Source organism: Betta splendens, chromosome 3, assembly GCF_900634795.4.
Source record: "Betta splendens chromosome 3, fBetSpl5.4, whole genome shotgun sequence".
Classification (NCBI taxonomy): domain Eukaryota; kingdom Metazoa; phylum Chordata; class Actinopteri; order Anabantiformes; family Osphronemidae; genus Betta; species Betta splendens.
In genome coordinates this window covers 3,825,272-3,949,457 of record NC_040883.2, presented here as the reverse complement: position 1 = coordinate 3,949,457, position 124,186 = coordinate 3,825,272, and the positions used below count along the sequence as shown (strand labels likewise).

Sequence of the window (124,186 nt, the reverse complement as noted above, 5' to 3'; positions counted from 1 at the left end):
GCTGTCTGATTAGGCGTTATTGAGAAGATAACTCATAGGTTATTTAGAGACGCTGCTCGGCTCCTCTCGCGGATGCAGATGAATTATTTCCTGTATGAAGTGCGGGGACAATGTAGAGATGCTCATGGAGAACGACCCTGACAAATTACCACAGGGCTGTCAAATCTCCAAACCATTTTCCTCCGGAGCTGTACATTGTTGTTTCCCTCCAGCGGCGATGATGGCGTCTCTTTTCTTCAGGCAGAAATATAACATCTACAAAACTGTGTCATTTGCAGCACTTCAATTATTTGTTCAACTTTTCTTCACAGAGTGAAGGAACACATCTCATTGCAATGGATGTTTTAAACCCCATCTCACATCCGTCTCCATTCAGTAGTTTGTATTTTTATTAATGTTTAGCAGGAAGGATGTGATGGGATCATCACTGGAGGTGAGAACCTCTTTGTTGTATAATTACTTGTATGTAACCAACATATATTATTATTTTGTGAGCGGTTCTCAGTAACATTTTTTTTTTATTTTGCAGAGCCTCAGTGTTTGAGAATAATGTAAAGTCTGAGACGACTGAATCGTTGGGTTATGATCTATAACGCTGCAGTGTCGAGGGACGGTCAAATCAAATCCCTCGTCCTTGGGAGCTCCGCCGCTCACTCAATTAATGGCTGTAATTGGACTGTTTGGAATATCAGTGCCGCTAACATTGCTTTGACAGTGATTTAATTTGGCGTGCTAATCAATCATCAGCGCGGCGGGAGCACAAATACGGTGTTTCCAAGGCCGATGCGACGCATGCGCAGTCCACTGTACGCAGACAAAGAGCCGGGGCCGCCGCTCCTCGTTTGCTGATTCATTTCGCCCCTTTATCTGCAGCCGCGCCGCCGCCGGTGTTTCCCTGAGCAGCGGAGCCGGAAAATAAACAGAAATGTCAGAAAAATAAATACGATCTGATAAACTGTTGTGCGGCGCACGTGTCGGGCTTCGCTTCAGTTCGTGCACGCGCCGGTAATTTGTCGCTCCGCGCTCCTTCATGTGTAAATATCAGTACAGCTCAAAACCGGTTTCAGTGAACTCGCTGTTTGTGGGGAAATGTTAGATTAATTACTTTGCTTTAATGGACCACTGCTGGGGACTAGTAATTAAATGATAATGATTGGTCCCTTTGAATGTTACGAATAAAGATGCACCGACTCATTTGTGTTATTCAGGTTGTTCAATAAAGGATGAGGACTGGGCGGCGCCGCCGGGCGGGGTCCACTTACTGTTTGTGACAAATCAAGCGCCTTCCTGTGGGCAACGAGACCACATCATCTTTGCATTCTGACACTGGAGAAGAATCAGCTGTTCACTGGCGTTCGTTATTATGAGCCTCTGTGAAGAGACTAAAGGGAGATCAGTCAAACTTTGAATTAGACACTGTCTCTGTTTATTGGACGCTGACAGGTGCGTTTGGTGATGAAATAAGCGCACAGGTTGTGGTTCGCACAGGTTGTGAGTTGATCATGAGGGGCTATAATGTATATATTACATTCGTAGTTTCCCAGTGTCTTCACACAATAGAATAATACATGCTTCCACAAGAACTGAATTCGTCATTATGATTATTATTACATGTAATAACATCTTTTCTGCTTTAATGCCTAACTTTGTTAACTTCAACATTAAAATGTTGACATTTTTTAAATGGCAGCTGATTCGACACTGTAATGATGTTTAAAAACAGTCCTGTACGTTCTGCTGGGTTTCCTTCCAGCGTCGCCGGCTTCGCTTCCTCTCCGCTCTCGCTGCTGGGATCGCATCACTATGATTGTGTTTTCACAGTTGGGATTGTTTATTGGTTATTGCCAGAGGAGTTTCCCGCCGTAGCTTGTTACCAGGATTGATTCTTCGGTACCTCACCATTATCCATGTGTTCTGCCTGCTCAGTATTACTGAACCCAGACTGGTTCATTAACCAAATCATTATGGGGACCCTGCGCCGCCCTCGCCAGCTTCGCTCACTGTTCCTCCTTTCTGAAGTGAAACCATCTTAAACGGGGCTTTGTGTCCGCGTTTCTTGGGTCCCGGCTAAATAATCAGCACCGCCGCCATTAATCTGATCAACCTGTGTCTCCCACTGTCACGGCATCAGCAGCCGAGGACCACGACACATGCTTATTATGCTGTACTTAGGTTTTTATCCACATTTCTTCACAACCGTGTTTCACTAGGAATCTAACCGACAACCCTGGGGTTTGTACCCTGCTGTACCAGCTGAGCCACATATTATTCCCAGCAGGCAGCAGGCGGGCGTTCTGCAAAGGAAAGGAAGGAACGCTCAACATGTGACGTCACTCACAGTCAGGAATCACAGTTAAAAGACAGCGGAAAGCGTAATAATAGCCTGCTGCTAATGTGACTACATGTCCGCGTTTATAGATCTAAAATAAGCTGATGGAACCTTTTAATACGAGCCACGTTTTCCCCCAGTGGGCTGGTTTCATTAGCTTTTTGCGTGGACGTCATGAATCAGACGAGTGATAGATCTCACGTCACTGTTGTGTTCACCTTTTGAAGTCGAAGCAGCCTTTCTGTTGTAATTTGTGATTCATGTAGATTCGTGATGGATGGCGGAAAAACACGTTTCTGAAGGATACTATATTCAGCTTGACAGGCAATGGTTACAGCTCCGCGGGACCTTATCAGCGCACCTGCAGTCGAAGGTGTTGCGTGTGGTTCGAGACGCACGCGGAGGCGCAGTGTTTGCGGTGGCGCACGGTCAGATGTCGCATGACGTTAAGGAAGCAGCTTCGTTACCGACGCACAACCTGAGATAATTATCGCCATGTTCTCAGGCGCAAATGCCGCGATACAGTAATTGCGCACCAGATAATGAACGGAGAATAGCAGCGCATTTGACCCAATGGACCATGATAATTAACCAAAATCTTAACGACACCGGGCAAAACGATTCCCCCCGACTCATATATGATACATATTTAATTAGTTCCATTACAATAATGACGGGGATGCAAAGTGCCAACTGTCAAAGTTTCGCCGCTGTTGTCTTGTAATTAGAGCAAACGGGAACCGTCTTAACGACGTCCCAGCGCAGCCTCCGCCAGCGTTTAACGCTCCCACGAAGGAGCCGCGACAGGAAGGGGAATTGCGTGGAACGCGGTGGGAGCGCGCATTGAGGAGTTTACTATTAATTCAACACTTGGCATCCAGTCTGTGTCAATGTTTATCCTTATGACAATTAAAAGCACTCACAACTCGTGGATCTCCCGACAAAGAACGCCGTCCTGCGGGGGCCTGTGCTCTTTTTAATTTATCCGGGACAGCTGTCATCTCCACGTGAGCCCCCCCCCTTATTGAACGGGGACGGTCTGTTACCAGGAGTGGACGGGCTGGAGTGAAGCGAACGCAAACACATTAGTCTGTTTATTCCGAGCACCGCTGAGAAACCCCAGGTCAATTTGTGTCCTGGCTGCTTTAACCCGCGCAGACACCAGAGGGAGCGGTGATCAATACACTGTACTCGGGCATCATTATCAAGACGTATGTCCCCCTCAGCGCGGGGCCCATTAAATCAGAGGACCGCATTCTTCTCGACCACTGTCTCACCGAGACTCTCGAGTCGCATTAAGGCCTGATTTACGCCTCTTTAATGGCGGCGCGCCCTCAATTAGCTGATGGCGCGAAAAAGCGGCGTCGCCGCGGGGAAGGATGAGCGTCTCGAGGCGCGGGAGGACGCGTGCTCGCGGCCACGCTCGATCCGTCACCGGCGTCGAGGCGCGAGGCTCGCGCTGCGCAAACAGCTTCCGGCCGGAAGCGCGCGCCCGGAAGCGCCGGGGCCGATGGTGAACGCGTCCTTCGCATCGCTCACATAAGACCGTGGGTCGCACGCGGCGAGCTCTGTCACGGCTCTTTCCTCAAGTGTTTGCTGTCAAACTGTGGACTTTGATGACTTCCTCCCTCCGTTGTTTTGGTCGCAATCCATTGGTTCCAGCCTGAGAGGCTCTCTCTATCATTAGCAAAAAATAATTCGGTTAGTTTAATGGAGTGACTTAGACTAACAAGTTGTTGCAACAAGGGTACCCTGAAGTGACTGGAGATGTATTACTACAGTATTAGAGGCTGCTCATTAGCTCCTCGCAGTGTTATTGCAGTTGGGCTCATAAGAAAACCTGCATAATATCCACGCACGGCTGTAAAGGAGAGACAGCTGATAAATTGCATAATAACCAGATTAGCAATATGTCACACTAAGCCCGTGGCGACTGGCAGGGGAACTGGGAGGATTCTACCCTCCGCGTGAGATGAGACAGATATAAATAGAAACCTTGAAGCGCAATTTGTCAAGTTACATGAGCAGAAAAGCATTTCCCCTGTCTGCCCCACCCCGGCTTGATTGCAGCGAGTCATTAGGAAGATGTTGCGCTTGAAGACGGGGTTGAAGTTTAAAGGTCGCGTCCCTTTTAAAAGCTTTTGTTTGCACAGTAGCTTGTGTTTCATTGTGTTCGACTGCGATCTTTAAATGTTGGATGAAGCCAACGCGCTGCAGAGGGCGATTCTTCCCGTTTTGGCTCGTTCCGCGCTGGAAGTCGAAGCGGATCCGGGTCTTTGGTTCTGAACACGGTGGTCACCGGTGACATGGGCGTCAATGTGATGAAAGACGCCCACACGCAGTACTGTTGTTTATTAGGTGCATCGTTCTGCTAAACACAATAATATTGTAGCAAGGTTTTTAATCCACCTTTAGTCTGTTGAATGAAACAGTATAGAATAAATCCTGCTGTAATTCATTTACATCCCAATGACAAATGAGCGGGTTGGTAATGGTGTACGCGTCTGTAAAGACTTACTGTAAACAGATACAGTAGCTGTGGTGCCGGGATGATGAATCCTAAAGTCTCCAATGCGCTTGTGACCTTTTCCTTTTGTGCCTCCAGCAGGTCAGTGTTTTTACATGTGCTGAGAAATAGCTCAATTGATCAACGGAGCAATTTGTTCTGGTTGACTCTTACTCATTTTGGTGATGAGGTTTAAACAAACAATGAGTTTCTTTTTTTTCATGAATGTGTTATTTCTTTCAATGAAAACTTTATTTTTCTTTAATTCAAATACTTTGCTTCAATTAGAAATACAGCTAAAGAAAGCATAAATCTTATTTTCCTGAGTTTCTGCATTTACAGTTTAACCTGTTCTTCCATGGAATGTTCCATGGAGTTCTGCACTGTCCCTAAATGGATCAAACGCGTCATTTAAAGACCTGGCTTCATTGATTGTGATACTTTCCAACAGTGTGGATTGAAGTTACCCATTTATTGGGTTTTGACCTCCACAGCTCATTCTACCATCCTCATCCGGCCTCTTGGCAACCTGCAGTTGGACACTTTGGCTTAATGGTGAGAAGGTGTCTCCTTTAAGCAGGTAATATGAATGTCATTACTGGTAAATGAACTGACATTAGCTTCTGCTAGTTTTGCACATTTAAGGCATTACAGCAGTGTAATCTCGAAGCACAACTGGGCTCTGGTTGCTGAAAAACGCACAATCGGACTTTGTGCTTTTCTCACAGTGGTGCGTTCTGTGCGTCGCTTCATGTCAGTATAAATAGGACCGTATAAATGTACTTTCTCCTCCTGTGAAGGTGGGAGACTCTCCCAGTTGCTGTTCCCACTATAAAATGTCACCAGACCAGCACCAACGCCACCTCTGGGCTCTCGAGGTGATTTGGGCACCAACGACCCACGCCGGCCTGGTTCCTTTTATGCTGCAGTCGAAGCTGCCGACGCGCCGATGGTTCAGAACAAACGGACCCGTCCGACCTCCCTGTTCCTCCCCGTTCTTCCCTGTTCCTCCCCGTTCCTCCCTGTTCCTCCTCGTTCCTCCCTGTTCCTCCCCGTTCCTTCCTGTTCCTCCTCGTTCCTCCCTGTTCCTCCCCGTTCTTCCCCGTTCCTCCCTGTTCCTCCTCGTTCCTCCCTGTTCCTCCCTGTTCTTCCCCGTTCCTCCCTGTTCCTCCTCGTTCCTCCCTGTTTCTTCCTGTTCCTCCCCATTCTTCCCTGTTCCTCCCTGTTCCTCCCCGTTCCTCCCTGTTCCTCCTCGTTCCTCCCTGTTCTTCCCTGTTCCTCCCTGTTCCTCCCCGTTCCTCCCTGTTCCTCCTCGTTCCTCCCTGTTCCTCCCTGTTCCTCCCCGTTCCTCCCTGTTCCTCCTCGTTCCTCCCTGTTCCTCCCTGTTCCTCCCCGTTCCTCCCTGTTCCTCCTCGTTCCTCCCTGTTCTTCCCTGTTCCTCCCCGTTCCTCCCCGTTCCTCCCTGTTCCTCCTCGTTCCTCCCTGTTCCTCCCCGTTCCTCCCTGTTCCTCCTCGTTCCTCCCTGTTCTTCCCTGTTCCTCCCCGTTCCTCCCCGTTCCTCCCTGTTCCTCCTCGTTCCTCCCTGTTCCTTCCCTGTTCCTCCCTGTTCCTCCCCGTTCCTCCCTGTTCCTCCCCGTTCTTCCCTGTTCCTCCCCGTTCCTCCCTGTTCCTCCTCGTTCCTCCCTGTTCCTCCCCGTTCTTCCCTGTTCATCCCTGTTCCTTCCTGTTTTTCCCCATTCTTCCCTGTTCTTTCCCCGTTCTTCCCTGTTCCTTCGTGTTCCTCCCCTTCTTCCCCATTCTTCCCTGTTCCTCTCTGTTCCTTCCTGTTCCTCTCCGTTCCTTCCTTTTCATCTCCTTTCTTCCATGTTCCTCCCTGTTCTTCCCTGTTCCTCCCCGTTTCTCCCTGTTCCTCTCCGTTCTTCCCTGTTCCTTCCTGTTTTTCCCCATTCTTCCCTGTTCCTTCCTGTTTTTCCCCATTCTTCCCTGTTCCTCCCAGTTTTTCCTTGTTCCTCTCCGTTCTTCCCTGTTCCTCCCTGTTCTTTCTCGTTCTTACCCGTTCTTCTCGTTCTTCCCGTTCTTCCTCGTTCTTTCTCGTTCTTACCCGTTCTTCTCGTTCTTCCCGTTCTTCCTCGTTCTTCCTCGTTCTTACCCGTTCCGCCCCATTCTTCCCTGTTCTTTCCCCGTTCTTCCCTGTTCCTTCGTGTTCCTCCCCTTCTTCCCCATTCTTCCCTGTTCCTCTCTGTTCCTTCCTGTTCCTCTCCGTTCCTTCCTTTTCATCTCCTTTCTTCCATGTTCCTCCCTGTTCTTCCCTGTTCCTCCCCGTTTTTCCCTGTTCCTCTCCGTTCTTCCCTGTTCCTCCCTGTTCTTCCTCGTTCTTCCCGTTCTTCCCGTCTAATCTCGCTGCCTTGGTGAGTTCTATGCCGTTCTCCCGGGTCTCAGCGGCGCCGGAGCGCCTGCGTTTCCTACAGGGCGACAAATGAAAAGCGCGTGTGTTCCAGTGACGTCGCAAACAAGCCACGCCGTGAATTTAGAACAGGATATTGGCTGGAGGGGAGCTGTTTGGAAAGTAATTACATCAAAGGCTGTTGTGGGAATATTTGCCGCACAAAAATTGCTGCTGATGATAAGCAAGGCCCCACAAGCCAGTAATTAGGGACTGCTGCCTTATGGCCGGTGCATTGTAGCTCTTTGGTGCTAAATAATTCCTCTTCCTTTATGAACCTGCTGAGGCACAGCATAGAACCTGGCCGAGCCGTCGGCTGCCAGTCGCCTCACGTGGAACGCAAACGTAAGTAAACAGTGAATTCCATCCACGGATTCGGTTTGTGTGGAAGCAGTTGCATCAGAGCTGCGCCGCTCGTGACCCGTCTCCAGGCAGAAGTCAGCCTCTCATGGCTGACGCGGGTGTGCTCGGTGTCTACATGCATGTGTCCCTCCTGTACAGCTGTGTTGTGAGTGTGTTGACCCACATACAGTAGCGTCAGCCCGGTCACGGATGCAGAGGCTGTTTTTGACAGCCTACATGGTTTTAGTTGGCGAGAAGCTGTAGCTGATCCCGACCGGAACACCGGGTCGTAAACAGTGGGATTTTACATTTGATTCATTTTTAATTCTGTTGTTGTTTTCCTCAAAGTAAATAAACAAACATACCCGACGCAGTGGTTCTTCTGCGGAGTTGGAGCCGGCAAGTACAGGTAAGTGAACCCATGACCTTTGACCCTGATACTGATTATCATGTTACACATTTTCCTGCTTCTAACACACAGAACTGACTCCCCACTTGCTGCTTATTAGAATTGTCCATTTGATAGTTGGGAGTAGTTTTGTTAAAAAGGGAAAAAGGGAATTATTTTATTTTTATTTAATGACATATGAAATGTATTTACAGGGTTTGTGGGCACCAGAATTAGACATGTGCATGTAGATTTGGGGTGTGTGAACAAAAGCAGATGTTTTCTCAGAGGATGCATGGTGCTCAGCAGTGTTTGGAAAAGCTGTGCTCACTGTAATTGGTGTACGTGTTGAAGCCAGTGCTTCCTGAGGTCCCCGGTGCAGATTGTTATCCCGCAGCCCTACCTTCCACTGCATTAGAATTCCAGTTCTGGCATGAACACAGGGCCGTAGTAAAAGAAAATAAAATGAAGGACACAGACAGATGCAAATACCCACAAATCTATTGCGTTGCTGTATGTTACTCACATTGAATGTTGGGTCCCATGAGCTGCTTAGACTCAGAGTTTCACCGAGAGGTTTTGACAGTGGACTTTTAAAATAAATGTTGTCCCACGTCAACACTGGTCACTTTGTTCCATTTTCACACATTTTTGTGTCCTTTGTGTCCTACAGGTTCACAGACCTGCAATGCAGAAACAGTGGATGTTTACAGCGTGATGATAAAGAGACGGAGTTGACACGATGTGAAGCACAAAACATAAAACCATTAAATGCAGGTAACAAGCCAGAACGAGCCGATGGCGAGCCAACTATAAATGCAGTGGGATCCCATAAAATGATGCCTTTATGATCATATCACAAAGCTCCCAGTGGCTTCGTTGTCTATATATGCATAGGCCGTACCAATAACAAATTAGCGGAAGAAATGCACATCATGAAACCAGAAGTGTACGATGCGGCCTGAGGCCTAAGACAGACAGCAGCTGTCTCCTCATATTGATTTGCTGGTGTCAATTATCAGCAGAAAATCTCTCATAACAGCTCCTGATGTTCCACAGGAGATTGATGTGATGTAATACCCGTGGTCTGGATGTGTTTCATGGAGACTCTTGCAGCTGGCCGGTCATGATGCTCCCTCTGTGGTTGTCACATTACAGGCAGCGCAGACCCTGAAACCAAGAGACTATTTTTAGACCACTAATAAGGAATCGTTTAAGGCAGAGTCTTGAGCCGAGACAATGTTGAGTGAACAACACCGTCGATGCAGAGAAACAAGAAAAGAAAAATGAATGGGAATGAGCTACAGGACTAAAGTGTTAGTCTGTGAAGCTTTATTAGCATAATCTACATGTGTGATAATAAGATACAGCAAACTGACCTCATAACAAGTGATCCATGAGGATTCAACTGTGAAACAGAGACTGAGCCACAAGGTTGTGATTGAGAGTTGCTCACATGGGACGCTTGTCGTTAGCTTGTGATGCTCGATTTAGACTTTGTGACTTTCACAGAATCGATTCTGAATATTTTTTAAGATAATTAGGTTGCCACATGCTGCTTGCAGGGCTAGATTATTTTAGTACATGAGAAGGTTTGCTAGTGGGTGGAGAAAAAGAATAGAGATGCTTGTTTAATTGTAGTGACCGGCAACATGCTCGTCCAAGAGATGATTATGTAAGAGCAGTATATATTTTAAGTTATTAATAAATAGCATGAAGAGCAGGACTGAAGACCTTATAATAAGTCATAAATAAGCATAATTTAACCACACAGCACGGAATAGCTTCAGTGCGTTATTGTGTTTCTCTAGTGAGTTTAGTAGTGAAATCATCATCTATTAAAAATAAACAACAGACTTGACCTTAAAGTTCTTCAACACAACTTGGATGGCTGGCTGTCAGGAAGCAGCCTTCAGCAAATGCAAAAACAAGAAGAAGAAGAAAATATATATATGTATATATATGTATATGTATATATATGTATATGTATATGTATATATATATATACATATATATATATATGATTTCGTTCAAGAGAGGTTGCCATGGAGATGCAGTGACAGACGGTCCAGAGGGGCTGGATGTTGGTTTGAATGGGCCACAGGACGTCGGCTGTAGAGAGCGCTGTGAGGTGAGGACTTTCAGAACCAGATGTGGGTCTATTTAAAACATGAACAGAGAAAGATTTTATAGAATCCTCTTCATATGCAGATCAATATATTTAATTGTTGCAATGCCTTTTTCCAGAGTCATAAGAGAAACCCCATCTCAGGATGTGTATGCAAATGAAATATTCACGTCTTCTAATGAAATATTCTGTCAGTTCAAAGTTTCTGTGGACGACTTTGCCAGTGCAGCTGCTTTGAGGGTGAGAGGCAGGCAGCTTTAATGAGCCTCTGGGCAGCCTTCGTCAGCCCTGTTTGTTTAGTGGCCTTTATTCTTCGTCTGCAGTGGACGTTTGAAGCACAGTGATGGACCCAACATGGCATTAATAGCTTGTTAGTATCCGGTGCAGCCCATTTTGTCGATCTTCATTCATGACATTTTTGAAGTTCGCGTCACCGTCCTAATCTATAATTTTAAAATTCTCAATCATAAAGATAATAGCATCTTGTGGACGCAGAATATATTGCATTTCATATTTCATATTTTCAATTAGCAAGGAAATTAAAATTGATATCTTGACAAATTAGATAAAAATGGGTGATCATATTTAGTGTTTTTTTCCCACGTTCCTAATAGGCATATCCAGACTGCTTAATTAGAGGCACACTGAGTATCTTAATTATGCCAAGAGGAAAACAGTGTAAAACGATCGCACAATCGAGTGGCTCAACCACTAAAAACAAGACACATTCTAAAGGTTTGAAATAAACAGTAATCACAAGGGTGCAAGGGAAATTTAAATAACACCATCCTTGATTATATCTGGAGGTGAAACTGCAGAGAGGAAGTGCATCTCCAAACTCTTGGGAGGCGTTTATCAGTGTTGCCTATAAAACATTTCCTGTTGAGGAATTCTGGAGAGTTTAATAATGTTGCAGCTGAACTTTAACTTATGCAAAGCAATCAAGCATCTTTGTTAAAACACAAATAGATACTGTTTTCCCCTCTGGACAGTTACAATGCGTAAACCAGCACAGAAGCGCTAGTTTAGTTGCATAACAGGCTGTTCCAGTGCCCGTAGACTCCCAACATTGCACAAATTGCTGTCAAATTCACAATAAGCACTATATTGTATGTAAAAACTAAAAATGTCCATAGATAAGCTATAATGAAGGCAGCAACACTTAAAGTGGAGCTCGAAGACTTTAATATTCTGTGTTTCTACTCTACTCCTGCCTGATTCATCACAGGGCTGCTCTCATAAAAACAAGTTCCTGACCCCAGTGACCCCTGGCCTATTTTGGGCCTTGACTTAATGAGATTGTGGTGCCAAAAACAATATAAAATAATAAATAGATGAAACTTTTAGCCTGTTTTAAGTTTGAACAGTTTTCAGCTGAATTGACTATTTATATTTGAATGCATTTATTAATATGTATAAATATTGAAGCGTTCAATTTTAGCCTGTAATGGTCATTTGTTTGGAGTCTGAGCATGTTTAACATTGTTTTTACAGAGCTGCATATATCAATTTTACTATTAGTACAAAAAATGTAAGCATTAAACACTGTGTGTGCAAACTCTGCCTTTAATCCTAAGAGCCGCATACGTTGTCCTACTGTAAGAGTTGGATTTCAAGTCACCTGTGACTGTGACGGACCGGTTTTTGCACAATAAACAGACATCAGCAGCTATAATTGCAGTAGACTCACAGTTTTGTTTACAAGAATAAGTAATGAACAGAGCTCAAGCTAGAAACACCCTCCAGTCAGAGACAAATGCCACACATCTCGTTTTGAAACAGTTGTTGGCTTTCTCTCAAAATCCAGCATCACAGGGAGCTGATGCTGCAGCGGTTGTTCGAGAGGCTGTTTTCAGTATTTGTGGAAATATTTTGGTTCCTTAGATGTCACATTCATGACTCCTGCTTCCGCCATGTACTCCATCATTTGTGCATCACAGCACAAGACACACAATGATGTCACAGTCCTTCATTTGACAGTGATGCATCTTTGTGTAGTTATACTGTATGTGAATTGACTGAAGGCTTTTTAATGTGCAAGTGTTGACTTTGGGACATTATAAGTCGTCCACTTTTCATACCGATGCCTCTGTGTTAATTGCCTTCCCCATATAGTGAAGAAGCTTTAGTGGTGAAAGATTGTATAAGATTAAAAGGGTGAACCAGTGGAAAAAATAGTGACTAATGTATCACTGCACTCATGGGCCATTATTTTAGAAAGTAGCATCGGCTTCTTGGAAGGATCGAAGCAAAGAAATAAAAAACTTATTTTTGAAGGAAAGTCTAAACACTTAGAGTCAATAAAGTCAGGGTCAGTAGAAATGCACCGTGATTTGGCTGCAGGCTTCATTGCAATGTGTCAGATACAGTAACTGAACGACTGGATGCTGTTTAGTAAAACAAAGCATCTGTTTACTGTGGAAGAGATTGTTTTTGCTCATGCTTGTTTTATTTGACGACATATTACAGAAGTTCTTTGTATTTTTAATTAAGTGTTTCTGTGTTGTGTAGCACAAACTCCTCACATTGATTACGTGCACCAATGACTTGCTTTGTATCTGGTTTATAATATATTAGCCTTATTTTAATTGTGTAAATGATATAAATGAAATTATCCACAGTCAAACATTCAAGAATAAATAAAGAATAAATCCTGTTTGACATTTAAAGGAGGCCTGTGCTATTGACTAATAGATGCTTTGTGAAATGAATATTTACTCATGATTACAAATGCCTGATTGTGTGCAATTATTATAATTTTTTATAAAAAATGTAACAAAAAAGCTGAAAGAATAAAAGCGAAAACGTTTGTCCCTGTATAATTCTCTTCTTATCTGAGTGTCCAACACAGCGTAAAAAGCTGTATTGTCATCCACAAATCTAATTTTACTTCTCAAATAGCATGAAAAGAAGCTACTGTAAGGCTTCATGTTGATGACCAGTGGAACGGTACCAGTGTGTGTTGTATGCGTTGCCTATAGGTCCATCATTTGTTTTAACTGTGGTTTTCTGAAGCCCAGCCAGCGTATGGGTTCCTTCCAGCTGACTGGTTGTCCAGCACATTGTCCTCCACTGCTTTGCTGCGAGGCGATTCTTATCTGCCCTGCTCTTTAACTGCATCTGCAACACATCACCTCTGCGTTCTGCAATATCGCTGCTCAGTAGAAACACTGAGGAACCTGGGAATTGTCCAGAAACAATATTATTGATCTGTACAGGTTTTGCCTATTGGCATTAAATTTCAGCATGTATTTATTCTGTTAAAGGGAGTTGATGAGGAAAGACATTCATTGCTGTGGATTGTTGTCAGTCAATGTTCCAGTATTTCAAAATTGAGAATATCCAAACAAAATGTGTATCTTATTTATTCCAGGCAAGTTTTTCCTGACATATATTGTTGTTCAGATATTTTCCTACAATCCTTTTAGGGACAACTGCAGATTTTTAAATACCCTCTTCTTCTGGTAAATAGTTTCTTGCCACATTATTCTGAACAAGCAAAACACTGATAAGGACCAGAACAAGAAAAAACATTAGCAAAAGATTAAGAATAAGAATAATCTAGGCGTGCATGTACGCGTGTGTCTGTGTGTGAGTGTTACACATCCACTGAGAACAGTCCACTCCCAGAATTAAAGATTTCTCTGCACAGCTCGCTAGCGTGTTGGGTTTGTTGATTAATGGGGGGCAGTACAGGAAGGCTGCAGAATGATTAATCGAGCTCAGGTCCTCATCTGTAATGTTTTGATGAAAATGAGGAGTGGGAGAAGGGTTGTGGGAGCTGTGCTGGAATGGGTATAGGTGCGTGTTGTGGGGCAGTGGAAGACAGCAAGGGGCTTTGGCGACACTAGAAGATAAACAACTGTGCCAGGCTGTGTGTGTGTGTGTGTGTGTGTGTGTGTGTGTGTGTGTGTGTGTGTGTGTGTGTGTGTGTGTGTAGCCCAGTACCTGCCTTGTGAGTACTGTACTGTATATACAGTATAGTAACCTTTTCTTTTTTTCAACATTTCGCTTTTATATTGCTGATAAACCCACAGTAGGATTCAAACATGTCCTCCCTATGAATGTAAAACCGATCTCACCTTGCTGAGCACAAAGCTGCAGTTTACAGGTGAGCTTTTGATAAAGTTTCATTTAACCTTGCCTGAAGGGACTGACATTGGGCTTCAGTGAGCTTACTTGGCTTACTTTGCCCCGCTACTTCCCCGAGTCATGCACGGTTAGGAAACAGATCCAGAATGGTGATCAAGATGCGCCATGAGAGGGAACAACAAAGCAGGCTTTTCAGATGAGCTGCAATTATCGCTCAGCATGTGAATGGCTGAGCTGTGCTCAGAAGGAGAATCACTCCACTGCGTTTGCCTGATTGGAAATCACTTCTCACAAACAGCACAATCACCTTTAAAGTTTCTTTTTGGGGTGATCAGGGGCTGTAATAAACACATACTGTATGAGCTGTCATGCAGTGGAGTTTGGATGGATAGTTTGCCATGAATGTATTTCTATGAATTGAGAATAAAAACCCAATGATCTAATAAGTATGTAAGATCAGTAGCCGACCTACAGTGTTAAAGGACATGTAAGATAAAGGCATTTTCTTCTCCTCTAACCACTACAGTAATTTGGTATTTTAAACATCACATAACATTACATGTTACATATACAGACTGTAGCATTAGCAAGATCAAATGTACAGCAGCGTCACACAACCTGCCTTAAATAATTAATTTTAAATTTATTTTTTCTGTCTGTGATCAGTCGGTTTAAAACAAATTTCCCATCAGAGCTGAGAACGTTTGGGAATTTTATTGTGAAGGTCTCATTTCCGGTTTCCCCCCCAGCTCATACAGTATCTGCAACCTGTTTTCTTGATTGACTTCACCTGTGATCTAAGTTCGCCGTGGCCCGGTTGTCGCGAAGCAGGAAACTGCTGTGACACTAGTCCAGCACCTAACACGAACCAAGACGCGTTTGAAGAACGGAGTTAAAGACCAGAGGGAAACTACAGGTGGTCACTGAGCACAGAACGGCCTGCTTCATCCAGGGTGAGTGAGATGCGCGGTTAAATGCAAGCAGCTTTGTCTGCTTGGTTTAGCTACACGTGTCAGCAACACTGTTGAGTGGCTGTTTAGCTTTGTGGACCCAGGCTGTTCGTTTGTGGCACTTCTATAACAGAAGCTATGGAGTTGCTGTGTTATTTTCGCCGCGTTTTCTCGTCATTTCTGCGTGTGTCCCATCTGCATCAACTGTACATGTAAGTGGCGCCATTCGCAGCCTATCTACGGCGCATGCGCCAGACGATGTCGGCGACGATGCGTCGATTTTTAATTTTCTGTATGATGTACGGTATGAATTTACCTTTTCAGTAATTTTTTGTGATTATAACTAAACTGCGCTCGGAAGTTATGTTGGTGAGCAAACTTTGTCTAAGTGTTGGAATTTATCTTATATATATATATATATATATATATATATACGGTATTAGAGTGCACAGGCCGTTTATACTGTAATTCAGCTAATATATATATAACAATTTACTGCTGTTTAGATGGTTTGTGTAAAAGCCTCTGTAGGTAAAGTTTGTCACATCTTGTCACATGACTTCTCACCCTTATTGTTAGAGAATATTACTGTAGCTTTAGAGTAAACTCAACATTATACCCTAAAAGTCACCATCATAGTCCAACGTATCATTTTGTAAAAAAATGATAAGGACTCTGATATAATTTTTCTGGTGAAGGTGAAGTGGTAGCATTTGAGCTGACTGCTAATGCCACTCTGTTCTTCTTTGAGCCAGTCCAAATGCAAAGGCGACGTGGACGAGAGGTAGATGATGAGGATACGCTGGTAGGGTCGCTCTGACAGGATATCTCAAAGAAGCTGGCTTTAAACCTCCCCAAAACGGATCCAGTTCTGATACATTTCTCGGTGATACTTGTGCAACTGTGTGTAATTGTGTAACCCTAATTTTCCCTGGCACAGAGGCTCTGACAGAGGCCGTCATCTCCCCTAAGCCTCTTCTCTCAGGCGCGATGCTGAAATGAGATCTCGTCTTAGCCGCAGAAATGCTGAAAGTAATATAACAGACACCAAGAGAGCAAAATCACCTTCTTACAGAAAAATCCCTTACAAAAAAGGGCTTTTGGCTTTGATATCTGCGCTGGCCTCTCAGCTGACATGATGCAGTGAAGAGAGCCGCGTGTGATATCCACTCATGGAAGAGCCTTGTGGATGAGAGGAAATTTTAATCTCTCGCAGCATTGAATAATTTAATGTCAGCGTATGGTTCTGTTTTGATTCAGTGGATAAATCACACGCGGGCTAAAGTGACAAACAAAAAAGTTCAAAAGTAAAAATAATAACGTTGAAGAAGCAAGAGCAGCCTAGTTTGTGTGACTGGATAAATGCACCTGATGTGTGCCCCTCCCCCTCCCCCTCCCCCACGCCTCAGACCTCATAATCAGCAGCAGCATCCTCTGGCATGGCAACCTAATGGCTCATAAATGTTTTATAGCTGTGCATGATAGTGGAATAACATCTGGCTATTACGTGTCTACCTTCCCTAGTGCCGCTTCTGTCGGAGGAGCTCACACTGTGATGGGGAAAAAGTCCCATGTCCATTTGACTCTGGCTAAAGCTTCCAGTGAATTAAAATGAATACATTTATTATAAAGACTGTTTTGTAATATAGGCTGCAACGAAGGCTGAGAAATTACTGTAGATAGTCACAAATCTCCTGCCTTTGATCTTTGCAATTATCAAAGAGCTCTGTCCCCTCAAAGTCAGACGCCCGGCTTTGCACTGCTGTGTTCCACGTTCATCTCTTCACTCGGTGGTCAGTAATCGCTGCATAGAAATAATGCGAGGCTGCTGCAGCGATCAAGCTACCGGCGGCTACCGCGCACTTAGCACAATAACAAATGTAAAACAAATGCACTGCCTGTAGCCATAGGCCTTAGAAGAACATAAAGGGAAATAGAGGCATCGACTCTCTCTCTACTTGTGACAGCGAGTCAAACAATAAATCCATTCTCCAAAAATAACCCTCATCTTCATTCCAGATGGAGCTTTGCACGGCTCCACGTTCCATGTGTCCTGTGGATCCAAAACCAACATGGTTGTATGTTTTCTCTCTCTAGAAGAGATCATTACCTACATTACACTTAGCATATCAAATTTTGTTGTTGTTTACTGTTTCTTTATTAGGAAAGAAATGTGTTCTCTAAATTACCAGCTTAGATATTAGGATGTGTTTTGTGATGTCCTTATGAGATGGATTTTTGTGGAGACCTTGGACAGGTGGAAAGTAATTAATCTTCTAATGTCACATCCCATCATTTACAGTATGTCAGTCCTTATTTAGGTGACTTGCACCAGTCAATGACATTTAATGTCACAATAAGAGAACTTATCAGTTCATTCATATACTAAACAGTAATTTATCAGTAAAGGTGTAGTTCAACATCAATAAGACACTAATGTTAAGATTCGTCCAAATATTCCTTTGCAGATTTAGTTATATACAGCTGATTGCTGTGCTCTGTATGAACTTCCTTTATTTCACACTTTTAGCATTGATTATCTTGTTGAACTGGCATCTCTCGAGGGTTGGTGTTGTGTATATTACTGTAGGCTGCAAGGGAACAGTCAGTTTTTCAGATTTATGTGTTGGAAGCAGGGAACCTAGAAAAATACCTTTCATCAAAATGGCTTTGACAAGGGTACATTGTGTGTAATGGCTGGGTGACTGGGCCACAGCCTGGGCTGTGAATCGTGAAGGCCACAATTTGCAACATGTAGGACTTAATTAGTTGCGCTCATTTGCTTGAGGTAGAAAACATTGCATAGCTGTCGGGCAAAGGTTTATTGAGTATCGTGTTTGATTGCAAGTCATTGGGTCATCGGTGATTCGTTCTCAAACGCAAAAACTGTAAAGCTTCGTTCAAGATGCAAAAAACTAGATTAATAAGAGTCAGAGGTTTTAGGTTTCAGTTCTTTTGGAGGTAGAACGTTTCCGGTCCGGTAGGAGAGAACACAGTGTCTACAGTGATGGTTGGGGGTGGTTGAGTGATGCTCTGGGGTTTCAATAGGAAAAAATCATGCTGCCTAAAGGGAAGCTGTAGTTCGGGTGTCATTGGATCTTTTAACTGGACAACGACCCTAAATATATCTCTGGCAAGAACAATACACAGAGGCTTGTTGCTTGTATCACCGAGTCTACTGCACATCTGCTAACGGTAAAGTCTAGCTTGTACAAACAGCCACAATTCTCTGTGAGGGAGTGACACTTACCTGCCAGCAACTAAATCACTCGATAACAATTACCCTCTATACCTTTGTTGGTACTCACGTGAGACTGAGAGTGTGCATGCGGGAATTTGTCATCAGGAGACATTGATTAATTATGCCACACGCAATTAGCCCATCAAATTGAGTGTGTCCTCCTCTTCCGTGGAAAGGTGATGTCAGAATTTTATGGGGCATTAGGTAGAAGGGCTCCTTGTGGTTTCTTAAAGATCGCCTCAAGAGCCTTGCAGACACACTTGCAGGCTGTTTTTGTAACAATTGAGAGTCATGAGGCCTGTAGGGTAAAGAGAAGGCAAACTGATCCTTTTAGCCTAGTGTCAATACTGATACCCATCACTGTGTGCTCTCCCAGCAGGGTCCATGACCCGCCTGTAAGTCTGTGGCATCTCGGTGATTGAGAGAAGAAATGACAGGGAGACAAATTAGGAGAGCAAGGAGAGATGGTTGAACCTGTAACTCCTCATTTCCAAATGCAAATTGCCTCCTAATAGTTTTTTCCAGGTATTCAATGGATGCCTTGAACATGTATCACTCTTTCTCCTAATCTTTCCATCATGGATATTACTGTTTGCTTGTGTTCTCATCCTGTTAACTTCACTCTCTATATGCTGTAGTTCTTTTATACTTATTTATTTATTCCTATTTATGTATTTGACCTTAAATGAACAATGAAAACAAGTATGACATCTTTTAATGTTCTGCCAATGAGGACACTATAAAAGAGTATCGTAAAGTAGCTCATTTCTCCAGAAGCTCATAACAAAACTACCTCAGGCAGCTTGTGGGCTTTTGACTGATTTTGCAGACCTTATGGTTTTCTGTCCCAAGATTGGCTGTAACTCCATAGTGGTGTGAAAAGCCCCATTTAACCTGTATTCATACTTCAGCCATTGTCAGTGTGTTAGACCTTTTGTAGGAGGACCTAAGGATGGCAATCAGCACTGCTATTGTAATTCATATAATTGTCATTTCATTTTTGAAGGTCAGTGTATAGTTAATTTGCAGAAAGCCTTTCTATGACGAGGATAGTGATGCTACAGATGATATCTTGTCTTTCTGCTTAGTCAGTTAGCATGAAAAAGAGCCTGGTAGGTGAAAGGAATTGTTGCACATGTGAGCGGGTGTTTGGTGTACGTGTGGTAGTGTGTCATGAAGGGACACTGCTTTAAGATAAGAAGTGGGAAGAAATTGTCTGAGATGGGAAAAAAAACAACCTTAAAACGTGTGTGTACAGTAGATGCGAGGTGAGGGAGAACATAAGGTGTGACAGCAGCAGAATAAAAATACATAAAAATCAAATCAGACGCTTAACTTAATTTTCTTATTGCTGTGATCATGCAGTCATAATATTGAAACAAGGAAGCTGAGTTATGGACTGGACTTGCAGCACTGCCACCGACTGTAGTCGTCTTCTGGGAAATTATTGATTTCCCCCTTTAATATGAAAAGTGTAGAGTATCTACACCTTTCTGTGTGGTCAAGGATAATGGCTCGATACTGGGGCCCAGCCTTCTTTCAGAGAACTCTGCTAGTGTCCGTTTGCATGCAGCTTTGTGCAGGAGCCGGTTGACACGGGCAGCTTTGACAGTGGCGTTATACAGTATGACGCGCCGACATGAACGTTGCATTTCATGGTGACTCAGTGCTGCCTCTCATCCAGATGGCTCGGAGGGATAACTTCTGCTGTAGAGTTGCAGGGGAATAGTTACTTCATGTGTAAAATCCTACGCTCACGCCATAATTATGAGCAGAATTAGAACTTCCTGTTCGAGCCCCATGAGGCTGCTCGTACACGTTCACGCGTCCCTTGAACCAATGCAAACCTACACCCCGCGAGGTTAGAACAGTAGAGTCTGATTATAATTCTAACCCAAGTAAACGTTCCGTCTGCTCAGACGTGCTGTTTAATGCCCCCTGGGACATCTATTGATTATACTTAGAATGTAGTACCACAAGGGACTTGATGTAATACACACTGTGTCAAGTGAGAAAAAGACATATGATCATATTTAATGAAGTTTTGAAGTAGAAAATTCACTTAGTGTGTTAATAATGGAGGTGCTGCTTTTACTTGGCTTTGCTATAGTCATCCAGTAACTCCCATACATGTTTGGAAGGTGCTTAATAACAGCTATAGAGGAGCTTTAGATAAAAGCATTGTGATTCATAACTGATCAGCGCTAACCTCGTAAATGCTTGTTTTGGTCTATTTTTTTTATTTTGTTTTGTAGCTTTGGGTTAATGTAGGATTTGCTGTATTTCACCTTTATGTGTGCATGTCTCTGTGTGGACGTGTGGTCTAAAGATCTGGCGTCATGTCTGACAAAGACAACTGAATTCACTGTGCAAACATGGCGGAGGCAGCGTTATGGCATTCACCCATAAGATTGAAGAAGACGACTGAAGATGTGACAGCGACATTCTTCATGATTCTGAACATACTGTACATACAATGACCTAAGTTCTGTCAAAGATCTGAACAATAATGCTCCACTTGATGTAATTTGTCATATCGCCAGCAGGGGGTGGGTCAAATTAAATGTGGCTCAAGTAAAAACAAAGGCAGCCCTACTGTCCACATATTCAAGTTACTGTCTAGTGTCTGTGTTCGTTGCACTGGATGATGTTCCATTCTTTGCTGTGGAAACTCACAATGCGTGTCAAAGCCACCGCTACTCGCGTGTCATCCTGTTGTCCAATCAGTCAGCGTAGTAAAACACATGAGCCCAGAGGGACCCTCTCCGTGTTATGCTGATGTGCGTTTAAAGAAAACATCTGGCCTTTATCAGTGCTCGGGTCCCTTTGAGACCGTCACGTCCCCAAACCCTCTCGTGTCGCGTAAGCAGGAGGAATATTACTGCTGCAACCCGTCCGTGTGACACTTGTAAACGTGAATGAAGAGAGCCCCAGAGAGCAATAGTGGAACTTTGTTTACAAGAGTGAGGAGGCGGGTGGTTCTCTAATACCGAAAAACCCCTAAAGCTCACTACAAAAGTGAGAAATGTGTTGAGCTGAGGATCATCAAATAGCATAAGCTGGTAGAGGGGTGATTGTTACAACTCCATTTAGAGTCTAAGGCTTTGAGTTCTAGAAGAATTAAGAGATAAAATTTTTCATTTGACAGCGGAGGAGTGCTCTCGGCCTCTCCCCTCCTATTCTGTGTGTTTGCTCTGCTGTGAAATGACACCGCCGAATCAAAAGCGTGTCTTTTCCGTGAAGGCATGACTTCGGATTGTGTAATCAGGTTTCTCTGTCGACAGCTCCCAGTCTTCTACAAAATGCGTGTTGACAAACAGAGGCAGGGCCACTACGCCGGGGCGCTGGGAGGGAGTGTGATGCTTGATGAAGACCTTGAAGAGAAGTAAATATCCACTTAAGTGTTTCCTCCGCCGCGCGTTCTACTCTCAGTGGTGTTGCTCAGGTGCCGCGAGCAGTCAGCGATGCTCTGAAGAGGGGGTGAAGTGTGTAGAACAGGCTCTGTTTAAGGCTGATGGATTCATTTTTCTCACTTTATCTTGGATCTCAGCCAGAATTAGCCCCGTCTGCAGTATCATTCCCAGTCTTTAGTAAATCTGTTTATTTAGTGACATCTGCACTGAGGTTTACTCACCATGCAAGCGTGAGACGTCTACACTAACAGATTTTAGATGTGTACTTAGCTCCTGTTTCAATTAGCGTCATGCAAAAAGCCGGCTAACGCACATTTGAGTTGACAGCGCTTATGTAATGTAACGTTGTTTTCATAAAACCTCTTCATGCTTTGTTTCCACTCATCGCCAGCTGCTGGGTCAACTGAACGATTTAAGAATTTAATTAAGCTTCAGTTTGGGTCGCAATCTATCAAGCCTGAGACTCTGAGCATCAGTAGCATGGATCAAATAGGGGAAGGGATGATGTGCTAAGCGAGAAGTTAGAGATGGAAGCTCTGTCATGCACTGAAATAGAAAAGTCTGAAGTGGCTTATCTATTTGATCTCTGAATCCTCCAGTTCCACTCCGCAGAGTGGGGCTGTTATTTTTCTGCCTGCCCATATTATGCTGCAGATTTCACTGCAAGCCTCTAAGGTATGCAGCATATCAGTCTGCGTTATCCCTTCGGACTGCTCCCCTCATCATTGCCAGCATGTAATACAATACCTTCTATTGACTTCTTGGGAAGCGGCTCTCGCAGTGGGAGAATTGGCCGCGTTGCTATGGCTTAATGTAAACTAATTTCACTGGGTGGTGTTGAGTGAAATTATACGCTCCTAAAGTGCTTGCTTTATGTACACTTGTTTGAAGTTTGTGGCTATAAACCCGTCTTTCTGTTTTAGGGGTTTTGTCCTCTTTGTTCTCAGAACACTGCGGAAAACGTTACTAACTCCATCTACTTCCTCTTTTATGTTACAGCCACACACACAAGTTCAGATTAAGATATTTATAAGATGAGTTTGTGTGGTATTGTGTGGTACCACATACTGTATTTACCTGTGTATGTATTAGGAGTCCAGACCTATGCGGCAGTGACTGCAGGCTATATTTAAACATGAGCATATGTGTGAAATCTAGGAAGGTATGTAGTGTGTACATTACTGTATGTGTGACAATGGTTCACACACAGGGAATGTGTCACTTGCAATTTATTTATACGCAAAACTTGGCTCAGAAGTCATTAGCCTCTGGGTCAGTGTGATACCAAGTTTGCACAGACTGTACCCGTCTGCAGGAACGACTTGTAATGTACCTTAATTTTACCTGCTCCAGGGTTCCCATCATGCTGCACTTGTTCCTACTCTGATGCAGCCATTATAGAAATGATATATATTCCTGTTTAATTTGCATCCGTTTTGCCACTTTTCCCGAGTTACATCCTTATATTTTGCCATCTGGCTGAAGCTTTTGCTCTGCTGCGGTGACAAATGTCTCTCTCCTGCCATGTGCATGTAGCGTAGCCTGCAGCCAATGGGAAACCTGCTAATCATGGCCCAACCTGGCTGTACTGTACAGTATGTGGCTGTCGGTAACCATGAAAGCCTGTGCTTTTCTCAGGGAATTAGAATCTGGCTTATCCAGATTTGACTCTCAACTGGGGCTGAAAGTTTGACTTTCACTAGATTACTTTACTCAGTATCATAACATTAGTCATTGGCTTGTGACCTTTGGCACATCCACACATCCACTTTTTGGATAATACTTAAGAATTCTGGTTTAGGGCCTTCGGACTGCAGACTCACTACTGATTACAAGGCTAATTTCAGACTCTGGCTGAAAGGTGAATCCTGAAGTCTATTCTACAGCTATTAAAGCCAGTGGTTGGTGGCGTTGAATCGGAGGCAGTAAAGGCTGAGATCACATTTGACTACACGACTGTACCTAATAAAGGGGCCATTGTGTGCCGTGGCTCTGGCTAACCCTGTGGTATAATAAACTCATAATGTCATAACCTGCCATAGTGCATTAGAACTGTGGGCACAATCACCTCTTGTAGTGTATTTTGCGCACAGCGCTGCATGTTTCTATCAAACCCTCATGGTCTGTTTGCACTTCAATAAATAATTTGCTGATTATACGATCAGTTTTTTTTTTATTACATTTTTATTACCTAAAATGCAGTTATTAAAACCTGCTGGAAATTCCTGATTGCTCGGTAACCATCCTAGTTCTGCAGGAGATTGAAATAAAACAAAAAACCTCATAAATTCCTTAATTCACGTGTCTCAATGTTAAGAATAAAATCTGTGCTGCTGTGAGAATTTTGGGCCAGTAAGGACTAATTTCCTGCCCTGAGAAGCTTCATAAATAAGGACCCAATTTAGTTTATTGAAGTGCAGCAGTAAGTTGGTAAACATGCCGAAATAGCACATAGCACAAACCCATTTTCTTGCGATTAGGGATGCTTCTCAACCGGTAAAGGGATTTAAAACATGATAATGCAGATAAAAAGGAGACATTAATAATTTTGGTATGTTAATTAAAGGCAAGAGGATTAGGAACAACAGGAGCCTTGTAAAGCACCGAGGATACAGGGGGCATTTTTCCAAAACCTTTCATAATGAAGACGTTGCTTCCTTACTGTGATCAACAAATCTTATAGGGCAGTAAAAAACCTTTCCGGTTTCATCCCCCAGCTCAAACACACGCAGTCTGCTTAACTGGGTTTTCTCCTGGTCCTGTTCCTCTCATAGTCCAAAGACAAGCACCTACATGAGCTTATGAACCGCCTCTTAAATACTGTATGTGGTTATATATAATTAAATTAAATACCAAGGCCTGTAAATGTAAAAGCATTGCGTTGTAAACCTTACATTAACTTTTTATTTATACTCTATATGCCTTACTATAATAATACTCTTGCTTGCTTGGCTAATATTTGCTCTTAGTTTGATGTGCAGTTGTTTGTGCTTGCCTACAGTAAATGGACACTGCGTACAGTGATGAACAGCCATTTGTTGGACCCACACTTTCCCCACAGGTCAAATTTTGTGCCGTGAGCAAAGGCTTATTGGTTGTTTAAAGGTTAATGACGAGTGTGGAGTCATAAATAAATTTATAGTCGCCTCACGCTGCTTGTTGCTGTTCTACGATCTGGTGATGGTCACTGATTTGTGGACAAATGTCATGGCGAGCTGCAGACAAATTGAAATGCTATCTGCTGGAAAATTGCAGATATTGTAAAATGGACTGTGTTGCTAGGGATAAACAGAGATATCGTAGCTGCTGCGGTCACTGCTGTGGCCTATGTGACATTGACTGTGTTCCATGATCAACTCCAGTCCAGGTGGAACATTTAACATGGTGTTTTAACAGTAGAACATTGGAACAAGCCTCGTCTCCAGCGGTTACCATGGCGCTATGAGCCCAAACTCAAAGACTGACAGATACAATTTTATTTGTAAAACAGATGTTGAAACATCTTTCCATTATGTACAGTAATCTTTTGTTGAATTAAATGCGTCTTTAACTGCAGCATCTGTGGCTGGTGAAGGTTTACTGTACGACTGTATTAAAAGATAAATGCAGTTTGGGTCTTTTTACAATAAAAAAAGGCATCTCCTGCACTGTTTCTAAACAGCTGGGCTTATTTAGAGAACAGAAGCATTATTGAAATCGTATTTACACCTGGGCAGTGGGCGGCTCTCATCATTTAAGTGATTCTAATTCCACAACCATTTGAATAAATGTCACAAATGCTGCATTCAGCTGTAGGACTGGCTTCCTGCAACAGCTGGCACGGGCTTCTAGTCAGTGTGCCATCATCACTGTGCCTGGGCCTCCCACTCTTCTGTTGTTTTTATTTATTCTCTTCCTACTGGAGAAAATGGTTTCTTTATTACACCCCTCTGCCCCACATTAGGGAAAGGCAAGTTTTAGTCTTATTCTGTCCAAAGCAGGTGGTAGTAGAAGCTTTAGTTAAGGACTACAGGAGTGTGACTTTCTGATGCACTGCAGAGAGGAATGCATGAGAAAACGAGGTTTAAAAGGTGTGTACTCCTCTGGACGGGACATCCACCCTGGACATGCCCATAAAATGCATGAAAAATGATTAGGCTGTAACTAATTACCCGTTTAGTGCCGTCGAAAGTTGTTAAACACACCATTGCTTTTTAATACCTAAGGTAAGGAATGGGATTAATTAAGCAGAAATGTATTGTTCTACTTTGCCAAGTCTCTTTCTGACAGTCTCTAAAAACATTGCGTGATGAGGTTTGCACCTCAGGGAACTGGGTGGTAATGGCCTGAGAAAGAGATCTCATGAGCAGCTGCCTCTGTAACACAGGGCAGAGGGAAAGTTCAAAACTTATAAATGTATTATCCTAAAGCTCGACCTTTAAAGGTGAAATCCAATAGGTTGTATGTAATTATATTATTCTTATTCTTATTATTATTACCATTATTTTTATTGTTAAACAGAACTGACACCCAAAAAAGCAGCACATACTGAGTTGAGTTTAATTTTCTGCTGCTGACAAATTGCTTTATATGGTGCAGGAACTACTGTATTAAGCTCACTGTACCATTGCTGCCTGACCTTAATCATGTACATTTACACCACATCACAACAGGAAGTTCCTAATTTAATGAGCTTCACATGGACTATAATTTTAGCTAATTGAAGATGGCGTGACTTATTTGTTGTTAATATTTCTATTGTGTCACCATTATCTGTATGGTCTTAATCCTTGTGTAAAGAACAGCAGGGTCCAGCATTCATGCAAATCCTGACGATAGTGGGGTGATTAATAGATTTACAAATGTGTGATGGCTTAGATATTGATTGGAATTAACAGTGCTGTTTGTCTTAGAATTATTGTCTTTATGTATTGTCATTATTTTCCAAAGCTGCATCAGTGTAGTTATAAATAAATAAATAAAGATTTTGTTGAAACTACAAATGTGGAATACATGCTTTGTATGGTAGGTGGATCTCTATATACTATAAGACAGGCAGCGGATGAATCATCTTATCACTTATCGTATATAAAGATTTTGCTGAGGAGCTGAAGGAAATTTTCACTGCAGTACATGACGGTGAAATGTCACATGTAATCGACAACTGGTTGATCTTTGTGATTGCTTACAATGTAAATGCAGGCAGCTGTAAGTGGTTAAGTGTGTAGGGACGTTTGAATGGCGTTTGATTTCCTCCAGGATGCTGCCTGTTGCTGCAGCTCTGTAGCTCTCAGTGCGCTGGATCTATTGTTAGGACAGCGGGGACCCGTCTGACAGCTGGGAGATTTACACTTTACATGCGCTTAAAGTCATGGTCCGACACAGAGGCTGCCAGAAACGGTTGCCAGGTTGCCAGACATCGGGCCAGCAAATGCTCCATACAGCCATTTAACGGCTGTGCCTTCCGCTGCAGGCTTTATGGCCCAGGCTGATGCACTGAGGACACAAGCAAACGAGAACATTGATTGACCACTTGGACAAGGCCGAGATGCCGTAACTTAAAACTGCGGCCTGATTACTTTTTACCCAGGATGCATTACAGGCTTTTGCTGCCTTGATGAGAACTGATGTTTTATTTGTGTTGTATTTCCAATACTAGAATCTATATAATATAAATAGTATTAAGAAGAGATGAGAGCGTGACATCTATATTGTATGAAGATGTACTGTATTGATGCTGCTCTACCTACAGTACTGTATAGTGGAGGAACACTGGTGGTTTCTGAACCTTCCAGCTGCAACAAGGTCACATTATTATTTTCAGGCCTCTTGTGTTGGATAGAATGCATTTTAATGTATGTATGTATTATGTATTTTTCTGACTCTTAATTAAATAAATATATGAACGTGCCTGTTCATGCTTTACGTTACAAACCCCTTTAGCAGTAGGAGAAAGAACTGTTTCCTCTAAATGACACAACTTATCTGTTGTAATTCTTTTAGAGTGAACGCTTCAGCTCTGTCTCTACTTGATTCTGCTGAATTGGAAACCATCAGAAAGGTGAGAGTTGTCTTACCTCAGCCACTGCCAACAGCAGCTGTTCACACTGTTCCAACCACTACAATAATATAATACTGAAGTGTAATTACTGTTCTGATGTCTGAAGAACAATTCCTGCTGTCAAAAATTTAACTTTATCTACTGTACTGCCAGTTTTCTTAAAGCACTGTACCTCATTTACTGAAACCCAGACAGCAAAGCCCTCTGTAACCCAAAGCAAATCAGACACTACACTACTTCAGAAGTCAAATTCAGAATAGACAAATTATTATACTGAAGCCAACATCACCTAGAGACCAGAAGAACATGACTATGAATGCAGAAACTGTACTTTTCTTAATATAAGAACGTGACTATACTGTATGACTCCAACACCACACTGTAAAGACTCATGAATGGAATAATATTTTTAAATCCTTCAGTGGTTTTAGGTGTAATTTTTTTGTTTTTCACTATTCTTTTTTTATTGTTGTAGCTTTGTCAGTTTCTCAAATGTGTGAAACTGAGATATTGTCGTCTGCATGTAATTATTGGGTAAACTTCAGAACAAGCACTGAAATTGTAATTAATTTGTGTTTATTCCTCCTGTTTCGCTGAAGCACCTAACTTAATGAAATCCCACAGCTATTAATCTTTTGACTTACCTCTGAGCGACTTTGTCAGCAAGCCACCATGAGAGTGCAAACCAAGCCTGGCATTTGACTAATTGCAATCATTTGACAATGATTGCCGCTGTAATGTATTGGAAATGCGCTGCGACGTGGAGGCGCCCCTCTCTGTCTGGTGACCCACTTTGAGGCCAGGGTGCAGAGACAGCTGTTGCATCGCTAAAAAAGCCTAGACTAATCGGTGCACAGTGAGTGCAGAGGTAATTATTGCAATCAGAGCCGCTCCCGACGTCCAGTCGAATGTTTTTGCAAAGCTTTCCGAAAACAGGGCACCATCCGACTCCCAATCAATCACCCAGCGCTGCAGCATAACCAAACTCCAAGTGGGTCTCTGCCCTTCGGTTCCACAGAGAAGAATGACACTTACCTGTCCTTGGCACCTTTGCGGATTGCTGTGTTTGATGAAGACCTCAGTCGCAGCCTTCTGGGCTAGAGTAGTGAGCTCATTACAGCTAGAAGAGACAAGTGCTTGGGAAAAAATGAATAGGGGAGAGTGTCTGAGTGAGAGGACGGAGACAGAATGTGCGGGATGTGGACTGCAGAGAAAGTAGTAAATATGAGTGATGGGAAAAGCCGTCTGAGGTGAAATGAGGGGCACGCAGCGCTTGTAGATTCCACTTGCCTTATCATTTAACTCTTATTTGTTGGTCTTACTAAACTGTCAGCAGACTCCTGGTTTCTCGGCCATTACCTGTAACGTGTCATGGAAATGCTGACAGGCTGCCTGTCTGCACATGTCTGGAAAAGAACTGCTGCTTTTTCAACGTCAACCATACATTCAGATTTCACAATGTGCTTTTTTTTAAGGACAAATCCATGTAACAGCGACTTTCTAAAGTTCACTAGTCCCTTTTACAAATAATATGTATTTCCTAATCATGTGTTTCTTCAACCTTTCCTGCCGTCTTTGTAAGTGCTGTTTGCTGTAATTGTGTGTTTTTCTGAGCCGGTTCAATTGTATCGTGTATTCCCTGCTCGGCCGAGCGTGTCATTACATATCATTTCTGTGCAAGATAATGCCGTATACGACAAGGTTACATTTCTGAAGGGATTCAGTGTAAGGGCTCACACATTCTCCTCTAGGTTCTTCTCTCACTCGATCGCAGAAATAGTCTGAGGATTCTGTGTTCCTACCTCTCGGTCGTGGCTTAATTTCTAGTTTAACCCTTCAACTGATTATCAGTCACTGGTAATTATACAGTACAGTAGGTGCTTGTTGTGTGACGTCTTTTTAGCAGATTCGTCGGGTGTAGGATTCTAATGCTTCTTAGACAAATGGACCAACGGTTGCACAAATGTCTAAAGTTCCCTTGTTCAATGTTTGGACAAGACTATTTACTTCAATCCTGCAAAGGTGGTAAAAATGGTAAAACCCAAACTCTGGAAAGCAGGTAAATTGAAATTCCCGAGTCCATAAGCCGGCACCAGCTGAAACACCTGTTGGTAATGTTCTCTTTGACCTGTTGTATAATGATGATTGCCTTCTATTACCTTTCTTTGTTTTGCCTGACTGATTGTTCAGTCAGAGTGTCGCGGTGCATGTGGAGGCGGCAGGGTTCACGTGAACTAATTAATTACCTTGGGCCGAGTCATCCGCTGGCAGTGCTTTGTCCCAGGGACTGACTCTGAGCCACAGGCCCTGTCCTTCATCACCTGTGAAGGTGTAATCTTATCTGTGGCTGTTGCATGGCTCTCCATTAATCACTCCCTCTGCCCAGTCGAATGGTGACTGATGGTTGACGTGTCCTTGTCTGGCCATCCCAGCTCTTTGGTTGGGACATCCTGGGTAATCGTCACCAGTGTTTGTGTCTTCATTACTGTAATGGTGTCCCCTACAGCCTCACATTGTGCCATCTGGAGTTCAGCACAAGGTAGACCTTGTCTTACTGTAAGGGCAGCGTTTATGGCAGGATCTCTTTATCCTAAGAGAGTCTACTTAAAAGTGAGGCAGTGAAGTTTCTACCCCGTCTCTTAATTAGCTCACTTTTATGTTGCGCTACCACAGACTGGAAATATCATACGTTGAGCAAAGGGGGCTGAGAGCATGAGGAGACTACAGATGCAACAGGAATAGTTTGTTCTTTTAAAGGCGGGTTAAAAATGGCACAAAGACGAAACAAATCAACCTTAGGTGACCTCGGCCTTTCTCCAATCCATAGTAATCAGTGAGACTGCATTGAGCTCTCTGCTTCATGGACCCTTACTGAGCAGCAAAGAAAACCAATCTGTCATCTCTGCTCACTGACGGGGGGAAAGGGCAGACAAAGTGAAGTGTGCTAATTATACTGTATATGAAGAGTGAGAAAACAAGTGGCTGGTGATGTATATTTCTCAGTTTTGGGGTCAAAGTCATCTTCTCCAAGTGGGTTTGCTTCTCGCCATTTCTTGGTCACTTAACGAAGTGTTTCCTCCTGGCAGTGCTTATAGGATTGATCAGGGATGTGAACTAATACGAGCCGGCCACCGATGTCAAAACACAGATGGCATGACTCACTTTGCAGCCTTCTCAAAGAGATTTTCTTTAATCTCGTCTTACGGACGAGTCTGGCCAAATGGCTTCCAGGGGGACGTGTGGTGTCTGTTTGTATAGATCTCTCATTAATTAATGTGACAGCAAAATATGAAATTAAACAGAAGGAAAACACCACTTATCAACTCACACTAGGCCGTGTACTGTACATGCAGCCAGGACCCATACATATGCACACGCACCACATCTGTTTTGCGAGCAGTGGCATCTAAAAATGATCTTCCTGGTGGGCTGATGATTTGGCAGCAGTGTGTGCAGGTTTTTATAACCTTTTGGATGCCTCCCATCCTTGTCCTACTGAGAACCGGGGACAAAGCTTTGCCCTATTAAAGATGAATAATGAGCCTGTTGGCAAAGGAGACGTCGCTAATGTTTTGTCCAAATATCTCAAATCTGTCCTCAATGATAATGTATTCTCTGCCTGTGCCAAACAGCTCTATATCTGGAGAAGTGATTTCGTCCCTGATACGACTTATAAATTCTGTAAACTAGTAACACGAGGGAGAGGTGAGAAGTCCCACACTCAAATGTCTCACAGGCATTTTCACATGCGGCTGCATCGCTTTGTTTGCTCATGCTAATGATTGTGATGACCTGTTGGTCTCCAATCTTGCAGGGAAATGGCAACCAATGCTTTTGGGAGGGAGCCATTGATCTCCCCTCTTTTGCCTCTTTCTTCAGGAATGCAAAAGAATCTGAGCCCGAGCTCGACAAACGAAAATGTTTATAAACTGAAGGAAAAAAAAAACAGACAAACACAAAATTTCTTCTGGCATATGCATGTGTTGCACATCAGCTTCAAGCTAATTGATGCTTATGCAGCTTATACCAAGCTGCTTGGTGTAAAAGTGCTCACGCTGCTTCCCTTATATTGGGCTCTTGAGGGTTGATGCTGCCTAAACAGCACAGCTGTGATTCCCTTAAGCAGAGCACTTTGCAATAAATGTTATACATTAGCAAACAAAAACAAAGAGGTGGGCTGGAATGGATGCGCATCTCCGCAGCATCTAATAATCTATAGGGCTGCAGTGGTCAGGAGAAGATTTGACACATCAGAATTCATGATTGATGGAGAGAACCGTTGGGAAATAGACGACCTAGGCTTCCAGTGCAGTGCTCCAGTATCTCCCTTCTCAGCAGAATCTGTAAAAACGCTACTTCGTGCACGTTGCGTGAAAAGATTTAACCTTTACACTACCTGCATCGCTGTGAAAACAAATTCATCACTCCCATTAATCATCAGAATGCATTAACTGTGACGGTGGCGTAAGGAAGTGGATCCTCGCAGGGCTTCCTTCTGCAGAAAACTAAGCCTCCATTGGGTGATCAGAGGCACAAAGGTCAGCTTCACAGGAGTCGGCAAAGATTTTCCTCTTTTAGCCTATGGCATTTTACTGTGCAGACTGAAAATCACGGCGTTAGGAGAGTGAAGATGGAGGGACCAGGGGAGCAGCCTTAAAAAGCCGTTCCCCAGGGTAGATTATTGCTTGGTTAAAAAAAAAATCTTTGAACAGGAACACAGTGTTTTTTTTTTTTTTCCCACCATCAGCTCTCACTCCTGGACACACATTTTTAAAATGTCAGTTCTTTAGAGGCACAGTTCTAATTTTTGTTCCGCTCAGTGTAAATAAATACGTCCGACTGTGAGTTTTTGTGCACAGATCCCAGGGTAGTGGCATGCGTGCTCAGCAGAGAGACCTCTCACTGCAACCTCCCTCTAACATATTGATCAGGAATGGCTATTGGCGCCGGCCCTGTGAATAAAATCCTGTTCTGCTGAGTTTAACTCCCCACTGTGCAACTGAGCACTGAGACAAAACCTTTAGCACTTTTATTGTAAGCTGCTTTTTAGCTCGCGTCCTGAGTGGAATGACGTCACTGCCAGGCACAGAGGAAGTGGAAGAATTGGAAATGCCACTTCAGTGAAGCACACATCCTCAGATTACTTTTGGTATCTGTTTTTCTGCCTGCCAGTCGTGCGCTTGAGTTCCGCACTAGACCAGGGAAAGATCACTGTGATTTATAACATCAGTGGCAGGTAAATAGTGTTTTCTGGCTTTGCACTTAAAGTTATTTGTTGACATCAAAGAGAAGGAAAAACTTGACATGTAGATATACATTTCTCTGCTGAAAGCAATAATCCCTTTGACATTTGGAATAACGGTAACATGAAAAAGACAATGTTTATACAGATTCAGGATACAGAATGTGCAGCTCCACGCTATGGGAAGAAGCCTTTTTCCTTGTTTGGTGACTTATACTATTATAAGGAGAGATCACCCTGTCATATTCTCCATACTTCACATCAGCAGTACAAATGATTGCTTTTGCTATCTTTCTGCATGTGAATTCGCACAGACTGGACCTTTACAAACTGGAACAGGCCCTATCCTTTTGGTCCACCAGTAACTATGATCTGAATGATCTGCTTTGTTTCCCTGAGCCTGGCACCCCTAAATGACTTTAGGTAGTCGAGTGATTTCCCATATATCATTTATTTATTTAGTAATTAATTTACTTGTGTATTAATCTATGAGCTATGTATTTAATATTAAATAATGCACAGTCTTCTTCATGAGATTTATGATAAACGTAGAGCTTTCTCAGTGGTCCTTTGTTTTCTGTTTGGCTGGAACATAGGGCAGTACAGTTTGGGTGCTTTTGTCACAGACCGTTTGTGTGCTGCTGTTTCGTAACAGTTTTTTGCGGCAGCTGGGGTTCAAGAGGCCCTTCCTGGGTAGTGTATGGGCTCCTGTCGTCCCCCTTACTGGCAAGGAGATGTAGGAAGGGTCCAGACAGTTATGGAGAAGTGAATGCTCAGAGGAAGAACGTTTGGGTGCGACTGAACTGGCCAGGAGACTGGGCTCGGTATCGCTATCTGGTGTAGCGTAGCCACTTTTGTCCTCGCACAACTCCTCCTGCTCCTCCTCCTCGTCATCGTCACAGCACAATGCGTGGTACAGAATTTTGTCACTGAAACGGACTCTTTCCCTTGTGCCCGACGTGCGGGAAATCTTGTGGCTGTGCGTGGAGCTGCTGGCCTCCTCGCTGGACGAATCTGGAGTAATAATGCGGGGCCCGTTGGGGATGGGCAGCCCGCCGTTCATCTGAGAGTAGGCGGAGGCAGTGGTGGGGGTCTGGGTCGGTATGGTCCCACGGCCCAGCTCTGGCTGGAGGTCTCCTGGATGGTCGCCAGGCCTGCCAGCGGCGGCACCGGCGGCCTCCAGATAGCTGCAGAACTCCCAGCTATCAGAGAGCACGTCTGCGTTGAGGAAGTCCAGCCTAAAGGCTTCTCCCAAACCCCGCTCGCTGCTGGACGTGCTGCTGGCTGTGGCCACTGTCCAGTCATCAGGCTCCAGGTCAAAGTCAAAGTCCGACGTTAGTTTATCAATCTGACCCACCACCTGCGGTAGAAGAGGGAGGAAACTAATGAGAGTCTGTAGAGATGCAAATTTTGCAACCAAATGGAAAGCATGGCACCACTGATAATGTCCACTGATTGCATTGACGCATACTGTAAGTACTGTCGGCATCAAATCAGTAGATGGTTATGAAATACGATAAAGACATTCATATTCAATCCAGGATCTATTGGTATAATTTATAGTACACACAAAACTGATTAAATCATTCTGAGATTCTTTTTGATTAGTGGCTTTCATCACTGATAAAACCTTTTATATCCTTAACATGCTACTGTATTCCACTAAAGTCTACATTTGTGTAGCTTATATACTCAATGTATTGTCAAACAACAACATACTTTGAATGCACCACTAGATGTGATTGACTCACAAGGAGGTGGATTGGTTTGGATGGAGGGTATGTAATGTAGCTCATCATATTACTGATGAGCTACAGACTCATGGTGATGAAATGATTGTAATTATACTACCTGCAAAATGAGATAGAAATTCACTGAAAAGAAGCAGTAAAGTTTGGATATTACTGTACGGTATGTGACCAGATTTGTTCCAACTGAACCTTTTCTGCTGCAGTATTAGGTCACACAACATGTGAAAAAAAAATTAGTAATTATTATGTTAAATATTAACTTAGTGATTATTAATTTAACTCAGTAGAAACTGGTCTTTAGACAGAACTTAACTACAAAGAAATAATTTACAAACTTAACTTAAATCTGACCAATTTAAAGTCTGTTAACAGGTTACTGGGCTAATTCACCTCCAATGCTCATTCACGGATATATGAGCTAATACATGATACTGTAAAACCTTTAATGCATTAGCCTTAGTTGTTATTTATTATTTTTAAATAGTTGTCAATTAGCTTTATGCTACATGAAGAAGACTAATCCATCTGAATGAGGTTGTAGCATTAAAGCCACAAACAAAGACAGACCCTAAAGACTAAGCCTCTTGTAAATGAACGCGAGCGCTAGCGTGGACTGTATCTGCCAGGAAGGTTGAGTTGAAGCGACGCAGATGTTCACAACACTGGAGCTTTATGCTAAAACCCCTTAATGCAGCGCTTTTTTTCATTCCAGTCAAACAGAAATAAACTCAAAATGTCTTGTACTCCAGGGAACGGTGTCACATTGCTCTTTGTTTATTGTATGTTTAACCTCTGCTTTGTTTAGCTGCCGCTGCGCCACGTGTTTGATGAATAGACACTTGAGGTGTGCTGACAACGCTTGTGAAACACGAGCCTCCTGTACTTCACCGTTTAGCACCTTCAATCACAGCGTTCGCCTTTCGACAGCGCGCTATTGTGAAACCACAGCACTCTGCATTCATGATACAAATGATGCATTTCCCCAAACTATTCAGCAATTAAGCCCATTGGTTTGAACTCTGCAAAGTTTTGTAAAATACGTGCATGCGGGCTTGCAGTGTAATTGCAACTGAATAGTGGAGAAAGTGTAATTTTACCCTGAGATTTGTGGAACATGATCCTTTTTTTTTCCCCCCACTGTAATTATGTGCAGTGTTTACTTCTTTTTGGCTCTTATGACTACAAATGAGCACAGTTGGATCAACAACACCAAGTCTTATCCCTGCATGTAAAATTAAAATCCCTATTTGGTGTTCATCTAACGTAGATAAATTGAGTGCAAACAAAGTTCACTAAAAGCTGAGGTCATCTGCGGGGCGGATGTGACAACTGATATCCACCAGCTCAATAATGTGCAGATATCTGGTGAATCTGAATGACACAAACGTTAGCTCATAAACTAACAACGCAAACAAAGACGGACAGAATTCAGTTTGTGTGGCCACTCCGGTCCTCCTTCTCACTCGCTCATCGGTCCCTGAGCCTCTCACCTCGCCGGTACCCGGACTGTGGTTCTCTCGCGCAGAAGGAACGTGGTCGTGCGAATCTTCCGAGCCTTGGATTGCCCCGACCTGTTTGCTGCGTGATTCACTTTTTATTCATGGAGTTGATCATGTGAGATGGTCCTCAAGGCCCGAGGGGCCGAATAGCTTAGCTTACTCGATTATACAAATTGAGCGAGGTACTAATTTAATCAATGAGCAGTCGCAGGAATTCACAACGCTGCCGTGACTCTGGCGCACACTCTTGTTTGTTTTGACACTTTCTTGCAAGTCATGAGCTAAATAATATTTATATTGAAAACTGCTTTAAGGCAAAATCAGGAAAGTTATGTTGCATCAAAAGGAAGAAGCATGAAAGGAAAGCCACCCAGGTGTCTCTTTTTCTCTGCACAATGACCCTGTGCAGTGTGCAGCGTAAGCCGTGCCAGCTTCAGCTGCTTACGCTGACCCCCGCCTGCGGCATGTGGGCTAATTCAGCCTGATAACTGTCTACTAAGTCTTTTAGGTCACAATGCAGCACATGCTCAATGCAAAAACCACAGCCCCACACGTCTCATGTTTCATATGAGTCCGTGGAGCAGATTGCCCCGGCACAAAGGATGAATGAGCGCATCAGGAACAAGTCATTAACAACGTGCACAGTGTGTTTCAAATAGAAAATTCATTATGAGAAGCTACAACAGCTAGAAATAGGAGGCAAAAGTAATTATGGGACTTTACTATGATACATTTTGCGGCTTCATTGTCTGTGCAACAGTTGTCTTTCAGAGATGTTCCTACATTATGTCACATATTGCTTCTATGCAATAAAAGGCATGAGTGGAAGACAACTCCGGGGTTCTATCTAGTTTCGAGGAAGGATTTCCACGCCAACACAAAGTTGATACTGACAATAAAGAGCAATAGCTGCTTTTTCAGCTGGCAGCCTCTAGTCAGCTGCGGTCATGGCACCTGATCAACACTCGGTTGAGTCATTTAAGAGTTCTCAGAGGTGCTTTAAAAGAGAGGGCTGCCTCGGCACCATCAGGCGAGAGGTTATTACTGTACCTCAACACCTGTCGGGGATGATTGGGCTGCGAAAGTGAGGGTCAGAGTGAAAGAGGGCACATGGCGCTTTGTTTGTGATCAAAAGCTACAGTGATGGAGACAATAATCTAATACTGAGGGCTGGTCAGTGATGAAGGACCTGTGTGAGTGTGTGTGCTGATGTGAGGTTGAAGTTCAGAACTGTATCTACCCTGCCTTGAAAAAAAGAGCGCCTCACTGCTGAAACTGTCTGAAGCCAAATTTTTAAGAGGCTCAGTGATATTGATGAGGACATTCCGATGATGTAATTTCTGTCTCTCTTTAAACCTTTAAACAGTCTTGACGTGTGCGTTTCTACAGTACGGGGACTCACAACTGTGTCAGTAGACAAGACGTGAGCGAATAGTCATTCATCTTTAACATCTTTCTCATCATCTAAATGAAGAGAAAATCATGATTTTACTATTTGGCGTCTTTAGTATTTGTAAAAAAAAGCTTCTCTGAAATACAGCAATGTGCTTTATACATATGTAAAAAAACACATCAGGTGTAATGTACCAAAATAAATCAGACCTAACACCCACTGGGTTCATTTGAAATGCACGCTGTATGACTGAGTTTTATGTGGCTCGCTTCATTACGCTGTGTTCAAGTGGCCACTCTCCATCTGTTCCTGCGCCACCCATTCTTCCAGGAGTAGTCCTCGGTGCTGACTGCATGGTTCGCGCTGCTTGTTTTTTAATTATGCAGCAGCCAGTGTCCAGCATAGCTTCACGTGTTCGCGCTAAAATTCCGACTGACTTGTGGCTCGACATGTCACGTGGGATTTCCCACCTACCTGTAAGCAGGAAGTTTTGGTCATTATCAAAATTGTACATTGTAAGTACAAAAAACTTTAAAATATTGTTCTGTGCATTAGTTCCTGCAGATTTGTGCCACATTCTGCCCACTGCCCCTCTATTTAGTTCTCCACAAGACGTGGAAAAGGAAGCATCCCAGCCACTCAGTGTGGTGATATGGTTTATCTTATCCCCAAGAAGCTAATTTATCATCTTGACTTACTCTGAAAAAACATATTTACTGGATTCTCTGGGAAGAAAAAAATGTGGTGACTCGTAAATGTGTGCAATCTCCTCCAGACATCTTATTCTAACATGGGATGAAATAGCATTGTGGGAGCATTTTGAATTTCTCATTACATACTTTATATTGCCCATCTGTATGTGAACAACATGCACAATTGTCCATATCTGCACAGCATGCTTGGCTTGAAAGGTCACTTTGCATAAAGACGAAGGGCAGAGCCGTGTTTAAATAGATTTTTTCTTTTGTTTGAAAGAAGAGTTTGGGCACACGGTCTTCCGAGAAAGGAGGTATGATTTAATACGCTCTCTATTTCACACAATCTATTACAATATGAGTAAATCAAACCTAATCTCTCTAACACAGGGCAAACTTACAGGGCATAGATGGTTCATGGGCAGTGGATGTTAAAATGTCCTTACTGTGCAGTAAGTGTAGCGGGTGATAAATGTTTATCTATCATTCTTGAACAGCTGTGGACTCACAACTTAAAATATATGAGCGATTGGGGCTTTACATGTTTTTGATTAATACATTAGAAATTTACTATGTGAATTAAGTGCTGTTGGTTTTCTGTCTACCTCTTCTGTATGTAACATATTGCTGTTATTAAACCAATATGTTAAAATGTTTGTGCATTGAAGACAAAGTTTTGTGCTTATAGTACTAGTTAAACTGCGTGTGGCTGTGGTTTTAATGCAGTAGAGGGTGTGCACAGTCCAGTGGGCGGGCGACATTACAGACAAGCCAAGGGGATCTGATTTAGGTCAGGCCATCTTGATTGGTGAGATGTGTTCTGTGGTTTTGGCACGGGGATGAAGTGTCCTTTGAAGTGTTCACTGGAAGCATTTGGTGTAATTATCTTGTCATGAGAGGGGCTATAAGCCCAAGACTTCATTAGGCACATGTCTTGTGCTTTTTCATCTTTAAAAAAAAACACTCATATTTATGGGGGAACTCAAAGTGCTAAACAACACTGTGATGAGCAAAGGGCCGATACCTCCTGACATCCCACTAATCAAAAGCATCGTTACAAACTTCACGCTATAATCGGCCTCTCATATCCCTGCGGGGACAGAGAGGCGGGACCCTGTAGTGCTCGAGCCTTGGATATTAACCACCCTCCTTTGCCAGATGTACTCAGGTGATTACACTGGGCACTGAACTGATGCAGCAGTCCTGCTCCGTGCCAAGTTTGGATGGTCTGTACTGGTTTATGCTCTGTCTTTCTGCAGCAGAGGCAGCATGGGCCCGTGCTGGCAGAGCACACTCATCATTTATTGAGGTTCCCCTTCGTTGCTTCTGTCCATGTTGAGAGGCACAACACTGGTAATAACCAGTAAACGGTGGTAGTTCCACCTCATGGTGCTCCTCCCGTCTGCTGTAGCACCCAGATTAGATCTGAGCGCAGGCAGGCCACACTGGGCACATGCAAGGAAAGATCCTGTGCACATGCACACAAAGGAAGAAATCCCTGCAGAAGTCCAACTAGGCTTAATCATAAGTAATTAGTTTGTGTTGTGGTGTATGGATGATATGCAATAATATGGGAGCCACTCAGCCCAGTGCAGCATTGATCCCTCCTCCAGGTCCTTTTCCCTGCCTGTCTGTCTTCAGGCCAAACTGGCAAACGGCGCAGTTACCTTATGAAAACCGATCTAGAGAACAGACACAGCCGTGGTTCAGTGCGATGACTAATGCGCTCTGTGCTGCAGTCACGTTCATTGGACACAAACGCTATGACTCACATAATTGTACTATAGCAGTGAATTAGCAGTGGAAACCGAGGTAAATATTCAGTTGCAGACATACTGCTGCACGGAAGGTTCAAGTCTTATCTGCTCCCCCGCTACAGTATATACTGTACAGCAATGTTCAGTAAAGAAAGACAGAATGAAGTGCTGAGTCAAGGAATGTTGGTCTGTTTCCCTGTGATGGACTGGAGACCAGTCCAGGGTGAACCCCGCCTATCGCCTGATTGACAGCTAGGCTCCAGCATGGCCGCGACCGTTACCAGGATTAAGTAGAGGAAAGTGAGTGAGTGCTCAGTCTAGACGTCAATCTGGAGACACACAAACACACAGGCTTTTGTTTGTGGCAACAACTTTTATCAGTCGACGCCACATAGACAAGGAGAGACGACAGCCAGGCACCGAGGACGAATACTGACTGACATGCAAACGTATACAGTATTTTCACACGCAGCTTTTTACGAGCTCTTTGTCAGCTTTGTTCCACTTTTGCATGTGTGAGGAGCATAAATCCACTGGAGCCCAGAGCACAGCTTCCTCCAACAGCGGCGCGGACCTGCTCCTCCCTCCGACATCACAGACGCACACCGCTGTCGGTGCCTCCATCACGCGCTAAGTGAGGATGAAGCTGCAAACAACCCAGTCAGCAACATCGTTTGCAGGAGCCAGCGCCGTGTCCTCCGTCAGCAAGACTGAGCGCTCCGTTTACGGTTGCATGAGAGATGATCCCTGTCTGCGTTAGCGCACGAAAATAGGCCCGCGCTCCCGTCGCAATTAAAACCGCTCCCGTCCCCGCTCTTGTTCTAGCACCTCTCGCCGGGCTGCAGAGAGCTGATAGCGTCTGACTGTGTTCATGCTGCTGGTGTTATTTTCACATGCCAAGCGTGTGAATGAATCTACAACTCCACAGAGCCTGGTGTTAATCGCTCAGGTACAGTGTCACCCATGACAGCTGCCAAGCGGCAGTCGTACAGTAACGGTACAACCCTGTCAGCCGGCGCCGGCGCGTGCAGAGCCGTGGTTGTTGTGTCACGGTTTTAATTTCCAGCTCCTATGACTCCAAGTATTGATTGTTTTAAGGTGCGGACAATGTGTCGGTTCTGACCAAACATCGACTGTTGTCTTGAAGCCATGTACTTGAGTGCGCTGCAGCGGCAGAACAACTTTGCACTACTTGTACTTGGCGGTGGAGAGAGCACTCGCGTAACCTAAAAGGTCACTTGTCAGAAGAACATGGACAGAAGTGGTTTTAGGCGTTTGAACAACTAATTCTGACGTCTTCCTGGTAAATACTGCGGGTGTAGTGTCCAACTAGTGGAAGCACTACATGCTGTTTATTAGTTACTGGCATGAAAACAGGAAAGTCCTTCCCTGGTAAAATAGGACATTGGAGGCAAGACATCAGTGGATGTGCGTGTGTTTCATCGCTGCTTGTTTCGTCGGGCCATGGGAGCAGTCGCTACTACATATAAAGCGTTCGATCATTATCTGGTGCCTCTTTCATTTCTAGGGTTTCATCATTTTTCTTTTCTTCTTTACTCAAAGATTCTTGCAAGTTGAAGTCAATACAGTTTATGCAAAAACCCTCTACTCCTACATGAACCTTCTTCCTCATGTTATTACACTGGTGGTGGATCCAAGGGGTTTATTTGTTGCTTTGGTCACTATTGACAGCAGTCAGACCATGTCGGCGCTAATAATCCAGGGGGCATAGAACATATTAGAATGGACTGATATTTCCTGCCTGTCTCCTTTTATGCTACACTTTATCACTACTCCTATTCTGGTGATACCATGTGGTCCTGAATGCTGCTGGACAACAAGGCTGAAACTTAGGCCTGATATCGCTTTAATCTTTCACTGACAACAAGAATCTTGAGATTGTCTGTTGTTCATTTGTTAAATTACTTGATGAATCTGGATAGGTTTAATCTAGCAATTAGCTACGGCGCCTAGCAGGACGTCCTGTGGAATGCATTTATTCACACCCTCCATAGACTAAGCACCTACTCATGGCTGCCCTGTTAGCCTGAACACACCTCCTGTGACCTCTCATCAACAAAGCATCTTCACCTCCGGCGTGTGACTCACTGTCTGGAGGAGTACTGTTTAAAAAAGCTCTCCGTCTGTTTCACCTTGCCATGGTAATGGATATGATAACTGAGATACGATGCCTTTACTCAAGATAGAGCATTATTGACTCACTGAATCTAAACAAAGCCATCTAAAAGACACTGTTTTCTAATTGTGATGTTTGAAGAAGCACTGTTAGTCTAATCTGGGTTCAGGTTTGAATGTTCTCCTGTCTGTGTGGGTTCTCTCCCCCAATGCTCCAAAAACATGCAGTTAGGTTGGCTGTGGACTGAAAGTCCCTGTACGTGTGAGTTAGTCACTAATGGACCAGTGACCTCTCCAACATGTATCCTGCCTCTCGCCCGATGACAGTTGGGATAATCTCCGGCCCCCCCACGATTCATGGGGATAAGCGGTTCAAATCCTGATCTCTTCAGGACCACAGGTGAGCTGCATGTGTGAAAGGTAACCTCCGAGGTTTCCTGCTCTGGTCTCCTGCAGCGAGTCCAGGCCTGTGTGATGCTGAAGGAACGTCTTGCGAGTGGGTGTGGCGATGGTATTTCTTATATCATGAGCATGGGGAAATGCAATAAAAAAAACAAATACAAAAACAATATTGATATTAATGCTTGTATGCGTGCATTTCGTGATTCCATGCATTCATTTGACCACTTGTGAACTAACAATTATCCTCAATGTGTGCAAGAGGTTATATAGAGAAAAACGACTGTTTACATTCACACTCACTGAACCTACTGTAATGCACATCCATATTTTTATTTATTTACGCCAGTTCCTCCTGAGCTACAGAAAATAACAGAACTCTTAGTGCATAGTTTATTATAACTGAACACTGGATTTGTGTACCTGTGAAATGTTTGTCTAAGCCTTTACACGCAAATGAGCTTTATTTGGTGTGATGCTCGCAGTTATGAACCAGAAAATGTGCCCATATCTCTGTGAAATCACTCTGGCTCCCATTACCGTGTTCACAGTGTTGTTCTCGCACTCACAAGGTGGATCAGATTAGGGATTACTGTCTTCATGACAATGGGAGTCGAGGCTTCATTTAATTATAGGATCGTTTATGTGCGCACACAAACTGTAAAGAAGAACATACTTGAACTAGCAAGTTAAAACTTCAAAGGTATGGTGACAAACGGCTATAAAAGCTCAGTGAAACATCTGGAACTGATGAGATAAATGTGATGTAATGGCTGCCTTCATCCTAACATAACGCAGTCCTACCAGTGAGCAGAGTCAACCCCATTCACAGAGGGTCAGGACACGCGTACCTGATGTTGGGCCCTGCGGCACCACCCTGCTCGAGCAGCCCACAGACACTGGCACAGCTCGTTCTCTTCCTTCCATTACTTCCAGAGCGCTGCCGTTTCTCAGAGAGTGACAAACCTGTCATGGCGCGTCACTTTCACTCTCCCTGGCGAGCAGCAGGACCACTTTGAATCCGTAGCACCTTTTATCAGATATGGCAGTTTCTAAAGCTCCCTTTAAGACGGCGGGCGACTTTAGAAGAGAGGAGCCGGCAACTTAACGGAGCCCTATTTGCAAACAAAATTACTGGGAGACATTCGCTAACCAGGCGCCGCCTGGCTGCCACGCATGCATGGACCCTGCCTGCATCAATTCCTCACAGTCACCCGCTTCCTAATTTATAGACGCTCTCCTGTCCACCCACTCGCATGCCGCATCCTGCACAACAGCAGCCGAAATTTAGCAAACGGAGGAAACTCCTCCGGGCACTCAATCATCAGGGTGACAGGTGTCTGCTCCTCTTTGCTTAATGTGTGGATAACATCTTCCTAACAAGTCTGCCTTTGCTAACAATAGAAGTTAACCAGCCGGATCACCTGGAGACGGGGACAGACAGTGACCTCCTTTGTCACCGCCTGGCTCTGGTGAAACAGCGAGCTATGAGCTATGAGGAGACAGCAGCAGCTCCCTGTGAGGTCACACACGAGACGCTGCAGCCGCAGGGGGGTCGGATGTGAGGGTATTGGAAATGATAATCTTTGATATCCAGAGCAGAATTCCTGATGATGGGTGGTGTCAGCCATCAACCACCAGTGCGCTATCAGACTTGTCAATAAAGCAATTAGTGTCTCATCTCTGAGGGGAGTCGGCTGAATTCTGATCATTGGTGTTATGTTATTGAACAGGCATTTCCCCGGCGAGGAACAATATTGAGAGCTCGAACAGCGAACGCAGACGTGCGCCTGCAAGCTGCTCGGGCATTTGCTGCATTTTGATAAGGTCCACAGTGGCCATATTCCACAAGAACCTTTACAGCAATGGACCCATGTCTATGAAGTTAAAATGTCACATCATCCAGCACTGCCAAACTAATGGAGGTTACATGCACCTAAATATAAAATGACCCATTTTAGGGAATCCTTCATTGATTTAGGGTTTAACTTTAATAAGGAATCTAATGTAAAATGCAGCTCTTTTGGCTTAACATCCTTTCACTGTTAATGATAAATTTCATCAACCGTTAAATGTGCAAGAACAATTAACACGACGCACATGGTGTGTGTGTGTGTGTGTGTGTGTGTGTGTGTGTGTGTGTGTGTGTGTGTGTGTGTGTGTGTGTGTGTGTGTGTGTGTGTGTGTGTGTGTGTGTGTGTGTGTGTGTGTGTGTGTGTGTGTGTGTGTGTGTGTGTGTGTGTGTGTGTGTGTGTGTGTGTGATTATAGGTTGCAGAGACAGCAGGAACGGAACAGGTAAAGAAATGCTTCCTTACTTAGTAAACGAATATTCCTTCTAAGTGAAAGTGAAGTGTTCTAACTAGGGCAGTATTTTAGTCCACAAGTACGTTTATTTTCACGGTTGCATTCATAATCCTTAACGCAGTGGTACAGTAGCTCCCACCCAGCAAGAAAACAAGCGCGCTTCACAATGACAGGACCAGACTTACGCAGTCTGGTCTAATACATGTGCACAAATAGCAAGTTGCAGCAGGGATGGTCTCCGTTCTACCAGATATCGGCTATCCTTCAGGTTTCCTCCAAGCTGCCGCTTTCTGCTGCTGTGCTGCCTTGAGAGAGAGAGAGCGCATAACAGAGAGGTTCTGTACCTGCGTTGCCCAGGAACATTAAAAGGGGCAATTACCAGACAAAAAAAGCTATGCACAGTGAAAGTGAAGGACAGGGGAGGCAATTTTCTATCCCTTGTCTCCCCTCACTTCATCTCCTGCTCTCACAGGCCTTTGTTCTGTGCTGTTGACACAAACAGGAAGGAGTGAGGAATGTCAATGCATGGTTCCATCAAAGCTTATTCATGTTTTTAGCCAAGAGGGGGAAAAGTATGAAGCCATGCACAGCTCACTGCAGAGCTCGGCTGAAGCCTCCATTTACATGTGTCAGGCCTGGGTTCAGGCTGGACTCTGTCTGCTGAGCACCTTGTGGTGCCAACCTCTTGTTTTCCACACATCATTCTACACGGCTACGCATAAAAAAGGGCGGCATTAATAATGCGTGGACTCCATGTGCATGCGTAACTGTGGCACCAGCCTACTTGTGCAAGTCCTTAGTTGGCCACTGTTTTGACACCTTTCAGGGTTTCTCCCCCTCTCTCTGGCAGCTGGGCTTTGATTGATGACAACAAAAGGAGTGGTGAAATCTGAGGGCTGGATGGGGAGATAACTGAGTGGCTGAGAATGACTCAGTCGGTAGCTGAGAGTCGCTGTGCCGCAGCCTGGAGGAGGGGAGCGAGACAGGAGGGCAGGCGTGAGAAGGTATCGCGCGCTAAACGAGGTCTCGCGGTTTGGGAGCGCACGCGGCCTCATCATCCTTGACTCATGTTTGTGGCGCAGCATTGCTGCATGTGAGGAGAGAAAGCTCGCGTTGCGACCAAAGACGCGACGGGCCTCGCTAGAAGCGTTCAGGCTAATTAATCTGCCGTGAGAGGACGGCGTGCAATCACACGGGGACGCGGATCAACAATAGGCCAACACAACACCATGGTGCACACACACGCACAACCAATGTCATATTTTCTGGCAGATACTCCTTCACGCACACAAACACATGCATCCATCGCTCACTAGCGCTTTATTGTCTCCCACACCAGCTGCAGCACATGCTAAATCAAACTGACTGCTGAGTTGTCTCGTTGATATTGATACCAATCAGTGACACTACGGTGGTGGTTTATTACCCAACAGCATCACCAGGTGAATTGGCTTTTGTGTGACCTTGTGGTGTAACTACACCAACGCAGAGACCAAGGTCAGAGCAGGTCAGTGAAGTCAGGGGTTAATGTTGATGTCATTTCGTGTGTTTGTGTGTGTGTTGGGTCATAATCGTGATGGCTGCCGGTGAAGCCAGAGTGGCGGTGGGTTTCCGTGTGTTCACCCTCTTTAAATAGCCCCAGATCTAATTTGCAGACAACAGCAGAGTTCTGACAGATCCTGCCTTGGTGCCTCCTCCCACTAGGTGACACATTCTTTATTTATTTTTCCTCTCCTCCGCTCTGGTATTCACTCCATGGAGCACTGGCCCCTCAAGCTATTGTCAGTTCCGTTCTCCTTCCATGTCTGAAAAACCAAATAGATTTATGGGGTTTACTGTCAACCCCTCCCTTATTCTGGACTTATGATGGTGGGAAAGTCTTATATTTCCACTCTTTCATTTCCTTCTCATTGCAGGGCTGGGTTCACTTCAAGAAGGATGAAGACTGAATACTGTTGTATTTGAAAACGTCCTTCTGATAATCCTGAGCATATGTTGACATGAAAGCTTGAGTCCCTACAGCAGGCGTGTCCAACCCTGGTCCTCGAGGGCCACTGTCCTGCTGGTTTTTCCAGCTCTCTGCTGATTACCTCGTTCAGGTGTGTCAGTCAGCTGCTGATTGACTGAACACACCTGCTCAAGGTGATCGACATTAGCTGGGGCAGGAAGCGCTGGAAAACCAGCAGGAGAGTGGCTCTCGAGGACCAGTGTTGAACACCCTGCTTTACATGATGCCAGGAGCACAGCAGGGGGTCCATGTACTGATGATGACTGATTGGTTACCTACATCCAGTCAAAATGGCTTTCCATTTATTGGATGATGCCACAAGTACTTATTCAAACCCTTATAGTACCTACTGTATACTCTAACTCCTTAGGTCCTTCATTTATAACCTGAACTGTGGCTTGATTTGGTTGTTTTAGATCCAAGCCTACCTAATATCATCTATACAGCTGTTTACAAGTGCAGCAGTAGAAACAAAGTCAGTGTTTAGTTCAGTGTCAGCACACAAATCTCCCGTCGTGCTGTGAAGTGTGTTCATTGTGTGACTATTGAAGAAGGCTTAACCGCGAATAAAGTCAAAAATTCAGAGCAAACAAAAGAGAATTGATCTTAACTCGGTTCGGTTTCTCATTTGCATTGTCTTTCCGTGGATCCAGCCTCAACTATGAACAAGTCAGTCACTATTATTATGCTTTTGGTTTATTCTGTTACTTAAACTAGGAATTCACTGCCATCAGGCCAGCAAACTACTGTGAACTAGACCAAACCCTAATGGGGAAATAACCTGGCATTGTGATTTATGGGGACGGCCTCTAGAATGTGGAGGAGTCTCCTCGTCCTGAAGCTGTGCTTTCCATGAAGCTCTACATGTCTCGACTCACCTGGGAATTGGGTCACCTGGCGCAGGCCTGCGCTGCGGTGGAGGCAGCGGCGGCGTGGGCGCCGGCGAACACGGCGCTCGCTGCAAGCGGCTCTGTGATCACATGCTTAAACCCATTTCTCTGAAACATCCTCTTGACCCTCCTCGCTCCATGCACAATTAATTTGATACAAGCTAGAGGCATAAATCCTAGATGATTATTTTGTGTTCAGGACAACAGCAATGAATATTTTCATCTCCTCACGACTCAAGAACAGCAGGAGACGGGAAAATTAGTTTGGTTGTATTATGTTGATGCCAGCACATTCTGCCGCATCGACAGGATCCAGCGGCTGAGTTGAGCGAGCGGGCGAGCGAGTGAGGGAGCGCGAGCGTGCGTGCGGCTGGGCTCGGGGTGGAAGTTATAAAATTTAAAATAAACATGACTAAACATTGTTTTCATGTTTATGCGCTTTTTAAAAGCCATCCATTTGTTTTTTCCCCGTGACATTTTAATGACTGCAGGTGTTCTGTCTAGGGGTTGCTGTCACACTGTGTCTGTGGAGCGCCGATCCTGCGCGGCGGCGCGCTGGCGATGATCAAGATGTAAATGCAATCTTAGCTCCTCGTCTTCCTTCGCACTCCTGGAACACAAACACAATTAAAAGCGCCGTCGCCGGCGCTGGAGCGGCGCCAGCTGTTCTGGGTTAATAGATGGGCTTGGCCAGACATCTGCGAGGTGACCGCTAGCTGGCAGCTTGTTGGATAAGGTTGCACATTGTAAGTGGACATGTACTTTGCTTCCCTCTGTGTGCAGTTGTCACCGAAGATGATGAAGCACCGCGAGTCTTCCTCCTCCATCTTTAGCTCCCTTGTCTCGCTGTTATTCTCACCTCTCCTCACCCCTCTCTCTGGCTCCAAGGCTGGGCTGAGCGTATGCTGACGCGTTGGTACCCCCCCCCCCCCCCCCCCCCCCCCCCCCGGACCCCAGAATGGAGTGTTTTAACTGTGGAGCTGAAGGGCCAAGAAAGTATAAGAGCGACAGAATGAGGAGAAAGACGCAGCAGGAGGACGCTTCATGCCCTTTGATCACTCGTGCCTCTTAGAAAAACAACACAACGTCAGCAGTACTTACTTGCCCTACTGTACTTTTACACACACATGCATAGAAGTCAGCACAGGCACTGACACAGACTGACTTTGACCTGGGACGACGCGAAACGGCTGCTAAAATATGCACATCGCTCTAAATATCCACCGCGTGTCCCGGTTACTGCTATTTCTTGTTCCAGCTCCGCTCCGGTTGGCGGTTCCTTTTGGTTTCTGCTCTCATTTCCACCGCCAGAGAGGGAGCGAGACGGATGTCAGTTTGCTCAGTCAGCCACAAATGTGGCTTTTCCTGTAGTGTTTGAATAGACCGTGTCATCGGTGATGAAACAAGCAGTAATAGTCCTGCAGACCTATTGCCCCTCAAGTACCCGGAAAGTTTCCAGCACAAACTCGACACTTGCAGTAGCATTAATAATCGATGCCTTAATGTACATTATTCAGAACAGAAGATTGGAACCTGTCAGCTGTTCATTAGTCTATTTTTAATGTTACAAAAAGGTTTGGCTGCATCAGGGCTGTTGGTAAATACAAGAGTAAAATGTCCACATCAAGCATATTATGAAAAATATTGATTGTGAAGCAAAATGCTGATTTCTTCTTCCTTCAATTATGTATGTGGACAGACTGTACCTGCTGCTTGTGTGTGTGTGTGTGTGTGTGTGTGTGTGTGTGTGTGTGTGTGTGTGTGTGTGTGTGTGTGTGTGTGTGTGTGTGTGTGTGTGTGTGTGTGTGTGTGTGTGTGTGTGTGTGTGTGTGTGTGTGTGTGTTCAAATAAATAAAAAAGCTTTCAGACAAAATGCAAGTGTCCATCAAAATGCACATGAAATATTAATAGAATGGTTCACAATTTATTTAAAAAAAACAACAGTCCATTAATTCACATTATTGGGTGTTTCACCTGCTGATTATCGCAGTGAGGGCACAGACAGCAGCGTGGCTCAGGTTATTTCAGCTGCACAGTGTCCTGGAAGCTCAAATGCAGCAGGAGTAGAGGAGGAGAACAGAAGTGGAGTCTGTTGCAGCTTTCTCTCTGACTTCACACTGGCCTGATTAGTATTCTATCTGCAGAGCAGGACACTGGTCTAAATTTAACCAACAAAAAAAACAAGGAACTGCAACCCACACGTACTGTAGGCCTCGCAGAGAGCAGAGACCGACCCGCATCACTACTGTACCTGCTGGACCTGTGTGTGTGTGTGTGTGTGTGTGTGTGTGTGTGTGTGTGTGTGTGTGTGTGTGTGTGTGTGTGTGTGTGTGTGTGTGTGTGTGTGTGTGTGTGTGTGTGTGTGTGTGTGTGTGTGTGTGTGTGTTCGGCCATGATTCTGACACCTGAGCAGCAGCTCTGGCCTTGGTTGGGCAGCTGTAACGAGCTACTGTCCAGTGTGTACAGTATCGGCACAGCCCTCACTGTAATGACATGAACATAAATAAATGCAATCAAACTAATATTTTGATTTAATAAGTGGCGGAACCTTAGGGAAGACTGAAACTCCAGAGGCTACTTTATAGACGGAATTATGAAGCTCCTTTTAATAAAATTGGGGAGAAAATGATTGTATGACTTGTAATGATTTGGAGGGTGGAATGTCTCTCATTAGCATTCATGCAGCGTAGCAGGAAGTGCAACTCATTTATAACTTTTTGGGGCGGACTACAATAGTCCCATCTGCTGGAGATAAAAGCAATAGTGAAAGGTTCTAAAAGGAGTAAATTTAGATAAATACGTGGAAAAAGATTAATGCAGCTGATATAATGTGTCACAGCAGCAGAGGCTTTTAGTTCCTCGCCTCGCCATTGTCACTTGGAACATGTCATTAAGTGTCCTCAGACAGCGAAGGCATATGCTCGCGCAATCACCGCAGTCCACCCAATTCATTAGCCCCCAGATACCCAGCACTGATCTCAGAAACTCACCGTTCTGTTCCGAGTAATGAAAGTGGCAGCAAATGGATAAGTTTAGGGCGAACGAGAGAGTGAAAAAAGAAAGTGCACATCTATCAATTAAATGACAGGGTGTGTGTGTGTGTGTGTGCGTGTGCGTGCGCATGCAGTGAATTAAAAGAATCCAATGGCCTATTTTTCCTCTCTCATTGGAAGTCATCAACACTAAACACAGCAATAGCAGATAAAGGAAGGGAATCCAATAAAGTGGAGGATTGATGGAAAGCACAGCTGCTGGTCTTGCTGAAGTTTACAGCAGGTTAGTCATTTGAACGTTTTTACGCCGCTTCAAAATGGAGTCTCACTTTTAAAAATTGCTTAGTCTTGCTGTGCTGCACCTTTCATCACATAAATTATATTTCTGACTTCAGCTGCAGTGACAGATTGGTTCCCTCATAATTGTCCTCAATGTTGAGTGCAAAGCACCTCCCACAAAGTCCAGCGTCTCCTCCTGCACTTCTAAAGCATGAAACACATTTGACGCTTATTCTGACAATGTGCTTAAAAGAAGGGGGAAGGAGTGGGAGGGTGTTTGTGCTTAGAACGGCTCGGTGCCTCTCAGACGATACCGAAGGCAACCTGAGGCTGTTTATTTTTATTTGTTCATCAGGCTGAAATTATTTCCTGCTATTTTATTTGTCAATCTGTGACAAAGGACGCTTGTACGAGTAAGTAAGTAAATCCAATTTGTGAATCTCCGTGGATCAGAGGGTTTGGGATCCAGAGTCATTTCAAGAGAACATGCTGGTGTATGTAGACTTGTGTCTGACTTTAGACTCAGTCTGGCTTAAGATAGAAAGATGTTTTAAGATTGTGTTTGTTTGTTTTATGACACTGTGTGAGTGACTCAATCTTTAAAAACCCTTCTATTATAGGAGTCTTCATCCAGTCTAAAGACCAGGATGCTAGTGATGGAATCCTTTGGCAGCTCCTGTATATGGTTGTATTTACTGATGTCCCACCTCCATTTATCTTGTTATATTATACCATAACTGTATACAGGAAATGTAATCTAGTTGCAATTCCCCACAAAATGTGATGACTATAAACACGAAGTAGAAGTGTTGCGTATTGTGCGCTTAGGTTCAAGCTCGGTTGCCAGCAGGTGCTTTTTAATGGTCCTTGCTGTTAAAGCATGTCAGCATAGGTAAAAGGAAGTGTCCTACTTTGTATAGTAAACCATTAACCCAGCCTGTTCTAAAAATATGTGCAGCCCATGCTTTGCTGTTCCAGGGCTCACAGTCATACATATGTATCTGCTGAGGCTGGCAGCCAGGTGTGGGCTGAGATCTGCATGAGGCTCTGTTTTGCACTGTGTACAGTATGTGTAATTGCCTGACCACCGACGGTTCCGGGCAGATTCCGATCTGCTGCTATGTGCTGCTGAGCTATTACCCATGTCCAAGCAGCGCCGCCTCTCCGGGGCCTGTAGAGGCAGGGCAAGCGGCCCGTCTACCTGCGGTGAGCAGAGCCCACGGTCGACCTGTCAATCAGCCGCTGCCAGACTGTATGTCGAGGCATTAAGCCCTGCTTCCTATCCTGCACAATCTGGCTGCAGGACAGTTTCCCAGCCATCAGTGTAATGCGTGCGCAGTTAGACTGAGGCAGAGGTAATGGTGTCACAATCCTCCAGTTGTCCTGATGGGCTGCACCTGCTCATGCAGTGGAGAGGGCAATTGAGAGATTGTGAATTTTTCAGAGGTGCACCGGTCCAGCGGTGCTCTCATGTAGGCGCAAACGCAGCAGATGTGTTTCTCCTCTTTGGCTGCGGGCATCAATTAGAGGAGTGGAGGAGCTTTGTGCGATTTCTATTTAGCTTTGTGTTTTGAGCAAAGGTCACTCGGTCCCCTGCTCCAGTCAAGTAAGAATACTAAAGTGAAGTTTTGAAAGTAGAATCCCTATTTCTTTGGAGAACCACCGCTTCCCTAATGGGCTCCTCGTACTTTCTGGGCCTTGGTGGCAAAAAGTTGCAATGGAATGTTGGATGTTAGAAAGAAAATGTATAGCTTTTCTTATCTTACACTTTGTGTGAAGCTCCAACACAATCAGTAGGCAACAGCATGAACTCAGTAAGTTGGAATCAAAGTGGGGCGTCGTAATGGCAATTTAGCTTTCAGTACAAAGCACAGTGGGACTGTCTCCTAAGCAGATAGAGAGGGCACACTGATCTGAGCAAAGTGCTCTGATAAGTATTCAAATGAGCTTTTTTCATCTACATAGCAAAAGTGAAGAAATGTCACGTTGGATCACTCAGTTTTGCCAAGAGCTTCCTAATTGATTTGAGAGTGTTGCTGTGTGGACACGTCAGCGTCTGAAGGCGTGTTCGTGTTGTAGTGTCATACAGTGCAGACATGTTGTTTATTGTATATACTGTGCTGCATAGATGCGTATCAGAACAATCTGTAGGTCTTTCATTTTTTTCACTAGGATCTCAGTGGGTATATTTAATTTATACTTAATGCCTCGAAGTAAAAGTGAGATTAAAGAAACTAAATTGTAGGCTAATATTTCATGTAAAACATTTACATTAAAAAAGCGTCCCTACAAGTTCCATTCTGAAAGTTCTCTTGTGGTTTTAAAGTAGAGAGTGAGTTCCAATGAAATCCTGTTATTGTTATCCTTTTATTTCACCTTCATTGTGCACTGCTGTCACAAAGTTACATATTTGATCCCTGAATGCTGCCTCGCTAACATTCTGTATGATTAAAAATACAGCAACAGTACTTTTAAACTCAAGGCAGTTCATTTTTTGATGTAGGTTTGGTCCTTGGTCTATTTTTACTTTTTCCTTATTAAGACATATTGAAAACACACATTCCATTACAGGATATGCGCCGCTATAAATTTAGCTCATAACCCATTTAATATTTCCTCCATTTAGGTCATAGCAGATGTCATTGACTAAATGTAGACCAAAGCTATTTTTGGTTGTTACAAATTACTCTGCAAAGCTCCACTGACGCAAGACAGATGGGTCTGATGCCTGTTGAGGGCGAGGGACGTGTGAAATTCCAGTGTCCTTTTCAAAATCGAGTTCCTCGACAAAAAAAAAAAAAAAAAAGAAGAAAATGCGTAGACACACACGAGCACAGACGGATGAGGAGGAATCTTCTCGTGCTCCTCTGTGAACCCATGCAAATATGCTTAGGCTAACGGAGGCTCCGCTCGGCGCCGGAGCAGGAGTGACAGGTGTTAAATAGCACCACGCAGCTTTTATTGTCATGCATGTGGGATTGACTTGCAGGGAGAATTATGGGATGAACTGCTGACCCGCATCCTTGTGCACCCTGAAGATCCCCCCCCCCCCCGTTCCAGCTCAGAGAAAGAAGCGTTGTCTGCAGGCCAAGAGATAAGCCTCGTCTCCCTCCCTCTGCCTGTGTTTGTCTTTCCCTCTGCTCACCTCTCCTCCTCATTCTCCACATCATCTCTGGGTTCTGTGTCTCTGAACATTTTCCCCGCACACGCAGACAGACAGCCAGGCTGCGGCAGACATCGGATGCCCTGCTGTATTTGTTTTATGCTGACAAAAGTCTCCCTCCTCAAACCCAACAATGGATGACCTGCGTGTCTTCACCCCCACCTGACTCTGAAAGTACTGACTGTGGGCAAACCTCTCCATCAGGCTGCTCTCCTCGCCAGCGTGAACCGCTGAGCCCGGCCGATATAATTCTAGCGCCGACCTTGGACGTCGCTGTGGAGGTCATCGTGTGCAGTGTCACTCTGCTTCATGGCTCCCACCCACCATGCGCTAATCCACATCAAAACCTCCAAACCCAAACAAGGTCAAGGAATGTTTGCTCTTTGATAAGTCACAGATGGGCGCGAGACAATAATGCTGTGTAGTAGAGTCAGTTATAGTGGATCACACATTTCCCTGTATTCAAGCGTAAAGGTATTCCAATAACACACTGAGGTATTCGGCTTGACCTTCCATCATGAAGAGCAGATGTACAGTAGTTGAGGCATAACAAAGGGCCACCATCGCTTCATCCCTAAACTAAAGTAGCTTTATTAATAGGAAAAAACGTAACAACATACATGGACAGCACGAAGGTTTGAGTAATTGCATTAATAGTCTGGTAAAATCTAGTAAAATGTCTTTAACATCTGTCCGTCGTCCTTCATGAATGCATGACCTGCACTAAATCAGTCAGATCTCCCGTTGCAGTGCCTTATTGGTGTCGATGTTAATCTTTAAATACACAAAATTAATCATGAAAGTAATTCTACAGTAAAGAGTTTGAATAAGTAAGTACGGTCCTTGAGCTTGTGTTTAAAGAGCCCACAGTGGCTGACGTTCTGCATTTAAATTGTTTATAATTACTCGTTTATTTGGACATATTTAATTTTTAATTTGATTTATCTCATGATTGATAAAATCTATTACTCCTGTGAATCATCCTGCTCCTTTAACCATCCATTATCCTTGTTGTGTTTGCTGCTATACTGTGGGTCAATCTGGAAAACCATGTTCAAACTCCTCCGTTTCCGAGCTCCTCTTTCATCGCTTCAGTTTGAAGAGCCTGTCGTGAACATGCTGGTGTTAGCTTTGACATGTCTGTCAGAACGCTGCAAAAACATGGTTTTAGAGGCTAAAGACTGATTCCAGGAATGTTTTTGAAAACCTACAAAGGTCACTGTTGGGATAATCATGCAGCCCATTATTTCTGCAGCAAACACCAGCAAATCCACTGTTTTCCCCAGCAACACTTGCTGGGGAAGAAATGATTGCCGTGACACAAAACGATTGTGAACTATTTGAATTTCCTAAAATACCTTCATCAGGAAATCCATTTTCCCACTCCGCTTTTTGCACAATTGTAATTAGTACTGGTCTCTGTAATCAGAACCTGCAGCACACCTCCCACCTCACACCACATCAGCCTGCGCTCGGTCCCATCCCCGGTTAATATCCTTCAAAATAACAGCAGCGCTAGGAGTCTAATTGTGTTTTTCACCCTCGTAGACCTTGCTGTATCATCTACTTTGCATAAAAGTCAGAAATATCTGGCTCCATCATCTTGGCCATAAACTGCCAACTGCACAGGTGACTGCGCAGATGACAAAAAATATTAATCACCCAAACAGTGGTGTTGACGTGCTCGCCCCCGTCTGCTCTTAGGTGTGCGTCTGAATAATTAGCCTGTCCTTTCTGCCGCGCCTGTTTCATCTCGCCCTGCCCCGCGTTAGATGGTGCGTTGTCATTCTATTGACAATGACAGTGGTGGCAGCCATCCATGCTGTGCCACTGGCAGAGTGTGAGCTGCCAGAACAAGACACTGTAAGAAAGACACAGGAGAGTCCAGAAACAGGCTTTAAGGCACTCGACACAGTTTAATTTAGATGCTTCACGTGTAAATCTCTGCATTGAGGTGCTGCCTTTTGCAGCAAAGCGGAGTAACCTGGATAAACGGGTACAAACATGTTATCATGACGATGGCTGTCTAGAATTAGTGGAAGAACAAGCGCCGGTCTTTCAGAAATGAGCTGAATTCCTACTGAGAGGAGTAACTCATTATCACGACCAACTTCACCTGCCGCCTCAACACCTGCTCCACCGGCGCTTACTGGCACCACCTTGTACATGTTGGACAGATGACTTCCCCTTGGAGTCCCTCCCCAATGAAGTCTAACCCAGTCAGATGGGCTTGCAGGCCAATAACCTGCCACCTGGCCAGAACTGTGTGAAAACAGGGCACTGAACTAATTCAGAGGGAATGAACCTTAGAAACTTGCAACTGTTGGCCACGGTTTCCTGCTCATCTTCAAGGCTCCCCACATGCAAAGCAGTGGCCTTCATGCAGCTACTGTTTCCTGCTCCTCTTTTACTCGTGCTCATCGGTCAGCGTCGCTCAGACCAGTCTGATCCAAAGTGAAATGTTCACTCGCATAATAGGCGCAGCCAAAAATACCAGTCATTGAGTAAAGTCACACATGCTGCATAGACACTCAGACAGGCTCCTGTCAGAGCCCAGTAACTATAATGGCATGGAGATGTTAAATGGATTGCCAGTAAGACAATCAAATGTTTTGAGTTCAGTTTCAGATGTGACGAGGTGTGTTATGTGTATTTGTACATTGTTACATCTTTACAATACAAATAACATTAACCCATGCAAATGTACCACGTACAGTCAGAGTCTCCGCGTAATGTGATGCTGTGCCTTTTTACATCATGCAGCTGAAACCATTAAAATCTTGCAGTGTTGAGGGGTTTAATTAGCAGTTTCATTGTAACAAGTCTAAGTGAATAAAGGAGATAGTAACAGATGTGCCATAATTTATAGACCCTAAAATATCAGTTTCCCCAGCAGCCTGTCCTTATAATGTCCTTTTGCTTGCTGCAACACAATGTAATTATCTTAAAATGTGCTTATATAATGACCAGATAAATGACAGATGAAGTTCAGTGAATAGCCTGAGCCCGTGCTAATTTGTAACGCTGACAACTTGCGTGCGGAGTCACTGAATGGCTTCTGATTAAAAGTCAAATGATCCGAAGGCTTCCTATTAAATGTGTTGTACTTTTATTCTGTGTGCTTCCTTCTCCTTGAGTCCATACGCCTCTGCACTGTCTTTATGGAACATATACTGTAACAAAAGAATGTAAACTATAATATAGGTGCCATATTCATTCTGATTTTAACTGTGATTATATAATCTCCTGCTTTTGTGTCTGTTCAGTGTTACAGACTCCTGCGTTGCATTTACTGTAGAGCATGAGTCATACTGGGAAAAGTTGATGTACTGTTTTTAGCACGTTTTGACGCCACACAGACCAAACCACCAGATAAGAGATGGGTTTTCTGTGGCTCCTACTAGAAATCCTACACACAAATACACCAGAATGCAGGACTTGGGTTGTGTTCCATGCGCCTGTCGCTCATCGTGTGTCAGGATCCAGACAATAGGAGTTTCCTGTGGTTAAAGTGACCCATTAGCATGACGGGGTTCTGATTAAGTTCCCGCGCTGGTGAGTGGGCCGAGCCTCGCTGGCCTCATCGCTTCATTACATTATAGAGACGGAGGAAAATGCAGCGCCTTCTCCGTCTCGCTTTACTTTACGCTGCTCCGTGAAGGACGTCAGAACCGGTGCCCACACGTGGCTGAAGCGGCCGCTCCGCCGCTTTGACACGATAAAATGATGTTGCTATTCTCGGAGGCTGCTTGTGCTCGTCGACGGGTGCCATTTTTCACACCATTAACTGCAGCCTACCGGTTTTATTCACAGCGCACAGATAGGCCAAAACAATCCTAAACACGCCCACGGATGAGCACAATTGCAACAATTGATCTAAGCTGTTCCACCCAGTCTGTCGCAGTTCTGTGCAGCAGGAGCGGCCATTATCGCCGTCCACCCTTTATCCTCCGTCTCTTTCTCCCCTCGACACATTTACACCCTTCCTCACACTCCCCTCCTTCCATCAGACGCCGCCGAGGGAAGCGCTAAAGTGCGGTTGGTGGAGTACAAACACGCGTGGTGCAAAAATGTCAGCGCTTCATCTGGAGCGAGCCCACAGTGGGCGTGTTGCTTGATAAGAATCAATGAGCGCGACAAGTGCAATTTTTAGCGTGTAAACCCCTCATTATAGTCTGCGCTGAGCGCAGGGTTCACGGAGGGAGACGGAGCTCAGAGGGCCGGCTAATCCTGTGGGTCTGAGGTGTGATGGGCCGGTCGATGTGCCGGGCCTGCGTCCTGAAGGGGCCCGGGCTCCGCGGCGGCGCCGGCTCAAGGAGGCTCAGGGGAGCGCTTTGCATGGTGCACTTTTATTGGCTTCACAGTTCTCAAGGTTAGACGAGCTATAGTCCTAGCTTGTTTACCGCCGCCGCCCCTCTTTGCTTCTGCTCTGCTTCCAGTCCCGCTCACCTTGTCGCGGGGCTAATGTGCGCTACAGCTTTTGTGACGGCGCCGTCGTGACCCGATCTTTGTGACTCGCGGTTCGATGCGTCCTATGCGCGTATCAGATTATCTGTTCGTCAGTGGGGCTGCTGCGGCTTTTATAGCGCGCATAAAAGGGAGAGCGGTTCAACATAAAACCCGTCTGACATTCTACTTCAAATTGTGACACAGTGTTTCATCAGTCCTGGGAATAATTGAGCCTCTGATTCATTCCAAGAACAGAGAAATTTATGTGGCGCTGAGCTGGAGGCGGCAGCGCAGGTGTGGAGATGCCAGCGAGCTCTGCTCAGCGAGGAACAGATAAGGCTCCGGGTTCCTTGTTCCTGTTGTTTTCCCCAGCAAAGAGAACGGGGCTGGAGGCGCGGCGCCACCTTTAATTTGGGAATTTAATTTCCGCACACAAAAGAGGTCAGGTGAGGAGGAACAAATTTACAGACACAGGAGGGTGGGAACTTGTCATTTCTTCCAAATAGCTTTTAATGAGAACGAAGCCTTTGGCCGCGCGTGCGACGCATTGAAGGGCTCTGGTGTTGGCGTGCGGCTGGTTGCGCTCCCACCGTCGGCCGCTGGCTGTTTGTGGCCTGTAGGAACAGCAGCTCTGCATTAGGCCACAGCTGGAGACCTGCTACGCTGTCGACCCGACCGGTTGCTCCGCGCAGCCGCTTTCAGCTCTGACACGCCTCGTTCTAGTTTCCGACTTCACCGCGAGTTCATGTTCCAATGTGAAATGATTCCGTCTAAAATAACTTGCGCATTTATATTCATTATTTGTGGTGAAGACTTGAGACAAATCTGGTTATACACAAATACCGCAAATATGTTAGAGTACGTGCTTTTGCAGTGACCCATTTTTCCTAATACAATATTATTGTCATGCCTTTAAATGTTCTCCCTAAATATTTCCTGATAATAGGATCAGCTATTTCACGGCTGGAGATTGTGTTTACCAGTTTATATTTTTACCTCCTCTGTAAAGTGATTGCCTAATTCACCCTGGTGGTTAAATGTTTAAGTGTTGCAGCTCCAGTCTTGTGTCCCTGTCCCTGCAGCAGACACAGAATGTGGAAAAAAAAGGGCCCCTTTGATTTAGTTTTTTGTCTCCCGTGGGATCTCTCCCGTGTTTGGAAGAGATTTGGTTCAGTGCCGTGCAGCAGCTCCAGCCAAGAGGGGCCGTGATTCCCCTTGACGCGGATGTGTCATGACCGCTTTGAGTCTGGACCGCGCGATGGCTGACTAACGTGGGGTCACCTTACCTGCCGCCGCGCCGCGTTTCGGGCGAGCGCCGGCCACGACGGAGCGCAGCGTGACGGCCTTGATATTGAAAGCGCTCGCACGGTCGTCTCCATTGACGGGCTCACAAAACGGAGCGCGCGAGAGCCAAATATTATCGCAGCAGTTTTCAAAATTAATAAAGCTGCTAATACTTCATTTCTAAAACGCTGACAATTAGAGAAAGTCCTTTCTACCTCGGCTGCTGAAGCTGTGGCTCATTCCCCGGCATTGGCACGAGGATGAGCAGACAGCTGATATAATAGTGACTGATACAGTCCCGGACGCGCTGCACTCTCCTACTGAGAGTCTCCGTTCATCTTATATTCAGCCCTCAAATTCAGAGCCTTAACTCTACAAGTGCTGATTGCCTCCCTGTGTTCATTTGTCTGTTCATTTGCTGCGAACGCTCCACTTCTTCAGACATCAACAACCGCCTCATGTCATTGCACATGTAGCCCACTAGTTCCGTTAATTTGCCCGTCTGTTTATTAAGAACCACCATAGGTGAGCTGGCACATGTGCGTCTTCTCAGCCAAACGTTGCCTTTTATCATCACAGAGTACAAGGTTGACGCCAGAACTGAATGGATTATTTCCAGAGTTGCCAGTTTTATCATCACGACATTAGCAGTTTATTAGTATGTCGCCTTCCAATGTCCTTCCTCGAGATCCTTCTCATTCTACTTGTCATGATGCCTATAATGGGATTCTCAAGTAAGAAAGGCCCTGTTTGAGTGTAATAGGCTTTGGGAGGAAGAACTGCACTGTGTCACATTGTTCTTACTGTCTGCACTTCACTGTCCTGCAGGATGGACAGAACATAATATCTATTAAATGTGGGTGTTTTATATAGTAAACACATTTAGGGTCCAATCTCGACACAATAGCAGCTCTATAATAGTCTAGTTTTAACAAAAGATTATAATTTCCAGTAATGTTTTTATGAGCTAGCTTTGGAGGAGCTCGCTGTGTCGCATCAGCTGCCAATTATCCGTCATCTACTCCGTGTGAAACTGCAGTTATGGCCTCATAGGCAGTGTTTGAATTCATTTTTTTTTTTTTTTTTGGTAGGTTTCAGATTTCCTGTGGGTCCTCTTTTAATAAATTCATCAACAAAAAAGGGCAGATTTGTGTAAATCGTAATTTAAAATGTTACACAAACGTGTTAATCTGTGCCACTCAAACGTGTGAATGAACGTGTCGCAACAGGCGGTCAGGAAAATGATCGTACGGTAGATTCCCTGATTAACGAGGGGTCTCTCAATCACCGCTCCGGCTTTGGACCGGCTGACGTCATGACTGTGTGTGTGTGTGTGTGTGTGTGTGTGTGTGTGTGTGTGTGTGTGTGTGTGTGTGTGTGTGTCTGCGTGCGTGCGTGTGTGTGTGTGTGTGTGTGTGTGTGTGTGTGTGTGTGTGTTGTATGTGTGTGTGAGCTAAGCCACCCAATAAGTGGAGGAGCTTCAGTCCAGCGTGGACCCACATCGCTGCAGCGTCTCCAGCTTCCGAAGACGTTGTGGCTGATAATCAGTCATGACTCCACAATCACTAGCTTATTTATTTATGTGACATTTGTTATTTATTAAATTATTCCTTTGGCCTGACCAATAATGAGGCAGTTTACGGAACACTAGGCTTCGGTACATCTGACTTCACAACTCTGATTGTTTCTTTATCTCCCCCTCCGTAATCTCGCAGGTCACCTAATTGCAGGATATTGATAGCAGCATCATGGCCGCCACCGCGGCTGATATGATTCCGCGGCCGTTTCGATATGCGGGATTGCGCTCTCTCCCAATAAAAACTGACATTTGAGCCCCGGTGCTGAGGCCTCTCTAATGGGGTCTGGGATAAGAATGGTAATGTGCCGGAGCTGGCAGAGGCGCGGGCTGTGTTTTTGTTTATAAATAGCCCCGGCCAGCATTATTCCACTTGCAGTTGTCCCATAATCATCAATCATCCCTGCGCACGGGCCGGCATCGGCTGCGAACCAGGCCTGTGCCCTCGCACCTCGGACGGTGCAGTACATAAAGCAGAGCGCGGTGAGTGGGACAGAGCTGGGAGTCTGGGAGATGCCGGTCGCTCCGTCACGGCGCAGGCGATAGAGTGAGTTATGGCTCTCTCCCTGCAGCTATTTAACCCCCCCCCCCTCCTCCTCCTCCTCCTTCACATTTCATGTAGCCACTGTTTCAATGCAGTTAGTAAAACAGATCCACTCCCTTCGCAGGCCTGATTAGCACGGAGGTATTGGGAAGCTAATCAGATGATGTGCGTGGAGGACGTGGGGCACCGGGGTTTGATTTGTTTCTGCTGAACAAAGAGCTCACAGCGGGGGGCGGTGGGGGGGTGGGGAGCGTTTTCCACTCGCACACATGAGCAGATGCACTTTGGAGGACCAGACGTCGCACGGCTTAGTTTACTTTAGCAGGCGCGTTCAGCCCGAGAGCGCGTTCACACCTGCAGCATCCCTCGCTGCTGATGCTCAAACTTCAAATACACACAAATGTGTTACCATGGCAGTTGCAAAAATACAGTAGGTATCCAGATGATCCTTGACAAACCGGTTATGTAACAAGTGCGGCGCTAAGTCTTGTTTCTTATCTAAGCCTGCCTCTGTTTCCTTTCAGCCTGGCTTTTCAACTGCTCTTCACATCCATCCACACAGTGCCTCCCTCCAAACACCACCAAGCGCATGAAAGACATTTGTAATTGGCGACAAGCGGTTGTTGATTGAGAAGCGGAGACAGCTCCCGTCAGTCAGCCTCTGTCTGTCTCTACCAGCCTGGTTATAATCACCCATATTCTCCTGTTGCAACAACAAAAAAAGTGGCATCTCCTCACGTTCGAATCTTAATTACCATCTTTATGCAGCACAAATCATTTTACACTTAGTTAAATGCTGCCTGGTTGAAAAGCACACCCACATTCTCTTCTATCTCCCGTTACCTCCGCCTTCCTCCACAAAAGCCAGCCGTGTGTGCGGCGCTGTTTCACCTCACCTCCCGGAGTTCCTTGGCCACATCCTTGAGCTCTTTGAGGATGCCTTCCAGCTGGTCGATCACCATCTTCATGTGGCTGCGGATGCGTTCTCTCGGGCTGGGGGTCTCAGAGGTGTCCCGGGCCGGAGCTCTGCTGAGGGACATCCTTTACAGGGCAACGTGGGGCCAGCTGCCGACAGGCTGAGGGCGTGGGGGAGCCGAGGCGGGGTCCATGTCGTTGGCCGCGAGGAGCCTCAGTGCTACTGATCCGAACAGGGGCCCCAGCCACGCAGGGAGACCTCAGCATCTTAAAAGCACGTGGGCGGCAGGAGCGCCTCGCCTCGCCCGCGCGCTCGGCACAGGGTCACACCCGGACGTCCATGACTTCCCAGGGACGCTTCCAAAAACCGCGAGGAGCCCGGCGCGCCGGAAGCCCAGTGCAATAAATCCATGGGCGAGGACGAAGCAAAATACTGGGGACGAAGCGGGTATGAAGCGCTTACGTAACCACGCTGAGCCGACTCATCTCGCGCGTACGTTTGAAAAGTGTTCCCGAGGAGCTTCCGTTCAAAGCACACGTCTCTTCCCCCGTCTCCACGCGTCCGTGCTGTCGGCTTCGCTGGCGAAAGGCGGCCACATACTAACAGGCTGCCGTAGGAAAGTGAGGCCCGAGCCGAGCTCGCCGGCGGAGTGCGGAGTAGAATGGGTAGAAAAATAGAACTCCCAGCAGTTGCCCGATTTTCAAAATGATTCTCTCTGCATTAATGGCGAGCGGCAGGGGCTTCTGAACGCAGTCCCTGTGTGAGGGCTATTGTCACTGAAGAGAGAATGCACAGATCCTGTTTAAGAACGGGGGTATTCCTCTGTGCGCTGTGCCATTTCCTTCCCAGGAAAAATAAGAAAAGACTCGGTAGAAACTCGCATCAAAATAAACTTTCTTTTGCACCCATTTCCTCAATCATGTTCTGTCTTCTGTGAAAGGTAGATGTAGGTCTTCCAACCCCCCCCCCACCCTTCCTCCCCCTCCTCCGCCTTCCCCTCCGCCGAAGCAGGGTTTATTCCAGGTGGCGTGGGATCACAATGAACGGATTCCTAAGCCGGCGGAACGTGACGTGTGACGAGAATTTGCAGAGGGATCGCGGGGAAAAAAACCAAAAATCATGGTGTTGATGAGACACAGTTACGACGGGGGCCGTATGACGAACGAGCACCTACCCTCGGAATCTGGGTGGCAGCTTGTCTTACGCAACTGTGCTCTTCAAGTGGCTTCATGAAGCACTGACCCACAGCTGTCCACAGGGGTGTGCCCGAAAAGCGGGAGCAGAAGGGAAAGCGGATTCTCTCCTCTCCTTCAGTTGTTGCTAAGGGAACGCGCTCTGCCTCCTTGTGCTGTGATTGGATAATTATTTCACTTCTTATCCTTGCCGTGTGCGTTTTCACCGTGCACTCTTTTCAAAGAGGCAGAGAGCGTCGTAGCATCCAGCGAGACGAGATAAATCCTATCAAAGCGTCCCAGAGGAGCCCGCGAGAACGAGCGGCTTCTCGCCGAATCCGGGGCGACGCCACTGCCGTGGAGCGCGCTGGCCAGTCGCACATGGCACCTGGACAGACAGGGAGCAAAGCAATCACTTATTGTCTGGTGCCTCATCATCACCGTCGCCTCCATTTCTCTTGACATGGCAGCGGGATGCACAGCGGAGACTCGGAGGTGGACGGGATTCAGGGTGAGCTCCATTAACGGTGCGCGGCCGCTGTTATGCTGAACGCGCATCGTCTTCCAGGAGCACTCGCCTCACACACCCCTACTCACCTTTCCTGTGCATCACTTTGCTGTTGCTATGCCCAGAGCTGGCTGTCCACGCGCAGCAGGATCATTCAAGCCACACACAACCTGCTGGTTCTTTAGCACTGCACACACCAACGTCTCCTCCTCGCTTTGCTCCTCTCTTCTCCTTCTCCATGTCTCACACTCTCTCTCTCCTTTCATCCTCACACACACACACACATGCATGCAGTTCCCTCCCTCCCCTACTTACTGTCATGATGGAGAGAGAAGCTTTTATCAGCGGGGCTGTTTCACTCTGAGGCTGTGGCTCATCAGAGGAGGAGTAGAAGTGCCGGACGAAGCTGTGGAGGAGGAAGAGGCGGAGGCATGAGGTGGGAACAATGAATGGGCTCCTATAGGACTCCTAAGAAGAGAGCGACAAGGAGAGGTCCCGCTTTGGATCGGGACGCCGCCGCGGCCACTGCCGTCACTCAGATCCCAGCGGCGCTGGAAACACGCCGCCTGTCATCGGCTGTCAGTGCTCACCTGCATCAGGAGGACGGCGACCGCGGCGCTGAGCGGCTGCTGTGCGACGCCGTGACAGTGTCTCTGCGCCCGCGCTCTGTCTCTCTCTCTCTCCGTCCCCGTCTCGCTGCCCCGGCGCCCTCGCTGTGTCCTCGCTGACTGCCGGATGAAGAGGAGCTGATGCCAGAGTTTATCGTGGGGCTCGGGCTCCTGCCAGCGCCACTCGGCTGCTCTGCTCAGCTCTGTGGAGGAGGGGCCTGCTGCTTTAAAGGCACAGTGCATGCACAGTCCCTCCTCCTCCTCCTCCTCCTCGCTCCTCTTCTGTCTTCTCCTCTCTGCTGGCGTCTACACTCCCTCACTATCTCCACTCACGCTGCCTATCTAGCCTTTGTCACAGTTTTATCGAGGGTGTTATCTCTCTTCTAAATCAAGATGAAGTCTTTCTCTGCCGCCAGCCAAGCAGTCTCTGGGGATGAGGTGTCCAAAAATCCTGGGCTGTTACATCATTAATATACAAAGCAGATTGGTGTTTGATGACCTCATCTGACTGAGAGACAGGAGTTGGGAGGGAGGGTGAACATGGCTTTTTTTCTCCGCCGTGCTCTCTATCAAAACACAGCCCTGCGTCACCCCACCACAGGCAATTACTAATATGAAATTAGTTTTGTAAAGGAGATAATGTAACAGTAAAGCAAATTCATGGTGACAACTTCTTGGGCATTGCGTGCCAGTTACCAGAGGGTTTTGGCAGATAACGGCAGCGAACAGCCACGGGCTCGGTGCATTCCTTAGCATAATTGTAAAGAGAAATGCAAAGCAGATTCAGGTTATGTGGCTCCTCCATGAAGATGAATTTGTTCTGGGGCTCCTCTGTGGTTTCTGCTCCGAGGATCAGAGACGTTGTGCTGATGCTGTAAGGCTAATTGGGAGAATATTTGGCAGTATAATAAATTCTCTTTTGCATGTTTTCTTTGATTAAAAACTGAATTATGCTTTTAAAAAAACAAACGGTTCACGCTCCGCCTCATTGTTGCTCTGGTCTGTGCACGCGCTCATTGAAACGTCATTTGGCGCGTCGTCACCTTCTACGTGTTGTGGATCTGTGTGAACGAGGGTGTTGCATAGATGCTGGTGGACTTGAAAGGAACAGGTGTTGAGTAAATATACTGTGTAGCTTCACTACTTGGTTCTGCACACTTGGGAGGTTCACTCCCTAGAACACAGCTCCCAGCATTTCTTCCTACCACAGTGTCACCAGCTTCCTCTTTCTTGCCGTAGCAAATTGTATTTTTCTGCTTGGATATTCACGGTCTGTTTAACGGAGCTGTAGCTATAAGAGAGAATGTATAGTAAATGACCTCTCAGAGGAAAGGCCCAGGTGCACAGCACAGATAGCCCCACGTAAGTGATGCCTTCACTGGAAGGGACTGGATTATTCCTCCCTGTAAAATATACACCTTTTTTTTTTTTTAATGCTAAGGGCACCCAGACTCATGGGTTTTACTCCGAATCTGGAGTGGGTCCAGCGAAATATTGGTTCCACTTAATATTTCTGCTTTGGATTTATTGTGCCATGTCGTTTATAGAGACGTTTATAGAATAATTTTTTTCTCCTTTGGCACAGACTCGCAAACAAGCACAAAGATGCATAAAGCCATAATGTGCAGAGACATAACACACACACACACACACACACACACACACACACACACACACACACACACACACACACACATCCAGGCAGGCATTTCTATCCAGAGGAAACTAGATTGGTAATTTGGTGCCTAAGACTAAAGCCCCGTAGAGATTTTATTCGACTTGCATTGTTTACCTCCCAGTAAGCTATTATACTCCTACCCTTTTGATACGGCGCAAATCAACACTCATTTCTATGCTCTTTCTTTGGCTGCCATCTGCACTGCTCTGGCCCAGCTACTCACACAGGATGTGCACACAATTTATATTTCATAACAAATTGAAGCTAAAGCGGTCAATACTGAAATTCTATATCACTCCTCTCTACACACACACACACACACACACACACACACACACACACACACAAACACACACGGTTACATGGGATGATGAGCATTTTGGATTATTTATGAGCACAATAAATATACAATAGGAACTCCTCAGCTATACTATATACTGTACAATCACCATCACAGATAGGTGAAACAAGTCAACTACTGTATCATCTACTCTAATGGTGAACTGTGAATATTCTAACAGCTGTTTTCTTTGTTGTTACTTCCTCGAACGTGATGGTTTAAGATTGAGAAAAGCAAAATTTTCTCCTCTGTCCACGGTGGTGACTGTCACACACAGTAGCAGTGACATGTTGCCTTGTGTCTGTGACCAGGCACTAAAATGGTGGACAGGCAGAAAAGTTGCATGTTATTGGTATTTGACTAAATACTCTGATCCTAAGAGGCTTAAACATGTTACCATTTAATCTCAGTAAATCATAATTCTGCAGTTGAATTTTGAGCCTCGGGTTGACTGAACTGCACTGAACTGGATTTAGGAACCGACGCATTTGCACTACAACACGAACGTCACGTTAACAAATTCTCTCCGCCGTCCGTGCTGTCGAACAGAAGGAGCAGAGGGCTTAGAGGCCCGTCCTGCCTCACGGTGACACCGGCCTCTCCTCTTTCCCGTCCACTGACCTTTTGATATTTGGCTCTGTTTGTCCGTGTGTGACTGCGCTTCGTGGTTGTGGGGTTTTTTTCCCCTTCCGCCAGCAGAGATGCAGCATGAGGCTGTCTAAGCCTAACGCTCTGTGATGGATCAGTGCTCTTACACAATGAAATGAAGCTTAAGTGTTTGATTGATTTCTCATTTTCTTTCCTCACTAGTGGAGGAAATATGAACGGTGCCTACACTGCTCCGGGGCCCTGGTCTGACAGGGTCCGTGGCCTCTTTGCAAATAGCAGCCCCTCGTCATATTAAGGACACGCTTTTCAGCCGGAATTAATCAACGGTGTCAAAACAACAATTACTCAACGCTGCCTGATTATTGTGGATCAATGCGGACCTCCATAATTTAGAGTGCGCTTTAATCTGTGGACGCGCTGCAGAGGAATTCCAAACGCAGTCAGGACATAGAATAGCGCTTCAGAGCCGCGTTATTAGGGGTTCGCTCCATGAGTTCAGCAAAAAGACTCGGTTATTGAAATAAATGTTTTTGGACCATGTGAATGCTTGTTGAGTTGCTTGTGTCTGTAGCCGACATGATCAATATGCATTTTTTTTTCTTCATATAACAATGACAACAGCGCTGTGTGGTTTTTATTTGGTCGCCTGCGGTGGAACACAAAGGATGCGGATGGAATGATTTCACTTGTCCATGAACCAAGTGTTCAGACGCGCTGAATAGAAAGTCGTGTGTTTTTCTTTAAACTATACTTTTTATAATTTATTTAAAATTTGTATAATTTACAAAGCTCAGGTTACATAATGGTTCCCGCGCACACACACAAACAAGGCCCCCCGGGGGCCGTGTGCAGGAGTGTGAGCACAGTCGCTAATTTGCAGGTGCAACTATCATCTTTACTCCACTGAACATAAAGCAACTCTGCTTTCCTTCGGCTCTGACAGTAAAACTGGTTCAGTGGAAACATGATGAGGCTCTGTCATGTTTTTTTTTTCCAATATTCATGAAGCGCTGGGAGATTTTTACAAATCCTAAAAAACCTAATCCATAATGACGTTTAATCCCATAGTGTTACGCGCTTTGGCCGCACTCCTATGCAACAGTTCCTCAGCAGTCAGCTCAGTCTTATCTGTATCTCCCCGTGTGTTCTCCCCTCGCTTCCTTCCCTGTTCACTTTGCTCAGGATGCCCTCTCCGTCTCCTTGTGAAATGCTAAGTAGCCGTCCCTCTTTTAACCTGCCCTTCCCTCAGAAGCCCGGGCATCTTTGCTGTGCCGTTTGCCAAGAGCTATAAACAAGTGTAATAGAATTGCAGAGGGGTGAGCCGATGGAGCCCACTGTGCGTCCCGCATCACCCCTGGCTCCTCAGCCATGTGCTAACAAGCCTAGCAGCCTCATCGGGGATTCATAACGAGGTGCGCTGATATGGGTCACCCCCCCCCCCTTCCTCTCTATACTTTCCTTTGTGCACCTGTTTGACAAACACTGTTTGTCTCAGCTCTGCCGGATACATTGTATTATCCTTCAAGTCTATCGCGTCTCACTGAGTGGAAATACAATAGCGGCTCGTTCCTTCGCCACCTGTGCAAGCTCGAGCCTGTTTACACAGGAAAGCTGTAGGTATTTTCTGTAATTTTCATTGTGTCAAGTATGATTAAATTACTGTGAATACAGTGGATCTCCTGCTGCCTCTGGGACCTTAGACGTTGTACGAACTGCTATTGTCTGAATGACATGGTGAAAAAGGCCTGTCCACCGCCTTGCGTGTCACAGTTTTATTTGATCGCATCGTTTACATATTAAAGCTGATTTCTGGCTATATATAGCAAATTACAACCTGCCTCCTGGAGCTTTTCCCAATCAGTACAGTATAGTACAAGTCATCAGAGACAACAAAATGTATGAATTCTTTACTGTGTGCTTCTGCCATCTATTGGAAGGAGCGGAAACCAGTAACTACAGCACAAAGCACCATATATTAAACACGTGCCGCTGCGTCCTGCTTATAATATAGCTTATGTTTAATAACGTGTGATGAGTTACAACAGCCGACTTGTACTTTACATGACACGTACGGCTGCGGTGCCGTTTACATGTGACTTTGCTGTCCTCACATAACATCAGACCTCCACCTCAGGTGCTCACTAATGATGCTTCTTTAATTCCTCAAGAGGAGTCATTAGTTGATTCACATATTTATAGGGTCTGAAGAGGAAGACGCATTCAGGCAGAGGAGGAGAGGTTGCTTAGATAAATGTGCCAGCGAAATATGAATATGAAAATGCACTGTGATCCAGGAACTGAATTATTCAACTCGGCCCTGATGCCTCCTGCCACTCTTGTTTCATTGCCTACGGCAGCCCGAGTCTCCCCTCTCAGCGCCGCAGTCTGCAATCTAGCAGATGGAAGCTTGTTCTTCTTTAGTTAGCATTTGTACAGTAGCAGTTGAGAAGCGTTACTGCAGGAGTGCACGCAGCTTCAGGACGGATGATACAAATCCCTGACCTGGGTTATTAAGACATCACCTTCCTGGTGATGATATTTTGGGTGAAAAATGAAGTAGTCAAATAATAATTAAATAGAATTGAAAATACTCCCATACAGTACTGTATATCTGCGTGGGAGTTACATTTGCATGTGTTGCATGCTCCTATAAACTAACTTTAATTCACCCTACAGTGGATTGACTTACTTTACATGAGGCAATTAATAAAAAGCTAATTAGTCACAGTAAATCCGTGACATTAACCTAGAGCGTCGTACACTTCTGATTTACAGCGTGTATCCCTTCCTTTAATCTGCAGGATAATCAGATGCAGCCTATACTGTACACAGCAAATTATTCAACCCCCGATTTCAAGTTGGGAGTATTGGCAAAACGTCCAGGCAACAAATCAAACAAGAGCAGTCTGAATCGCTCAACACAACAAATGTTTCCAGTGGTTCCTCCGAAATCAACAAGAGGCGCTTTTAACGTTTGGTTTTGGCCCGATGACCTGCTGCGAGCGTGACGCGCAGCCAGAGAGCAGCGTCCCTCAGGTCCATTCCTCATGGGCAACAGCCTCCGGTTCCTTTGCTCGGTTTGGGATGAGATCAGATCAGGGTTTATTGATCCCACAGTGGAGAAATTTGCTTGTTAAGTAGCTGCAAAAGCAGAGTGCAATGCACTGAATGCAAAACTACAGCCTGGTCTGTGGTTTGGTTCATGATACTAGGCAGCTCGTGTTCTTCTCGTGTTCCTCTCGTATTCTTTGCGTGTTCTACTGTTCTGTTGTGTTTCTGTGAGTGCTCTCCACTGTTGTTAGATGGACTGCCTTCTAATTGGAAATGCTTTGTCCCCGAGGACACGGCGTGGATGAGTCGGAGTCTCGTGGTTTGTCACTCTGACCTTCCTTCGGACCGTCATCGGGTCTTTTTTCTTTTGCCCTGTGCTCGGCCTCAGCTTTGTGTTCGCTGTGGCGCTAAGAAGCAAAACCAATGATGGATGTGGAGTTGTGTGTTTATTTGCCTGACAGCACGATGCGCTCTCTCCTTCGGGGTCCCAGTAGAGCTCCCCAGTCCTACTTATTTCCATCCATCCCTGTACAGGTCAACGCAGCTTCAATCTCCAGTTTTGGTACATCAGGTTTGAGCCTGTGCGGGGCCTCCACCCTCCGACTCCCTCCGCGCTCATCAACACATCACGTAGACGGAGTGCTGTGCCCCCCTCCCCCGCCCACCCCTCGTCACTGACTCATCACAGCCTCTCAGCATGTGTCAGGCTCGCCAGCGGCCTCCATCTGTCTCCCCCAGAGCCAGCCAGCCATGTCCATCCCAGAGAGCCACACAGGCAGAGAAAAAGTGATTCCCAAGACAAAGTGTGTTATGCCATGCAGCCGTTCCCCTTGAAAATGAGAACTCCATTTGGGGAGCGGGGGTAGTTTAGCAGGCAGGCAGCCTGTCTGTGTGTGAGCCTGAGAAACATGGCCCTGGCCACTCACTGGAGAGCTGCATGGCTGCAGATACACAAAGGAGATCTGTCATCCAGAGCCACACGCTCAAGTGTTGTTGTCTGTACCTTTGTGAGCTTCTTCTCAAGAAGCCGATCATATACATATATATATATATGTGTATGTATGAGTAGCCTCGTGGCAATGCATCGGGATTTTAATACTGCAAAGCTCAAACAGCTAGAAATGCAGTACAGCTACTGTAAATGAGTGTGATACGTGACATATTATCTATATATTATCTTACTCTGCACCAGAAATGAGACTAGTTGCCGCTCCCAACAACATGTCTGTGAGTATTAACTTTATTACCCCGACTGTTAAATACACAATGAGGCAACAGTCACAACTCGCATTTGTAAACTCGGTTTTATTTAACACATGCTGCAGAACGTCGCAGCTGACGGTTTGGGAAAACAAAGGCCCCTCATGCCACACACACACACACACACACACACACACACACACACACACACACACACACACACACACACACACACACACAGCAGGTAACCGGAGCGAGAAACGACAAAATGCTAAGCGCCCACCGTGCGCTGTCCGTCCGCATCCGCGATGTGAAATATGTACGCGCGCGGAGTGGACACGAACGCCTCCGTCCGCGCTGCTAATGAGAGCATGAGTAACAAGGTCAACGACAAGGAGCGGAGGACGGCGGCGCCGGGCGGGGGAGGCCGCGGCCGGCGCCGTGCACGCGCCCGTGCCCCTCCTGATTCCAGGCGTGTGCTGTGAGTAATGACTTTAACGGGCTCCTGAATCTGTAGTCACGCAGCCACCTGGGGTTTTCACCTCCCAGAATTAATCCAAAACTGCAGCTTTGTTGATAACCGGCTAATGTGGAACCATCGCCAAACCTTTGGCTCTTATCAAGTCTTGCAATAAGCGCCGAAGAGCAGGGCAATGCTGGATTTAGTGTTTTGTTGTTGGAACATGACTTTTGCTTAACTGATTGTGTAATGGTGAAAAAAAGGAGAGCAAGACTTATCTTGCTTCCTATAAATAAGTCATTTTAATCAAGGCCTGTGCTTCTGTGCTGTGACCTGAGTTAAGGTACAGTAACTACTTTACGCCACCGTTTGATTAATCCCTGCCAACAGTGGCGATAGTTAGGGGAGATATTGAAATAGGGGTTAGAGAAATGAAGGACAGGCAGGAAATTTCTCAGCCCCCCAACAAATTTCAGTGCCACTTGCACAATGACAGCGGCATAAAACACCCACAAAACCCTTATCGGTGTTCGGCTTAAAATTAATCTTGTTGCCGTGATTTATTTTAAGGGAAGATTTCCTTAAAAACTTGCGGCAGCTGGGATGATGTTGGTGAAGGTGAGGTCGGCTCAGCCCACGCGTGTGCTTATTTACCTCCAACGTATATTTCACAGCAAAACAGGACACAATTAAATGACTTATTAGGATGTTTTTGTGGAAGCGCACGCTGCCACAGCGCTCACGCTGGGTAATGATGGCACACGTCTAAAAATAAAGAGCTCTGAACCTTCCACTGTCCTGCCGCCGTTTTCAAAACAAAAGCTCCCTTTCTTGTTTATTACATTCGCCAAGTCTTTACTCCTTTATCAGGATTATCCATCATCTTGTCTCATTGAAATTCTAATACACTTAACATCTTATCAACTGGGCTCCATCATATTGTTAGATCAGCACCACGGGGTCATCGGAAACAGGATTGTGGCACGGCTGTAATAGCTTGGAGCTTTTCTTTTTTTAAATCTCTTACATTGTTGTCATTGTTTTAGAGGAACGGCTGAATCTGTCTGACAGGCACTGCAGCCTACCTGTTCCCAGTCCTGTGTGTATTACAGCACGCTCGCTGTTGTTCATGGCTTGACTGTGCTGACACACAGGGCAGAAGCAGCCTTTTAATGTCTGCTAATCCCAAAGAGAGACTGTTTATTATCACATCCTCTGATTTTTTTTTTTTTGCTATGATTTGCTTTATTCACTAACCAAAGGGTTCTCAGTTTGTTGCTGATGTGATGAATACATGTCTCTGGTATCTATCACAGTGGTTGCCTGACCTCATATATCCAGACGAGAGAGAGAGAACGGAGAGCTTTCAGGAGGCGTCTGAAAGCAGCCTGTGATGACTTAAGTGTATGAAGGCCACAGCTGTGAGGAATATCAATAGCAGAGACACAACACTGATTGTTTTCGTGTTTTTCGTGAAGGTGGCTGCAGAGTGAAAACGCTCATTTCTTCTTCTATAGTTGCATGAATGCACTTCATTTATAGGTTTCAACACCTGCTGGTGAGCGTGCGTGCAGACGTGCAGACGTGGGGGGCGATTTCTACAGCAACCACTTGAGGAGCGCACTCCCCATTAAGTTAGCAGCAGCCCTAATATGCCAGAGACTGTCAGTCAACTGTGGCAGCGCCTCCGTCTCCTGGCTGCTCATACGCTGCCCTCTGCTCAGCCGTCTCAGTGACCACCCAGTGATGAGAAGTGACAGCCAAGGACAACACTTTGCTCAGCCACAGCCTTGGAATTGAGTCATCATGCAAAGAAGCAGCATTGTCGCAAATGCACACTGGGGCCCACGGAGATTTTCAAAGACAGGCATGTGCACACGCAGGCCTGCACACTTGCAGATCCCACAGTAGTGGGAGAAAACATATTACTAGTTGTTAAAAGCAGTCTTTTCCTTGAAACTGTCTGATAATGTTTTACTGAGAGAAAGATTGGTTGATAAAATGGTATTATTTCAGTAAAGGACTCAAAGGAAAACTAATTATCTCATGTTCACACATTCGAGATGTAAAGAACAATGTACAGACGTGTGCGCGTGCGTGTGTGTGTGTGCGTGTAGCTTTCTGTCTCATGTGTCAGTGGTTTGAACACTGGGCTCTGGGCTGTCGTGCCTCGTTTCAGGCTCAGAGCCTCGGTTATGTGGGTAAAGCAGTGGTTTAACATCAGCGAGGGACTTTGGTCTGTAGCGTAATAGCTTCATTCCAAAGTTCTTTGTAATGAAGCTACCAGGGACTGAGTATGTTACAGTATGTTGGTACAGTTGCTGATTTTTGCTAAACGTTTCCCGTGTTTATTGGGACAGGTGATGTTTATAAGCCTCATTACCGAATCTAAAATAACGATGTGCAGTTGTAAATAGTTATAAAAGGTCCTGCTGTACATCGCTAGGAGCCCCTCCAGACTCCAAGGCTAAATCTGGGCCGTACCAGTGCGGGTGGTACTGGTTCCGTTACTGTTACATGCTGTATAAATAGAAGAGATGCTGGCATAAGCTGCAGATGCTTCTCCTGAGAGGCTGTACAGGGTCTAGAGCCTCTCAGGAGGGAAGACGCTGACAAGGCACATATGTGGAGTGAGATGTTTGGCTTCATTCGGTAAAAACTGAAAACCTCTGATTTGACAAATATTTTTTACGTCCGGTGGGAAAACACAGTCAAGTGTTGCAGTATAATATGGTCACTTTAGGATCCCACACCAAGACTTTCTATGAAGTCGGGTCTTGATTAATAAAATCCTGCCGAGCCTCTATGTTTGACAGATTATGCGCCCATCTATAGCAAAGGGTTTTTGATAAGAGCACCGGGACGTGTACAGATATGGAATGAAAATTTTGCTAAACATTATACGGCCGCTGAATTGCCCTTAACGGTAACAACATTTGTATGCAGTGAAATAAACAACAGGAGTGCTGCGTTTATCTTGTTGATGCATTATTGATCAAATACATCCCTCCTATTACTTTGGGCCAAAACATGAGATGAAGTGAGTCTCGCGAGTCTCCCAGATGCCAAAGTGAAACTAATGAAACTACATCTTATTCATAATGAGATGGCGCTATGGGTCCTTCAAAGGCAAGGTTGGTTATATTAAAAATTAATCCGTGAAAATAACCTTTCCTCCATGAAAGCATGATGCATTGTTGGAGCGGTTAAAGTATGCGTTATTGGGGAAAAAAAAGAAAACACAGATGGCATTTAGACAATCAGGAGAAAGTGCCAACCTCACGTTGGTCCAATTGAATGCTAAATACAAGGTGATGTAATTATAACCATGTGGGCAAAATCCTAAATTAATAATGCATGCGGACCTTCCTTCTGCTGGTGAAAGCTGACATTGTAATTTTACTTTTTCATTATGCGAGATTGAGCATCTCTAAAAGCCAGCGCAGATTTTAAAAGCCAGGAGAATTGTTGATACCAAATTTAATGGCAGAATTTGCTTTGCATATGCTTTGGAGGACAATTTAAGTGGAAGCTTTATGAGACATTAAATTTGAGCCCTGTAGGCAGTAAAGTGAACAGACGTTTTACTGTAGGAGAATACGACGGCCCGTTCCTCTGAAACAGGTAAAATGAGGGAACAAATAAAGAAGTAATGCGGGCAACCTTTGCAGCGCACAAAGACAATAGCCTTGAGATGGGTTCTGCTCTACAGATGGCTGTGCCTGGATGTTGCAGAGACACTGACACATCTAGACATGAAAGAAGTGAGTCTGGGATGACTTCACAAACTTGGGCGAACTCTCGCAGTGGCTGCCTCCCCGGGGCCTAAATCTGATCGTGCCTCACACAAGCTGGATTGCGTGAGGCCAGAGAGATGCTTGGCCTCGGTACACAGAAGCTGAAGCCTTGAGGGCTGAAACACCAAGCAACAGACAATGATGTCCTCCATCCGTCTCTCTGCTCAAAGCCGATTAGAGCACTGGGGGTCCAGGAGAAGGGACTATATCATCCCCGTCCGTCTGGAGACAGCTTTTACTCAGCCAAACCTCCAGACACGAAGTGACAGAGCTCTGAGGGAAGCGGCTGAAATTACAGCGAGTTTTAGGAAAACTTAGAACGGTTAACCTTCGGGGGGGAAGGGGTTTATTGCCTTAATCCATCAGTGTGTGCATTCATATATAAAAACGATCCTGGTAAATGTGCAGGCGACTTTGGCTCCATTCGTCTGAAACGTGGTCATGTAACTTAAGCAAACAAACACATGATCAATGAGCACAATGTGTTGATAACTTCATTTTAATGACCTTTTAAAAATAGTAGATAAAACATATATCTTAGATATATTGTATGGTGTTTTCATCCATTTAAGGGAACCAAAACGGTTGAAACCCTACATCTGACAAGATGAATGACTAAAGGGTGATTAGGTGCAGTTTCACAAAGGTGTAATGAGAATATTTTACTTTTTTTTAGGTTAAATCAACATATAAAAAGTCTGAACTACAGGTAAATGAAAGTCGATGTGTGAAGTTCTTGCCGTCTGTCATTGAAGCTGCTGACTGGCTTGAACAGAACCGACCAGACCAGACTAGAGTCACTGCTTTTCTCTTTTTAATCAAAGTGCCACTAAGTGGGGATTTCTGTTGAACACACCGGCCAAAGACACAGACAGCGTCTACAGTATGCGCCCATTGTCTGACTCTGTGTGACTGATGTATCTATGTGGAAAAAGCTCGTAACACTAAAGGACCAAAGCAGCCCCGCGGCCCTTTGTTCTGAGAGCCCAGAGGAAGATTCAAAGACAGTGAGCTTTGTTACCACTCCAATCAGGCCCCCGGTCCTCGTCTCAAAGAGAAGCAAAAATGAAAATGTGCTCCTCATGCTCACGCTCTGTCTGCCTTGTTCTCACGAACCTTCATCCTCCAAGTCTTTTCTACAGCTGGTGTTCACACTAACAAACGCTAGGCATCAGACATTATACGTCAATGTGGCTCTGACGGATTTGCACACACAACAACCGACCTAGTATTTCAACCATGTACATTCGTCTAACAAATATATGCCAGAGAAGTTACTCCAATGAAATATATATGAGAAATATAATCCTCTGTCCTGCGCTATGAATGAAAATGTATGAAACACTTCACTGCAGGAAGTGGAGCTACCAGCTGTTTGACAAAATGAGCGACCTGTCGACCTCATCAGACCTGTTCACCTGTCAGTCTGACCGTCTCTGTGCAGCCAACATGCTGCTGCTTCACGCTGAAGCCTCTGCTCCAGAATCAGCATGATGTTCATACTGTAAATGGATTTACTGCAGATGCATTTATACAGTAAATGACTGCTGACGTGGGCAGCTCGGCAGATGCAGGTTTCTGGATGCTGAATTTGTTAGCATTTGTTTCAAAAAAATCAATATACATAAATTGATAAAGTTATAGATATTATTTAGGTGTTTTCTAACCAACTCACGAAAACAAGCTTGAAAACCAGAGGACGCGGGTAAAGAGGGCGATTCCTCTGCTCTCTGTTGCCGCTCCGTTCGGTCACATCAATCACAGTTTTGTAATTAAATGGAGGGAAGTCAGCATCTCCACAGGGTTGCTCTCCTCTGAGAGCAGACGTGTTCTCTTGTGAGAGCCGATGTCCCCTGCTGCAGAGAAGATGCTTCTGTAAGAGGGTGAATGTTGCAGGGACACAGAAAATATCAGGATCAGCGCTGAGCCCCACAACTTCCCGGCTGTCACTCGATGCGCACAGCTGAAATGTCGTTTTAGCAGATAATAATTTTGAAGGAATGGACTATAAAGTGCTGACTTTAAAGCTGTCAATGGATGTTAATTTTTTTTAATAAAGAAAAAAAACATTCATTAAAAGGAAGGGAATTTTTTGGGCTCCGCGGTGCTCGCGTATCTGCAACATGAATATTTCAGATAGAAACGTGTCTCTTGCTGTGCGTATGTGACGTTCCTCCCACGTCATTGGCTGTGTTTGTTGTCGATACTTGCTCCAACATCATTTGGAAGGTCTAGAGGAGCATTTGAGATCAGCCATTGGTGTGTGTGGAGCTGAGCGTGACCTGGACAAGAACACAAATAGGAGGACGTCAGCAGCTTTTCCACAGTCAAACTCAGTCTTTTGATCCTGAAGCTTTGAGCATCCGTTAATTAAGAGCAGCATAATATCTTTAGATTTAGTAGTAGTAATAGTAGTTTTGGCCAACACTGAATGTGTGTCATACTGATGCATAGCAACGTCACTGAAATGCCATTCTTTTGATGGATATGTAAATAGATAGATATACAGTATGTATACAGTAGATATCTGATCTTCTGAGACACTGGGATTAGGATTTGTTGGTATATATTATTACCAGAGTTTAAAGCCGAGGGTACACATTACAATTCACTTACTGTTCATTAACTTCCTTTTTAATGTTGACAGACTTTTACAACGGTGGAATACAACAAGAAGAAGCAGTCGAGCGCAGCTTTGCTTTGTAATCTACAATCGTCTCCCTGACCTTCCAACAAACCCCTCAATAAACACATCACCACCGTCTTTACATATTTGGATATTTGTGATCACAGAAACAAAGCCAAGCGATGACTGAAACACATGATGAGGTGTTGTGATTCAGCCGTGCCTTCCATAGGAGAAGAGGGATTGTGGGCCTTTTAAATGAGGCTGCCACATCTGCGTTTGCTCGGCGACCGGGGGTAGATCTTGCTACGAGCCAAGGTGCCGGAGGCAGCGCTGATGAGCTTGTGAGGTCTGTGTTCAGCTTGGTCAATTCCTCTCTGACTGCAATCAGATTCTCTGTTAGAGGAGTTTAATTTGCATCATACGCCTCGCTGGACAAGTTGACCCACCCCCCCCCCCCCCCCCCCCCCCCCCCTTTTTTTTTTTTTTTAAACTGCATTTTCCAACACTACTTGCAGCCTGGTCTCAAATGCACCTTGGCACTTCAGCTGTAAGATGGACTGCACTAGTGAAAGCCATGTCTCAGCTGTTTTGCTTCAAAATAGTAAATACCCGCACAGAAAAGACAAGTATGGTGTCGGAACGAGTTAAAGCGCTGAAGAGCCGATTCTGACCCGGTCTGTCAACGCACCCAGGTACTGTACTGCACGCCTCCTCCCTCCCATCACAGAAGAGAGGCCGTGTCAGGCAGATGCACCCGCATCAACTAACCTAATTGGACATGAAATCCTATTACCCCCCTAGGTATTAAAGTTCAAGATGATTGGGACCTCTCAATACATTCTTGTCTCTTGATTAGGGACAGACAAGCATGGATTATCATTATCTGTCTGATGCGTGGTCTGTGCTCTTTGGCTTTATGCTGTGGTGAAAAATGAGACGGGGAAAGGTTTTTACCAATTCTATCATGCTCTATTTACAATGCACCAAGAGGTACAGTATCAGCTCTGGCTTATTTCTGCAACAGCTATCCACTGTGCACAAATAAAATGTTTACTATTTTACAATACATATCATAGTCATGGAAAAGATCTACTGTGAATGATTTATTTATCCCATAAGATCATGCATAATTATGTTTGAAGTCTAGAAACATAAAATGCCTCACACAGCTTCAAGCTACACTCAGATGTGCTTTGTGATTTACAAGATCAGCTTGAAGCAGAAAACAGCTCCTGTTAAAAGCTGGAGTGTGTTATATAGGCTGTATTGTACTGTGTTAAAAGCTCTACACTGCATTTAGTAAATAAAGTAGTAGCATTAAAATAAACTGTAGGGGAAATCTAGAAATCTACCAAGTAGCAAGCGTTCGAACTACTTTGTGTTCTTACAGTTTAATTGTACAGGTCCAGATCACAATAAAAAAGCATTGCTTGTGTGAGGTGAAAGTGGAGCCGTAGCAAAATAACAAGCTGCGGTGAGACCTTCGAGAAACATGAATCAAATACAGTACGTTTGTATTTTCTGTTGTTCCTCTGGCTGAAAACAACAAAAGTAACAAGTCTGGAGAGCTTCATATTTTACAGTTGAGCCTGTAATGAGTCCAGATTTAAACCAAGCTGCTGCAGGAGCCCAAGGTTGTGCTTCTCTGAATGGCTTTGGGTGGTTGGTCACTTTTAATGCTACTGTAAGTCCTGTTGAGTAATAAAGTACCGTCAGCCCACAGGCGCCCTCAGCTACTGTACCTCACCTTGCTCGTACTGCTTGAGTGCTTGCTAATCTTTGAGTCGGCCGGGCAGCGTTGCTGTTAGGGTCGTTTAATCCTCCAGGCAAGCGATTAATTTGCTTTTGCTAAATTACTGCCTTCTAAAAAGGCAAATATTGAATTAAACAGTGTTTCCACTTCACCCAACATGCCGCGTCTCTCTATGCATTACAACCAGCAGCGCCGTCTGAATGAGGAGGATTTGCTGTTCATCAAAGATGCTCATACGCCTGATGACTCCTGCACAGACAAAAGGCAGCAGACTTAATGTATGTTTGAATTATTTAAGAAAAGATGCTCACTAGCACTAACTGTACAGTAGTTAAATTTAGCAGCAGTTGTTTTAGACTTAAATGCAGAATAATTGTATTTATTTAGGCTCATCACTGATAAACGTGATGCCGGTTCTAATAAACTTGCTGATGTTGATGAGCAGCGTATTTTTGTGTAATATCTGAAGCTGCACCAAGTGATATTTTCCAAACACAATGATTGAAAACTGTGGCACGACGTGTTTTTCCCAGTTGTTGATGTTCCTGTGACGCCCGGGCTTTTTGGTGGTCGTTCCACTAAGGCCCGTCTGCCACCTAGAGAAACTTCGGGAGGATTAGGCTGAAGCGCAGGTTCGACATTATGAAGAATGTAGGAGCCAGTCACAGATCGGCGCTGCAGCCGCGTTGCAGACGCAGCCAGAAAGTGGCTCTAAGAGCATTCTGCGCAGGGAGCTGAGAGCTAAAAGTGTCTTTGTGCAGAAGAGTGAAAAGCATGCGTCCCTTCAGGTCCATTCATTTTCATACTGTACATCCTGTGACTGTATATGAATAAGTTAGCAAATTTCAATCTTTTTTACAGTCTAATTTTACAGTGCGTTCTGGACATAAATAGTAAAGGTTAATGTGCTGCTTTGACAAACACACAGGGAAGTCATTACATCACCATTTTAATACCTGGAAACACGAACCTTTGCACAGTTTCCACATTCATGTTTTTGTTTGCTTCCGCTTGTATTTCCCTTCTGGCTTCTTTGCTTCTCCTCCCTGACTCCAGTGCAGTGATGCATGGTGACCAGACGGAATAATTACACAGTTTCAGCTCCATTGTGCAGGGACCCTACTTTGCTCTGCTGAAGTCTTGGCCAGCAGTAAGTGTGCGGTCCGATCAGCAGAGATTGAGGAAGCGCGGGCTGAGAATTACACCTGGACGGCGCGTGTGTCAACTGGAGGCTCGCACTGTCGCTCCAACTGCATAGTGCTGATGCATAGCACGGTTCTGAGCCGGGATGTGGGTGTGTGGTGGGGGGTTGGTGGTTTGGGGGGGGGGGGGGGTCTGCGCCTGAGCCCGTGTGAGCGAGTACTTCACTTGGGCGTCAGAGTGATGAGCCGTAGAAAGTATTAGACATGTAATCAGTGGGGCTGTTCATCTTTCCATTTGCGTGGATGAAATCCTAAGGGGCATGTGGAGCGTGGATCCCCCCCCTCCCCATCCTCCCCCCCCAGGGCCTGCAGCCCCGCAGCCCTCGCCTCTCACGGCTGCCTCTGTAAGGCCTCGTAACGCTCACAGCGGAGAGGGACTGATGCAACGAGAAAGGCCCCTACAGAGCGGATTCCCTTTAATATCACTCTCCTTCTCTTTGCATCTGCTCTGCACTGCAAACAATCTTGCACAGTCTCTTCTACTTTAGCCCATGAAGCTCACTAGCAAGCCCAGCTTGTCTCCCCTCACTCGCCGGTGCGGCCCCTCCTCCTGCTGCCAGGCCATTTCATTACGCTGCCGCTGAATATGCTGCAACCAATTGTGCCAAAGGAGATGGTTTACTGTAATATGAAAATTCGACCTCATCTTGCAGAGGTCATAGGCAATAAACACCTGACAAGAGGGTAGGCTGACAGAGCCTCAAATTCTAATCTTCTCTTAGTATCCTGTTAGTTCGCAGAGTTACCAGGGTCAGCTCGCTTTCTCCTCCCAGTGGTCGCAACGGGCCAGAAGACGGCCGAGCCTTTGCTTTTCCTCGCCGCCGCCTTCCCCCCTTTTCCTGGCATCCAGATTTATTGATATTGACCTTTTGCTGAAATTAAGCGTGTGGATCCCTGAGCAGCGAGAGCAAAGTTTAAACCAATTAAAGAGCTCTTCACCAATCAGCAAGCCAAGGCTGGAGCTGTCTCGCACGCAGGCCGGGCGAAATTAAAATCATTTGCACTGTATCAAAACCTGTTGACAGGGCAAACGGCGCCTAAGTAATGTGATTAGGTGAGCTATTTTGAAAAGTGGAGCAAAAAGATCTCTTTGTGTCTTTTAAGAAGATGATGGCAGCGATAATAGACTGTGAGCACACGCGCAGGCCTCCAGGGACCCGTGCGGATTATTTTGAGATGATTCTGTCTGAAGGCAAAACAAATTCAATTACAGTACGTTGATCACGCCGTTGTGGCGTTCGGATAATTGTTTGAGAGCTAAAGGGTTCCACGTGATCTCCACACTCTCTTCAGGTGAACTCTGGTATGTTAAAAAGTGTAGGACATTTTGTAGCATTGTTATTAAATTAAAGGGTACATGATGCAAAACTGATATAAAGGGTTGAAGAGAGTGTTATTTAAAACTTAAGGCATTAATGATATTTTGATGTTTTAGAACAGTACATGTTCCTTGTGCTTATTTTAAATTACATTGTTCTCCTCCAAGTACTGTACTATTTAGTTACTCATCTTATCGGGACCACATCAGTTTAGAAGCTGAGCGAATGAGACGTTCTTTCCCAACATTAAATCCAACGGGGTTCAATGAGCGTCTGCAGGATGACGGAGAATGACTGAACGGGGCTTTTGGGATCAACACACACTGGAGGAGTGAGACGAGCGCATGTTGGTCGGCTGAGGAGCGGTCTGCATCCCTGCGTAACGCGCCGCGCGCCGCCGGAGGCCCGTCGGGTGGAAGCTGCTTTTCTGCCGAGGCAGTTATGCAAAGCGACGCGTGTCCTGAGCTGCGGCCGCCGCCACCTTTCACCTCAGCCGCTACAGCGGCTGCTGGCTGAGAGCCTGGCAGCCACTTTTCAAAATAATTCTGTTAGTTCCCATTTCGCCGTCCTTGTTGGCTTTTGAGGACGAGCCCGGGTTCCCGTGTCCTTCACGCGTGTCGGACCTGCTTCACACATCAGTCTGGGCTTCTTTTTTAATGTCATTACCCTGGAGGTGTTTTAAAAGGCATCTGCCTCTGTCGTCTTAATGTAGATCCCTTTTTAAGTGGGGCTGAGTGGTTGAAGGAGACTGGTGGTTGATATCCATTACCCTGTGAGCGGGCCTCTGGCGCACAGACAGGTACCGTATACAACTGTGCCCTTTTTGTGTCTATTCCTATATAGGCCTGTTTGTTCATCTAGATGTGGTTGAACAAGTTTGAACTTTCCCGTTCTGCTCCGAGGCCCGGCTGCTCCCCAGGTGATGGCTGCGTGTGTTCTGCATACCAACAAGCCTGTCAGTCTGGAAGACATGGTATATGGTACAACACAGCGCCCTGCTACTGTCCGAATGCAGAGGCGGCGGAGAGAACACGGGGCTGTGCCTTAAGTGCGCTTTGATTGCAAACGGGGTCCTGGGGTTGGAGTCAAGTCTGTTCAAAGGCCGACAAGATAGCCGGGCTCAACGGTGCGCCAGCAGTGGGCCAGCGCCCATTTGCATTTATTCATGAGTTTATTTGTTCCCTCTCGTCACGAAAAGCTCACTTTTGATGGTGGTGGCTGCGACTAATCCACTGAAATGTGCTGTCTTTGAACTGAAATCGTATTTATTTTGATTTGGTATTGAGAGTAGCATTTCTTTATTTGTAGTATTTCACTTCACAGTCTCACGGCTCCTCTATCACAGAAGGGCACCGCAGGGGGCCCTTAGTATTTGTCTCCGTCCTTATTGGAAAATAAAAGCAAAGATGTCATAGAGTCAGCATGAGGGTGAACTATTGGTATCATGAGATCATACTGTACTGTCCATATGAATTAAATTAATGACAGACTGTAGCAGTTGATGGAGTTCAGTTGTTGAGTTGTCAACAGACTATTAACTGGGATTCAGGTAAAGGAACTGGATACATTCTCTGATAAAGACCTCAGGATACATCAGCAACCTTTCAGCTCTCGCAGACGGGGACACTGCTTAATTGATGTCAAAGCAGACAACAGGTCAAAGAGAAAACACATCATCTGCCTCCTTTCAGCGGTGCACATCAAATGAAGCAGATCAAAGTCAGTCATTAAAAACAGGAAGTCATCAGATTTCCCCCCCCTCATGTAAGTGTGCGTAGATTTGGGTCGGCCTGTACTTCTTTTGTTGTCTCACTTGACATTGACAAGGAGACATCAAAGATCCGATGTTGCTTGAAGACGTTCCGTGTGTCACATGAAAGCATTCGCATCCGCTGCTCCTCCACCTGAAACCAGTGTATCGCCTTGCATTTATGTCTCGTTTGAAATCAAAAATACTGCCGCGTGAGCGCGGCTTAACCAGACTGCAAAGTGATCCCGCTTCATCCCGACCCGCGCCGCTCGGCGTCTCTCGCGATCCGGCGCCAGGCTACGGCTGCTGGGTGTTTACAACCTGCCCGTGCATCATCGATTGACGCCGCGTGGCTGCACAGGACGCCTGGTGCACACTCTGTATGCTCGCTGCTGGGGAGCTCCTGACCTCCCATCGACGCCTCTTATGGCCGGTGTCACCTTGTGCGCGGCTCCTTTCTCCACCGTAGGGGGCTGAACGCCGCCCCACCTCCGGGGAGCCGGCGTGCGCCGCTTGCAAAAGCTCCGTATGGATGACGCCTAAGGTGGAAATCGAATCATTCCCTCAACGCTGCGAACAAATCCAGCTGCGAAGCGTTATTCCAATCAAAAGTCTAATCTCCTAAATGTTTGTATTCATCAACCCTGTCACCTCTGCTAATCCACGCGCCTGCTCGCTCCTCACTGGCATCCTGAACCTAAATGCTGCCTTCCTCATGGAGTCATGAATATTTAACACCGTTTCTGACTCATAGGAGAGCGATTTTCATGCCAGTACCTAACAAAAGATTTCCATTTTTTAACATGTAAATATGGCAGAGACAATTACAAAGCAACAACAAGAGGCTTTTATTCCATCAGTGATTCACAACCCTAATCCCTCCTCTCAGGCGATTTGTCCTCCCACTGGTGGAGATTGAAAATGTGACGTGTCTCGAGCTTATGGCCCGAGCTGCCATATCCTGTTCATACACTATTTGTTTATTATTCCGTCCGACCTTTATTTTCCCTTGGCCCCATGACAAATCGTGTTTAATATAAAATGTCTTGACTGATGTACAATCCAATGCGGATGAATGCAATGAATACAGAGTATATTAAACCGCGCCTGGTTCCACACTCTTGTATAACATTTACTTTGAGGACATGTAAACAAAACTGCTCATTGTAAAGATGAGGGACATGTTTCTGGTGCAGCATCAGAGGGAGGTTTTTAGTAAAAACATGAGGCCTCAGGAAGCGCCTTTGTCAGATAAAGGTCACCTGACCTCTGTTCACAGATGTTGAGTCAAACTACTTTCTGTTCCCCTTAACAGAGGCCACATGGAGGTCGGAGCTATGGAATGATAAAAATACTAAATAAGAGCTCCCTTTGGGGCTCGTCGCCTTTGTTGACCAATCAGAGCAGAGAATAGAATATTTAAATTGCCGCTATGCAAAGATGGGAGATCTGTAGAACTGTTTTTGGTGATGAGCTATACAAATATGATGCTATTTGTAATCATCTATTTAAAAAAAGCTAAAAGTTGGCGAATCCAAATTCAAAGGGTACGTTTGAAGGCTGTCGAGTAATTTGTTTGAAACTGAATGTCGAAGCTCTAAAAAAAAGTGTTCTTCGCAGTTTATTTTAATTAAACAATTACTCAATTTGAGTCAAAATCAAAAGGCACGGACTTCTGGTTGCCGATCGCGTTTAATGTGTCTGTGAAAAAAGCCGTATTGGGTGAAACGATAGATTTTATTTGACGCGTATTGACTTTATTTTGTTTGTTTACTTTGCTCTGGCACATTCGACTGAAGGCAAAGTATTTGTTAGGTAGAAAGATAGTGCCTTGAAATGTGCCTCAGCAGCTGTGCAGGATGCGGCACGCTCATTTTTTAGCCTTTATTCTGCGCAGTGTATCGCCCCGCAGTGATTGAATAATATAAATACCACAGTGTGTCACTGCTAGAGTGATATTACTGCTCCAGGCACTGGGAGACTACTCACTCCTTGTAAAATACCTGCCTTTGTTTGCTTGAAATGACTTGAATATACAGTGCTGTACTGTGATATACTTTTAGAGCCAAATATTGCTTCTACAATATGTTTTTACTACTTTTACTGACAAAAGCAATCAAGCAACCTACAGAATATTGCGCCATCATTGCATATCGACAGTCGAGCTCAAACACTATTGTTAATCAACTTTGTTCTTGAAGGGGGGGATCTTTGAGGCTTACGGGGGTTGAGCAGGAGGGTTGTTATTCGGGAGCCCTCAGATAAAAAACAGCATTAACAACAGCTCTTGGCAATTTGCTTGGCTCAGCCTTCTGCTTGAGCTAATACTTCACAATAAAATATAGTTTCAAATCTGCATTACTCACACAGATGTACAGTACATGCAGATGAGGTGAAACCCTCCTTAAAGTCACTGGCAGGGCACGGACACAGCCATTCGCACCCTGAGACAGCCAGTATTTTCTGGTCCTACAAGGCAACTGGGTGAACTTGAACTGTGCATCGGGAGCCGGTGCACTGTCTCCCTCCTGTATTATTAATGGCGGAGTAGCCCCTGACAGGGCATGAGCCCGTCTGCAGTGAACCTTGCGATAGACTTAACGACTTTGCATCAATCCATCTGATGTGAGCATCAACTATTAAAGATCAACCCAAGGTAAAAAAAAAAAAAAAAGATGTCCAGAATGAGAATTATTGGTTAACAGAGACACACAGAGAGACAGGGGATGCATTTTAACCACTGGAGATTGTTGGTGCCTCCCTGTGCACAAGACATCGCTTCATGTATGTTTACATTATATTTTTCTATCTCATGTTATCATGACTCTTGATATTATTCTGTGTCCTAAAATGATATACGGTCTAATTCATATTTCTGTGTTTGTTCAGTTTGACACTTCAAAGATTCAACTCTATGTTCTATAAGCTGCAGCTCAGTCATCACTCAGAGAAACCAGGACTAGTGTTTCTCCAGCTACCAGAATAAATTTAACTCGTGCTGTTAGTATTGTAATATAGTATTTTTATGCAAATTGTATGCGCCTTTATATTTACTGTATATATATTTTTCAGGAGATGAGGGAAAAAGTGGACAGAAGTCTAGTTTATAAAAGAAGGATGTCTGTTGAATTCAAAGTGGCTCCTGTGTCTGTGTGCGAGCGTAACACCGGTGCCGTGTGGCGGCTCGAAATATAAAAGAGATGTGAGGAGATTCTACTACAAAAGCAATTTTGACCAAAATGAGCATCAAAGCTGACTACAATCCCAAACACACCTCATCTCCTGCGCCAGCACAGAGTTCACCCAGTCCTTTAAAAACGACACACTGGTACATAAAAGCTGTGTTTGCATGAGCGCCCGCGTGCCTGTAGGAAAATAGGACCCGTTGCGTGTAAAGGATGTGGGCACACGTGTTCAAAGATGCCCTGGTTCACCCCCTTTTTATGAGCGCGTTGCCTTAGCTCTGTGCTGTGAGCTCAACAGTTTGAGACAGTTAATGACCAAATTGCCTCATTGCCGTTACTCCACAGTCACAGGATGATGAGTACAGTATGAGGGGAATGGACAGTGTGGCTCCATTGTTAGGTCCTTGTTAGAAAAAGCTAATGTCCCGAATGTGAATGATGTCCTTGAATGCCACACGCGCGTCCTGAAGCTCAGCATGGTCCGTCCACACAAAGACGAAGCGAAGACCGACACACACACAACATGACAGTCATTAGAGGAACCTCACCTCCTGTAACGAGTGTCTTTGTAGACGCGTCTTGTGCTCCACCACAAAACAGTGAATGTTTAATGTGCGTCTCATGTGGGGACCGCTTGGAAACAGCGGCAGCAAAACTGTGTTACGGCATCACTCCGATGCCAGAGGCGTTTGATGGGGGAAATCAAACACAAACACAGAAGCAAATATTGGTTTTCTTTGGCCTTGGTTAACCTTTGAGTTGCAGCTTTTCCCCCGTTTTGTTTGCTTGTTCGCTTCATTTGTTTTCAGCTCAGGAAGCGAAAGTTGTAAATACTTTGGGGCTATTTCTCTGCCCCAACACTTTCCAGTAGCAGTGAGCTAACCAGTGCTTAGAAGAAGCCATTAATATCATTTACATATAAAACGAGGAGCAGCATCGCTGTGCTGCAGTAGTCGGTGCCCATGCACTGACACCCTGCGGTGCGTTTCTGACTGTCATTCGTGGTACATGTTTGTGCTGTGATGATGAGTCTGGTTGGTGTGAATAGTCGGGGCTCAGCCAGGATCTTGATGGACGTGGGAAGAGGGAAACATCCATTGACAGAATCCAGTAGTTTACAGATTAAGTGTTGGAGGTCTGAATGAAAAGCACAGACTTCCTGCTGGATTGCAGACGCTTTAAGTAGTGTGTGATATTTAAATCAACTCCCTTTGGTTGTGCTGGAGCAATTCATTATGATGGGCTGTACACTGACAGGAGGCTCTGATAGTTTTTCTCGCTGATATTATGTTATGCAAATATGGCATAAAAAGGTTTTTCTCATGTTGTTATTTCAATATTGAGCAAAGTGCTGAACATTCAAATTTTCAAATGACCATTTACACTAAAGCGTTAGTATAAAGTATCTAAATAATGTGTATACACTGTGTAATAATAGTCATACAGTACATACTGTACACTGAGGGATTTAGAGTATTAGTCAAATGTATATTAAATATGTCTATTACACCATACAGTCACGTTTGACTCCACCTTTTAGTCTTTTTAACGGAATCAGATTATCTTGTTGCTCTTAAAATCATACATTCCTACTTAATTCAAGTCATAACGTCCTCGCTTTACATTTCATGGTACAATACACGACCGCGGACCCTAAGCTTTAACATGAGTGTTGGCATTAAATCAATGCACTCTTCTCAGGCCGCACCTCCCTCTCCTTCATCCCTGGTGATAAATTACTTCATGTTAAATATTTATGTTTATTGAATAGGACTGTGTCTAAAGAGATGTCTGATTTATTACAAACTGGAGGCGAAAGTGAAAACCCGACTCGAGGTTTAACCCAAAAACAGCAGATTGATTCAATCGCTAACCGCCACCCGCCGTGCCGCCTTTATTCTGCTCGCATGGTATGTAAAATATAAAAAATATGGCTTTATGACTTCAAATCCACGCACATAATGGTTTGCAGTAACAACGGGGCTTCAGCCGAGTGTCTAAGTATTTATACACAGCGTGCGTTAAAACGGAGAGAGCTCGAATTATCCAGTCGCATCCTGGCTGAAAGTGCTGAGGGAGAGCTATAGAATAGCATCACATGTGGAGAAGTGGCTTCCGCATGGCAAATATGAGTGTCAAACCGTTTTCTCTCTTTGCCTTTTAAAGAGGCTTGTGGTGTCAGAGGTTCCTGAAAGGAGCAGGATACTACTGACTTGACAGGTTTATGAAAAAATAAAAAGTCTTAGTAAGTGTAAGCCTCCAGCTCTGTCTGCTCCGAGGGCCTCTGGGATAAATCTTTCAGTGGTTTCCAGATGGTGCATGACAGACCTCACAGCATTCAAGATCAATGGATTCCATTCATTATATTAAAGTGTGAAATCTGAATTACATGATTATTTTATTTTGTGGGAAGATTGTAGTAGGATGACGGAGATCAGAGGAAGAAACAGGGCAGGGAAGTATTCAAATAATGCCAGATGCTTCTGTAACACCGTTATCGAAAGCAACTGTTATTTGCCCATTTCATAATCAAAACCCAATCATAACTTCATAAGTTTAAAACCCAAGGACTCCTTATTCACTGTATGAATCCGACTTTTTGCTCTGCAGCCAGTTGCCTCCCTTCCTCTCTTCCTTCTCACACGCCCAAAGTCACAGAGATGTTGAAGCAAAATGCCTTTGATATACTGTATACGTTTTTCGTGGCATATAAGACTTTTATGCAAATATGGATGAATGGCTGGCGAGAAATGTGGCTTAATGCAGCGATGTGAGGGGAGTGTGTGACCCCTCCTCTGTTCTCAGGACAGCTTAAAGGCCACAGAGCGAGGCTTTACTCGCCCCACACGTGCACAATGACCAGCTGAAGCCCGGCATCAGCGCCAGCGCCTGCTTCTGTGGCCGTGCTACGAGTAGCAGCATGAGACTTTGGGCCCAGTGCGTCCCTGTCTCCATAATTAAAGTCTATAACCTGAGCTCATAACAGCTTGTAGCATTAATAACAATAGGATCATAATAGATGAGACTAACGTAAGTCAGCTACGCATGGACACATCCTCAGCAAAGGCTCTGAAGTCCACCAGTTTTTGAACTGCTTGAAACACAAATTTTGTTATTTTGTCCATAAGATGGGTAACATTAATGCAGCTCACGGGGCCCTTATGGGACTTTTTCCTTTTAACCGGATAAAACTAATGCAAAGCAAATGTTCTTGGAAGCATTGGACGGGTTGTTATTGCAGCCGTGGTTTATTCTTCGCTTCGGTGTGGGATTCCTGCAGCTGCGAACCCAGGAGAGTGAGCAGCTCTGTCCTGGTTGCTGAAACAGAGGCTGCATTGCCTCAGGTAAGGAAACATGCTGGTGCATTTGCATTTCCTTAATATCCTTATTGGCTTAAGTATGAGGAGCGCTGTGAAAGGCATAGAAAGGCTGTTTGAACGACTGCTCTGACAGCTGAAATCTCACTCTAAACCATAATCTGTGTCTGCAGAGGATTTTCACATCAGGTTCATCGCGTCACATCCCGAACAGAGCCCAACCGAGCGTTTTGTCTTGAAATTTCTCTTATCTCCACTTTGCACCGATCGATTTCTGACGTGATGGATCGTGGGATGCGATGAGTGTCAGATGACTGATGCCAAGGTCGTTTCCCATATGTGATGCAAACTATGAATTAACACAAATGCATTGTCTGCATTGCCACAGTTCTCTGGGGTTAGGAGCCTGAGTGCTGAAGGTTTAGTTTGCAGATTTGATGCGTGACCCAGTTCTGACTGAACTTCTGCAGGATTTACAGTACTCTAGTCCATTTAGCACATGCAACTTCTTTGTTAATTCTCCTGCCAGCGCTAACTTCTAGCACTTCAGAGACTGAAGCCCTTTTAGGGGTAAAATGAAAAGGGTTTGTAATGGAGACGCTCCTGTTTCCTCAGGGACAGTCAACCTATGCATGCTGGTTGCCATAGCTGCCCGTACAGTCGCAGCTGCCTCTTTCTGGCCAAATAATTCAGTGCTTTGTTGTCTCGCTTGTCTTTTTTCTCCTGGAGATGGATCAGCAGCGTTCCACAAATAGCCATCAAACTGCACGGGATCACCTGCAGATCATTTGCTTTGCTGCCTCATCCATCACGCTGCTTCTCTCAGCACAATAAAGTTCTAAACTCCGCACCCACTGCTGCCCACTCCGCTGCTCATGTAAGTCATCTGCAGGGCTTTTGCTGCTGAGTCTCTATTACCCAGTGCTGTAATCTAAAACGGGCCAAACATGTCTGAGGTAATTAGCAAGCTAAACAAACAGAAGCAGTTAGCAACATTTCTATAGCGCTGGTGATGCTCTATTACTGCAAAGAGACAAAAACCTCCAGGTTCTGCCACAGAGTGTGGTACAGGGCTCACCAGTCGCAGTTGCTGTGGGCTGCATCATTACACGTGACCCCTAGAACAACATGAGGCGCTGCAGACAGTGAGGGACCTCGGCCTCAGCAGAAAATACAGCCCACTCTGGGCTTGTTGTCCACGAGGTGTTTGGAGTGCGTAACAACCTCCACCTCATCACCACAGACGGGGAGAGGAGTGATGGGAGTCTCACATTTCCTCCGCCCGCTCCCTCCTCGTCCCGATGCTGAGCTGGAGGTAATTAAGGCCACACGACTGCGCACAGTTCACCGTGCCACACTTCCTGAGTGGTGAAGGAAGAGCTATGTCATAAATCAAAAATGAGCAAAGACTTTGGAGATAAAACCCAATTTTCGTGCTGTTTGACCCGCTGGTTGTGACGATTGAACAGAAGAGAATGTAATGAGGAGTGAAGTCCATTCTCTTCCGTCCGCTGTTTGTCTCTGTAATTATTCGTTGGATGGCCACTTTATTAGTTACACCTGTACAGACCAAGGCCGTTCAATGCAGCAGCCATGAAGGATTTGTGTTGTCGTCCTCTTTGTGGCTAACATACTCCCACAATCTAGTTGTCGTGAAAGAACACAACATTGTTGGTATTCTTTGGAGTGCACGGGGCCGACAGTGCACAGGCCCATCAAAGGTCCACGCATTTTTTATTTCTAATAGACAGGGAATCAAAGAGCCCCCCCTTGGAACTCAGGGCCAGTTACACAATGTCTTGTGTTCCCTCCACCTCGCTCTCCGTGTCCCTTTCATCCCGTCCACTTGGAGAGGGACGACAGATTCCCTTTCTTCTGCTCCTCTGCCCCTGTTTGATCTCTGTAATTCAGCTAATGAGGCCGGGCCTCTGGCAGGCGCTCGGCGCGCGCACCGAAGACGTGCCCCCGGATCTTGGCCTCGCAGCGCCACCCCGTCCGACTCGGCAGCCAACTCTGGGCCATCAGAACCACGGGGAGGACCCGCGGGCGCTCGCTGCCGGGAGAGCAGCGGAATCCGGGTAGAACGGACTCAGCAAAGTTAAAACATAGATGCTTTATGTCCTGAAACGTTCCTCCTGTAAAGAATGACTTTAATTACACTGAAACCTCCAGTGCACGGCCGTCTCATTGGTCACACGCCTGCTACCAAATTGGCAGGTTCCCTATCAATTCTGCTTTTGCGCATATCAGCAGCATACATTCTCAGAAAAAAAACCCAAACATAATTTATTTGTAGTGTGTAATATGAAATATGCCAGACTGAGTTGGCTCCGGAGCGCTGAGGAGGGCCGGGAAACACCGGCGTCAGCAGTCGCTGAGGCAAGTGCACACCTCTCAAAAATGCTAATCTTTGATTTCCTCCAGATTAGTGGGACTCCAGCTGAGCTTGTACATAAAGGAGGACACGTAGCTGGCGGCTGCATCGCCTTCATCTGGGAAGACGCTGAACGAACCCCCCGGTGCCGTGCCCTCCTATTGTTGTTCTTGACAAAATGACAGCACCAAGCTGGCTTCCCTTCCAGCTTCGTCCCCGCCATTTTCACGGAGGGGATATAAAAATCTGGAAAATCCGTGTCCCTCTGAGGAGAAGTTGAAAGTGCAGAATTGCACCGCGCACTATAGTTGATCAGGGAGAAATTACGCCTTGAACGGCATTCGGAGAAATCTCGCCGGCACTTTGTGTGCAAAGGCAGAATTGGCTGTTCCCTGACAGCAGCCGTATAATCAGCTGCTCCAGTCAGTCACAGTAATGACAGTAAACAGCTTTTTCATGGCTGTGTGGAGAATTACATGGCTATTGTGGGGGCTTTAATGCCGTGTCCGTGCTCTCGGTAGCCATTTGACCCGGGGCTTGTTCTTCCTGCAGCTCAGGTGTTGGAGCCATGGCTGCTTCGTGTCCTGTTTGAATTCCATGTCTCGCAGCAAAGGCATGAAAGGAACCCAAAGGCCGCTGGGACACTCACACCACCAACAAGCAGCTCTGCCACAACTTTTTTCACTTCATGAATTGAGGCACTGCTTTGCTTTAGATATTCAATCCATTCATTTAGACGAAACCCTGGCGATATTTGCATGTTGACCCAAAACGCTGGGATGCTGCGTAAAGACTAATGTGGATTTTTCATTGGCTATAAAAACAAAAATGCTGTTTTTCCTATAAAATGCTGTGAATCCTTCCTCCAACTTGCTGAACTCAGAACAGCTGGGACGCTATATTTCAAGAGAAAATCATTATCCACGTGGGCGGCTGAACTTTGTATCATTTGGTTTTTGCGGCGTCGTTTGTATGCAGCAAGGTGCCGCAGAAGTCGACGGATCCACAGTTTAATCCTTTTGGGGGAAGAACATTTTTTTTCTGGTGTTTTACTGTGAATGATGACTCGTTTTCATATTATGGGGCCGCTCCCCGTGGGCCCCGTAAAGATTTTGTGCTTGGACCTTTGCTGTGTGTTGTGGGCAGAAACACGCATCCAGACAGAGCGGTTACTCTCCTAACTCAACAAAGTGAGCACCGTATTCCATTATACAAGTCTGTATTATAAACTGAGCCTGGTGTTTTTCCCAGACACAATGTCCCACAGTACGGTTAGTATTCATGAAATCAAAGTGTCTACAACGGGCAGCACATTTTTGGATATTTGAGACCTCACAGTAACGACATGGCTCGAGGGATGTCAGTGTCATTGGGTTGACTCAACGGTGAACTGATGGATGCATTGCCATGAAGTTTGACATTTTGACACAGGCAGACGTGTCACAGACACATCCCTCGTTAATCAATGGGGATAACGCTGGGAGCCCATACGTTAAGCTGCCACAGAGCTGCACAATTAACTGCCTTCTCTGGCTAATTTTACTGCTTCTCTTGGCAGACAAAAATAAAACTACATAAATGATCATAATTAATTATAGCTATCTAATACGTCTAGAAATTCCTAGAAATGGGCCGGAGTGGTTGTTACAACCTGTTAAAGATGTTAAGACAAATATGTCAAGTGAAGGCTGGTGGTAAAACCAGGCTTCATGTTGTTCAAATACAATCAGGTGAGACACACTAGTAAAGTTTGACTCCATCCATTGATTGCTTCTAAACCAGAGGTCATGACATATTACCGAGGTCACAGTGGATGCTGACGATGGCTCTAATCTTATGGCAGTATTTAAAATGAAAGAGGAGCCAAAGCATTAAAAGTAATTAAGATGAGAAGACGGAGACGAGAGAAATGACGAAATCCATGAAGTGACTTCAACTCGAGAAGCAAGCAAACAAACGACCTGGTGCGTTTCACATGAGCAGCTCTGCAGCTTCAGTTAATTCTCAGTGAGTCATGAATCAATAATGTCCCCAAACACCAGCTAAACGAGCCGCCAGCTAGCGCGTCAGTCAGACCCTCAGACGGATCGTATTAATTATTATTAAATGTTAGAAAGTAATGGGAAACGACACTGGGCACTGATACGATCTCCTTTCAGATTAAAAATCCTCTGTTGGGATGTTGTGTTTGTCGTTTGATGGCCCTAAGAAGGAGCCAGGGACAAAATGAGGGACAGCAGCATAGAATAGAATAGAATAGAATAAAATAGAATAGAATAGAATAGAATAGAATAGAATAGAATAGAATAGAATAGAATAGAATAGCTTTTCGCACTGTTCGAGATCCTGTACAATGAAATTTGGGAATTCTGTTTTTTGCTGCATCCCTTGCTTTTCGCCATCTTTAGCTCCAGGTTGTTGCTTCCGTGTTTCCTTTCATCTCCTCTGAAATTAGACTAGAGTGGCTTTGTCTGCAAATTTGACAGTGCTGTTCTGGTGGTAACTGTGCTGCAATCCGATACGTGGACGCTGCAGAGCAGAGGACCCACAGCCTGTCGCAGGGAGCCGGTGCTGATGCTGTGGGTGGAGGAGAGGTGGGCAATGTGACGTGTGTGCAAAAAAAACAGAAAGCCTTCATTTTCACAGTTTCCCTCGAAACGGTTGGAACAACTGGCTGCCGGTGAGCGCATCGTACATTAATCACGCTCGGCGATGGCAGTCGCCGCAATACAAATTAAAATCACAAAGCGGAGGCGGGAGTTGGTGGCGCTGGTGTGACGGGTCAACCGCTCCTGGCCCCGTCGTAATGAGTGGAGGAGGTCGCGAGTGGGCGTGGCCTGAAGGTGCTGAGCGCTGAATGTTAAAGGTGAACCCCACAGGACTCGTCTGAGAGCATCGCGGAGCCGAGGACGGCTCAGGGGCCGCACGCACAGAGAAATCACAATTGCCCATAATTACAGGCTGGAAAGTGAAGGCAAAGGGTTTTTTGTGTGGCTGCTCCGACCCCGCTGCGCCTCTAATTGCCACTCTCGCACTCGCACGCACCGCTTTGTGCGTGCGGCAGTTGCCGCTGATGAAGCGAGCGCGAGGCACACACCTCTGCTGGGCTCCTGCGTTAAGGAAGCGGCTCCGATGGTGGGAATCGGCTTCGCTTCTCACCGAAGATTCAAAGCTTGTGTTTGTTAGTAGCTGGTACGTGTAGGTGTTCGTGTGGGTTTTACAGTTGGGGAGGGCTACTGTAGCAAACAATTAATGTGATGATCGAGACCCGGGTTCGCTTAATTGTTTGGCCTTTTGTAAACATTAGTCCAGTGAGACAGAGGTGCAGCGTCAGGCGCCGCCGAGCTGCTTCATGAACTCGTTGGCTCCATTCTTCGTCCACTCTACGTCTGACTTATCGCTTTCCTGGTTTATCTGATTTTTGTCCCTTCGGTCTCGCTTTGTCATTGTTTTCTGTGTCTAATGTTGCTGTGACCCATTTGCTCCCTTCGCAGCAGAATCCAATATTTGCACGTAACGCTCTCTGCCGCAGCCTCTGTAAATATGTTTTCAAAATCCCAATGATGCGTGTTTCTTTCTCTCTGTGCAAATGAAAGCCTTGTAATTAGATTGATTCTCTCAATGCATTTAAAGCCTTCTGCAGAAGGAACCTACAGCTACAGTAAAGCTCCTGAGCGATGCTGGCGAGCCATAGACGTGGACCTTCCAGACAAAGTGTCTACTGCATGCAGACTTAACATTATGCATGCAGCCACGTTGGATGAATAATGCGCGTGCCTTTGGTCTTCTCTTCTGATCTGAGGCATTAGTGACATAAATCCATCTGTCGCTTGATGTAAAAAATGTAAATCTTCCACCCCTTTGCATATCATGTCTAATTGGCTTCAGTTATCAAACGGCTCTGACTTTCAGAATCTCTATCAGATGGATAGTCTGGCTCTTTCCTTTAATAACCCTCTGACAGCATCCTGCCAAAGCCCTGGATATGTGCATCTAAGGAGCTAAACTCTGTCCGCTGGACTCAAACAAAGGCGTTTGTTACAGCGGCCGTGTGCTGAAATTTTGATTGTTTAAAACTGCTTCAACACAATTTCAGTTCCAGTGTCAGTGCAGTAATAAGATTTCTGGTAGAGGCGTTCAGTCCAGGCTGCGACATGCGCCGTGCTTGATCTTCGACCTCACGCGGGGAGTTTCCCATTTCCGTATAACGTTTGCGGCGTTCGAACCGAGGGAGCCGGGAAATCTAATATTCCGCTTCATGGTTATGGAAAGACCAGGCCGCTGCTCATGGTTTAGCAGTCTTTAATTGCATCAGGGAAAACCACGCAGTGTACATTTTGCTCCCTAACTCCAGCTCATCGAGTATAATGTATATATTAGTGTGGGCAGATGGGAGAGTCGGTGCAGCTACAGCTGTCAGCATTACTGCAAGATATGAAACGCTGGAGCAGGTGATTCCCAGAGCTGCGGAGCAGCACGGGCTGGTGAGCAGCCTCCCCACCTCGCACGTGAAACTGTAATTTGCACTGATCTACAGAACATACTGTCCAAAGATAGCACGTCCCAGATCCTGTCTGTGCTGCATAAATGCATGCGGACAAGGTGTAGGATATTTTTAGCGTGTTCCATTAAGTGATGCAGCAAGCAGCTGCAGCCCGGTGCATCTCAGAGCATTATGGCCCTTATGAGATCGTTCTCACCAGCCTGGTGAAAACGATGGGCGTCCGTTTAAGTGCCGTGGTCAAACAGTGCAGCAACATCCGCTTGGAACAAGTCGCCTAGTGCACATTTACAAAGCACCATAAAACCAAAGAGAACGATTTTCACACTTGATTAAAAGCTGCTCTTAATTACTGCATTGCAGTAATTGCATGTGTTTCAGAGTCCACTAAAATGTTCAGTCTTTCATAACAACCACGGTGCCCAGCAATAGATCACATCATCCTTAGTCAACAACTGCTAGTGATTTCCTTAAGTTACAATGTTAAATTTTTAAACTAAACATGTTTTGATTATTCTATCAAACAGCCCTGACTGTATAAACACCATTAACCTCTACAATAAAATACATGCAAGAATAAAGCGTTGTTTGGAGCGTGGAAGGACCACAGCTGCAGCCAGGAACTGGCTTTGATTTGCAGTGTGTTTAGAAAAGAAAGACACATAAAGTTCCTTTAGGGACAGTGAGCTTATCTGTGTCCGCAAGAAGCAGCATCTTCCTGAACCTTGGGAGTCCCGCCTGTTGACATGCGTCTAAATCCTCCAACTAACAGGATGTATTGTCTTGGGGGAAAGAGTGGAAAAAAAGACATCCCATAATAAGGGGCTACGTATGCGGTGTCGAGGGCTGGGGGCTCAAACAGCTGGGGGAGGCGTCCGTGGCCTCACGCCTCTGTCTGGTTCGACTGGTCTCCGATCCTCGTGTCACTGACTGTAATCACCAGGGGGTCGTGGGGTAATAGCCTTTTTAAGGCATATTCCAGAACAGCCAGCGCTCACTGTGGACATAAGCTGGTCTTTTTACGTCTGCGTATAAAAAACATATCCCTGTAATATGACCACAAAGGTCATTGGTTCCTCCTGTTCCTCTCATGTGACCCATAAAAGAATGTGCTCTAACAGGGCTCCTCTGCCAGCAACGCTCCGAACATACTGTACCTTATGATGGGAATTATTAAAAAGTTATGGAATGCTGGCACTGACCTACAGTCTGTGTTATCTGGAGTACAGCGTCTCTGAGTGTCACAGCTCATACAGTGGACTGGTCAGAGCTACAGTCAACATTTACCAGCTGCTTGGTATTTTACCCCCAGATGTTTATGATGCAGCTCGAACAGCCTTTAAATCATCTGGAAAACATTTGGTGGTTGTTGTTGTTGTTTATCTCGATCTTACAAAACTGTAAAAATGACATTACATGTATATAGATTCATCTTTATGAATAATTATTAAGGCTTTTACAACAAACATTGATTTACATCGCGTAGCGTTTCAGACATGGCATCAAATCAGTTGATGAGACATTAACTGTAGTGGCAGCCCCCTCGTTCATGTTGGATCGTGTTGAAACGTCCACACCTACATTTTACACGTCATCAGGCTCGACGTGGATGGGAACTGTTCCTGCTGCTTGGAGCTAATAGTGTTTCGTGCCTGCAAACAGTTGTTCACACGTGTCGCTCTACGGTGGGTGAGTTCAACAGTTTACCAAACACGGACCTTAAGTGCTGCTGACATCAATTTAAATGCGCGCATGTTACACACGCAGTCACTTTATGCCGTTTAAATGTATGTAATATGCAAACTGGGGCATCGCAGCTCCCAGTTATGGACGTGCTTCACATGAAATATGAAGCGGGCGCTGCTTAAAATATGGAGAGTCAGCGAAATGTCACCAAAGTCCGTCTGTATTAGAGTACAAAGTACAATTTAGTGCAAAACCAAGTGAGTCATGTAAATGATACACCTGTATGTGCATATGCTGTACACAGTGTAAGACCAGTAGTCACATATTTACTAATGAAATAGAAAGTCTCCTGTCAGCAGAAGGTTAAATGTGCGTTTGAAAAAAAAAAAAAGTCCAAAAGTCCGACTCTCGCTCCTAGTTGACAAATATTGCCATTTACTCTCCTCGCCATGGAATCGAATTGCTCATTGTGTCGTGCGGTCAAGACAAGTGAAGAAGCCTAATAAGTGCTTTTCACTTCAGCCCGTGTGTTCCTCCCATACTGATTAGGCTTTTTGTAATAGTAATCAGCAGTTGGGAGAAGCGCTGCGTTTAGACGGACCCTGCACCAGCGCCGTGACAATCCCATTAAGAAAACACCCTGTGCCGTTACTGTGACGCAAATTGGCTACAAGTGGTCTGGCTGCTCTCCAGGCATGACTCAAGGTGACAGAGGCAAGTCAAAGACAAAACGGTGCTACCCGGATCAATACGGGCAGAGGAGCCGCGGGGCGGATGGCCATTTGTTAGCGGCGCCGCTCTATAATAAGTAGAAATAGAGAGAATAGTTACAGGAGGAAGCGCGGACAGAGCTCAGGATGTGAGCGACGCGTGTCCGCGTTCGGAGCTGCAGGAGCGGGCGCAGAGGCGGCCGCAGGCTGGACGCGGGTCCTCTGCAGCCTCCAGGCCCTCGCGGGCTCCGCCGCTGTGTCAGACAGAGTTGAGGGAACACAATGGGATTGTGGGTCAGCGCTTGCGTCATGCACAGAATTATTGTTCATATCTCCGGAGCGACGCGCGCGCTCCCCTTTGTATTCTGCTCTTGTTCACTTTCTTTAATCTTTTAATGCAGCCATTCATCTCATTGTCTAGCGCTGCAGCGCAAGAAATAAGGCAGCCTCCCCGCAGATAAATCATGCGTTCCACTGCGACTTCCGCACTCTGGCTGCGTTTAATCCTTTCCGAACACGCGGATGTTCGGTCGTCAGACGCACGCGTGGCCGCAGGTCGTCCTGCAGGTGATCTAATCAGCCACTGGAGGCCTTACGCTGTGTAACGAAGCCTCCCCCCCCCCCCCGCCTCCTGAGCCCTGGGTGACTCTGCACCTCCCGTGTGGGAGGAGAGTCAGACAGCAGCCGAGCAGTCAGTCAGTGAGTCAGGCAGGCAGGCAGCATCTGGTGGAGGACGGGTGGAGGGCGGGTGGAGGGCGGGAGGAGGACGGGTGGAGGACGGGTGGAGGGCGGGTCTTCCCAGGCGTTGCACCGCTCAGAACAGGGCTGACTGCAGCAGGCGACGTGTCGGCTGCTTTGAGGTGACGTGGTCACGAACAGATGTTCTCTGGCTTTACACTGTGCACTGTTGAGTATTTTAAACTTCATCACTTAAGAAAACACAGCTTTTGTGTTGAATGAATGGCCTTCAGAGCCAAACGGGGTTTCACTATTTACTGCACCAGCCTTGTTTTAGGGCCACATTGCTTTGCCTTGCTTTACTTAAAGTAGATCCACCACTGTCGGCAAATGAAACCTGTAAACCTTAATTTACCTCTTGCTAATTTAAAGGCCAAAGCTCAGTGTTGTCATTTTACCTTTTTCATTTTAGTTTTTAAGGCTTGTAAATAAATTAGTTGGGATCGATGGGTTCAGACGCCGGCCCTTGTCTTTAGAGCAGACTTGACGCGTCAGCTGCTTTAGTTTTGTTCTATCACCCCAGAGCTCCATGTTACTGGCGCTGTAATTTGACTTGTACCTCCAATAGCCATAGTGCACCTGCTCTACCCTGTGCAGTGTGTGTGTGTGTGTGTGTGTGTGTGTGTGTGTGTGTGTGTGTGTGTGTGTGTGTGTGTGTGTGTGTGTGTGTGTGTGTGTGTGTGTGTGTGTGTGTGCGCGTGTGCGTGTACAATACACAGCTTCCTTAAGGGATCAGTATTTTCAGCACAGTCACAACACAGTCACAGTCCTCAATGCTCACACACACACACTCTTGGTGCAAACAACATCACGTTGATTAGATGGATGGAAATTTACGTTTCTACGGAATATTAAAAACTATTTTAGTCTATAGAGTTATGAACAGTAGTTATAGAACATCTGCCCCTCGAGTAAATAAAAACTGTAAGTTCAATTTTTTTAAACCTCCAGACTTGTTTTTGTTGTAACAGTTAAAAAATACATGTTGAGGACCTTCATCAAATAAATTGATAATAATACCTTATACACACAACCCTCTGAGCTCATGGGGGTTCATTATAGCACAACATCTCATTTGGCCCTTAGCACGGATTTTAAAATATAAATATGTGCCGTTGCAGTTAGAGAAAATTGTTTTAACAAGTCCAGGGCACATTTCTGTATAGATCCACTTCGCAGACTTGACTCGGTGAACATAGTTCTGCCGCGCGAGTACAACTGGCTGCCAAGACCTCGTTTTGAGTTTGATAATGCACGTCTACATGAAACCGAAAAAAAAGATCCCCATTAAAAAAACAATCCAACATTGCTTTGGATTCGCTTTGCTTTGAATATGACGGACCGTGAGTCCCAGTTGGACCATTTAATGTTCTGCACGTATTCACTGGTAGCGTAGTCGTATTGTGGGGTTTCCTATGGGGGCACCACCAGGTTTATCAGACAAACACCGCGTCTTTTCAGATTTGTCAAGTACAAACGCCAGGGCAGCCGTTCAAAGGTCCAGATCCTATTTCATGTCAAAGTGCTTGACTTTCTTGACTTTACTTTTAAAATTAGATTAAATCCAATATTTTCTCTGTTGAGAATAGTGTCTGGAGTGAAGAACCTGGCATTATATGTGGATGACGTACAGTACAGGACGTTTATGACGCGCAGCCTCAGAGCTGCTCACATGTCAACTGTTCACTCCCATCGTGGTGGGAACCGTGGTCCCTGATAAACTCACAAATCCCAGCCAGGTCTGTCGGCAGGTCATCTCAGCAGCAGCGATAACACAGCTCGGATGTCTCTGCGTGTAATGGAAAAACCACAAGCCAAAGAAGTAATTAGCCCGCTGGGTAGTTAAAATTCTGCAAGAGGAGGAGCTGGAGATAAGTGGTGCTGACGGAGGCTTTGTCGGAGCGCGAGGCTGCTGCCACGTGAAGGCGACATGACAGTGGAGGCTGATGTCATCTCCCACGACCGCTCATCTCCCTGTCCCTGGATCCTCTTCAATGATCCGCTGTTGTTTACGGCGTGGCCGGGCCCTGTTATCGCCGTGAGCACACACCTGGGCTGACGTATCACAGACGCCGCGACGGCTGATTTAGTGTGGAATGCTGTGGAACGGGGGGGGGGCGGAAGTTTGAGAACGACTGAGAAGGTCCTGAATTATTGAATAGCAACAAGCACTGGGTGAGCGCTGAGGAGAACAGCTCATTTAGATAATGCACGACGAGAGAGCTGTCAGAATTCCCTTCAAATACGTTCTCAACACATCCGCAAGAATAGACATGTAGAAGTACACGATGTGAGTGTGAAAGTCCTAACGATGAAGGGTTCCCCACCAGTTTGTATGGAAACGTACAATGCTGATACGTTCATCAGAGGCATCTCTGTATCATGAATTATATATCAATTATAATAAATTATAATAAATCCCAGGCTGTGATCTAAAATCTGTAAAGATTACGCGATCAGAGATCATTAGATCAACACAGGTCCTGTTAAACACAGAACTATGGTACTTGCTGGCTGTGACGTTGAGTGCGTGTGGACATTGACTTTGGCTTAGATCATCTGCAGGCTCTTCACATGGTGCTCGCTCCCTGTGCAGCCGCATCGTCGCATCACGCTGTGAAACACTGGGGGATCGGAAAAAGGCGTTTCGTTTCACCTACGGTATGAATTTGCAGGCGTGAGCATTTTGTCTTGCATCATCAGACGCCAGTCAGCCCACATTTTCCAAGTGTCAGTTAGATAATTCAACTCATTAGGCTTCGCCGTCTTATCAGTTGTTTATACGATCACGAGAACTAGAACTTTATTGGTGGCTGATCCCTTAGGCACTCCTCGCCCTTTATCTGCGCCCGTATCTCTGCATCTTGTGTTAAACTCGCTGTCATCAACGAGCCCCTTTCTCATCTCCATCCACAGCAGTTATCATTGTCCCTATTACCACAAAGCAGCACTGGGGAAAAAAACAGCAGCTGCCAACTGATCCTATCAAGGTCATCCCCTGGATAGTGCTGAGAAAAATAAAGCAGATAAGAGATCTTCCCATAACTTAATTAGCTTTTTATCACACAATGCAATTACAAAATTGTCAAGCCATTTGGAAGGAGCTAGCAATAAGTAAGTGGTCAGGGCCGCTTGGACAATGATAGTCCTTCCCATCTGCGCCGCTCAGGGCTGTAACTCAGGACTGGGGGTAAATCAGAAGGCGCAGTGTGGTTTGTTTAGCCTCAGTTGAGTAATGGAAGCCCAATGCAGAATGTAGCATTAGGGGGCCAGAGCACCCACTGAGATGCTGATAAGAGAGATTAATGGTGTTGTCTGAGTGGCTGGCATACGATCAGTGCTTGAGCAACCTAAATGTGTCTGCTATCTAAAGCATCTGTATCCCTGCGAAGCACCGAGCTGGATGAGGCAAAAGGACAAGGTGTCACATGAATAAGTAAAGAACAGGAGAGTCAAACAGCCTCCCCCCCGTACATTCTGGTCATTGCACAAAACTTGCATTAAGCAAGCAGATTAGGAAGAGATGGAGCGAATAGGAAAAGGAAAAGTATAAATAAATCAAAAGGTTAAGCAGAGAAAACACCGAGTTTGAGCCACAATCGCGCTGAATATGGAAATCTTTTTAGTGCTCAGAATTTGCATGGAAATTGCATTTTGGTCTCATGCTTTTTCTATGACGGTGCGTGCGTGGCAGCTGGAGGGTCTATTATCACCTTTGTAATCTCACCGCCGCACTGAATCACACACTAGACTCCTGATGTCATTGTTTTTATTTTACTGCTACTTCTCCAAGTACAGCAACATGTCTCAGCGAAACAATCCCGAGCCCGAGATCGATGGCCATGAAACTGTGTGTGATCCGCCTTTGACGGTCTTTATTACGACTTTGACACTAGTTTTGAATTTCGGTGACTCTACTTTACCGCATTCCACAAGGAGGGAAGACAATAGAAACCTACCGTTGCAGAAGTAAAACCTAAGCTTAGGTTCAGATGCTGTAAATGTCTCCTGTTTGTCAGGAGAACAAGCCGGGAACTGGAAAATAGCTGAATTTGAGTCCAACTTTGTGACTTTTGAGCTGAGAAAGCAGCCAAATCTACTGTACAGTCAGTTCTCTGCAGGACCTTAGCGTCAAAGAGACGTCTGACACTAAAGGTCTGGAGAAAACGGAGCGTCTGATACAGCTGTGCACACGACGGTCTGGTAGTAGCATCAGAACCTGAGCGGTGCATTCGTCCTCCTTTACTCCGCTGCCTGTTTTATATTCTGTTATATCACACTCAAACCTTAATGGAGCACAGTGTGAGGAGTTGCTGTCATTATACTTGACGTGACATCAAGCAGCTCCTGATTGATCCCATCCCGTTTTCTCCTGCTCTGTAACTTCCATTATTTGATGTTGGGTGTAGATTCAATCACAGACATTTTCTTGACAGTGATGCTTCCAAGCCAGAAATCTGTCTGTTATTGAATTGAAGGACACCTGTGAAGTGTGATGCTTGTCTTGTATCCTTTTCACCTGTGACCTTCTTACTTTCTGCACAGGTACAGTAAATATTTAGAGTGATGACATTACGTGTGTCATGTTTTAAACATACATGTCGTCCAGCGAGAGTCCCTGATCACACGCTGCCCTGATGCATTATTTATAGGCCGGGGGTCTTGTTCGCTTGTGTGAAGAAACTGGGCGTCATTCAGAGGCAGGAGATGCTGCAGAGACCTGGCTGGTGGTGGAGAGAGAGCCCGTTAAACCCAATCCACCCCCTTTTTGTAATCTGCCTGGCATTTATGAGGCAGATTGCTCTAATGGAGATGTCATTGCAGGAGGAGAGCTGGCCCGCGTTTGTGCGTCCGCCTGTGCTGAAGAGGCATCGCGATGGAGATGGAGAGCGCTGTGAAGATAAATCACGGGGAGTGAAATGAGAAGATCCTGTTTGCCATATTACACTAATGGCTGTATCTAGGCCACGGAGGCTGATGTTATGTTGGCCTCGCTCAGCAACTGATGCAAGATCACATCACCACCGCGCGCACACAGGCTGATTGTGGAGAGCTTTGTTGGACTGTGTGACTGCGCTGAAGTGGCCTCGAGTGCAACTTTGCCACTTACTGGCATCTAAGTAATTTGATAAATAATAAATAAGTTTATTTATTGCTACACTACAGCCTTGCATCCGTTTCACCGTAAGATACAGTCTGATAAAGCATCGATGTATTGATCACTATAATGAAAAACCTCACCACAGACATTAAAACTGCAACCAGCTAACTAGTTGATGGGTGGGTAAAAGTAAATGAGTTTATCATTCAGATTTATATACAATAAACTCATTTGTTGCATTTATTACAGATACTCTGCTTTGCCACAGACAGGGAATTTCAATGCCACTTTATCTCCAACGTTTTGAGGTTGAATCTGTCAGAAAGCTGATCTTCTGTTATTATTACTGAGGTCTGGGGTTTAATTGCGGTGCATTGTCTGATCAGGAGGCGGTCGAACGTTCGGGCCACGGAGCTGCAGCCGCGTTGCTCCTATTTTTGGAGCCGAGTCACAGCGCCGGCGTGTGTGGTTTTAAGACTGCGACGCGTGTGCGACTGCGGCTCGTAAGTTGTCCTGGTCCTGACCCTCGGCGACCGTCTGTCACAACATCCCACCTGTTCATTCATTTTTGAAGCGCAGCCGGCGGCTCTGTGATGACCGGCTCTAACCGGGTCAGGAGACAATGGGAAAACAAAGAGCCTCCCTGCTCCAGGGTCTAGCTGTGAATCAAGGCGTGTCACTTCCATTTTCACGCATGTATTAAATGCTGTAGAATGAACTATTAATGATGCTGAAAACAAAACCTTGGCTCAGTCTGTACCTCTGCGTGTTTTGAATCAGATCTAAAACATGGGCTTTTATAGTATAACACTGGATGGATTTGGGTTCCAAGTCTGTCTACACTGTGATGCTACTGTAATACTGCATCTTGCTAATACCGTATCTCACCTAATGTAGTATGTTTCTAATGCAGGACTCCGGACTCACTTTCACCCTAGTAAATGTGAAGCTCTGCTTCTCATGAACACTATGGAAATGTTGGAGACGTGCGGCACTTCTGCCTCTCGCTGAGTCGACCTCTTGACCTCCACGCGTTCCTGAGTCAGTCTGCTCGTTTCATGTCTCTTCAGGCGTTAAACCATGTTCTGAAGCCGCCGTTTTAGCTCACATCTACTTTACACAAGTCACGCCAGTGGATCTGCAACCTCCAGCCTAACCTGCAGTACAGAGGAGTTGCTCCTTTGACACTGGCCTTTAAGTTGTCCTCTGTAGAGCTCTGTCCTCCACCCGCTCCACCACCGGCCGTACTGCCCCACTGCTTGGAGGCTGCCGTGCATTTGATGTGTCCCGCCTCAGGACATCCACAGTAGTCCACCCCATTCCAGCAGCTTCCAGGCTGCTGCCATCCCACGATCCTAAGATGGAGTCTGCTGTGAAAGCTTCACTGAAGCCCAGTAATGACAGCAGCCACTCATTTGAGGGTGATTACTGCGTTATCTGCGCCGCTGTCTGTGCTAAAACCCCCAAAATGACACTACAGCGGCAGATTAAGTTAAGCTGCGACCAGAACCTCAGATTTCCTTTTCTCGCCGGGTTTTCGGGCCACGGAGACAACTTCCAGCTCCCCACCGCTGCCTGTGAATGATTACAGACTATTAGCACCTAAAGTGTCAAAAATGGCGTCTTCACAAATTGGCTCCGCAGAGTAACAGAAACTTCATAAAACCAACAGCTGTTTGCGAAATGATCTCCTAACGTTCCGTTTAAATACGTGGTGCTGATGTCTCATATTTATTTGCTGGATGAACAGATGTTGGCTTGTCTTAATTAACTGACCTTTGAGTTGTGTTACGTCTCAGTGAGAAGCTAATGCAGCACTTTACAAACCAGTGACTAGCAGCGCTGAACATTCTATTTTCTACGTTACTGAACTGGTTCTAATGATCAGTATATAGTGGCCAACATCCATATGAGTCCTGATGAGGTGAAGCCAGAAGCGAACAGGTTTTAATCCAAATGTCCAAAGTTCTAATAAAATAAATATTGTTATGCTGCTGATATGACTCAGAGCTCAGTTGTTTTATTGCCACTGCCTTCAAACATTCAGGAGACTGTTTGCTGGAAGTCAAGTTTCCTCTGAGCCAAATGTTGTTTTTCTTAACTAACTCGAGTTAAAAGTGTTTTGTCCCACATGTTGAGCTGTGGCTTTGGTGTCAGAGCCTGTGGTCCATGACACTGTTTGCAAGCTTTAATTAAGTCACAGCCACTGTTGATGGAGTTAGTTAAAGTCATGAGCCCCCGTTGACTTCGGATCAGCTGAGCGAAGCACATTGTGTTGTCACTGTTAGTCAGTAAAAGACCCAGATTCTGGAAAGTGAAGCAAAGGGTTCAGTGGGTTCATCGCATCCACCAAAGCCAACTATCGGAGAAAGTCGACAGAAATGCACTGACTTCCTCTGAGACGGATCTGTCTGTATTTTAATTGAACCTCCATGTAGTTGTTCTAGTTGTTTAGCGTCTGTTTTCCCAGAACTAGTGATTCATGTGCAGTGGTCCTAAAATGAGCAGTAAGGAATAAAGCTAAGCTAAATTATCAAAATCTGGTTGGACAGACACCGTGGCAACCAGCAACCAGGCACAATCTGAATCATACTGTGGCTCCGACATCTGCCGTTGACCAGTAGGGCGACAAAACAATGACACCAGGCCAAAAAAGATGAAAAACCATCAAAAGGGTCAATTATGAAAATGAGGTTGCATAAGTTACATATGATTTTCACTAAATGACTCCAGCTTTTCATATCTGTGGTATCTTTGTGGTGGCCGTCGTTTTCATGTGAGACCAAATAAAAAGCCCAGCAGTGAGAGCGAGCACGGCTCTGCCTCTTTCTCCCAGTTTCCCTGTTTGCCCCGCTGGAGCTGAGGCCAGTTTGGCTTCATTCTCAGCGCAAGCGTCCTAATCCCTGGAGTCTTCAGTGTAGAAAAGGACATGAGGAGCATATGGAGAGCCCCTGATCCCTATTAGTGCATGGCACAGACAGCGAGGCCGTGCAGGTAATTTTAGAAAGCTGGGCTTCCTTTAAGCCTTTCTGGTTTCATCATTATGCCTCCTCACACCAGGGCCCACCAGCAGAGACACGAAGCTCATTTTGCTTCTGTTGTAAAAACCTTTAGTGAGCAAATTGTTCAGAGGGTTAAAGGGAGATGATAAATCTACCATTTAACCCTTATTTGTCCTGCAGAAGAGCCGTGCCTGCCTATTACTGCTCATGCGCTGGCCAATAAAACCACAGTCTTTGTCTACACGGCTCTAAACGTCTCCATTCCACTGGGGCTTATGTATTCATTCATTCTCAAAGCTAATATTATTGCTATATTGCACTACAATATTCTCAGTCTATAACATCTGATACAAGAGGCTGTCCAGCTTAGTGGGATGTTCTTCCACATCAGATCTTACTGCATCGTCTGGAATAAATCCTCCCACTCTGTGTGAGTGCTTAGTCGGCAGGAGCCCAAACACAATCTATCTCTCTCGTTACTGGTACCATCAAATATTTAGCTATTAGCATTCACCCCAAACTCTCTGTTTCAACCTCAACTTACCCCAATACTCAAAACACTGCATAACCATGCTAACCTTAAATCTGTCCAATGTGCAGCAACCACAGACCTCAAATGAGAGTATAATTGTTAAATCATAAGTAATTCATTTTATGCTGAATTGGAGCCGTCCGAATGAATCTTGCATCTCTCTCCAAGAAATAAAGCCTCAGTAGATTCAGTGTGTGACCTGATTTGAGAGGTGCATTTTGTTTACATCCTGCATTCTATTACTCAGTGATTTGTGAATGCGATAGTGGCATCAGATTAACCGTGCTACTAAGAGTTTTATAGAGACAAGTCCCTCTATAGCCAGTGATTAGTCTGTCTATAGAAATATGGTGGCAGTCAATGGGAGCTGTCATAAAAGGAGACCTGCTCCTTGTAATGAATACACGTTGAAGCTTTTCTGTGTGAGCCTGGTTCTTCTTTTAATTTTAAGCTCATATCAGATGTTCAGCAGATAACATCTGATGCTTTGAGTGGTGTCACTGATAAGAGCTTATTTAAACCTGAATTGGAATTAGCTGTTCTGTGTTACAGAGCATTTAACTCAGGACAGTGGGATCGGAGAATTATTATTTACTGTTCATGTGTCACCTTTACACTACAGTACGTGAAAGTAGGGACACAGAGTTGTAGCTGCCTGTCACTCAAATAAAATGTTTTTTTTTTTTCCAGAACCTAAAGATTGTGTAAAATGTGTAACAAAAGAAGACATATCCATGTGTCAGCTCCTCAGTGTGACTCGAGACTATGGAAATGTGAATCTGCAACATCTGCAACCTCTGGCAGGTGATCAGTCTGTGCTCTCTGTAGTATGAAACCCCGCCAGCTGGTGGCGCCCCAAGCAGCCGTCTGGTGCGTTTGGGATTTAAAACCCCTTGAGACACGTGCAGAACTACAACAAACAACAACAACAACAAGTTTGCTCTGCAAACACACACGTTTGAGACCCGCCGCTACAGCCGCTAACAGTGAGTAGTAGCGTTGCAGGTCTGCACATCAGCTCCTGTGGCCTCTAGTGAGTACAGTATGTGATGCATAGTTAGACTCCAGCAATGCTAAACACAGCAGCTGTGTCCTGGCTGCAATGAGTGAACACTGTCTTACACGGAGGCTTGAAAAGTAGGAGAGAGCAAAGATTCATTCTGCCGATAGCTCCTAAACCCCACGGTCGCTAATCCACAGCTTTATTTGTCTTTATCTGCAATTTAAATGTATCTAAACCAGGATCTTTTCACATTTTCGTGACCTCAGAACTTCCTAACGGGAACAATGTTTTTTCCAATGTATTTCTCGTCTTTTCTGTGGTGTGATCATTTCCATATCTAATCTGGTATTTATATTCATCAATTGCTTCATTAAGTGGGTCAGCGATCAAAGCGGCATTTCTCCATCACTTGGAGGGAAGGCGGGGCATTTCGGTGGCTCTCCGCTGCAGAAAAAAATAAAATCAGGGAGTCGGGGGGTCGAGATCCAACACATAATTTCATATGGAGAGCCTGCCGAGAGATACTGCACTCTTATGTAACTTAGCAACATCATTATGAAGACAGAACCAGCAGAGACCCTCCATCTTTAGCCGCTACCTCTGGCAGAACAGTCGGATCAGCCACGCCATCTACTGGTGGAGAGGAGGAGGGATTTCAGCCACCATTAATGACCACCCAGGGGAGAAGGACAGCAGCCAATAAGCTAACAGTTGTTTCAAGGACTGGTTTCGAGGCTTGTGAACACCGAAGACGCGTGTGATCCACCGCGAGTGAGTCCAGGCTCTGGGGCCCGCGCGATGTGTCATCCGTCTTCCGTCCGCCTTAATCTGACCTTGCTTTAGACTCGGCATCGTCTCAAAGGCGCGTCTGTGTGCGCCGGGCACTCGCCGCTTCCTGCTGACACACACAATGAACAATGGAGCCGTGTTAGAATCCCTGCTTCAGTTCTCCTGTCGCTTATCAGCTGGCAGCACTTCATCTCCATCTGGTGACACCAGACAACACAGAGACAGGTACACAAATAGAAACCGCTGACGCGTCTGTTTTTATACGTCTGCAAAGGGAAAATGGAATTCATGCAAAATTGAAAAAGGCATGATCCATTTGTTCGGCTTGACTGGATTGAAAAATTAGTTGTGTTGCTTTAATTGCACATGTTGGAAGTTTTTGCACCTCAGTGCATCAGGTATTCTATTATTTCACTCGCTCTATAAAACCTGCTTAAAATTCTGACAGCAAAGAGTAACAGCACACAGCAGCTATTTTATTCGGACGCATATAAATTATTGTCTTAATTGCTTATAGTATACGACAGAAGTAACCATATGGGGCCCCCAAATAGTTATCATTAATAATTATGTTTTCAGACATTGTCGTCAGGGGGTTTGTGTTTAGCCTTTGCTGCAATGTCCTGAAAACATCAGCCATTCTTTACATTTTCTTATCACTTCCTCAGGAGCTTTGTGCTCGGCTCTAACCTAAATGTGTTCCTGCCCATCAGACACAGTAAAACTCCCAGTTCCAGTAAATGAAGAAAGCGCCGCCACCGTATTTTCTCTCGCGTCTTCATTTCCACTTCGCTCTCCCGGGCGTTTGGATCCTAGACACTAATGCAAGTTACTCACCAGGGCTGCTAATTAATTCATATTGATCCCATAGTATCACACAAAGGTGCACTTGCTGTCCATTTTTCCCAGGAGCCTTCAGCCGTTTGCAGAGGTCTTAACCTTAATCTTTCAGTAGTAGTCTGAGCAAAGGCGTCGATGAATAAGATAAACACAGATAAACAGATAAAAACAGATCTAGGGAGAAAGCAAAATATGAAGTTAGGTTCCTTGATTTAACGCGCAAGACGGGGAAATGTAGGGTGGGGGTGGGGGTACATGTTCTGTTCACTCAGTATTGCAGCATCTTTCAGCATCACCAGCCATGACTAATGCAAGATGAAATGAGCTGGAGGCAGGTCACAAGGGCCATGTAACTGCAAATCAGAACAGAAGATACTGCTCATACACATAAGCGCCGGAATTAACCACTGGTTTACTAGAAAATATCCCCACGACGCTCAAAGTGAGGACCGTTAAATACATTAAATGTCTGGCGCCGTTAGAAGAGCGGATCTGTGATTTGATTAAAAAAGTAAACTGTAGCTCGAGTGTAAACTTCAACAGAACAGAGTGTTCTACCTTAACGGTGCAGTGTGTGAAGAGGCTGGAGGGGGGGGTGCAGGAAGTTAAAAGGAAGAAAAAGCAAATCGCCGCCCAGACAGGATCGTCGGCTGACACAGATTTAGTGATGGCTCTCTCCCAACAACAGGTTCCAGCCTCCAATTCTCCGGCGGACGCTGTACTGTAATTGCCTGCTGTTGCTCTTATCAAACCGCTGCCACTTTCATGTCCAGCTTCCCGCGGCTGCGCTTTTCTAACCCCCAGGATTTTCCCCGGCCTAAACACAAATTACATATTGCACGAACAGTTTAGTGGCCTCGCACCCTGCGACCCGCTGCCGCGCGTTTTGTTTGTAATTCGGACGCAGTGCGACTCAGATGCCGTCTGAAGATCGAGAGGAGACGTCTCTGAAAGACGTCTCAGTGGAAGACGTGAATTATTATGTTTTCACACTTATTACACAGGTTTTCTTAACCCGCGTAAATAGACTAAGTGTTTGCTGTTGAAGGTATTATCCAAGTCTTTGTTATTGAGTGACACCAGTGCTACAGTATCTGACTGATCTGTGCTACAAAGTCAACTTTGTATAGATTTGCTCTTTTCTTTGTGCTTATTACTGCCGTTTCTGTTTGTGTTTCTCTGACGAGAGCCTCTTTCTCCATATAAAGGAGACGAGCTTATTTTCTCTCTCCTTACAGTCAATTGGTTTTGGTGTCTGGTGCCAATTTGTTAAGGCACTTACACGGTGACTGCACCATTCTTAATGGCAGCAAATTCTCATCGGGGCGTTGCAGGTAAAGGCTTTCACTTTTAGCGGCCGCCGTTTGAAAGTGTTTGCTAGATTGGACTGTTCAGACGGGGTTTTAGGCGAGTGCTGCATATTACAGGTATTTGTATGGAAGGATTGTTGCACGTGCGCCGTCTGCAGCGAGCGGGGGAACAAGAGGAGAGGTGCAGATGTGGACGAGTGCTCGGGAGCCTGCAGAGGAGCAAATAAAAGCATGGGTGACAGCGATGCACCTCACTGTAATAAGTAAACACATCACAGACCCGTGTGATTTATTGCAGGGCCAGAATGACATTTTCAACCGCGGGACAAGGAGCTGGGCTGGAGCTGTTTTGTTTTTTTTCATTTCAGAGGACAAATCCTGCATTCTTATTCTCACATTTCCCTTGTGAAGAAAGGGCAGTCTGCTTATCTCGCAAAAATAGGAGGATCCAGCCGCTTGGGCTGAAAGGGGTGAGAGGTACAATATTGAAAAATAGGGGTGGGAGGTTGCAGCTTGATAAAGTGCACCATGACAAGAATAATAAGTCACCCGTGTCACTGATTCCTTTGTATGTATATTTATTATTTGGCTGTGGATTCACAGCTTCTGCAAAGAAAACGATGAAAAAAAAGCATGAAGAATATACATTGGCTCTCTTTTTTACCCGGACAGATGCGCTAACCAGAGAGGACCGATTCCAGTGGATGCAGATCCACTACAGCACAGATGCACTACTGTAGCTTAGCAGGACTGCTATCAGGACCAACTCACACACAGCATCCTTTAATGGCAAAGCGCATCAAAGTCTTAATGCTCTGTACTGTAGTAAACTCGACTTCACTGGCCTGCATCTCAAACACCGCTCACCGCACTAGAGCCACATTAGGCAGCATCCTGTCACCCCATCATTGCTATGTGCTTATCTTTTGACAACAGTAAAGCTTATTGCGTCCAAACGTTCACTGCTCGTACTTTATCCACTGGTTTTATCTTCAGTGTTGTGATGCTAAAAGGTGGTATTTCAGTCACTCTTCTGGGGTTATCTATATGAAAACAAATAGTATTTTCTCATCCGTGACTATATTTGACACACATCAGATTAGAAATACATGTATGGACTGTCTGTGGACACGAGTGAGGCACTGTCTCACTACAAGGTACAAACAGGCTGCTGGGCGTAAATATATTTAACATAGTTTGGAGAGATGGAAGATATTCCCAGTCAAAACAGGAAACCAGAAACCAGTGGCACCAGAAAGAATCGGCAAAGCTGACTTCATCACCAAAACCAGGCAGATTGGCAGCGGAGCTGAAGGACTATGAAAGGAGCAATAAAGTCATTTTAAAATAATTTTAACCTAGTTTTGGGAAAATTGTAATAGTGTCATAGTGTCATCGCCGTCGCGTCAGGCACTCTCTGGTCTCCAGCGCTTCATGTTCACAGGTGTGTCCGGCCGCCTCCATTTATCGGTCACGTCATCCTCAGAAACGCCTGCTGAGCGCTCACGCTGCCCATCTCCTGGGACCGCGTCACTGCGAACATTCCAGGCATTTCCTTGGCTCGGCCTGTTGGCTGGATTTACACACAGCACCCTCAGCCCGTTCTCTCTGAATCACTGGCGTTGGCTTTACATAGCAGCATTACTCAGATGCTCGCGCTGGAGCGCGGCAACATGTGTTTGTGAGCGAGTCGCTAAATAGATCATCTGCATTGAGAAACGTGCATTTGGTTGAGCGGCGTTGCTCCTGAGGACGGCACCCGGTCCTTCAGTGAAGCTTCTGGAACAGCAGAGGACAGTGTTTGGGTTGTGCATTTTACTGGCGGTGCAGTCTGACGCCATGTGGGTGTTAAGCAGTGAGTCCAACCCTCTCCGGATAAAAAAATATGTAAAAACAGCAGTAAATGTGACAGATATTCTGTCATCCTGTCAGAGCTATGCAGCATTTATTAGTTTTAGTTTGATTCAACATGTTTTGGATTGTAAATCATTGTACAATGGAATATTGTCATTTTTTCTGTGTTAATTCCACTGCCGTGGATTGAATTTGTGGTATTTATTTGCTATAATTACTCATTGTTAAACTCCTTTAGGGAGCAGTAAATGTAAGTGCTTCATAGAGGCCAGAGTCACTGTCCCAACCTGAGAAGAATTTCAGGAAGATGCTCCACATTCAACACTTGGCTAGAATTATTTAGATGCTTCAAATATCTGAGTGAACATTTCCATTGTGCAATTTGGTTTTGCTGTAATATTTTGGCTTTAATCTTTCAGGAACGATGAGCTGATAGGGTTAGTGCCAGATATTGATGTGATGCATATACAAAATACACATTACTGTTAGTCTCAGATAAAAATGAGTAATGGTGTCTGTCCAGGGAGACCTGTTCTTCCTTTCAGCAACTTTGGTGCGATAAAAGGAAACAAAATAGTTGTTTGCGTATTGCCTTATCAGCAATAACTGCATAATGTAATCAGAGTTAATGGCAAATCAGATCAATCACTCTGTCTGAGTGATGAGCGAAGCAGAGAACGGAGACTTTACCAGTGTGTCTTTGAAAGATTCATTCTTTTTATGAGACTTTAAAATCTTTGCAGTTATTGCCGTTTCATTCCATTAATGAATTTAGCTTGTGCTCAGGAATTAATTGGAGCATAGATAAATAGTGCGGTGCCGCCCCAATGGGTTGTCTGGAGCTACAATTTGACGCACCTCATATGTGGATGAGGATGTTGTTGCTTTTAAAGAGATCAGCCAGTTCAAAGGATTTTGTTAAACTACTTAAATACTGCCTTTTTTAGATTTAGTAACCACCCCAACAGTGAAAAAGACTCATTAGTTCAGCTTCTCCACAGAGTGGGGGGTCCACGAGAACAGCTAACAAAGCCCTTCATGTTTAGCAGCAACCTGAGAGGAAAGATCATGACTAACATGAACACCTGGACCCCCCGTGGCCAATTACCAGGGCTTAGTGAAATACCTTGTGTAAGTCTAGATCATGGTGCACGTACCTGAGAGTAAACACTCACAGCCATGCAGCAAAGAGCAGACTGGACAACACATGACAGCCATGCTCAGTGTTCAGACAACACCATCCTGAACAGGCTCCAGTGGCCGGACCCCCTGCTGCTCTGCATAGGCCTTAACCTCAGCCAGATCACAATAACGCCAGTATGTCATTCAGAGTGGATAACAAAACATGGGAGGCCTGTTGGAGCCGATGGAATTTTCCTGCCAGAAGGCGACAACACAGACGTTGAGGTCAGCTCTGTGTTCCTACAGGCGCATGGGGACCATAAAGACGCTGCAATAAAGGCAGCAGCCACCAAATATCTGTGTCTACAGGAGCAAGGCCGGTCTCAGCTGGTTAAGACAGCACACGTGCACTAATTACGGCAGCGCGGACGGAGCTTCGGGCTGAGGCCAGGGTCTCTACTGAACCAGGCAGGAGCCCGGGAGCAGGCATAGGGTTAGATGCTGGGCAGGACTTTAAGTAAGTGGCTGGAGGAGTGTATGTGAGGAGCATGTTTCCTAATGTCCACTGGGAAGAAATGTTTTTGTCATTAAAAGCCAGCATCTAAGCATTAAAGGGTGGATTAACGAGACCCTGAGGACGAACGGACATCACCCGGCCTCTTCCAGATGATTCACTTCATTCTTAGAAATCCGGTCCATGCTTGAGTCTGCGTTGTTTTTGTGTTTGAGCGCCTGTCTTCATCTTTGTGCAGACAGCGGTCCTGGATGACTCGCTCTGCTTAAACAAAACCAAGCCGAGGTGTGAAAAGATTTCCGACTCAGTGTGTTGTTCGCGTCAGAAACGTCTGATTACCAGGGCCTCGCTGTTGTGTGGAGACGGTAACAAAAAGAGGGATGAAAGGGCTGAAAGCAAAACACAAAGAGACTGGTGGGAGGATAGTTGTGAGGTGTGAGACACCAGCACACAGAACGTCTATGGAGATGACTTTCTGTTCACCAGCTGGGAATTCCTGAAGCTAATTGAACAGACACGACACTCGCACTTGCCCCCGTCTCAACTTTATTTCCTGTGTTTGTCTTTTTGACCAGTATCTCATGGCAGCCATCATGGCTCATAACGTGCGCTGGAGCTGCCCACAGACAAGCAGTAGATGTTTTATTATGCAAGTCACTTTGTTCCATCTTCATGTCCCTGAGAGACCTAATTGATATTCCAAAGCAGAGTTGAAGCTGCATCTCAGACTCACCTTAGTCATTAGGAAGCCCCAAAGGGCTGCTTGCATTATAATCTCTGATTTAGATTGTGTATTGCCGCCGTGTCCTTCCCTTGAGGGTGAGCTGTGTGGGCAAAAGGACACCATTATGGGGCTCCTAGCTTAAAGTACCCCTGGTAGAGTTCATGAACGCGCCGTTATAAAGGCAGAGCAAATGAGGGAATTATTGGCCGTAATGTTTAAGGTTTGAACAGATGGACACCTGCACATTCCTGTGGTAACAAGAGAAGCGAAAGTGCTCATAAGTCATCAAATAGGCCGTATTTATGGACCAGTAACATGCAGGTATCCTCAGGTGCATGCTATCTACTGAGCCAGTGCTCATTTACAGTGTCTCCTCTCACCACCCAGCGCCCCCCAACACACCAACACAATGTGGGTCTGGGTAGTTGGAGATTCAATAAGGCAATTTGCAGTTTCCCAACAAATGTTGCTTATTTAATAGAACGCCTTGGTTGTCATAGGGCATTTCAACTAAATGACCCTTTTATTCCTGTTACAGGTTAAAGTGATCAGTAATCTTCCTTCGTTTGCGTATCATTGCCGTCACTGTTGCTTTTCTTTGATGACCGACTTGATTTCCAGAAGAATAGAACTCTTCAGAACCAATAGAACTCGTGGTCTAAAAACTTCCTTCCACAAGGAGGAAAAGTCCAAATTTATGTAGACATTGATTTTATTACGTTTTATTTCAGTCCCAGCATGTGCATTTAGGGCTTATGTAATCACATCTTATTGCACTGCAGTTGCAGAGTCAAGATGAAAACACTGAGTACAAACGACCTCTGATGTTTTCCCCAAATCTTTGTTACAGCTGAGTGAAGCCATCCATCTTTCTGCTTCACAGGGAGGATTGAGACACATGGTAAACAGAAAGAAAAACCTCCTAGAGTATATGATAGAAGACATTCTTATCGTTTTTGTCTCATGCGGTCTGATTCCACGCCATGAACAGAGTTCAGGTGTGTGGTGACTGCCGTCGAATGGAAATGAAATAAATGGAAAGCAGGTGGTTACTTCAAAGGCCAACTGCCCTAACGCTATGATCAAATGTGCTCAGCCTCAGCTGTTGACTCGGTGCCACGGAGGAGTGGGCGTCGGGGTCGGGAATGAATGGAAGTAATTATTAGAGAGAGCGTGAAGCAGAGAAAAGAGAAAGCATGTGGCGTGTTCCTCAGGAGTCAACTGTTATTACACATTCACTTTGTGCTTCTCCTTAATGACGGGTACCATTGCAGAGGGTTCAGGCTTGGGCTCAGATGATAAGGTGGTTGTTGTTTCTGGACCTAATATTAGACATTATCGTCCTATTGTGTGATTTCTGTTAATATTTAGTTTTATAAAGTAGGATCACATTAATTTGTCAAGTGGATGCGCTGTAAATTCTAGACCAGTTTCTTCTGGATGGAGGAAACTCATTTAATTCAGTTGTGTTTGAACTGACCTATTTAAAACTTGCAACAGATCAAATCATTGTCCTTAAACAACAATGGCACATCCTTCCTTGATGCTTGGATTTAATAACAATAATAATATAAAACAAATCCCCACCATGACCCAAAAATCATTTGCAAAAAAAAAGCTGATTCCACAGAAAATGCAGCCACAGCAATCTTTTAATGTTTCCCTGGCAGATTATGGGTCGGGAGGGAAGCTGTAGGACAGCGAAAATGCTGAATGTGTCAGATTCTTCAGGAAGTGTTTTATCATCATGTCTGACACAATACGCAAATGTAGCCATGGCAGCGGTTCCAGTTTATGGCAGCGGTGTTTGCAGAACCGTAGCTGCGTCCCCCCATCCTAACACAAAAGCACTTTCTATTAGGTTGGTGCAAAACAGAAATCCTGAAAGTGTAAATCAAATAACAATCGAGTGTGTGGACTTTGGTTCCCGGTGACTGCTATGAGATAAACCCGAGGCAGAGCACATTTGTGTATCCACCGAATTACTTTAATTCTGACTTTTCTAATGGGTTTGTATTCACAAAGAAGCGCTTGTGCTCTCACTCTGTGCAGACAAAGGTGGCTCCCAGTAGGGCGTCTTCTCTCCTGCGCTGGATCCACTCAGATCAATGTGTTGCTTCACAGAATACACGATGTTTCCAGCAGACAGGACACAGAGCATTCCCCCAAAAGCAGGCACCACCTCAGACTAAACCACTGAACAATGACAAGGTTTTAAGATACTCCAAATGTATTTTGCAATTAAAAGAGCTTTGATATAACCACAGAACAGCAGAGTCCTGACTTTAAACTAGGACTTAACAGAGCAGCATAGTGTAAGTGTAGAGGAATCTAGCACCCTCCTCCGAAAGAGAAGGTCTCCGTTTTCTGTGACTTTGAAGTCACTCAGTGAAAGCGTAGTATAGAAAAGGCCCAACTAGTTAGGCCCCTGGCAAAAGAATAGACACTATCTGTTCAACGCTAACGCAATAACAGTTCAATCATAACAAGAGTCTTGTTGACAGCTTTAGTCTTTATTTTGACCTTTTCCTTATTCAGCACCAGAAATAAGTGGTTTCTTCACTGAAATAAATATTTGTGTTCAAATTTTAGTAGAACGTCTTTGTTCTTCAGTCCTGAAATGTGTCTCACTCTAAAACAGTGAAACTCTGTTTAGCAGCATGTTACCAGATGTGCTATAGTGCTATGATATCATATCCATATGATGCAATCCTGCTGCGATCTCACGATCCAATATTCCCCCTGCAATGATCACCATGGTCTTATTCTTCCTGGAACAGGACTTCCCTGTTTTGTGCCAGTGGCTTCGTTGAAGTCCATGAGTTTGTCAGGTTGGTTTCAGACAAAGTAAAAGTTGCCTACATGTCTGTAGGACTCGTGTCTGCCTGTTCTCTGTGGCACATTGTGGGTCATTGCCAGCGCAAGCCAGGCCAAAGAAAATACAGTACCTTTCCACCCGACTTTGATAATGGGGCAAACTGTCTGCGTTCTGTCAGGACAAGCAGTAACGAAGCTGTTTCAAGTCTCACGTGGACGTTTACTGAAGTCGTGCGTTCGTGTAAATGAGGGTCTCAGAATGCAACAACAAACACAGCGTTGTCTCGCTGTGGAGCTCGGTATGTGAGCATGCCTTTTGTGCATTCAGTGTACGACAAGCAGGGAGTTACATAGTGTGTGTGTGTGTGTGTGTGTGTGTGTGTGTGTGTGTGTGTGTGTGTGTGTGTGTGTGTGTGTGTGTGTGTGTGTGTGTGTGCGGGCTTTGAACACTCTCCTAATTGACCTCAGTTTGGTTTGGCTTTTCTCAGGGTGTGGCATACTAAACACATTTCCCAGCATATTCGTCATATAAACAGAAAACTCTGTTGAAGGGGCAACGTTATAATATTCATGATGTCATGTTTCGTGTTACCACATTCTTATTATTTGCTTTTAGTAGCGTTCGTACAAGAATGTGACTTTTTGGCCACAAGAGATTTGTGTATTTAAGCTGGCTTCAAAAGTAAATTTTCCTATTACTCACCAACTAAAGTTTCTGTGTGGCTTTAAAGCCGCATTATCCTATGGGTGTTAAATACTTGTGTTAAAATGGGAGAAGAAGTCCAGGCCATGAAGTGTGATACAGAGGACTGTGTTAACTGTCATATTGGCTATGAAGTCTGGCTGCTGCAGACCAGGAAACATCACTAGCACTAGGGCCATGTGGGACCTCTCTTAAAAAAAAAGTTTGGGATTTTTTCACAGCCCATTGTAAGCAATCAGGCAAATAGACGCTTGCAGTGGAGCAGCGCAGACTTCTTTCTGGAAAGCAGAGCAATGCTCAGTCTGACAGGCGAGCCAGCAGACCGACAAGGAGTCCGGACATATCCTCAGAGCACCAACAGATGGTAACACCACCAGTGGGTCTACAGAAGCTGACGCTCTCTCTACTGGGTGCGATTACTGCTGGATGCACATCCAACTTCTTCTGTTCCTGGCAGGGGCAGACCCGCAGATGCACTCAACCACAGGCTTACGTCTCATCTCTCAACCTGTCTCAATACTCCCACCAAAGCTGTACCCGCGGGAAGAGAACACACATGTTCTACTGACAGAGCTACAGGTGGTTTGAGTTTGAGCCTCGCGGACTCGAAGGAAATAGTTTCTGTGCCGTGAGCTTTGGCGTCTTTCGAGGCAGGATGTGGCCTGTTGTTGTGGCGTGTGTTGTGTTTGCACTGCCTGGCTTCGGCGAGCCTCAAGAAGCCACCCAACCCCGTGGGCACGGCCAGGGCCAGGAGAACCCCACCACCCCCTGGAGGCAGGTGATCCAGTGGGAGAACAACGGTCAAGTATTTAGCCTGCTGAACAGTGGAGCTGAATATGTCCCCGCTGGGACAGGAGCCCAGGAGAGAGGACCCAGGGTGGTTGTGTCAGATGCTCGTCCTCGCAGGCCTCAGGGAGGGAATGTCCGCCGTCAGGCTCCGTCTAGAGGGTCCTCGGAGACCGTCCGTGGGCAGGCAAGGCATCCGTTTGGCTTCGGTCAAGTGCCTGACAACTGGAGACAAACTGCAGCTGGCACAGGTGGCACAGCTGGCCAGTTCCTGGGATCTACTAGCACTCGCTTCAGACCATCCACAGGCTCTTCATCGTCATCATCTTCCTCTTCATCATTTTCATCATCCTACCCTCAATACCCATTTCCTCAACAGTCTCCTTTTCAACCAGTGCCTTATGAGCCCGGTTTTGGAGACGGAGCCGTCAGAAGCTACGAGCCTCCCTTCCAGCCTGCTGTGGGTGGAGGTTATGGTGGAGGAGGTTACAGCACAGGCCTGGCTTATCCTGGAGCAGGCTATGGAGGCGGTGTGGCCCCAGTTCTCCCAGGTTCCCCCTCTGATTTTGATGATGGGTACCGTTTTTACCAGTCTTACAGCTACGGGCCCAACCCTGGAGTGCCTCCTCGTGCAGCTCAGCCGCCGTTCACAGATGGCTTGGACCACAGATACACCCATAGTCTCTACAATGAGGAGACAGGAGCAGCACTCCCCATCCCTGATGCCAACCAGGCTGCATCTGTGTTAGTGGATAGAACTGGACAAGCCGGTCAGCAGCCAGTCAGAAGCCCCCAGTATGAACAGTTTCCTCCCTATGGAAGACCACAGCCTCCCTTCTTGCAGCCTGTTGCAGTCAGGAATTCTCCAAACTCTGCCCCGGAGAGCCCCAGTATGAGCGTTGGGAGTGTGTATCGACCAGAACAGAGAGGTACAGTAGGGTTTTTGTAGCCTCTATTGCCCATTTTGTTCAGGTTTGTGAGACTGTAATAGGAAAAGGCCACAAAATGTGAAAATGTGAGAGATTTGGAGCCATGTGCTTGGCTTCATGAAAACACTCCACATAGTTTAGCTTTTAGTAGAAACAGGGATCGTGTTCAAAGGGGCTTTCGGGGGGGCGATAAAAAAGGAAAACACTTTCTAAGTCATCTATTTTTTTTTTGCTAGACATACAGTGTCGATTTAAAATATGTGAACCAGCCTCTCAAGTACAAACTCAGATTCATCCAATATTCTTTACTGTTTCTCGAACATCTGGAGCATTAAGAGAAAAATAGCTACTAAAAATCTAACCTGTTTTTCAATTTACAACCACAGCAAAGTGGACACAGGGTTCATCTTTCCCCTCTTGTG

At 45.4% G+C, this 124,186-nt stretch overlaps 2 protein-coding genes and 2 long non-coding RNA genes across 6 annotated transcripts in view; 2 read left to right on the top strand and 2 right to left on the bottom strand.

Annotated features, from left to right (window-relative positions):
• Positions 1 to 7,716: 7,716 nt before the first annotated feature.
• On the bottom strand, positions 7,717 to 9,943 carry LOC114852319 (uncharacterized). The gene is made up of 3 exons (XR_003785346.3): positions 9,089 to 9,943; positions 8,535 to 8,691; positions 7,717 to 8,436 (listed from the first exon to the last, which is right to left on the bottom strand). It is a non-coding gene; the product is annotated as an uncharacterized LOC114852319 (long non-coding RNA).
• A 4,135-nt stretch (positions 9,944 to 14,078) lies between these two features.
• LOC114852806 (uncharacterized) lies at positions 14,079 to 47,635 on the top strand. 2 transcript variants are annotated; one of them, XR_005897407.2, is made up of 4 exons: positions 14,079 to 15,181; positions 27,815 to 27,872; positions 45,014 to 45,040; positions 46,966 to 47,635. It is a non-coding gene; the product is annotated as an uncharacterized LOC114852806 (long non-coding RNA). The 2 variants fall into 2 exon arrangements; XR_008694146.1 differs by lacking the exon at positions 27,815 to 27,872 and having other exon boundaries at positions 14,084 to 15,181.
• insyn1 (inhibitory synaptic factor 1) lies at positions 33,172 to 65,804 on the bottom strand. 2 transcript variants are annotated; one of them, XM_029145457.3, is made up of 4 exons: positions 65,422 to 65,804; positions 65,147 to 65,237; positions 63,132 to 64,711; positions 33,172 to 34,474 (listed from the first exon to the last, which is right to left on the bottom strand). In XM_029145457.3, exons 3-4 carry the CDS (start codon positions 63,273 to 63,275, stop codon positions 33,674 to 33,676), a joined length of 945 nt encoding a protein of 314 aa, XP_029001290.1. In that variant the 5' UTR covers positions 63,276 to 64,711; positions 65,147 to 65,237; positions 65,422 to 65,804; the 3' UTR covers positions 33,172 to 33,673. The 2 variants fall into 2 exon arrangements, with proteins under 2 accessions (XP_029001290.1, XP_029001291.1); XM_029145458.3 differs by lacking the exons at positions 65,147 to 65,237; positions 65,422 to 65,804 and adding an exon at positions 64,921 to 65,070.
• Positions 65,805 to 122,276: 56,472 nt separating this feature from the next.
• loxl1 (lysyl oxidase-like 1) overlaps positions 122,277 to 124,186 on the top strand; it is a 12,886-nt gene continuing 10,976 nt past the window's right edge. Inside the window, exon 1 of the mRNA XM_029145456.3 lies at positions 122,277 to 123,764. Coding sequence (XP_029001289.1) covers positions 122,705 to 123,764 — 1,060 coding nt within the window. The 5' untranslated portion in view covers positions 122,277 to 122,704. The remainder of the gene's footprint in view (positions 123,765 to 124,186) is intronic.

What these genes read in the sequence shown, in the direction of transcription:
- insyn1 (XM_029145457.3), bottom strand. Translation starts at nt 63,275, where the DNA reads ATGTCCCTCAGCAGAGCTCCGGCCCGGGACACCTCTGAGACCCCCAGC. An exon ending in TGGCCAAGGAACTCCGGGAG is followed by an intron (nt 34,475 to 63,131) that starts GTGAGGTGAAAC and finishes CTTCTACCGCAG; the next exon opens with GTGGTGGGTCAGATTGATAA.